The sequence below is a fragment of the Neolamprologus brichardi genome, chromosome 3 (genome assembly GCF_056152115.1).
Source record: "Neolamprologus brichardi isolate AB-2024 chromosome 3, ASM5615211v1, whole genome shotgun sequence".
NCBI lineage: Eukaryota > Metazoa > Chordata > Actinopteri > Cichliformes > Cichlidae > Neolamprologus > Neolamprologus brichardi.
Genome location: NC_142106.1, coordinates 10,213,152 through 10,357,330, shown reverse-complemented (window position 1 = coordinate 10,357,330; position 144,179 = coordinate 10,213,152). Strand labels below are relative to the sequence as shown.

Here is a 144,179-nt window from a genome sequence, read left to right as displayed (position 1 = left end):
GGAGATAGGCCTCCAAACCTTGGAGGGCCTGAGCTGTCCTCAGAGAGGTGGCGTCTGATACCCAACCTGACATATGGACACAGACATACAGGCACACACAGATACAAACATCCATTCCCACCCTCATGCTCTCATATGCACTTACTCCACACTTAACCAACGTGGAGACAGACATAAAGAGACGCTGTACACACAATCACACTCCCCAAGCGTACTCTACGAACCGGGTCTAGGTACCCTTGCCCCTGGAGGGGGGAACTGCACCCAGACCCAGGTTGTGTTACCCTTTTTCCCTGCGGTGGGGAGAAGCAGACCGCCCCGACTCCGCAGCAGCAGGGAGGCCCCACACTCCGGACCCCAGTCGGACGGCCAACTCCTCCTCCTAGCCCCCCTGCTCCAGCAGACCGCAGAGAACGAGGGTGAGAGAAGACTCCTAACCTCCCTCCACCCGCTCATTGTAGTGTTGATGTATGTGTGTTCTAAGGTGCATTTAAAACCCAGGAGGGCATGGAGCTACCTGCCAGAGAGCAGCAGGTAAGCGCATAGTCCCTCCTGCTAGCCCTCAATGTCTACGTGTATTTAAAATTGAGAGGTGGGCAACGACGCCAGGGGTGAGGTGTACACCCTGATGGTAATTGGGATTCCGTGTAGCGTGCCCACCCCCAAGATCCTATATGTATGTGTAATGAGAGTGTGAGTAATGTGAATGTCTAAGTTGCGGGATAAAATTGAGGCAGAGGCAGCCAGAAGGGGACAGAGGGGGGGGTTACCTCCTCTGCACCCTGGTGACACACCCCTACTCCAAGGCCCTGCATGTGTGGGTGGTTGTGGTGGAGCGGGAAGAGGGAGGCAGCTGGAGATGGGGAGGGAAGGAAGGGAGGGGCAAGTGACCCCTCCCTGGGGCCAGCTCCCCCGCTGGCCTCAAACCGTTTTAAGAGAATTTAGGGAGGAATTTTAACCAATCTACTCCCTCGGCCTCAAACCGATTTAGTAGAATTTAGGGAGGAATTTTAACCAATCTACTCCCTCGGCCTCAAACCGTTTTAGTAGAATTTAGGGAGGAATCTTTAGCCAATCTACTCCCTCGGCCTCAAACCGTTTTAGTAGAATTTAGGGAGGAATTTTTAGCCAATCTACTCCCTCGGCCTCAAACCGTTTTAGTAGAATTTAGGGAGGAATTTTAACCAATCTACTCCCTCGGCCTCAAACCGTTTTAGTAGAATTTAGGGAGGAATATTTAGCCAATCTACTCCCTCGGCCTCAAACCGTTTTAGTAGAATTCGGGGGTCCTGAACTTCCCAGGCCTCAAACCTAGCTCCAGAAACGCCATCTGGGCCTATGAATTCGTCAACTCATAGGAGGGGAAGCCACATCCAAGGACAATAGAATTTAGAAAGTCCTGCTTTCTGGGCCTCAAACCCTCACTTTTAGAGAAACCAGCTCTGTTCTACACACATCTCATTTCAAAATTTATGGACTTCTGCGTTCAGGACACTTTTGGGTGAAATTTAGCTTATTTCCAATATGCAGATTCGATTAAACAGGTTCTGCTTACCTTGTTTTTTGCCGGCAATACCCTCAGTGTCCATTCCGCTTCAGCCAAGGTCCAAATGGAGATCAACTACCAAGATCTGGGTCACGGCACCAAATTGTTGAGACAACGCAGGTCTCTGCGATTCTTTTGGTCCTGGTAGAGATCACTCTGAGATGTTTCCATGTTTTACACAATCCTTTTATTACCCATTATTCTTACAGATGAATCTGGAGATCAGCACACTGCAGTCCTATGCTAAAGGCTGATCTGAAGAACTCCACACAACAGTTACAGTTATAACCTCTGGTCTCCTCCCCCCTACAGTAAACACCCCCACAATGGAAATACACTAGTACAGTGACCAAGGGTGCTGACACCCTGACCCCCATCTCCTTTTATGGTAGTGCCCATTTGCCCTTTGTCTGCCCCTCACCCTCAGTAACTCTTGCTTCATGCCCTGGGGGTGGGGGTTGATTGTCCTTCTGCCCTGCACCTCAGTTCTTTGTTCCCATCCAAGGCCTATTTTCTATTTTGTATCCTTACACCCATTACCACAATATTATAATGTTGCAAGCAATCACAAACTACATTCTCTTTAACTCTGATCTACATTAAGGAATCAATTCTCAACACTACTCATGAAAACATTTAAGCTGCTACCAGAAACGGACAACTTTTAAATCTGTTGTTTGTTTGTTTTTCCAATGTCAGCTGCTTCCTGGTATATTTGTTGTTGAGTAAGGAAGTAAAACTCTTCAGCATCAAACACACAGTGATGGTTTTTCAGTAAAGCGCACTTTAAAAATGTAAGTAAACTATAGAATACATTGTTTGACTTGTGTGAGTCGAATTGAGAGAGAAATGAAAGTGAAACACATAAAAATCTCTGTAACATGTGGATGTCCTCTGCTCTGAGGTGCTGGGGGACCAGTTAGAGACCAGCAGCTGGACGTCAGTGGTTGGACTGGTGGACTACTTCAGTGAGGAGTAGACGACGTCTTGGTTTATATCTGACCCTGAAAGACTGCAGGTCATAACTTCTTACCTGAAGTTCAGTTCACCTGACGCTCGGACCGGCGGCCTCCTCGAGTCTCTCCTCCTGCCCCTTTCTCTCATCCACCTGCTGCCTCCACCACTTGCTAATGTTAATGAATCTGTGGAAGCTACGCGACAGCCACCACACAAAGTAACAAATAACGACCTTATCTAAATCCCAGTAACGGTTAACGCGTTCCTGATTTTGTCATAATAACTAGTTACCGTGCTCGTTACCACAATAATAACGTAGTTACTGTAACACGTTACTTAGTCCCCACACTGGACCGACACAGCTCTGCAGCTCTCAGCCTCAACACTGGATCCTCACAGAGCTGTGTGCTGAGCCCCTGCTCTATAATCTGATGAACCCTGATGACACCACAGTGTCCAGGACAAACCACCTGATCACTGACTTCAAGAAGAAAATTAACAGACAGCTGGAACCATAAAGAGAGTGTCAGGACTTCCTGTTTCTGTAAGTTTACCTCAGGCAGAAATGACCCAGGGTCTAAACACCACAGAGCTGGTTAAGATGACACAGCAGAGACTTTCCTGAGGGTCCTCAAGAAGATCCCCATACCATGGCTCCACATGTTAGCATGTTGCTTCTGTGTGTGGTTTTGCTGTTGCACAGAAAAAGGAGCTCCACAGGGTTACTGGATGGCTTCTCCCAACTCTGGAGGACCTACATAGTTCCTGCTGTGTTTACTCACTGCTGAGTAAAGTGCAGCTGGATCAGTGTCTGCACAGTAAAACACACACAGAGGACGTCACTGCAGACAGAACAGCTGAGAACAGACATGAAACTGCTGCCACTCACAAATCTTTATATGAAACACTCAGAGTGTTTTCAGTTACTGCTCAGGTTATTTTACCTTCATGTTAAAATAGTTTAACATGAAGTCAAATGTGAGATAAACAGACCTGATAAAGGAGGAACTGAATGGTTGACATTCAGTTTCCTCAGAGCAGCTGAATGAAGCTGTGAGGAACCGAATGTTAGTTAATTGCACAGAACATTAAAGAAGTGAGTTATTAAGTATATTTTCATATTTAGTAAATATGATAGCAGTCTTTGATCTGTCAGAGTTTAAAGAAATGCTCTTAATGATAATAACAGATTGCATGTATATAGCGCTTTCTAGGCACCCAAAGCGCTTCACAATTGGTTCACTCTAACATTCACACACTGGTGAAGGCAAGTTACAGTGGTAGTCACAGCTGGGGCAGACTGACAGAAGCGAGGCTGCCATATCGCGCCATCGGCCCCTCTGGCCAACACCAGTAGGGTGCTGCAGCCACTGAAGGAGCTGCTCAGGGATGACGTCTACCACCAGCTCCTTGGTTTTATTAGTGTTGATCTGGAGGTAGTTCCGCTGGCACCAGTCCACAAAGTCTCTGTACTCCTTGTCGTCCCCATCAGTGACGAGGCCGACTATTGCAGAGTCATCGGAGGACTACTGCAGGAAGCACTGGGTGGAGTTTGCAGTGTAGATGGGGAAGAGGAACGGAGCCAGAGCCGTTCCCTGTGGGGCCCCCGTACTGCTGACGACCCTGTCCGCCATACATCCCTAAGTTCTCACATACTGTGGTCGGTCGGTGAGGTGGTCCAGAATCCATGTAGTGCGTTGATGGTCCACTCCTGCTTGTCCTTCAGGACTGTGGGAAGATTGGTGTTAAAGGCACTGGAGAAATCAAAGACCATGATTCTCACAGTGCTCCCAGCGGTCTCCAGGTGAGAGAGGGAACGATGTAGGAGGTGAATGACAGCATCATCCAGTCCAGTGCCAAGTAAAGCCGTCTTCCTCTGAGCAACAGCTTTTCTATTGGTTCCAACACAGAGGTGGAGGGCTACGTTTTTTCTTTGTGAAAAGACAACTTAAAAAAAAACATTCAAACATGAAGCTTTTATCTAGAAAAGCTAAAAAAAAATGTATCGAGTAGTTTTTCAACATAATTTGAGTTTTTGTGGTAAATATTTATATGTACTTATATGCCACAATTTTACTCTCTTAAGTGCTTTCTGTCTAACATTCAAATTGATGGATGCATCAGAAAAAAACTTGGGTTTTGTATGTTGTCCAAGGATATTTGGCATGCAGACTGGAGCATCAAGGGATCAGATCACAAGCTTTATAATTAGTGGATGATCTGCTCTACCTCCTGAGATGAAGCCACTCCAGGAATGCCAACAATTATCCATCTGTTTAATGGAGACATCAATTGTCCCCTTGTGTCAACATTTTGTAGTTTGGTTAATGAATAAATGTATTTCCTCCCACATGGTTTATTTATGGCCACTAGAGGGAGATGTTGGACTTTAAAGACTAACATGTATATAAACAGGTCATCAACATTTCTTTAATATTTTGTCAATAATAAAATGACAGTAATGTGATTACAGTAACAGTAATGTGATTACGACTGTGGGTTTTAATGTTATGGACATGTGCATATGTTATTTGGAGAATGTATTAATATTGTTGTACTTGATTCTAATCTGCTGTCAAGTCTCATACACACAAAAATTGCAGTTACTAGAACACAGAACAAACACCAGGTAAAGCTGTTCGATCAATAAAACTAATTTCACCTGAGACAAACTGAAGTGATTTACACATCTCTGTTATCAGGCTGTGGGACATAAAGTTTACACCTTAGTTTAGGTGTGGTTTCTATTAAGGAAGGGTCTTAAGTAAGCATGTAAATTGTGACTATTTTTAACATTTGACACATTTATAATTCTGTGTATTGCTTTTGTCCTTCAGCTCCGGGACTGTTCATTGTTTTGGGATGTTTATCTTCCTGACCGGGTTGGAAGGATGGACACATTTTATTGCTCTGAGTCATTTTGTAGGCCACACTTAAGTTATAGTTTGTTAAATCCCAGATTGAATAGAATTTTTTATAATTTTGTCACAGATCGTAAAACAACCTGTAGCTGCCCTCCAAGGTGCTCAGGAACTTTTACTCCTGCACCATAGAGAGCATCCTGACGGGAAACATCTCAACCTGGTTCGGGAACAGCACCATGCAGGACAGACGAGCTCTACAGAGGGTTGTGCGATCATCTGAGCGCACCATCCGCTCAGAGCTCCCTGACCTGCACTCAATCTACAGCAGGCGGTGCTGGACCAAGGCCAGGAAGATGGTGAAGGACCTCAGCCATCCCAACAACAGACTGTTCTCTCTGTTGAGGTCAGGAAAGCGATTCTGCTCCCTGAAGACCAACACAGAGAGACTGAGGAGGAGCTTCTTCCCGCAGGCGATACGGTCTCTCAATCACACCACCACACAGTACTGACCCACACATATGGTTCTTACACACACACTGGACATTGTTTTCACTTAAATCACTTTAAGCATATTTGCACTGCACAAGACACTAAATAATGTGGATTGCACAACACTGGACATTATATTTCTTCATTTCCAGTTAATATTTGTACAGCTGCTGTTATTGTGTATATATATTTATATTTCTTCATACATTCTTATATATTTCTATACTGTGTATTGTGTATTTTGTTGTACAGTTATTTTATTTTCAACTTTAATTTATATATTTTATTTATTCCTTTCTGGTTAAATTGACCCTTTTTAATTTTCATATTTATTTCCTATCTTATTCAAAGACTTTTCTTTTTTTCTTTAGGTCACGAGCAGTTGTGTAAGCATTTCACTGCATATCGTACTGTGTATGACTGTATGTGACAAATAAAATTTGAATTTGAATTTGTGATCCATGCAGAGAAGGGCGAGGACCATGGTTGGTTGGTTCAAAGATCTGCTTCCTTTGGTCGGCTGTCAGTCTGAGAACTGCCTTGTTTTAAACGTAGGTCAGGTTTTATAGAGGTCCGACTGTCTGACTTATCTGAACGTGTAGAGAGCGTCGCTGCAGCTTCCTGTTTGGCCCCTGATGAAAACACCAGAACAAACGTGCTTATCGCAGGAAAAAAAAATCTTTTCCTCTTTGATAAAGTTTTTGTGAGAGCTGGACCGGAGGGGTTTGAGGTTTGCAATCAAGAATCAAAAGTATGTTAATTGAAATAAAAGGAGAATAAAAGGAGTGCGACCGTTGTCTGTTAACTCCCAGTGCTCATCAATGGGACCAATGACAGGAAGGTAAAAAGATAAGATTACAGCCAAACATCCAAGTGCTTGATGATAGTTTGGAAAACTTATGAATAATGTGAGTCCTGAGCCACTCCTCGTGTCCAAACATTAATGAAAATACAGCATAAAAGGCAAAACCAGAGTCAGGTTAAGAGTCCATATTTGGTGCGCCCACCTTTGTTCTACAACCTGAACTCTCTTAATCAGATCTCTTGTAATGTCTTTAAGTCGTCTTTAGGAACAGTTCTCCAGGTGTTTTAAGTGCTTTTTGTTCTCTGTGAAGATGATCCCACGCTGCTTCGATAAAGCTCCGGGTTCTGGGGAGGCCAGTCCATGACCGATAGTGTCCAGGTATTTTATTGCATTGTTAGTATGTTTAGGTTCATTGTCATGCTGAAAAATAAAGCTGTTTCTTTGCAGAAGGTATTACACGGTGGCTCAAACAACGACCGTATGTTTATTCATTTATAATTCTATCAATTTTATCACGGCCTCCAACCCCTCTGGCTAAAATGCAACCATGCAAACCATGACGGAGCCTCTACCATGTTTTACTTGTGTAGTTTGGCATGCCGCATTTCCTTGACAACTTCTTGGAAGACATTTTTCTACTGAGACCATTTCTGATGAGGCTTCAGTTTACAGTCAGGTCATGTGTCAGCTGTTTGCTGGATCTTTGCCTACTTCCTGATAACATGACTTTCAGACACTCCTCAGCAGTGTTAGGAGCTGGTTTTATGCTTTAATGATTCATGGGACTGGATTCTAGGATTTAAGGACTGGACAGGAAATGTAAAAAAAAATAAATAAAACAAAACAAATAACACTATTGCTCAGAATAAATTTACAAGAAAGCTTCCAAAGAGATTTCAGGCTTTGCTGAAGAATAAAATACTGACGTTGTAGCTTGTTATAACTGTACAAACTCTCTTTTTGCCGTACAAGCTGTATTCCCATATGTTTCAATGGATCAATGCATCTTTTTTCCATTTTCCTAATGAAATATAAAAACATGAGGGGAGGTTTGAGACTTTGGGGCATCTCTGTAACTACACAAAATGTTCTCCGCTCCATTTTCTTTTTCTCACTTCCTTTTCCGTTCTTTATTAAGCCCTCATCCCAACTTTTGTTTTAGATGTGTGGCTGCCATCGAACTTAAAATTAAGTAATACGTTTCCTAAAACGATAATGTTCTCAGTTTGTACATTTGATATTGTCAAGTCCGGCTGTGTGGCAGGATCCAGTAGCAGGACAAAAAGCTGAACTAAGTGCGGCAGCTTTATTGCTGTAGCTTGAAAACTCAACAAAATACAAAAAAACAAGAAGTCAGGCAAGAGGGGAAAAGCCTGAGTGAACGACACAACAAGGAATGGAGGGAAACTGAGGACATGAATACACACAGGCTCAGGAGAGGATGGCCAACAAGTGGGACTCATTACAGAGTAAAGTGACACAGGAAGCAAAACTGAAGATGATGCTGGATCAAAATGAAACAGGAATGAACAAACACAGAGAGCAGGACTAAGGCATGTGAACGTGACCCTGGGGCTAAGGATGGACAGACAGAAGACAAGTGGGATGACATATGGGACAAGAAGGGAGAAAACACAGGAATACAAACATAAACCTAACCTGAGACTGTCATGGTCCTGGGTCATTTTGACCGTGTTCTCAGTTTTCCTGTGGTTTTGTATTTTGTTCCTTATGTTCATTGGATTGTTTGGTTTGGTATTTGGATCCCCCCTGTGTCCATGCTGTTATTGTGTTCTGTGTTCTCCTCATCCCCTCGTGTATTCATCCTTGTTCTCTGCCTCTCTCTCTCTGCTCATCTCTGTGTACTGTGTTGTGTTTAAGGTCCACATCTCGGTGTCAGTATTTTCAGTTTCGTGTCCTCCCCGCTCGGTCATGAGTAATTGTCCTCAGCTGTGTTCCCACTTCCCTCATTACCTTCTGTGTATTTATGTCAGAGTGTCCCTTTGCTCCGTGTTGCGTCGTCCCTCTAGGTTGTGTGCATTTCCCGTGTCTTCCCAGCGCCTCAGCTTCAGTTTCTCCCAGTATAGTTTTGTATGACTTCTTATGTTCCTGTTAATAAAGACCTGCCTTTGAGTTCATCCCCGTGTGTCTAGAGCCGTGCATTTGGGTCCTCTCTTGCCTTCACACAGCCGCCGCATGACAGAGACAGGACAGGAAATGCAGAAAGACACTAACATTATGAGGAACCAAAGGACTAGAAGCAAAGATAAACTCAGAAAAAAATATTATACTTTATACTAAATAATACAAACTGAACATAAATCATCACTTTAATCCAGAAAAAGTCAAAACAAAAGTCGAATTACTGGGTCAGAGGACAACAATGTTTTTATATGTTTTTATTTATATGTTATTCAGCAACTAGTTATTCTTCATAACTACTTCCCTGAATCGGCAGTGGGTCATTTATGCACCTGCAGCTTTCCTCGCATGTGGTCATTTCTCACGGTCAAGAAGAAGAGAGAGAGCCCACGGCCCTCATAGGAGTCGTCTTTGAATAACATCACTACTGTTAGTCAAACACGTTTATATTTTTGCTGCTTAGCAAATTAGTTGGACTCAAAATACAGAAGAAAGAGGAAGAGACATTATTACAATCAAAGGGATGTTTCATTTTGTAAAGTGTAACTTTAAAAATTCTGTATTTTTTTAACCAATTTACATTATTTGGTATTCATTCAGGTGTTGGGTTTTTTCAGGAGAAATATCACACTGTGGATGTGGAGGTGAGGACGACTGAGTTGTGTGACGTTTTTCTCTAAGATGCCTTCAGTTACAGGTAATTCTCAGAGTGGATTTCTGGTTAATCCTTCACTCGGTCATGTAAGCAGTTTGGTGCTTTCCCCTAACTAAAATGCATTTCCACTTTTAGAATTGGATTTCAGTTTAAAACTGGTATGTGGACCCACACAGGTGTGGAGCTGCAAAGAGGAAGCAGCTTTAAATGTAAGTGAGTCTATTTTTGTCGGCAGATTCGTAAGAAGTCATAAAAATAAGAAGCACGTTGACTGTGTGTTGGCTCTCTGCCCAGACTGTAAATGTGTGTGTGTGTGTGTGTGTGTGTGTGTGTGTGTGTGTGTGTGTGTGTGTGTACACGCCTACTTCCAACTAAAACCGCACGACACACCCACAAACTCAGTGACTTGGAGAGCGGTGCAGTGCAGCCGTGAACACACACTACAGGACAGACGGGTAAACGATGAGCCTGTGACGAGATGAGCGGTGAGTGAAAATGTTCAGTTAATTAATGGAGAAATGAAAAAGCTGGAAGCAGCGAAGGGTTAAAAGAAACTCTTTACCCAACAGGCTCAGATTGTGCTTTCCTTCACAGCCTTACATGGACTTCAGTAGCGTTAGAAACTGACGCTCTGTGTTCTGTTTCCTGACACATCAGCTGCTATCTTTGAACTTCTGCCTTTAATTTGAACTGGATCAGGTGGAAACCTGTGTCATCTCTGTGTCTTAAGTTTGTACTTTATGTTTTTAAGACATTAAAGAAATGACAGAAAAATGTAAACAGGAGCTCAAAGATGTAAAAAAAATAATAAGAAGAAGGAAAATAACTGTGAAAAAAGCTTTTCTATAAGAAGAAACCTTTGAAATGTAGTAAGTCTCTGTGGTTTAAAAACCTCCTTTCTCCTTGTCATCACGGTGAAACAGAGCTTAAACTTTTGAACAATGAGTGATGCTGAAATCGGTGAACCTGATCTGAAATCCTCAGGTGCAGCTATGTGAAACCTGATGCGACAGAGAATAAACGGGAAATAAAGCAACATCAAACATAGAGTGCTTCCAGATGGGCTCTTTCATAACATTGAGAAAGTGGCATCCTGGATCCATTAGAGGGGCCGTAAAGGTGGGCAAGGTTTAAAAAAGCATTTTATAGTCTAACAAAAATAACTCAGCACCTACAGACAGAATGATGTAAATGATAACAAAGCAAACAGAAGAGCCAAAGGACTTCAGGAAGATGCTAAATAACCTGAAGGAGACACAAAACGACCACATGAAATACCACAACGAGCTTTTATGTGACTGCAAACTCAAAGTGACGACAGTGAGAAACACAACAGGTTGAAAGCAGCCAGGAGACAATAAAATCCTAACATAACATGATCACAGAGCCTGTTTTTAATCACAAATCACTGCTTTTTACTATTGAATAAGGTTTGCTAAAAAGGGTAAAAACACACTATAAAAATAAGACACAATAAAACATGTTTGCCTAAAAACGTCTTCATTATTAAACAGGTTGTGATGAAAATGTTTACTCCACTGCTCTCAACCTGGTTGTGAAAACAAGTCTGGGTGTATGGCAACCTGTGGGTGCGGTCGAATATTCAGTCTTGCTTGGGAAGTTTCCCAGCTAAGACAAGTGGCCTGTTATTAGTTGGGTGGCAGCCATAATGAGAGCTGTTTGAATTGTCCCAATGCCACAGAAAGGTGCTTCAGTGCTTATGTCATCCTTCAGCAGAGGAAACAAGGCTTCATCCTTTTTGACGCAACAGGAGGCAACTGCATCCTATGATTCATAGCTGTGCACCATTTTTTAAATGATTGTGTGTATATTAATAATAAGTTTTGTGCTGTAACCTGTAGATCAGTTTAGAACTTTTGACAACACCTGAAAATCATACGAAGAATGTAGATCTTATATAAGCTCTCTAAATTATTACAACTTTAATAAAGTGAAAAAAAGAATTAAAATTGATTCATGTTTACTTCAGGTAAGCTGGGATAAGTGATGGATGGTGAGAATTTTTCATCAGCCATAAAAACCTCAAACAAAAAGCAACAAAAAATCAATTATTTAAAGGTTATTTGTTTCTTTGTTTCTAAAACTCCAGCCTTTATAATGAACTGATCTTTTTCATTTATATAACCCAATTAAAACAGCTGGGGTGAAGTATGATGAACATTTTGTACTCCATGTGGAAGAGAGCTGGAGATTAATAATAAGTAATAATTAAATGTAGAGAGGTATAAATACACAGTGAGTGAAAAAGAAACACTGACTGTATCCAAGTCCCACAGAGCGAGAGCGAAGTGCTCTAATAGGGTGATATGGTACTACAAGGTCATTAAGATAAGATGGGGCCTGATTATTTAAGACCTTGTATGTGAAGAGCAGGATTTTGAATTCTGGATTTAACAGGAAGCCAAAACAGGAGAAATCTGCTCTCTCTTTCTAGTCCCTGTCAGGACTCTTGCTGCAGCATTTTGGATCAGCTGAAGGCTTTTCAGGGAGTTTTTAGGACATCCTGATAATAATGAATTACAGTCGTCCAGCCTGGAAGTAATAAATGCATGAACTAGTTTTTAGTGTCACTCTGAGATAGTCACAAAAAGTTAGTCAGTGGTGCTAGTGTCATTATATATAAATGATATAAAAATGTACTGTTTATAAGGTTGGAGAGACGGAGAAATAACTTGGATGAGTGGCAAAGCATTTCTCCCACTGAAAAACCTCCATCCAGATGAACAAAATCTCTTTAATAAACTGAAGCTCAGTTCACAACCAGCTCCTCTGCATTTTCAACAAGTCTGAGCTCATTAAAATGAATCCAAATGTTTGATGACTCTTTCTTAATGTGATTTTTCCAAACTCTCCACATGCTCTTACTGTTTAACTCATTGTTGGAAGCTCATCATTTGAAAATGTTTCAGGCATATAAGTTGAAAATATTGGCTCAATAGTTTTGAATGCATATTTAGTAAATATGATAACAGTCTCTGATCTGTCTGAGTTTACAGAAATGCTCTTACAAATAACTCACATGTGTTTCTTCCTCTATTTCAAATGAACACCTCTGTGTTCAAACACCAGGAGATGAAGCTTCTTTTTCTTTCTCAGAAACAGACTCGTTAGTGTTAACCACAGAGGACAAACACACAGAACTTAACATGGTGTGAACATCTACAGACAGACTAATATATATTTGACTGATACCATCATGCTGTTAAATGTAAAATCATTTACTCATAATCCAAACTGGGTTTATTTTACACATCATCACCAGTTTCTTAAATTCAGCTACTTTTGCTTCTATGACATAATTAATCTTATTCTAATTTAATGTCAACCTAATTTAACATTAAATCTTAATTCCGTCCAGCTCAGTGTCTCTGACTCCTCCCACTACAACACTGAACAAACCAAGAGCACCAAATGCTGCAGTTCCTCTAATGTCCACTGGAGATTTATAGAGTCAGTCACTCTCCATAGACACTCATGTGAACATGTTCAACTTTACAGCAGAAATAAAAATGTATACAACCTGCTATTAAAAATATATTTGGTCTCTATAGCTAACACGCCTTTATAACTCACCTGTTCAAATGTTAATGAGGCTGAAAGTTTGCATTATTAGGGGCGTGGCCTCTTTGAGAGGTGGCTGGACACAGGCTGCTGTAACTGCCAACTGTCTGTTAGGCTTCACCTCAGCCAATTGGACCTCTGGACCATCTTTGTGCTTCGGGGGTATTTTTAATGCAAATGTGTAACCAATACTATGTGGCTCATTGCATAAACAAACATTAGCAGTTCTGGTAAGTTTAAATCTAGGATCTTGTTTTTATGTTACAAAGCTCTATTTAGCAGCTATCAGTGCCTTTCTGTTGACTCCTTACAGTCTATGGAAGCAGCTTGATAACCAAGCTATCTGACACTAGCTAATAAATTAGCACTGCACCCTTTCATCAAAACTAAATCGCTCTTGGCAATAAAGACAAACATGATGTTGCTAAAAATGTTAAGGCTGGAAAAAGCAGTGGAGATTTAAAACAGAGAGATTCAAATCTCCATGTTTGAATGAAGAGAACATACAGTTCACACCTCACCCTGGGCCCCCAAAATGACTTCTGCTTTGTTTGACTGTCTGCTGTTGGTCTGTGATACTTTAATATCAGTGTATGTGAATCATCTTCAGCAGCTTTGTCTGAATATGCTGAAATTTGACGGTGATATAATCATAATTAAATCATAACGAAACCAGATATATCAGGAAGCATCAATGTTTAAAACAAGTGAGAACAAACCCTCAGAAGGAAGGCGTTTGCTGTGGGAATAAGTGCTAAGAAATTAAAAAAAGAAATACAAATCACATTTTTATTTTCCTACTGCAGATTTGCTGCAAAATGCTTTTTTTAATTCCATGTGTTGTATGTATTTTTTGAGTTTTTTCATTTCACTTCTACAAAAGAGGCACATAAAAAACACATAAAAAGCATATTTTTTAAGACATGAAACATTTTTATAAAACCATGAAGCTGTGATTCCTTATTAAAGGACACTTTAAAAAATCCATGATGCAATATATGAGTCCTATGGGTCTATGGGTTTTCTCAGTGAGAAAAAAAAAGGCTTAAGACATGTAAAAATCTGTGGATGTCCTCTGGTCTGAGGTGCTGGGGGGACCAGTTAGAGAGCAGCAGCTGGACGTCAGTGGTTGGACTGGTGGACTACTTCAGTGAAGAGTAGACGACGTCTGGCTCTGGTTGAAAGTCTGAACACAAACACACACAGTTCAAACAACAGGAAACATGATTACAAGCTTTGTAGTTCAATCAAGACCTCCAATCTCCACCTCTCTGCATCACACACACTCCCAGTTTAGACATTACTGGGAACCAGCTCAGATACAAATCACAGAGTGTCATGTCTGTGTGTAGGCAGGCAGGAAGAGAGGACCCAAAATGCAGGACTCACTGAGGCGGAAGTAACTCAAAACACACAGCTTTATTGCTGGTAAGAAGCAGAACAGAAAAACACTAAACTGGAAGAACAGAATAACGAGGCAGGTAGGCTGGCTGGCAAACAGAACACACAGAGGAAGCGAGGGTGAACAGACGTTAACGACGCGACACCGAGTAGGGAAGACACAGACACTAAATACAAGAGGTGAACGGAGCGAAGAGGAAACAGCTGGGAGACACGGCTGACGCTGATTACACTGACGAGACAGGGAGAGCACAAAGCTGAACGCACTGACACAGACCTACAAAATAAAACAGGAAGCACACGACAGACAGAGACACAGACTCGTAAACAGACATAATGACGTCATGGACAGACAGAGGGACATACGGGCAGAGAAGAATAAGCACAGGCAACCTAAACCAAACATGAGGGCAAGATAACAAAACCTAAACCAGAAATAATCATCATCGTCATCATCATCATCATCGGATAACTAAAGAATCAGAATATAATTATAATCAAAACAGTATCACCAGAGAATAAGAACTAATCCATAATGCAAAAAGAAACCAAAACATAAGAAACTCAAAATGCTGGGTGAACCGACCCAGGACCGTGACACAGAGCTTCCATATGAATAACATTGTTGTCTAATTCAGATGTTGGTTGATGTTCTGATATAAGATATTCACAGCAATTCACCTTATTTTTACCAACTCAGAGACCTTTTTGTACGACCTTCTCTACTCCGTTAGTACATTTCCCCCAGAAAAGGCCAAGAAAGTCATTTATATCATTTATGGAGGCTTTTGGCTCTTGTGCAGGTTGTCTTCAGACTGTTGATCATCACTGTAACACTGTAACAACAGTCTGTAACATCACTGTAAGTTTGAGTATCTTTAATCTGATATTACATAACAGATGCTGTATTTTACATTTGAAGTGGACATTTTCTGCCAATTTCCAGCTGCATGTTTTTTTTTTCTACTACAGTAGCTTTGCATGATTCACAGTTCAGTATAATCCTTCTTTACATGGGGCCTTTGTGCAGCCTCTGTCTGATGCCAACTGTGTTCCCTCCTGTCCCTTTAATCAAAACTCTCTTCTGATTGGTTGATTAAACAGCATGTGGGTGGGGCTTTAATGGTTGAGATGGACATATTGATACCCTGCCTCTGTGACATCATTCACACACAACAACAAATAAAAATAGACTGTGGTAGAGTGTTTGGAGCACTCTGCTTTCTGAGCTTTTGGTTCACAGATCATGTTATATATATATATTATTATTATTATTATTATTATTATTATTATTATTATTATTATTATTATTATTATTATTACTGTGATGATATTTGTTGTATATAAATGTATTAAAAGTTAATAAAAACGTAATATCATAGTTGTTGTTCAGCATTGTTTCAAGACCAACAGGGTGAATTTAATGAAGCTCACATCTTGCTGCTCATGGTTCTTTAAGTGAACTAGACAACTTAACAGGAAATCATTTGTCACGGAGAGCTCACAAGTCTGAGCTCGAAGACTGAGCATTGATGTGGTTAGCTTAGCTTAGCATGATGTGTGGAAACAGGTTGTGGGGTTGGGTTGTCTCTGTTAAAGAGCAGTTGTACCTTGGACTCCTCTTTCTGATGGTTTTGTCTCCAATACTGACGTCTTCAGCTCTCACTGCTGAGTAAACCACAGTTGTATAAATCTCTGCAAAATAAAACACATTTAAATTACAGCAGGTATGAAATCTTCACATTTTCTTTATTATTTGTAATGTCTATAAAAAAAATCACATGTTTTTTTACAGAGAGCAGCAGGTTTTTGCTTTTTTTCTCATTTTAACACCTCTGAATAAGAGGAACTGCCGGCTTTTGTGTGAAAAAGGAAGCTGGTGTCCACAAAGCTGCCATCTTCTTTCAATACAATCAGACACACTTCATCATGAAGCGAATATGTTGTCCCAACATGAAAACTGTTATTAGCCAAAGTAGCACACGCGGCAGTGACAAGTCTAACCAGAACAACAAAACTCTCTCTGAGACTGGAAACCACCTAAGATCCCAGATACAGTGTTTCCAGTGAATGTATGTTACATTTTGTTCTGTTGTCCTGTTAACCTGGAATATAATGAACACCATCCTCACACATGGTTTATATATGACCACTAGAGGGAGATGTTGGACATTGTTATTTTATTTTAATTTATTTAGGACAGTGCATGTTAATGAACATAAATGTAAAAAAAATTAAATGATTATAAACATACCAGATTATAGCCAAGGGCTAATTTCCATCTTTTGTCCATAAAACATAAAAAATAGACATAATAATTCATAATTCATTCATAATAAAAACTCCATCACCAAACTCACACATACACACTATTCTATTCCCAAATAAAACATTAAAACTATACAACTGATACATGATCACACACTTGATTTGTCCATAACCAGTTTTTAACCTGTGCCTTCAACAAATTACTTTAGTGGTGGTGGAGCAAGGGAGTGTAAGACTTTATATATTAAACACACTCTTTTAAGTTTCACTAAGTTATTGAAGTTCAGTAATTTATGTTTTTTAACACATGACAGTGGTGGTAGGAAGTCGGGTTTTTTTGTCAAGTAGTTTTAAACTTCTTTTATAAATGTTTTCAATAGTTTTAAGTGTTGTTGGACAAGCAAGTGACCCGGACGTCAAACAATAGTCGATATGAGAGATGATCATTGAGTAAAAAGAATTTTTTGCAACATTCATATTTTAATTATTACGTATGTTATGCCTTTTGGTCAGAAGTCAGTAGTTAGTGCATAGTCTGATTAAGTTACATAAGCAAAGTGATAAATAAGTTCAGAGTTAAGAAATATTATAAGTAATTCATGCTAAAAACAGTTAAAATGTGTGGGTTCGAAATTTACTCAGAGTGAGACATCGTTGTCACAAGCGATCTTTGTATTGTATGTGCGGGAATGGGAGCGAGGGAGCGCTCTGATCATTAACCTATCTTTGACGTATTTTCTCCGTTGATGCTGTAAAAGTGCTTCGGCAGTATTAAAAGAGTGAACGAGTTCATGTACACGCTAAAAGTGCCCTACACGCTTGTACCTTGGGAAACGTTCGTCTTTGTGAGTATTAATATGTTCAGAAACAACTTTTATATGTGTTTACCTGGAGTTAACTGTGATGCTAATGTAACGCACGTGTTAAGCTAGGCTAATCTTTAAGTTTGTCATTAAGATGTGTATTAGCTAGCAGTTTATTTTCACTTTCTGTATGTTTCAGTTACAAATAAGAAATAGCAAGGAGAAGCCTTGAGAGAGGATAAGGCTTTAAAGGATCTTCATTAAAAGCAAGAAAAGCAAGCCTTGTGTGGAAGATCTCGTCTATTTTGTTCGCTAGCTGTCTAGCTTCACATGGTCACGTGTCGTGAGGGCAGCATAACGTATATGATTAAAATTTCGATTATTAAATTTAAGTACCTGGCACACTTTATTTATGTGACTCTTGAAGGATAAGGTTGGGTCTAGAATGACCCCAAGATATTTACATTGGTACAATGACAACAAAATCTTTCATATTTTGTTGTCACGGTCATCAGATTTTGTGTATTAAACTCTTGGTTTAAATATATTTGACCTTTGAGTGCTGTTTGCTTTTTATTCTTTCTGTTTGAAATGTTTTATAAGTGTAGAAAATGTGTGTCTGAGTCTGCAGAGGAGCACTGGGCCATCAACGCTCAAATATTGTACTAACATATTTTGTTGGTGGACACAGCTGAAGCTGGTCAGGAACCAGTTACGTACCCTGGCCTCTATCAGACCATGAAGAGGTCAGCACACACAGAGAACTGACTACAATCGTTCCCACACAGTAACATACAGTGTGTCAGCACTGAGATCAGCTCATCTACACCTGCAGGTGACGCTCCTCACAGCTGCTGCTCGTAGTCTTTCTCCACAGTATCACAGGAGGTCTGTTTCATCGCGGTGCCAGCTACATATCAGTCATCTCCAGCTTCTCCTCCTGCACCATCTACAGATTTAACCCCTTCAGTGAATGTCGGGAATTCCCTTTCTCTACATTTCACAGCTCTGATGTTTCGGGTCTCGGTGTGTCACTCCTCAGACGGAGGTTGTTTCATAATCTTTCTGTGGTTTTATGAAACAATAAGGAAGAAAAACTGATTGTTTCACAGTTGTGGGTAGTTTCACATTGTGTTATCAGGCTGCTGAGGATGTCTGGAAAAGTCTGGAAGTTTAAATAAGAAGGAATAAACATCGTTATATTTTTAACATTTTATGTTCAGTGTTTTCAGAGAGCCTGACATCACATGAAGAGTTCAGATTCAGTGTTTATTAACTTTTATTTCTTTATTCTTTGCTTGTTTGTTTTTGTTTCCACAGTAAAAAGTGTCACACTAAGTGGACGTCCACCTCTTCTTATTAAGTCGTACAGGTTCCAGTTATCATCCAGGTAAGAATTACAGAGTCAAGTGCTGTGTCAGTTTACCGATAAAGAGAACACGAATTACAAAGTAGAAAAGAACTGCAAATTAATAACGCCAAAGGTGGCGGCTCTGAAATAGTCTGGGCAGCTAGAGGGCAGCACATACGCCCACATGGCCCTTCATACATGTTTTAGTGGTTCACAAAAGGCCTGTTTATTTACTTATTATGCTGCTTGCCCTTTTTAGACCACTTCCTGCCTGGATGTTGGAACCACAGCTCCCGACATGTTGGTACCATCAATTCAAAATAAGCTGAATTATTATATGAAACACAAAAGGAATCTCAGTTTAAAGATTTGATATGTTTTACATGTTTAACTGTAAGTAAATTTATGAGATGTGCAGATCATTGCATTCTTTACTTTTCCCACTGAGAGAAAACTGCACAACAGTGGGGTCGAAAACACATTTTAGTTTTTAATAAGTAACCTTTGACACCTAACCTGTACTTTGTTACCTCTTAAATGAAGCCCCTGTATCAGGTGTTTATCTGGCTGTACTGAGATGTTGTCATGGTAATTTCATTTTGCAGCTGTGACAAAGATGGACGAGGCAGGTAAACACTACTCAGATGTGATGCCATGTGTGAAATTGAAGAAAATTAAATTATAAAACCATCACAATTACAACAGAGTTCAGTGCAGGTTGGAACTGTCCACCCATGTCAACATACTAATAGAAAAACATCAAGCTAGCTAAACTACAGCCACATCTTAAAGATGTAAAAGCCTGGATGACTTTAGTTAGAGAGGAAAGGTTATGATGGTTTGGACGTGTGCAGAGGAGGGAGAGTGGATATCCTGGACAAAGGGTGGTGAAGATGGAGCTGCAGGCAGGAGGAAAAGAGAAATACAACAGAGGGTTGGTTAAAAGGAGGAGGATGCAGGGATGGAGGCTGACGAGTCACTATGGAGACCAGTAAAGTGAACATCCAAAAGAAAAGGAAGGAATTCACAGAAAACTGAGGTCACTGTAAAAATCTCAACAACCAAACATGATGCACAGCCAGATATTTCAACAACAACAACATGGGCGGTTGCCCGGGGCAGCAACCACCCATGTTGCTGCCCCGGGCAACATGGGCGGCAACAAAAAAAAAAATGCTCGTACTCTTGCTGCCCCGACATTAGCCAGCGCATATTGGGAATGGCAGAGGCACAATCAGAATCAGAATACTTTATTAATCCCTAAGGAAATTATGTGCGTTACAGTTGCTTCAAGTCAAGTCAAGTCAAGTTTATTTATAAAGCACATTTAAAAACAACCAAGGCTGACCAAAGTGCTGTACAATAAAATACAAATATAAAATACAATAAAACACAAGTACATAAAACACCTCACTGATAAAACAATAAGTTAAAACAGTAAGTTAAACCTTGCTAAAAGCCAATGAGAAGAGGTGAGTTTTAAGAGCAGTTTTAAAAGTTCCTAGGCTTGTGGAGAATCTGATGTGAGGAGGTAAACTGTTCCACAGTCTGGGTGCAGCCACAGCAAAAGCCCTCTCTCCCCTAGTCTTTAATCTGTACCTGGGAACATCTAAAAGCATCAGGTCTGCTGACCTCAAAGATCTCCTGGGGCGGTAAATGCTAAGAAGCTCTGCCAGGTAAGGAGGTGCAGTACCATTAAGCACCTTAAAAACCAGCAGTAAAATTTTAAAATTAATCCTAAAAGCAACTGGGAGCCAGTGGAGAGAGCAGAGGACCGGAGTGATGTGGTGTCTCTTTTTGGAACCGGTCAGCATGCGAGCAGCAGCGTTCTGCACCAGTTGGAGGCGATGCAGACAGGAACGATCTAAACCAGCATAAAGGGAGTTACAGTCCAGCCGTGATGTACCAGTTGCTTCAAGAAGAAATGGTAAAAATAGCAACAGTAACAGACTAAACTCCAAACATTATGTTACAGATTTTAATATTAATTAGTCATTGTCAATTGTTGATTTGTCCTGTTCTCATTGTATGACGTATTATGATGGCTGTTTGCATACTATGTATACTCTCTCTCTCTTCATATGTGTGTGTGTACAACAGCTTTATGTTAATGTACAATCCTTAATATGTTTTGCCTGCCAAACAGGCTAGGACCGCCACTGAACACAGTCATTAAGTTGTCGTCACGTTGTGAATGTTGAAACATGCAGAAACACAGACAGGTGAGTGTGTCACCTGTGACAGTGATCCAGCTGTTAGTGAGGGGAGGGGCTGTGTGTCTGTGAAGGTGTGTCTCAGCTGGAGGAGCCAAAGATGACGTGATGTAGTGATGGTAAATTTGATTCTTTTTACTGAATCGAGTTTTAATGAGTCACTCACCAAAGTGAATCAGGTTTTTGAGTCATTTGATTCACTGAGTCAGTTGACCAGAGAGTGCAAAAAATTTAGCACAGGAGGGAGGGGGTGAGTGAGTGAGTCGTTCGCTCGCTCTATGATTCAGCACAGGAAGGGAGGGGGTGAGTAGCTCAAATGTGCTGTTAGCATGTTAGCAGAGCGATGCCACTGTGAACCGAGGAGCTATTTTCTTGATGTGAGCTTCTACTCAGGGTTTTTTCTTCCAGTTCAGAGCAGAAATGCTTTTGTTAAGAAACTGGCTGTTGTTCTTTTCCCCCCCTCAATTTTAATCATAAGCTAGATATATTTCTACTAAGCGAATTAGTTTGTTAACAGAAACAGGGATGAGTCAGTGAGTCAGTTGGGCTTGTGAATCATGATTCACGAGTCAGTAAAGTGATTCTCGAGTATTGAACGATTCGTTCACGAATCGAACATCACTAACATGATGGTGTCCACATTGTTGCAAATGAAGATCTGATCTTATATTCATTTAATATTGATTTATTTTCAGAACCAGTGTGAGTCTGTTTATATTTTCAGTGACTAACAAAGAAGCCACATGCTGATTAAACATATGTTGAAGAACTAAAAAATATTATAGACATATTAACTTTCAAATGAAATCAACAGATTTTGCTCATGTGTGTCAGCTTCACACACACTTGAAAATAAGAAAACGATTATTTAAATTTTTTTTAAAAACGGTCTAAATTCTTTCATCTTTAATAAAATCATCACCATTGCTGCTTTACCAGGTGTAACAATTAAGTTTAACATCCAGGCATCTATAAAAACAGAAGTTATTAAATTTAACGGAGTTAGAAGTTAACAGGAAGTTAGCTCGCCAGTTTACACCTAAACATTTCATACCATGTTCTGACTGAGAGATTTTTGAAACTAATTCAAACGTACAGCTCTGCCATCACTTCCAACATAAATAAAGACAGAAAACTAAACAGCAGTGGCGTTTGCAGGGTTACTGAAGTTGGACTACCTGGTATATAATGTTGTGCTACGTGATTGCTAGCGACACAGCTATGTTAGCATAGCATTAGCACAGTGAAGCTGGAGGATGAACGCCAACTTTTTTTCCACTCGATAAAAGTTAACGAGGGATTCTGGTGGTCAGGGACAAATGCAATCGCATAGCAGGATGCTATACACGGGCCAATTTTTGGTTTTTGGCTAGATAAGTAAGATAAGTAAATGTAGTTTGTTTCCTGAGCGCAGAGCTGCTGGAGCTTGTGTTTCATTCAGAGTAGTGATGTGACGTTCTGTATCGAGGCTTCGAAGCGTGTGTCGAGTAATTGAGGGGACATTTCCGCGAAGCGCGTATCGAGGCTTGCTTCATTTATGGGAGGAGCTGAAAATGATGACGTCCGAAGCCTCGCTGCCCGGCTGTACCACGTGACTGGTTCATGAAGCGGTTCAAACTTTGCCGCGAGATATGACAGCGATATGAACCCCTCAGACTTCATTCAAAAATGTAGGTGTTTGATGGAGAGTTGCGGTTAGTGAGAGTTTGGAGACAGTTTGGAGGTTTATGAGAGTGAGGAGAGAAAGTCAGAAGAGAATGGAGCCAGCTAAGAAGAGGAGGATGTCCTCCCCTGTGTGGGAACATTGTGATTTTATTCCTCCCAACAAGGCATGTAAATTTCTACAGAAGATGTATTTTCATAATACTGATGGTGCAATAAAACATATGTTAAGCTGTCTTTACTTTTGTACAAGGTGAAGTGTTTGCTATGTGCCAGGGAGCTGGGATATAACAACAACACCTCATCCATGCTTAGGCACTACAGAGCTTTGCATGAGAATAAGGGGAACACCGATTGTGGAGCAAGACCAGGTGAGCCATCAAATGCCATGATAATATAGCATGCAGTAATGTTACTAAATGATATAACAATATTATACAACTGTAATAAGTTACGTGTGTGATATTTATATTTGTGCTTTGTTTTTGTTGTCTTTCCTCAGCAGAGCAATCTCAAATAGATGAAGACCTGGTTGGCATGGTGATTGAGGACTCCCAGCCATTTAGCATTGTGGAGGACAAAGGATTTAAAAGATTTGTTAAATCATTCAATCCTAGCTATGTTCTCCCCACTAAAAAGGTCATAGAAGCAGTGAAAATTTAGTTTTTACAGAATAAAATGTGGGCATGACTGAGGCTCAAAGCCTCAGTGTGTAGCTGTCCATACCTCAAGGTTACAAAAGCACAACCACTGTCCACACCTCACCTCACAGTAAATGATCATTTCCATTTTAAGCATTTCCAAATGATCATTTTCCATACTGCCAGCATAAATATACACAGTATACTGCATCACTACAATATACATGTTTTACACACTCCTTTTGTTGTTGACATTTACAGGCTGTGTGCAAAAGGCCACACTCTTCAAATTCATGCCAACTAATATTTTTACGTCCAGTAGGTGTCCTACTAGAGCAAATGAAGCTTCAAGAAGCTTTGCGCTGGGGTGAACCAATTGGATGAAAAGCTTCATCTGCCCATCACTACTAAACAACGGCCACCAGGCAAAAGCAATGGTTATGACTCAATCAGTGTGAACCCCGCCCCCTGACTTGGCCACCTGATGGGTGAGGCTGACAGATAAAATAAATTCTTGAAGACAGCCGCAGGGCCAGGACTGCCAAAATGAATTAAATAAATACATAAATAAACTTAAATAATTAAGTAAATGTGTCAATTTATTAAAATTGGAAATAATTGAATGAATAATTTATTGACATTTTAAATTAAATGAATGGGCATTTTATTAATTATTGTAATGTTTATTTAATTAATTAATTAATTCCAATTTTAATTAATTAATGTAACATTTAATTATTTAATGGTGGATTAAATTAATTGATTTTGGTACTCCTGGCCCGCCACACTACGGCCCCTAGAAGACTGTGGTTACTGGTGTCTCTAGCTTCACATGTCGCAGATCAGAATCACTGCTTTGATTCCCGGTGGGTGTGCTGCTGAGTGGTGAACAACTGTTAGACACATGAACGGGTTGGTTGTGTACCGGGGGATTCTGTTTAGGACTACGCTTCCTCCTCATGTTCCCGGCTGTCAGGGACAATCTGCCAGAGGTAACGCTACCTTCGGCTGCACAGCCACAGTTTTTTGTGAAGCCAAGTGTTCAGTACAGAGCTACAAATAGGCTAGATTTATTAAAAGTGTCTTTATTGCTAAAGAGGCCGAGGAGTAACTAAACATCCGAAACACTGAGCAGGAAAGTGCAGGAGGGACAGGTGCAGAGGCCATGCAAACCCATATGGAAAAGAAAACTTATAAAAGATTTGCATCAGATGTGGCCTACTTCATATAGTGAATCATATAAGGCTTACATGATTTACTCATGAAAGTGGCCACTTTCTCATTACTTTCATATATTGTTTTAGTAAGTATCCAAAACATACAAGTTTCATTATATAATTTTTCAAGAGATCTTATATCAGTTTTCACTCTTGTATGCTTTTCATACAAGTTTCACACAAGACAGATACAAACTTTATCAGATTTATATATATATTTTCCATATGGGTAGAACTTGACTGCATGCAGAGGTGGAACCCCTAACCCTACTCAAGTAAATTTGAATAAATGTAAGTCAATGGAAGTGTTTGGAAAAATGTGCGTCTAAAAATACTTTTATTTAGTTCATTCACTCATGAGCTGCTGTAACATGAATCAAAAGGGTGATTTGACACCTCAGCATGCAGTCACGTTCTATAGAGTTTTGCTAATGACCTAATCATTTTATTCAGGTGTGTTGCAGCAGGGACGCATTCAAAAGTTTCAGGACACCGGCCCTTGAGGACTGCAGTTGGAGACCCATGCTCTTAGTGCTTCTTACGGTGTGTTCACACCGAACGCGATAGTCGCGAACGAAAACGCCCCAAACGCCCCTAATTTGACGCGTGCACATTCGCACCTCAACGCGTGTCCAAGAAAAATCCATCGCGTCTCGAAATTGCATATTTTGACGCGCGTGAACCGGAAATGTGGGAGGGATGTGGGAGGAAGTTGTGCCAGACCGGTTTCTTTGCTAGATGGCAGCTGTGGAGCTAGCGTTTGAAGAGAGAGTCTCCCTTCTCCCGTTGTGGTCCTACAATAAAGCTGCCTTTTCAGTTAAATTCCCATATGAGAGTCCTGCATTTGGGTCCGTCCTCCTGCCAGCCACACAGCCAACTGCGACAATCACAGACCAAATTTATCTACCGGCTTGACTGGCGGCTGTAAAACATCGCAAGATAATCTTGGTCAGGTATTCTTCCAGTCCACAACTTTACCACGAGTGTTGTTCTATCAATTTGGAGGGATGACTCTATTATCTATATAGTCCACTTTGGATGGTCTGATTTAGAAGAGACGATTTCCATGAGTTGAAGTGGGGCTTCCTGACAGAAACACAATTCAAAATCTATTTTGTTTGACAGGGAGATGATGGATTAAATATCACAAGGATAGAATAATCCTTTAATTGTCCCACAAGGGGAAATTTGGGTGTAACAGCAGCAAGAAAACACATATACAAACAAACAGTACACAAGACACAGAACAGAAACATACACAATTCTTACATATTTACATGAAGGACAATGGTTACCAAAAACTGAGTACCATACTGTTGTTAAATTAAATTAAATTAAATACAGATAAGAGGCAACCCTGGTTGTAGTGTGAATCGGTTGATAAAATAGAGCAAGAAACAGCGCTGATGTAAACATCTGTGTTTGTTGGGAGCAGTTCTGATTGTACAGTCTGACAGCTGCAGGGAGGAAGGACCTGCAGAAACGCTCCTTCATGCATCGAGGATGCAGCAGTCTGTCACTGAAGGAGCTCTGCAGTTCAGCAACATCTACATGCATGGGGTGGGAGACTCTGTCCATCAGAGATGTTATTTTGGCCAGAGTCCTTCTGTCTCCCACCACCTGCACTGGGTCCAGGGTGCATCCCAGAACAGAGCTGGCCTTCCTGATGAGTTTATCCAACCTCTTCCTCTCAGCTGCTGATAAACTGCTGCTCCAACATACAACACTGTAAAAATGACAGATGCCACCACAGAGTCATAGAAGGTCTTTAAAAGCGCTCCCTGGACTCCAAATGACCTCAGCCGCCTCAGCAGGTAGAGTCTGCTCTGACCCTTCCTGTAAAGAGCTTCATCCCTGTACTTATACTTTTGTGTTGCTCTCTCATCACATTTTCATTATTCTCATCACTGCTTAAAACAACACACATCTCTCTCTCTGTTTTTTTAACTGTCCTTTCTCCAAAACAGAAAGTAGCATTACAGCTGTTTCAGGCTGAGAAACACCAAACACTCTTCGTATTATCATTCATATGTCATCCACACAACTATTTTATTTCTTTTTGTCCACTGGGCAGGTGACCTGCAGAATCATGTCTGCCCCAGCTGGATACCTTTTCACACACACCGTGACCTCAGACACGCTCACAATCACTTCTGCTTAGAGCACAATTTCACTTCATTGGTCAGACTTCTTTTAAGTTTGCAGCAGGCAACGTGACTGAGTATTGTGTCAAGATAAGTAGGAAGACCACGCTATAATGGACAGTTTAAGGAAAAGGTCAACTTTACAAGGAATCTTTTTGTTTTGTGTTTTGACAGAAAGATGAGACGTTTGATGTCTTTGAAGTCTGAGCTCTGGGCTTGAGTCACAATGCGGTTTGGTTAGCTTAGCTTAGCATGATGGCTGTAAACAGGGGGAGCAGCTAGCTTGTCTCTGTCCACAGTCAAAGATAAAGAGCAGCTGTACCTGGGCCTCCTTGTTCTGATGGTTGTTTGTCCATAACGGACGTCTTCAGTTCTCACTGCTGAGTAGACCACAGCTGAATCAGTCTCTGTGCAATAAACACATTAAAATTACTGCAACAGTGCTGTGATATTATTACACTACAGCGATGGAGACATTTCATTCTGTTCTTTTAAGCTTATTAAAAGCATTAAATGGTGTCTTTTTATAAATTTATAAATAGCAGCAACTTTTCACAGTTTTTATTTTTTAATCTTAACACCACTGCAAAACAGTGAGAACAAAGAAATCAGGAAGTTTCTGAGAAAAAGAAGAAGGATGACCACAGAGCTGCAGACTGATGCACTTTTACCACAGAGCATGAAGGAAACATGCAGGACCAGTGTTATCAGCCAAACCCAAACACACTGCAGCAAGAAGCTCCATCAAGTCACTGATGGATATAAAGGACGTTTTATCTGTTTAGTCTCTTCATATGTCTCATGTTCACATGTTCCATATCTTAACTGTGTGTACCGACAAACACGCATGTGTGGGCCTCGTCTGAGCCCTGACATTTATGGCTCAGTCACAGCACTGCTGAATGTGATGTCATCCAACAACAAATACCTGCTGTAGAGCTGCAACAAAGTCCTTCTAGAAGCAAATCCACCCACTCTGTCTACATGGCTGTGGACACAATTTAAACACTGAGGCTTCAAAATGCAGCATCTACAATACTCACTCTGCCTCCATCCAGCCTTTATTTAGATTTGATGCATCAGTCTCCATGGTGATGAGTACAATTGGCAGCTGAAACTGTTGTGAACTTCTCCATGAGTCATATTTCCTGTTTCAGAGCTGCTGATTGGCTCTTTGGGCCCTTTACCTTCAGGAGTCATGGACGAAGCACTGAAGTCGTTCACAGAGAGAAGTGTGAACTGATCAAGCAAAGAAACTGAAACATTTCAAACGGAAGAAACTGAACTGTTTCCTAATTCCTGTGACTCTGACCTTTGACCTGTGTGTTTATTATCTTTATTATTTTTAAATCTTTGATGTTTGATGTTTCCCTTTGAATCCCCCTGAAGATACTGACAGTGAAGCACGTACATAATACTCCAGCCTTTCAACTCTGAGCTTATTTAGTTCTATTAATACACTGAAATCGCATTTGTGTCATGAAGAAAGTCTTTAATCAAACAGAATTCAAAGATCAGAAACATTTCATATATGGAGTTAAACATGAATCATTGTTTCAACAATAGATTTATTGTTGTCATAAACAGACAAGAAGACAACAACAAACTGCTCCTCCCATTCAACACATGTCAGTCCATATCCCAGCAAACGAAATCATCTCCATTTACACATCAAATAGAAACATGAATCACTTGTAATGATTAGAAACTTGATAGAATTTCAAATCTAGTTTGGGGAGTCATTCAGTGAGAAACAGTGAAATGATTTTCCATGTGAAAAGGTGGACAGCAGAAACAGAAAGAAACAGTGAGAACTAAAAGAGAAACAAAGAGCTTTGGAACAACGAGGCAGCAGGAGGACAGCTGCAGTTTAACAGCTTCAATTCACTGACAGGAAACAACATTAGAAATATCATCATCCTCAACTCATCTGCTGCACCGACACTGACACCTTCAACGGACACACCTTCACTTTACCAACAGTGCCAATGATTGGAAACATCCTGTGAGTGAAAGTGTGTGTGAAGGTGTGTATGTGTGTGTTAGTATCAGGATCAGAGAACGACAGCTTTCCTCTGTTCCAGTCCAGATTCACTCTGATCCTCTGGAACTTCTTCTGGACTGAGAGAGCAGTGGCACCAGCTGATGTTGAGAGTGTGTAGTATTTACCTTCATAGAAAAATATTGTCCATAATCCAGACTCTATGATTCCCTTCCTCTGCACAGACTCTGCTAACACACCCAGTCCCCACCCTGTACTGTCTCCAACATCAACATCCCAGCTGTGAGTCCCTGAGTTAAAGCCCTCAGAGCCCAGGACAGAGCAGTAAAAATCAAACCTCTCTGGATTATCAGGAAGCTGCTGCCTCTCTCCTCCTCGTCTCACACTGGTCAGATCTTCAGACAGGATGAGTTCTGGATAAGCAGTGTTTGGGTCCAGAATGAGAGGAGTGTAGGAGACCATGTCCTTCATGTTGTTCCAGATGTTGAAGGTCAGGTTGCCCAGGTGTTTGACCTGGTCTATCAGAGCTCCTGAGGGCAGCTGTGGATCATCCAGCAGGGGGCAGCGCTGGACTCTTTCCACTGCAGCCTTGTAGTTGTGCAGGAATGAGACGTCTTCAGCTCTCAGCTCCTCCTCTGTGGCTCTGACTGTGTCTGAAAGAGCTGCTATCTCTCTGCTCAGAGCCTCCATCTTCTCCTTCATCGTCCCACTCTTCTGCTCCTCTTCCTCCCTCAGTGCAGCCAGCCTGGCCTCCTCTTCCTCTGCTAGAAACTGGTGAAGCTTCTTAAACTGCTCCTTAATCTGCCTCTCTATGTGTCGGGCCTGGACCTTAATGTGTTCTGCTGTTTGATCAAACTTCACTTGAACTTCTTCACAAACCTTTAACTTCTTCTTTAAGGGCTCCAGAGTTTCCTGAAGTTCCTTCTTGTGTTGTTGTGCAGCTTCATCGATGGGTCTGATTCTGTGATTGGTGTGTTTTTCTGAGTCTCTGCAGACGAGACACACTGGCTGCTGATGGTCCAGACAGAAGAGTTTGAGTTTCTCAGAGTGCAGACTGCAGAGAGCCTCTGAAGCTCTCTGATCTCTCTCCTGTAAGAACGACTCACACAGGTTCTTTAAAGCCAGATTTAAAGGTGGTTTTGACTTTGAAGATCTTCTCTTACAAACTGGACACTCGTGTGTTGGTCTCTCTCTCCACCATCTCTTCAGACAGTCTTTACAGAAGCTGTGGCTACATGACAGAAGAACAGGATCTCTGAAGACCTCCTGACAGACCGGACAGCAGAGATCCTCCTCTGATCTGGAAGCCATTGAGTCTGTGAGTGAAGCTGAAAACAGCAGACAGGAAGTACAGTCAGTCCTGGCTCCCCTCCCTCCTCTACCACCTTCACTGAAACTTCCTTTGAGTGGTGTTTTTGCTCAAACTCACCTTCAGTGTGTGGAGCGTCAGCAGCTTGAAGCAGCAGTGTTGGAGTTTTCCACTTTTCTCTCCTGTAGCTGGACTCACTCAGAGGAAGCTGCTAGTTTGGTCTGAGCTCAGTCTGATTGTCTGTGCGTCTCTCTTTACTGAGGACGAAGAACTTCCTGTTTCCTGGTTTGTCACATTTGAGTGACGTGAGGGGAGGAGACAAATGTTGCTGTTTGACTTTTAACTAAGGTGTGTTTCAATCCTGCCTGCAGCTCAAAAACTGTCAAACAGGTTTTGTGTCTTTTCACCTCCACAGGTCACAACATGAAACCTGTTGTGAAGTTTATAAAATAAAGTGTCACTCGGTGGTGCAGCTGTTTGTCAGCTTCTATTTCAGACTTTGTTCTGCTTCTTGTTCAGGTTCCCAGCAGTGGGAGTGTAATGCAGTCACACACACACAGGTGGTGTTAAGGTGGATTCACTTAGTTACAGACAGTGGTGTTATTTCTTGTAACTAAGGGTGTGTTTCACTCCAAAGTTCAGACATTAACCTGCCAGAAGTTGTAAAAGTTACTAATAAAGAGCTTTTCTCTCATTTCACATGCAGGTCAGAGCATGAAAGCTGTGATGCAGCAGTTTTAGAGAAATTGCTGCTGATATAAAATATTTTTTTGTGGTTTTCCAAAATATATAAAAGAGCAGAAAGAAAAGAAATAAGTGTAAAGAGTGCAGCAAAATGCATGTTTTAGTGTGAGTTGGTTCATCTGATCTGGTTGTGTAAAAGTCACTGCATGACACTGAGTGTTACTTTTGTGTTACTGACACTCATCTCTGACATCTCTTTCTCTTACTTTCTTTTTTCTGTTATTTAGTCAAAAACCTTTCAAAGAAATAATGAATTCTCCACACGTGTTTGAAGGTTGCTGATACGTTCATCTAGCACAGACCTATTGCTGGAACGCCAAGACAATTCTACTACAATGGCAAAAACAAGACGCAAGTCACCAGAGCTCTTTGTGTTGCTCGTGCATGAGGGAGAGAACTGTGACGAGCATCGTTCCCTCCAAGTAAGCAAATGAATGTTAATAGTCAAACATAGAAATTAACATTTGCAAAATCATTCCAGCTTTGTGGTGCATCTCCTCCAGGTGTGTAAATCACACATGCAGAGTGGTTTGAGTTCCTCAGAGCTTCATAAATGTGTCTTCCAGTTGTTTCTATCACTGTCCATATGACCAGAGTCCAAATGTATGCAGACATGGGTATAACAAACATACCAGTTAGTTTTGCTGTTTGTCAATGTGGCTTTCAGTTATCTTCAAGGCTGCAGGCCTTTGTCAGCACTCCTGTTTTATGGCCTCTATCAACCCTCATCACCTCATTTCATGCATTCTTCCTGTGGGGGGATACTTATGACTCCTCTATTGTCCTTTCGTCTCTGCAGAAAACCTTTTTTGGAAAGGGTATTGGATTCAATTATTTTACTGCTGTTATAACCCCACCTGTTGAGTCACTTCAGCAGTCTTGTTCATGATGCAAATGACAACAACAATGACACAAAGGAAGACCCTCTTCAGAGTGTCAAAGTATGCATAGCACAGTGACACAGCATTAGGTGATGTTCATAGGAAATTGCTGTCAGTCATTCCCCGTCACCACCATAGCTTCTGGTTTCTGTTCACAGAATCATGATGCCATCCTTGAACTTCCTCTCTGCACGGTCGATTGGAGCTTGGAACGCTCCCCTCATCCTTCAGATCTCCATCTGTTGTCCACAATCTCCTCGTGATTACCTCTGGAAAGCCCCGTGGCACAGCTCTCCATCCAATGCAGCTTTATGGTCATTGCTGTGGTTCCAGAATCTTCTCATGATGACCAGTAGGTCCCCAAACAGCATGACCTTTGACCTCAACCCCTGCCTGGGCTGTCAGCTATGGTCCCTACTTCTCGCTGGGTCTCTGAAGATTTCTCAGGAGATTCCACCCTTGGGATCATTTCTTCCAGCAATGCTCTGCTGCACCTGTATCTCCTTACTAGAGGAAAAACTTCCATTTGGAAAACATGTCAACCATCATCAAACCAAATTTTCCTTTCAGTTCAGTGAACTTCACTTATCAAAAAAATATAATTATTTATTATTTATTAATTATATTATTCGTTTATCACGTCTTTACTTTCACTTATAGGCCATCAAAGTGTTTCTTATCTTTACCCAAATGATTGGAGCAGAACTTAAAATCTATAAGCTGTAAAAACTTTATATTTGAAGACTGAAAGAGACCCAGGAAGTGGTCACAGGACGAGGGTGACAGACTGTCTGAAGTAGTTAGAACAAGACAAGGCTGTTGGACCAGGTGTGCTTGCTTTTGAAACTGTGTCTTAATTCCACCTCTTTCACATACAAGGGTCAGTTCTACAGGCAGGAACATGGGTGTGCCGTGGGCTCCCCAGTTTCACCCATTGTGGGTAACTTGTATATGGAAGACGTGGAAAAGAGGGCTTTGCTATCCTACCCTGAAACACCACCAAGTCATTGGTTCAGGTATGTGGATGACACCTGGGTGAACACACAAACCTCCATCTCTGGTTTCTTTGACTGGAGGGTGTTGATGATTTGATGATTTCACAACACTGTATGTGATGTCACTGGTGATGTCATCTTCTCCATCTGCTGAAATGAGTTAAAGTAAACACTTTTATGATTTAAGAATCTAAATGGACCAAATTATGATGACAGAATGGAAACAAAATACCACAATGAATAAGAATGAATATGTACAAACCTTCAAGTTTCCTGTGAACACATCGTCTCACCAGCAGAACCAGTAACACCAGTAGAACCACAACATAGACTACATATAAGTAAGTAAATCTTATAAGGCTTACATGATTCACTCATGAAAGTGGCCACTTTCTCATTACTTTCATATATTGTTTTAGTAAGTATCCAAAACATTCAAGTTTCATTATATAATTTTTCAAGAGATCTTATATCTGTTTTCACTCTTGTATGCTTTTCATACAAGTTTCACACAAGACAGATACAAACTTTATCAGATTTATATATATCTTTTCCATATGGGTAGAACTTGACTGCATGCAGAGGTGGAACCCCTAACCCTACTCAAGTAAATTTGAATAAATGTAAGTCAATGGAAGTTTTTGGAAAAATGTCCTTCTAAAAATACTTTTATTTAGTTCATTCACTCATGAGCTGCTGTAACATGAATCAAAAGGGTGATTTGACACCTCAGCATGCAGTCACGTTCTATAGAGTTTTGCTAATGACCGAATAATTTTATTCAGGTGTGTTGCAGCAGGGACGCATTCAAAAGTTTCAGGACACCGGCCCTTGAGGACTGCAGTTGGAGACCCATGCTCTTAGTGCTTCTTAGTCCTCCGGATGTTGATCCCGCTCAGTCTAAAGGTGTGCTTGCCAGGGTGGTCCTCTGGTCAAGCCCTCCCCTCAGTCACACCTGTCAATAGCAGTTCACCTCCAAATCTGTAAAATTTGTAACTAACTAGGTTAAATTTAGTGCCCTGGAAAAATCGGCCCCAAGGATAATAAAGGATGGAGTAAGAACACTTTAAGTGATGCAATAGCAATACTCAAGTTTTACTAATAATTATGATCACATAATCAAATCACTTGAGTTATACCTATCTAATTAACCTACTCTGAACTAATGCTTCTAATGTTGATCTTGAAAGGAGAGAGGTTGAGGAGAGAATGGACACGAATGGACCAGTAACACCCAAGAGGCATCAGATGCTAATATGTAGAGTGCAGAAACCTGATGAAGAAACTCTGGAGGAGCAATGAAATTCCTAGAAAAAACTTATAAAAGATTTGCATAAGATGTGGCTTACTTCATATAGTGAATCATATAAGGCTTAATGACCAGACCTAATTCTTTTGAAAACCTTACATCTTTCCACAGGTCTCCACTTCATCAGACATCACCTAGACACAGAGCTGGATGAGGTCAGCACAAACAGCAGCCTAACCGACGAAGATGATGGATCCATGGGGTCAGGAAAGCCAGAAGCAGGGCTGGAGAGGTACCTTTCATGTCCATTCACTGGAGGTGTGGATCTATTGCATGGCGTTCCTCACATCAAGAAGCTGTTGATCAAAGTCAATACAGCTCTTCCTGCATCTGGAGCTTGTGAAGGACTTCTCAGTCATGCAGGACTCCTGTTCACTGCTGAACAGTCACAGCTTCACAGAAAGAACCTTGAGAGCAAACTGCTGCTGAAGATTAACCATCACCTCACTGAGTGAAGAAATGGCACATTTTTGCTAAATATGCAGAAATAAATGCACACCCATACAATTTATGGTAACCTGAGCTGCCTTGTATGAACATATGATGAAGATGTCTCGTTCTGTTTTGTCTGAGGCTGCTGTGCCATTAGGAGCAAAATGAATATAAAGTTTACAGCATATCTTGTCACTGGAAATTGTTTGCACTGTTTATATATTTATATTATTTACTGCAGGTATTGGTGAAAAAAGCTTGTTTGAAATCTGGAAATTATTATAATTGTGCCTTATTTTGTTGATCTTTTTACATATATTCTATTTGAAAATACTAAAATTTGTATATTTATTTATTTTTGTTTGTCTGATAGCATTTATTTAAAAAATAAATCGGACATTTCAAACAGTTACTCGCTACTTGAGTAGTCTTTTCACGAAGTACTTTTTTTACTCTTACTCGAGTAACTTTTTTGAAGACTACTTTTCACTTTTACTTGATTAATAATATTTTAAAGTAATGCTACTCTTACTTGAGTACAATTTTTGGATACTCGACCCACCTCTGTTTAGGACCAAAATACATCAGTGACCTCCTGACCCAGTATGAACCTTCCAGATCCCTCAGGTCATCTGGATCCGGTCTTTTATCAGTCCCCAGAGTCAGAACCAGACATGGAGAAGCTGCATTCAGCTTTTATGCTCCTTATATCTGGAACAAACTCCCAGAAAGCCTCAGATCAGCTGAAACACTCAGTTTATTTAAATCCAGGTTGAAGACTCACCTGTTCTCAGCTGCATTTGAATAAAGCACCAAATCCACACTTTTAAGCTTAAATTTCAAAACTTATATTTTAACTACTGATTTTATCTACTTTTATCTGAATCGCCTTGTTGTTGAATTGTGCTATATAAATAAACTTGCCTTGCTGCTTTCAGCCACATTTACAAAAACGCTCCTGTTCTGATTTTTCTGATAATAATCAGAAAGTGCTGAACTCCTCTGAGCTGTTACAGGAACAGATGTTGGCAGATGTGTCAGTGACAGAGTTGCAGTTAGAGAGGTCAGTGAGCAGGATTTCTATCAGGATTCATGTCAGAGTTATTATAATGATGTCTGTTGGTTCACACTCACGGCTGCTTTGGACTGATTCCAGCTCAAAGAGCATCAACATGTTTTCATGTTTCCATCATGATGAGGAGCAGAAACTCTGAGGATTCTCCTGAGCTCCTGACTACAGTAAGTCATCCCACAGCTTCTGCTTTATATTCTCCATATTATTCAGTAAATAATAGATAATTACTGATAATCAGACACTTTCAGAGGGACAAAGGTAAAAAAAAAAATCTGTAGTTAAGAAGTACAGATACTCAAGCTGTACAAATACTCCGGTAATAGCTGAAGTACTCATTAAACTTCTTTCCTGAAGTAAAAGTGAAAACTACAGGCTGTGAAAAGTACTCAGGTCCTACCGTAGTACTCAGTAAAAGGTAGTCTGGGGTTAAAGTGGATGTGGCAGGTAGAGGAACTCTACGACTGAGTGCAGCAGGGATAAAGAAATAAGTCGCAATCATTTGTTTTGTGAGCTCCAGCTGTTTCCAGGCTGTGATCAGCTGATCTACAAGCAGACGTTACATGAGCCATCAGCGCTCATGTAACACAGTACAGTACAGAGCTGTCAGAATGAATGACCCAAGTTTAGTCTCACACTCGGCAATTATTAATTAATCGCCCTTCAGTGTCACACCAACACAGTGTCAACACAGCAAAGTGAATGTGCCACACACTCCATGTGTCATCTACTCATCACCATCTGAAACTATAACCTTCATGGGACACAGCTGTGAGGGAGAATAACAAAGAGTAAGAGAAGACAAAGACAACATGTACACACAGTATAACATGTGGGAGCACAGCTGGGCCAATCACAGAGGACGAGACAGACGAAGTAAAACTAGACACAGGAAGTAGAACTCACTGGTTCTCCATAAAGAACAAAGATTTGCTCTCTGTGGCTCCAACACAACTGACTTTTGACTTTTTATTCATTAGGACAAGTTCGTTTCAATTCACTGACAGACAGAGTGGAGCTTGTCTCTACACGTCTACCTGTTGCATTGGAAACATTTTCATTTCCTGTAACTGTGACACCTTGTTTTACCTGTTAAACAGGACAGCAAAGTGAAACAAGAGTCAGTTGGTTCAGCTGTTTGGCACAGAGGTCAGTTCAGCCACATTCATTCAGTGTTGCGATCGACACAAAGCTGGGTGGAGTCTGTGTGTTGGTGCAGTTTGCAGCACAGAGACAAAGAAGTGTAATGTGTGTGTCAGTGTGATGTGTTGTAGTTTCAGGAGTCAGTATGCAGCTACAAAGCTTTTAGTTCAGTGTATACAAACAGCTGTAGCTCCATAAAGGCAGCAGAGACTCACAGTGTCTTATAATGAGAGGCTGCTTTCTCTCACACATTATGTTCACTTATTATCAGCACATGTTGTTGTTTGTGGAACAGAGTTATTGTAGTTTTTTCTCAGTAGTTTGAGTTTTTATTCCATTTGGACTTTTTGTGTTTAGTTCAGTTTAGTTTCCAGATGATTTTCTTCTTTTTCAGGTTTGATTATTTATTGCTTGAAGAGTTTTTAATCGTTTTATTCTTTTTTCATTCTTACTGTTTGGAGGTTTGTGTCAGAGGCCAGATTTAGGAGCATCAGTACAGCTGTTACAATAAAAAGCAGTGACTCAGTCTGACTGACATCCAGAGTCTCAATGAACTCGTCCATCAACAACATTTTATCAAACTAACAGATTCTAAAACTAAAGATTTGTTTTTATTTGTTCACAAAATGGTTTCAGATGATGTTTTTCATCCATCTCAGTCTTTGCTCATGAACTTTGTCTCCAAACGTCTCAGCCTGAGCTTCCCTCTGATGAACTCGTTCATAATCTCGTCCATTCTGCTCTCAGTGAAAATCTGAACACGTTCAGCTCGGCCTCCTGTCTTTGTGTCAGAGTCTCCAAAGCAAACATGACGGCAGCTCACTGCCATCTTTAAACCTTCCCTTTCACTCTTGCTGCTGTCCTTCTGTCACAAATCAGCCCTGATGAAGATGCTCGGGATCAGGTGAGGAGGAGGCAGAAGACTCGCTGTGGTGACGCCTGAAGGGACACAAGAAGAAACACAATCAAAGATCATCATCTAATAACAGAAGACTGTCTTTTATTGTGTGTTTCTGATTGGCTGCTGAACAAGTGAACAGTTGTACTTTGACCTTTAACCTCTCTGCTCTGTGTTGTTTCCTCTTTCAGACCAGAAAACCATCACAGCTGAGTCTGGACAGGACGTCACTCTGACATGTCGAGCTGCAAACAACAACATCATAGTTGTAAAGAGGAGCAGAGCTGACCTGGGAGATGAATATGTGCTTTTGTACCGGGATGGGATGTTTGATCCAGACGACCAGCATCCATCTTTTAAGAACCGGGTGGATCTGCAGGACAGACAGATGAAGGATGGAGACGTGTCTTTGATTCTGAAGGATGTGATGATTAATGATGCTGGAACATACGAGTGTTGTGTTGTCCAACGAGTCGGAGGACCTATGACTCTAATCAACATCATCTACCTGAGTGTTGTTGATCCTCCAGGTGAGTGAGTAGAGTTGAGTGTGTGTGTGATCAGAGGTGAAGCTGCTTCCTGGTTGTTGATGTTTGTTTCTAAAGATGTTGTTGATGAGACTTTGTAGAAAGCAGCTGGTCTGAGTGATGTGATCAGAGTGCAGTAGATAATGTCTGACAGCAGTTTGAAGAGGAAATGGATTCTGTTCTGTTCTTCACTCATCACCTACCTGACAGCTGACACCTCACACCTGTTTCTCACCTGCAGGTCAGACAGGAGGACACACAGAGGATGGATCTGTTGCACTGATTGTTGGTCTTTCAGTTCTTCTTCTGCTTCTTGTTGTTGTTGCTGTTGTTGTTGTTTTGATCTACAAACGTAGACAACAGCAGAGTGAGGAAACAAACCAGCCTCCTGTTTAAGTGCAGCAGGTTTAAAATGTCTCAGAGGTTTTTGCAGCTTTGAGTCTGCCGCTGCTGCTCAGAGTTCTGGGTGTTGTCAGTGTTTAAAATCCTGCAGAAACAGATGAACTGAGCACAGACAGCAGGCCCACAGCACTGTAGCTTTATTTCAGTTTTATCTTTAATGGCTGCTTCTGTTTTTGCTCACAGCTCATCTCAGTGGACGAGTTTCATCTTTAAAAACAGTCTTTACATTTCTGCTCTGTAGTTCACTGGAACATCCAGAGGGCTGTGACTACAAATCAACTTCAACACAGTCAGGCTTTCTTTGTGTTAGCTGGCTCAACTAAACCTGAAACTGCAGTTAGAGGCAGCAGGTATCACCATGGTGATTATCACCTTTCTCTGTTACCCTGGCTCTCTGCTTCAGGCTCTGAGCACGCTCAGATGAAAAGGAGCGTTTCATGTATCATGTGACTTTTCTTCTACACAAAATGATCCCTGTGAGCGCCACCCAGTCCAATCAGAGACGTTACTCATTGATAACTTCACTAATGTCTCCACTACATGAATACAGGTACATTCCTGTAACAGTGTGATGTGCAGTTTAGCTTCATTCAGTGGCTTCTTTCATCATCAGTTACCATGGTGATTTAGCCTCTTTCTGACACAGAAAGCTCTGACTTTGAGTGTGACACAGCTCACTGAGACATTACTGTGGTTTTGTTGTGCACGCCTACTTTTAACTCTTCAAACAAATGAAGTCAACACTTGAACATTTTTCACGTTGATGGTTTTGTTTCCACTGACTGTAGTTACATCATTTTGAGCTCAGATTACATATTTATGAAGTTTTTCACACCTGAATGTTTCAATCATCAAGATCTGATTTCAGTTTTCTCTTTATCTTTGTGAGCTGTGTGGTTTGTTTACCCTCAGCATCCATGAACAGTGTTACAGACCTGGGATCAGTGTTTTTGTTTATAAGATCAAATATGACCTCATTATGTGAGTGTGAGCTTTGGACCACAAAACCTCAACAACACTAATCCTCGATCAGCTGTTTCACTAAAATTACATCCAAGTATGAACTGATCCCATCGTTCATGCATCAATTTGTAGCTGACAGATGGTTATGCACATCCCTGGTTGCCTAGGTAACCCTCTAACCTTAAATAACGGTATTGTTGTCATTTGATGTCATTGGTAGTTGTTTCAACAGATCTCAAAGATAAGAAAAGTTCACCTCGGTACTCGCTGACTTCACATCAGTGATCAGTTATTGTGTTTAAAAAGTGTAGCCACTCGTGTTTGACCTTGTATGTATGTGTGTTTATGCTCTGATTGTATTTTGCTGCTGCTCACACAGCATTAGAAAAGCCTGAAAACTCAGTGTTCACAGAGTCTGTGAGCTCCAAATGTTTGTATGAAGGACAGAGAACAAAGGTCAGTGTGAAGAGTGTGACTGTATTTGAACAATAAACTCAGTCTCAGTCGCTCGTTACTTTGGTTTCAATTATTTATTCTTTCATTTGTGTTGTTGGCAGAGAAGCTACATCATGTGAACGTCATCATCATTTCACATGTCATCACAGATTCAAAAGATGTAATATTTGTGTGTTTGTTATTAACAATCGTGCCCCCAGACGCCAAAACAGCAAATTGAAACTGAAAAAAAAACTGTAAGCAAAAAAAAAAAGATGTAAGTGTGAAAACTTCTTGTTTTAATGTCAATATTTACAGTGTCAGTTAATCTTTTTTCACGATCAATATATTTATTTATTCTTCAGTTTCCTTTTAAGCTGGCATCGTTTTAACCCCAACAAAACAAAACAAAAATGACAGAAAGTCCATTGAAATCTGAAAATATTCATTTTCTGTGCTGAACAAAAACGTTATTTTTTACAAGACAGGAAAACTAACAGTAGCTTTAAATTTTTATAGTGTATCCTCATCCTCAGTATTGGAAACATGTCAAACTGCATTTCCTATGAAATAAAATCATAATGATCATGGAAATTTCTTGATCTAAATTCTGTTCTAGATTGAGTGGCAAAAAAAAGAAGAGCTGCTGTTTGTGTTTGTGCAAGTGCAAGAAATACATATAGCACGCTCTCCATCCTTCTGCTAATGTTTAATGTACTGAAATTAATTCGCATTAATGAAATTAATTCTAATTAAAGTCAAAGAACTGAAGATAAACAGACCACAGAAAGCACTTTGTCACCTCTGCTGTGATGTTAACTGTCCCTCAGACCTCGTCATGTGATCTGACATTTACTGTTTGATTTTGTCTGTTGTCAGGCTCTAACTTTACAGGAAGAAACTGTAAAATAATCCAATTATTCATCATTGTGAAAACTTCATCATGAAGCATTTTTGATGAGCTACATTCCTCTAAACTTTTGGTTTGGTTATTTATTTATTTCCATCCTTGTTCTTAATGTTTTGACCATCACAGCACTATGAACTGTGGGTAATCCCTCAGGTCCACAGAGATGAGGACTTAAAGAAAATGTGAGTAAGGACTCAAAGTGTGCAGAGAGCCGTCATGTATTTGATACCATGACAACAGGACGGCCCTGAGCCCTGAGAGGCCGACACAAAGCTGTGACTGTTTATCTGCACGTCTCAAACACTCCTCCATTTGTCTGCAGGCTGAGTGATCTGACTGAGCTCAGCCTCCATTTTCTACAGGGAGACGCTCAGAGAGGCTTTCAGTTTCATTTCACAGGAACAGCTTTGCTTCTGTTTTACATGCAGGTGCTGCACAGAGCACATCCTGTTCAACCTGTTTGTGTGACTGACTCCAGCTCCCAGTCCAACTGGTTTGACAGGTCAGCAGTTTGCATCATTTTCATCTAGGCTTCGAGGCTGGACTAATGTAATTCATTATTATCAGGATGTCCTAAAAACTAACTCCAAAGGCTGAGTGAGTTCTGAACAACCAAAAAGCTCAATCAGCAACATCCTCCAGCAGAACTCTATCAGGTCGGTCCTGATGTGCACAAACATGTTTTAGATGGAGTCAGTGGTTTAACATTAAACGTGTTATTATGAAAGAAAAAAGCTTTGCTCTGACAGCTTTTCTGAGAGATCTGATAAGATCCCAAACACACTGACCTCTTTGTAGAACATTATTAAATAAGCATATTAAATATTACCGCTGCATAGGTTTAAGGAGTCGATCCTTTTATAGAGATTTTATATTTATATTTTAGACATACTTATCAAATGCTGCTGCTGACACTAACAACTAATGAAGGATAGAAACAAACTGGACTCCAGTCTAGCTCTGCTTATCATTGCTGAGTCATTTGTTGTTCTTTGTTACTTTTGGAAGGAACAATTGGACTGTTTATAATTTGCAAGAGTAAATGTATTTGTTTGGTTACTTAATGGAGTAATGAGGACGGTTTATGAAGATCTGGACTTACATCCATCTAACAGTACAGGAGAGGCTCAACAGGTTCTGAGGTGGCTGTTTACAAAATGTTGTATCCTGTAAAGATTCTTTACAGTTTTACATTGAGAAACATTATTCTGGAAATATTTAGCCTGTATAAAGTATTAAGGCCACTTTTGAATCACAAACTTTAGAAAAAATCTGGGCGATTCATAACAAGCTGGAGGGTTGGTCCTAAGATTATTAACATTTTAAACACTGGGTTGTGAAGATGGAAAAACAAAACAACTAAAACAAAGAAAAAAAACTACGTAGCACAAACTCTTGAAAGGGGACCTTTATGTCACTGAGCACATTATTATGTATGCATTAATAAATAACAACTTAATAAAGACATTACACTCTTAATTTGTTAAGAAGCATGAAGATAGAGTGATCTTTATCCAGAAGTGGAAATTATGCTTGTGGCTAAACCATTGTACAAAAACGTCAACAATCCAGCATTAAACGTATTTACAATGTGTCAGTAAAGAGTGACCTGCACTTCTAGCCTGTGTGTAATGACCCCACAACACTGGACATTATATTTCTTCATTTCCACTTAATACTGTACAGCTGCTGTTATTGTACATATATGTTTATATTTCTTCATACATTCTTATATATTTCTACACTGTGTATTTGTGTATCCTTCTTATATATTTCTACACTGTGTATTTGTGTATTGTGTATTGTGTATTGTGTATTTTGTTGTACAGTTTTTTTTTCCAACTTTAATTCATACATTTTATCTTATTCTTTCCAAGTTAAATTTACCCTTTTTAATTTTCATATTTATTTCCTATCTTATTCATAGTATTTTTTTGTCACGGTATTTTGAGTTTATTATGTTTTGGTTTAATTTTGCATCATGGATTGTGTTCTTGTTCTCTTGTTGTGATTGTGATGATGATGATTATTATTAGTTTCTTGTTTCTGTTTATCCGTGCTTTTGTGGTTTCCTGTATTGTTTGAGCTCCATGTATGTATTCCATGTTATTTTGTCTCTCAGTGTCGAGTCTGCGTTCTTGTTTAGTAATTCATGTTTCCTGTTTTATTGTGAAAGTCTTTGTCTCATGTTAGTGTGTGCAGCTTGGTTCCCCCCGTCTCGTTAGCCCTGATCTCTCCCAGCTGTGTCTCCCTTCTGTTGCCCATTCCCTCATTACTACCCTGTGTATTTAAGCCCTGTGTTTTGCCGTGCTCGTGTTGCGTCATACCCTCAGATTATGCCTGTGTGTTTTTGGTTTCTGTATTCACTTCACGTTTGGTTTTCATGTCAGCAATAAAGCTTTTTTTTTGGTTTTGATTTACAATTCTGTGTTCGAGTCCTGCGCTTGGATCCTCCTCTCCACCTGCCCGCACACAGAGCCCTGACATTTTTTTCTATAGGTCATGAGCAGTTGTGTAAGCACTGCATATCATAGTGTGTATGACTGTGTATGTGACAAATAAAATCTGAATTTGATTTGAATTTGGTGAACCTCTCAGCTTGTGATTGGGAGCGCATGCTTCCGTCCAGGATGACATTTGTAAATGCTGCTGAACCCTTTAAGGTTTAAGATTTGACAAATAAAATCTGAATTTGAATTTGAATTCGTTTTACATATTCCTCATGTTTCTTTTCCCAGTTTATGTTTTGTTAGTTCCTTCCTGTTCCTTACCTTCTATTTATGTTTTGTTAAGCCTCCAAAATAAAGGCTCTCCATTTGTTATTTATCTGCCCTTGCCGCTGTGCCTGCATTTGGGTCCAGAATCTCCTCACGCCGTCTGCCTCATCAGACGTGACTATATGTTTTGGCTGTATCAGTAGATCTAATAAATAAACACATTTATTAGGAGCACGAGCCAAATAACTTCATAATGGGTAAATGTGACTACACTTTTTATCTGTACATGACAATAAAACTTGAAACTTAAACCTGATATGAAATTTTAAATTAGAAAAAAAACTGAAGTTAACTGAAGTGCAGCCAGCCTGACCAGGAACTACAGTCAGCTTTATACTGACATGCTAATATTCTCTGAGTGTATTTGCTGTCTCTAACAACCAGTTAGCAGTTTGCAGATCAGTAGTAATTACTCTTGCATAGGTTTTTCCTTGTTTTAATTTTTGCACTACTTATTTATTTGTGTATTTTTCTAATATATCTCTGTTTCACTTTTTCTTGCTGACCCTTGTGCTGCTGTAACATGTGAATATTCCCAGTGTGGGATTACTAAAGTCTGTGTCTATGCCAAACCAGAATTTTAAACTGCTTTTCAAATTCTATCAAAATTTCTGATTTACAGTTAAGAGTGTGGCATGTGCATATGACATGTTTTCACCATTTGTAAGCCAGAAGAGTGACTGCTCTTGAAGCCTGGTTGTTGCACAATACTGGTACTCTTACTGCCACTACTTCTTGTACTACTAGTACAGCTACTGCTACTGCACAAGGACCTCAGAGGGACATATGCAACAAGGCTTGGAGGTCAGACACCTATAGGGCCTGCAGGGGGTCCAGGTGCTACATGGTGTTGCAGCTGATAAAGCCATAAACTATGCCCATTTTGTTGAAGTGATCACCAGTTTGCTGGGTTTTTTAGAGACACAGAGTGAGAGCGATCATGTTCTACATGACTGTTTTTTAATGGATTTTCAGAGCTGTTGATATATGAAGCAGTCTTCATGGAAACATGTCAAGTCTGTTTTTGGGATTGAGTGTTAAATTGTCACAGTTTTAATAAAGCCTGCATTTTCCTGCAATTATACTGGAGAGCAAAGAAAAGTTAGACGATGTTTATCCAGCTCTTCCAAAATGTACCTCACAAACATCTGCTGGATCCTGAATTCAACATTCTCGGGCCTGTGGAAATGTTAACACTGAATTTTCTACGAATACTGGCCCAAAGGTAAAAGGTGAGAATTCCTCCGGTAAAATCGTTTTTTTTTAAATTGTAAGAGCCTTCAGGCACTATGGCAACAGGAATGCAAATATTAAAATGTGACGAAGAAAAGCTTGAAAATAACATTTTCACCCACAAGCACAGAACCAAGAGCCCTAAAATGTGATTATTTTGACTTGCTTCTATAACTAAAACATGGTGTAGCTGTTGTGTTGTTTAAGAATGGAGAACACATTTTTTCAGCGTGGGAGCGTCAGGCCTCACATTTCAGAACAGCTTCTAATGGAGCCTCACTGCGTCTAGAGACTGGAGATCAGGTGTTTTCATGTCTCTGGGTTCATTTTAAAATATATGACAATCATTTTCACCATTCCACCTTCAGTGGTCGTCTTCTTTTTACCATGTAAAAAGGGAAACGCTTCCTTAAGTTGTCTTCTATTATCCACCAGCTTCTGATGTTTTAAAATGTGCATTAATTCAATAGGTGGCAATCTAGTTATCTTAAATATCTAAAACCTCATAAATCATTTCTACTTCTAAAAGCAGTTGTTAATAATATTTTTTATGTAACGATTTGCAAATCTATTAGTAAAATAATGATTGATAAATTTGATTTTAAAAAATCAAAGTGACTGTCTGATTATTTATTTGCTGTGTATGTGTGTGTTGCTGTATTAAAGACTAACACATAACATGTGTAGTTATTATTTTATTGTATTTGCTTCAATTGTCAACATCAGGATATTAAAACCTATGAAAGTTGGTTATATTTGTGATTACTTACTAAATAAATTACTTTTTAAATGAATTACTGATCACCAGTGTTGGGAAAGTTACTTTGAAAAAGTAATTAATTATAGTTACTAATTAATTCTTCAAAAAATTAACTGAGTAACTGAGTTACAAGATTCTAAAAGTAATTAATTACTAGGAAAAGTAACTATTGCGTTACTTAATAAAAAATGTTTAACCCTCTGGTGTCCAGGGTATAATTGACCATTTTAACTACTTTTAATTTCCCCTCCACATTTCACCTTTAAACTATTTATTTGCCTTGTTTGGTGTCATCCTTTTCAGCACAACCTCACATGTCTGAATTTACAGTCATGTTTTCATTTTGACATACTGCATTAACACAATTGATCTAAAAGCAGACAAAATACATAAACTCAGAGTAGAAAAAGTTATATTTTTACTGTAAGATCCACAAACTACACACTCCAAACACGCTAAACGTCACAAATCTCTCACATCTCAAAACTCGCGCCCTCTCTCTCTTTTTTCTGCTCTCTCTTTCACACTCTCTCTCTCTCTCTTGCTGTCACTCCTAAAACTTCGCCCTCTTCCTAAAGAACCAAATGTCATGTTGCCATATCATGTTTTGATTAGTCGACACGTGGCCTATGAACACAATCTAAAAACCTGGTATATATCACCTTGTTGCTTTGTCATCTTGAAGTGGTCACGACTACTTTATTCTTCCTCAGTCAAACAGCAGCACTCATGCGATTGTTTCGCCCCCTTAACTCCAGGTGTTGTGACAAAAAGTGTTCATCTGCCAGAAAGTGATTACCAGCTTCTTCTGTGCAACTGATATAAGGTGCAGTAATCTGAACACAGCTTCAAGTGTCTGTTTGTTGAAAAATAGTAACGTGACCGCACTGCATTTTCTTGTTCTTTGTTCTTTTTCTTGTTTGTAATGTTAATGGTAACGCCATTGCAACAATAGAAATACCGTATTTCCCGGACTACAAAGCGCACCTGAATATTAGCCGCACAAGCTAAAATCAGGCGAAAATCCTGTTTTGTACATACATTAACCGCACCTGACTAAAAGCCGCAGGTGTTTCAATGTTGACTTATCATATGTAAGAGAATATGCACAAAGCGAATTGTCAGGAAAGAGATGGCTGTTTGGAGACACACCCCTTTTATTAATATATTGAAAAACAAGTTATGGGTACATATTTGCATAACTTTATAGGTATGTGTACAAGTAGCGGTAATTACAAGTACGAAACATGTACTGTGAGTAACAAATGTAGTACATAACAATAACCTACAGCACACCAGAAAAATAGATTGGGACTACCTTTTAGGCTCAGGTGCAGTGACACGGCAATAACAAGAAAAGTCAGTCATTCACCACCATCTTTCTCTTCTTCCTGCGCACTAAAACCACCAAAGTCCTCTTCTCCAGTGTCGGATACAAACAGGCTCAGGATGGCTTCGTCATCCACTTTCCGCTTCTCTCCTTCGTTGTCACTTTCAAAACCAAAAACATCCTCGTTGTCAGTGTCAGAGTCGAACACCCTCTGAAGGGCCGTGGCGGTGTCCTGCTCTCCATCATGCAGCAGTCCAGCCCTTCGAAATCCGTTGGTGATCGTGGATGTTTTCACACTTTTCCACGCTGTCAGAATCCACTGGTGGAGTTGGGCATAACTTGCTTTTCGCAAGTTTATCGCCGCTCATCATCCACGCCTCCCGCTGAACGCGTAGCGCTACTTTGAAGTTTGTTTTTCCCGCTACTTCGTACGGCACTACCTTTCCTGGCGGATGGACATGTGACCAACATACCACTCTTGAACTCCGATACTGTGTGTCTGATCACATGCCCCTCTGCCAGGCAACGTAGTGCCGTACAACAGCGGAACAAACAAAACAAATCCTCTTACGATGTCACAAAAATCATGGACAATCCATAGAAAAGCTGCACCTGACTAAAAGCCGCAGGGTTCAAAGCTTGTGCAAAAAGTAGCGGCTTATAGCCCGACAATTACGGTAGTAATTAGATTACTCATTATTGAAAAATTAACGCCGTTATTAACACCGATACTCATAACGCCGTTATTCCCATCACTGCTGATCACTCATTTCCTCATTAAAAATGTAATGAATGATATAGTCTAACAATTTATCTATTAGTTATCTATTAGTAGCATAATCTGAGGAGTTTGGAAAGAAAAGCGACTGGACTTCTTTAAGTTTCTTAAAGACTTTTGGTCCAAGAAGCTTCTTGAGTTCTAAGACCAATTAGTAGAGTATCCCAGGTATTTAAACCCTAGTGGAAGTTGTTCTTTGGGTCGTTGAACCACTATTGATCATGTGCCTCATCAAATGAGGCAAGTCCCTACCCTACAACAAGCTGCCAATATTGGCTGTAGGATGTGGTGGAAACACACCTCTTTCTGCTCCTTTTGGGAAGATCATTAACAAGCTCCTCCATAGCAGGATGATTCTTTTCATAAAAACTGTGTGCTGGGAATCTACTTCAGCTGATGTACCAGCGTAACAGGTTGTAGATTTTCCAGAAAGGGATGATATGTCAGTGGACTGTCCCTGACACTTTCATAGCAATCCGATGTGCCCTCATTGTCAGTCCCATGTTTATTTATATCTTCATTACTGTTGTTCTCACCATCGTTCTCAAACATCAACGGGACTGGACTTTGTGCAGTATAACTATCAACTTGTTCTTCCTGAAATCTCTCATAATGTTCATTATGCTGAGAGTCCGATACATCATGTTCTTCCTTATTTTCCTCAGAGATCTTCGGCAAACTCTTCTGTTGTGGCTGGAGTGTTCTGGATTCCCAGGTTTACTGACACTTGAGATTCAGCTACTGTAGGAGTTTCAGATTGAGCTGAAGGCTGTTGTTCCACAGCTGGTTGTGGCAGGTTGTTGTCATAAACCAGTCGTCACAGAAGCAGAGGAGGGCTGCTAAATATTCTTGGTCATGTTGGAATAAGATTTGGGACATTTAAAGAAAGTATCCCCCTTTTGGCCACACAGGGAGCCTTCACTCTCATATTGGCATACTTTAGCTTTATGTCCCAAATTACCAGATTTCCAGCACTTAATTGGTGCCTTGGCAAGGGAAGATACCATACCATGCCATGCCATACCACCTTTATTTATAAATCACTTTAACATAAAACCAGGGTTCATAAAGTGCTGTACATAAACAAATAGAATAAACAACAATATAAATAAATTAAATCAAACATGTTAAACAAATGGAGTCTGGATAAGATGTCCAGCACCATCTTTCTGTAAACAAACTTTAAATTTTTGTACACAATATCACTGTCATGGTCTGTGTTGCATCATACCCTCATTATGCTGTGTGTTCTCTCGTTGTGGTCCTACAATAAAGCTGCCTTTTCAGTTAAATTCCCATATGAGAGTCCTGCATTTGGGTCCGTCCTCCTGCCAGCCACACAGCCAACTGCGACAATCACAGACCAAATTTATCTACCGGCTTGACTGGCGGCTGCAAAACATTGCAAGATAATCTTGGTCAGGTATTCTTCCAGTCCACTACTTTACCACGAGTGTTGTTATATCAATTTGGAGGGATGACTCTATTATCTATATAGTCCACTTTGGATGGTCTGATTTAGAAGAGACGATTTCCAAGAGTTGAAGTGGGGCTTCCTGACAGAAACACAATTCAAAATCTATTTTGTTTGACAGGGAGATGATGGATTAAATATCACAAGGATAGAATAATCCTTTAATTGTCCCACAAGGGGAAATTTGGGTGTAACAGCAGCAAGAAAACACACATATACAAACAAACAGTACACAAGACACAGAACAGAAACATACACAATTCTTACATATTTACATGAAGGACAATGGTTACCAAAAACTGAGTACCATACTGTTGTTAAATTAAATTAAATTAAATACAGATAAGAGGCAACCCTGGTTATAGTGTGAATCGGTTGATAAAATAGAGCAAGAAACAGCGCTGATGTAAACATCTGTGTTTGTTGGGAGCAGTTCTGATTGTACAGTCTGACAGCTGCAGGGAGGAAGGACCTGCAGAAACGCTCCTTCATGCATCGAGGATGCAGCAGTCTGTCACTGAAGGAGCTCTGCAGTTCAGCAACATCTACATGCATGGGGTGGGAGACTCTGTCCATCAGAGATGTTATTTTGGCCAGAGTCCTTCTGTCTCCCACCACCTGCACTGGGTCCAGGGTGCATCCCAGAACAGAGCTGGCCTTCCTGATGAGTTTATCCAACCTCTTCCTCTCAGCTGCTGATAAACTGCTGCTCCAACATACAACACTGTAAAAATGACAGATGCCACCACAGAGTCATAGAAGGTCTTTAACCTCTTAAGCCCCAACGCCCCCTGATACGGGGGCAAAAGGCAGGAGATCAGTTAGGCTTGGGGCTTAAGAGGTTAAAAGCGCTCCCTGGACTCCAAATGACCTCAGCCGCCTCAGCAGGTAGAGTCTGCTCTGACCCTTCCTGTAAAGAGCTTCATCCCTGTACTTATACTTTTGTGTTGCTCTCTCATCACATTTTCATTATTCTCATCACTGCTTAAAACAACACACGTCTCTGTCTGTGAAGGTTCTCAGTCATCCAGGTCATCGTAGTCTAAGGAGCTTGCAAAGAAAAGCGTCTGGACTTCTTTAAGTTGCTTGAAGACGTTTCACCTCTCATCCGAGAAGCTTCTTCAGTTCTAAGGTCAAATGGTGGAGAGTCCCAGATTTAAACCTAGTGGAAGTTTCACCCCACAGAGGGACAAAAGCACCCCCCTGATGATCCTCTAATCGCCTGAGCCAAGGTTTCACACCTTGACATATGTAGCTCAGTGACAGCACTGTCTCTCTCTGCCTCTCTGTCTACATGGCTGTGAACAAAAATATAAACACTGAGGCTTCAAAATGCAGCATCTACAACACTGTCACTCTGCCTCCACCATGGAGACAGTCTCCATGGTGATGAGTACAATTGGCAGCTGAAACGGTTGTGAACTTCTCCATGAGTCATATTTCTCGTTTCAGAGCTGCTGATTGGCTCTTTGGGCCCTTTACCTTCAGGAGGTCATGGACGAAGCACTGAAGTCGTTTATCACGTAAAAAATATTTTTAGTATTTTGATAAATAATAAAATATTAATAAAAACTGGAGGTTTTTTTAGAACTTAGATTTTAAGCTATTTATGCCTTTTTTGCTGCTCTTTTTCAAACTTATTCCCTTTAAACTGTATTTATTCTTTTTAAAATATGTTGGTTATTGAACTGTAGAGGCTGGTGAGAAACAGTATTTCGTTTCAGGCTGTGTAACACCATACGAAATGACAATAACCAATAAAGTCTTGAGAGCTGCTGGCACAGTTTGGAGGTGTTCTGCCCCCTGCTGGACACTCAGAGCTACAACATGAGGATCAGAGGAGGCTGGTGCTGCTTCATGTTTACACACAAGAAGGAGGTCAAAATATTTAAACACAGAGATTGTTTTTAAACCTGTAAAGGGGGAAATCCTGAAGAACCAATCCACAACCAGAAAAGAAGACTAACTCTGTGCTGCTTCAATCAGGAATCAGCTCTGTTACTGTGTGAGTGTGTAAAGTCACAGAGTAACTGGTTTCAAATGTATCTATAAAGTTTCTCTACATTTTATTTAAGCTTCAAAAAACAGTCCAAGTTTATTTCTTTGGACTTTGTTCACTTAGTGCCACCTGGAGGACAGTCAGCTCCCTGCAGCAGCTCTGGAGGACTGTTAACTGATGAAGAGCTCGGACTGCACAGCCTGCTTCATCACCGACTTCTTTAAATAAACATGACCACGATCAGTCGCAGCACCTCAGACAAACATTTGTTACACAGCAGCCGCCTTCACACCGACTGAGCTCCATCACAGCTTCAGAGCTCAGCTTACTAAAGTCCAAAGTTTATTTCCTCTCAGGTTTCTTACTTTCAGTAAAGCTTCACTGTTAGAGCCCTGACCAGCATCCTGCAGCATCTTGAGCAGCTGTGTGGTGCTGTCATGGCAATAAGGATCCAAATCTGTGGGGATGTTTCCAGCAGGGGTTATAACCTGCAGTCAGCAAGGTGTGCCTAATAAAGTGGCAGTGTTTATGTCACAGTGCAGCACCATCAGAAAACGGTGGTTTACATCTCTGTTACAGGAAACCTGAAGAGTTAAAACACAAGAGAAGAAAATCTAAACGTTACACAAAGAACATAAAAGAACTAAACTTCATAAAAACTTCACAAATGATGCTTTAAATGAAAAATAAATCCCTGTAAATAATTCAACAGGTCACATATTAGAACCACCTTAACTAAACTCTGTAGCCGGTCACTGTGGTTTGTCCCAGCAGCTCTTAGGAAACAAACTGCTAACTTCAGTGTCAGCACACACTGTTAGTAAACTATGCAACACTGAATTCAGGTTTCAGTTGTGTTAAGTTGTGGAGTTGTGATTAAAGTTTTCTTACTGACACAGGGAGGATGGTCAGGCGTCCTCTGTTCCTTCACCGTTCATGAACTGTCACTTATAAAATGCTGCCAAACATCAACTACACTCAATAACTAAACGTGTGCAGGTTAAAGTGATGGACGCCCAGATCTGCACTCCAAATACAAACAGACTAAAGGTGTTTCCTTCAGAAACAAAGACGATATTTACAAAGATCTCACAGGTAAATTGTGAGCGATCACAGCAGCATCTCATCCTGACTAACAGCTTTTAGATGCAGGGAGAGCGTCGTGGTTCAGAGGTGGTTCAGCAGATGATGAAGGCCTTTCTGTTGCATTGTGTAGTGCTGTGGATGCCATGATGGTTGACTGGGTCTGCTTCTACTGAACTCACAAACACTTCTGAGGTATTTACACCTGAAGCCTCATTTAATGTGAGTCAGAAACAAACGGCTCACCTGTGATTAATGGATGTTTCCCTGCATTTATATTTTCACACAGTTTATTTCTTACAGCAGGAAAACTGAACAGAATGTATGTAAGAGGTTAGAGTGAGGATGACATCACTTCATACAGAAAATACATGTTTGTCTGTTTTGATGATGAAGGACTTCTTTAGCTCTGTAAACAGCTACACTTGAGAGGACAGAGGTGATTTCATGGATAAATAACAATGTGTTTATCAGCTTTCATCATCGCAGTGCAGACGTGACGTCAGATCTATCAAAGTGAAGGCCGTCTCTCTGATGACGTCACAGAGCAGAGTCGTTCTGTCCTATAAAGGATCTCAGATCAGCTGCTGCCATCTTGTGGCCACAGTTGGTTACTGTCTCTGAAAGTTGTCTCATGTTTCCTGTTTTCCTGTTAACAAAGGCTGGAGCTCATCATGCTGAGAGGGCAGCAGCATTTTTTGGCTCTTCACACATGTTCATTATATTCTGATGATCCTGGATGGAGACAAACTACAGATAAGTGTGTTCAGCCCAACTAGTTGATCTCATTACAGCAGTTTGATGTTTCCCTTTGAATCCCCCTGAAGATCCTGACAGTGAAGCACGTACATAATACTCCAGCCTTTCAACTCTGAGCTTATTTAGTTCTATTAATACACTGAAATCTCATTTGTGTCATGAAGAAAGTCTTTAATCAAACAGAATTCAAAGATCAGAAACATTTCATATATGGAGTTAAACATGAATCATTGTTTCAACAATAGATTTATTGTTGTCATAAACAGACAAGAAGACAACAACAAACTGCTCCTCCCATTCAACACATGTCAGTCCATATCCCAGCAAACGAAATCATCTCCATTTACACATCAAATAGAAACATGAATCACTTGTAATGATTAGAAACTTGATAGAATTTCAAATCTAGTTTGGGGAGTCATTCAGTGAGAAACAGTGAAATGATTTTCCATGTGAAAAGGTGGACAGCAGAAACAGAAAGAAACAGTGAGAACTAAAAGAGAAACAAAGAGCTTTGGAACAACGAGGCAGCAGGAGGACAGCTGCAGTTTAACAGCTTCAATTCACTGACAGGAAACAACATTAGAAATATCATCATCCTCAACTCATCTGCTGCACTGACACTGACACCTTCAACGGACACACCTTCACTTTACCACCATCATCAGTGTAAATGTATGGAAACATCCTGTGAGTGAAAGTGTGTGTGAAGGTGTGTATGTGTGTGTTAGTATCAGGATCAGAGAACGACAGCTTTCCTCTGTTCCAGTCCAGATTCACTCTGATCCTCTGGAGCTTCTTCTGGACTGAGAGAGCAGTGAGAGGAGCTGATGGTGAGCGTGCTGAGTATTCACCTCCACAGAACCATATTCTCCATAATCCAGACTGTATGCTTCCCTTCCTCTGCACAGACTCTGCAAACACACCCAGTGTCCACCGTGTACTGTCTCCAACATCAACATCCCAGCTGTGAGTCCCTGAGTTAAAGCCCTCAGAGCCCAGGACAGAGCAGTAACGATCAATCCTCTCTGGATTATCAGGAAGCTGCTGTTCATCTTCTCCTCCTCTCACACTGGTCAGATCTTCAGACAGGATGAGTTTTGGATTTGCAGTGTTTGGGTCCAGAATGAGAGGAGTGTAGGAGACCATGTCCTTCATGTTGTTCCAGATGTTGAAGGTCAGGTTGCCCAGGTGTTTGGCCTGGTCTATCAGAGCTCCTGAGGGCAGCTGTGGATCATCCAGCAGGGGGCAGCGCTGGACTCTTTCCACTGCAGCCTTGTAGTTGTGCAGGAATGAGACGTCTTCAGCTCTCAGCTCCTCCTCTGTGGCTCTGACTGTGTCTGAAAGAGCTGCTATCTCTCTGCTCAGAGCCTCCATCTTCTCCTTCATCATCCCACTCTTCTGCTCCTCTTCCTCCCTCAGTGCAGCCAGCCTGGCCTCCTCTTCCTCTGCTAGAAACTGGTGAAGCTTCTTAAACTGCTCCTTAATCTGCCTCTCTGTGTGTCGGGCCTGGACCTTAATGTGTTCTGCTGTTTGATCAAACTTCACTTGAACTTCTTCACAAACCTTTAACTTCTTCTTTAAGGGCTCCAGAGTTTCCTGAAGTTCCTTCTTGTGTTGTTGTGCAGCTTCATCGATGGGTCTGAATCTGTGATTGGTGTGTTTTTCTGAGGCACAGCAGATGTGACACACTGGCTGCTGATGGTCCAGACAGAAGAGTTTGAGTTTCTCAGAGTGCAGACTGCAGAGAGCCTCTGAGGCTCTCTGATCTCTCTCCTGTAAGAACGACTCACACAGGTTCTTTAAAGCCAGATTAAAAGGTGGTTCATACTTTGAAGATCTTCTCTTACAAACTGGACACTCGTGTGTTGGTCTCTCTCTCCACCATCTCTTCAGACAGTCTTTACAGAAGCTGTGGCTACATGACAGAATAACAGGATCTCTGAAGACCTCCTGACAGACCGGACAGCAGAGATCCTCCTCTGATCTGGAAGCCATTGAGTCTGTGAGTGAAGCTGAAAACAGCAGACAGGAAGTACAGTCAGTCCTGGCTCCCCTCCCTCCTCTACCACCTTCACTGAAACTTCCTTTGAGTCGTGTTTTTGCTCAAACTCACCTTCAGTGTGTGGAGCGTCAGCAGCTTGAAGCAGCAGTGTTGGAGTTTTCCACGTTTCTCTCCTGTAGCTGGACTCACTCAGAGGAAGCTGCTAGTTTGGTCTGAGCTCAGTCTGATCGTCTGTGCGTCTCTCTTTACTGAGGACGAAGAACTTCCTGTTTCCTGGTTTGTCACATTTGAGTGACGTGAGGGGAGGAGACAAATGTTGCTGTTTGACTTTTAACTAAGGTGTGTTTCAATCCTGCCTGCAGCTCAAAAACTGTCAAACAGGTTTTGTGTCTTTTCACCTCCACAGGTCACAACATGAAACCTGTTGTGAAGTTTATAAAATAAAGTGTCACTCGGTGGTGCAGCTGTTTGTCAGCTTCTATTTCAGACTTTGTTCTGCTTCTTGTTCAGGTTCCCAGCAGTGGGAGTGTAATGCAGTCACACACACACAGGTGGTGTTAAGGTGGATTCACTTAGTTACAGACTGTGGTGTTATTTCCTGTAACTAAGGGTGTGTTTCACTCCAAAGTTCAGACATTAACCTGCCAGAAGTTGTAAAAGTTACTAATAAAGAGCTTTTCTCTCATTTCACATGCAGGTCAGAGCATGAAAGCTGTGATGCAGCAGTTTGAGAGAAATTGCTGCTGATTTAAAATATTTTTTGTGGTTTTATAAAATATATAAAAGAGCAGAAAGAAAAGAAATAAGTGTAAAGAGTGCAGCAAAATGCATGTTTTAGTGTGAGTTGGTTCATCTGATCTGGTTGTGTAAAAGTCACTGCATGACACTGAGTGTTACTTTTGTGTTACTGACACTCATCTCTGACATCTCTTTCTCTTACTTTCTTTTTTCTGTTATTTAGTCAAAAATGTTTCAAAGAAATAATGAATACTGGAGTGCAAAATTAAAACCAAGATGGACAAGAAAAGTTCAAAGCCATCAGGTCCTCAGTTTAGAAAAAAGAGAAAAGAAGAGGAGGAGAAACGAGCAAAAGATGCAGGTAAGCAGATGTGTGATTGGATAATGGCAGGTCATCCTGAAACAATCAGAATCAGAATACTTTATTAATCCCTAAGGAAATTATGTGCGTTACAGTTGCTCCAAGAAGAAATGGTAAAAATAGTAACAGTAACAGTGTTCGCCCGGGGCGCCAAACAGGCTAGGACCGCCACTGTCTGGATGGCAGAGTAACGCTGGTTTCTTGTCCTTTTTTCATTCATAAAGCAGCTGCTCTGCTGTAACACTCAGTGTAACCAGTAGATGGCAGCAGATTTATACTGAGCTTCTCCTCCAGGAGGAGGAATGAAGTAAAAGAACAAAACTTGGCGACCACGTGGTGACAGAAGCCGGTTTTTCTCCTCTTTTACTGGTAATTGTAACATTGTAATTAGGCTTTTTTTTTGCTGTTTTTGTTTTGAACAAACAAATACAAAAAGGAGAAAAAAATTGTTTCTACTCATGAAAACATTTAAGCTGCTACCAGAAACGGACAACTTTTAAATCTGTTGTTTGTTTGTTTTTCCAATGTCAGCTGCTTCCTGGTATATTTGTTGTTGAGTAAGGAAGTAAAACTCTTCAGCATCAAACACACAGTGATGGTTTTTCAGTAAAGCGCACTTTAAAAATGTAAGTAAACTATAGAATACATTGTTTGACTTGTGTGAGTCGAATTGAGAGAGAAATGAAAGTGAAACACATAAAAATCTCTGTAACATGTGGATGTCCTCTGCTCTGAGGTGCTGGGGGACCAGTTAGAGACCAGCAGCTGGACGTCAGTGGTTTGACTGGTGGACTACTTCAGTGAAGAGTAGACGACGTTTTGGTTTATATCTGACCCTGATAGACTGCAGGTCATAACTTCTTACCTGAAGTTCAGTTCACCTGACGCTCGGACCGGCGGCCGCCTCGGGTCTCTCCTCCTCCCCTTTCCCTCCTCCACCTGCTGCCTCCACCACTTGCTAATGTTAATGAATCTGTGGAAGCTCCGTGATAGCCACCACACAAAGTAACAAATAACGACCTTATCTAAATCCCAGTAACGGTTAACACGTTCCTGATTTTGTCATAATAACTAGTTACCGTGCTCGTTACCACAATAATAACGTAGTTACTGTAAGGCGTTACTTAGTCCCCACACTGGACCGACACAGCTCTGCAGCTCTCAGCCTCAACACTGGCTCCTCACAGAGCTGTGTGCTGAGCCCCTGCTCTATAATCTGATGAACCCTGATGACACCACAGTGTCCAGGACAAACCACCTGATCACTGACTTCAAGAAGAAAAGTAACAGACAGCTGGAACCACAAAGAGAGGGTCAGGACTTCCTGTTTCTGTAAGTTTACCTCAGGCAGAAATGACCCAGGGTCTAAACACCACAGAGCTGGTTAAGATGACACAGCAGAGACTTTCCTGAGGGTCCTCAAGAAGATCCCCATACCATGGCTCCACATGTTAGCATGTTGCTTCTGTGTGTGGTTTTGCTGTTGCACAGAAAAAGGAGCTCCACAGGGTTACTGGATGGCTTCTCCCAACTCTGGAGGACCTACATAGTTCCTGCTGTGTTTACTCACTGCTGAGTAAACTGCAGCTGGATCAGTGTCTGCACAGTAAAACACACACAGAGGACGTCACTGCAGACAGAACAGCTGAGAACAGACATGAAACTGCTGCCACTCACAAATCTTTATATGAAACACTCAGAGTGTTTTCAGTTACTGCTCAGGTTATTTTAACTTCATGTTAAAATAGTTTAACATGAAGTCAAATGTGAGATAAACAGACCTGATAAAGGAGGAACTGAATGGTTAACATTCAGTTTCCTCAGAGCAGCTGAATGAAGCTGTGAGGAACCGAATGTTAGTTAATTGCACAGAACATTAAAGAAGTGAGTTATTAAGTATATTTTCACATTTAGTAAATATGATAGCAGTCTTTGATCTGTCAGAGTTTAAAGAAATGCTCTTAATGATAATAACAGATTGCATGTATATAGCGCTTTCTAGGCACCCAAAGCGCTTTACAATTGGTTCACTCTAACATTCACACACTGGTGAAGGCAAGTTACAGTGGTAGTCACAGCTGGGGCAGACTGACAGAAGCGAGGCTGCCATATCGCGCCATCGGCCCCTCTGGCCAACACCAGTAGGGTGCTGCAGCCACTGAAGGAGCTGCTCAGGGATGACGTCTACCACCAGCTCCTTGGTTTTATTAGTGTTGATCTGGAGGTAGTTCCGCTGGCACCAGTCCACAAAGTCTCTGTACTCCTTGTCGTCCCCATCAGTGACGAGGCCGACTATTGCAGAGTCATCAGAGGACTACTGCAGGAAGCACTGGGTGGAGTTTGCAGTGTAGATGGTGAAGAGGAACAGAGCCAGAACCGTTCCCTGTGGGGCCCCCGTACTGCAGACGACCCTGTCCGCCATACATCCCTAAGTTCTCACATACTGTGGTCGGTCGGTGAGGTGGTCCAGAATCCATGTCGTGCGTTGATGGTCCACTCCTGCTTGTCCTTCAGGACTGTGGGAAGATTGGTGTTGAAGGCACTGGAGAAATCAAAGACCATGATTCTCACAGTGCTCCCAGCGGTCTCCAGGTGAGAGAGGGAACGATGTAGGAGGTGAATGACGGTATCATCCAGTCCAGTGCCAAGTAAACCCATCTTCCTGTGAGCACCAGCTTTTCTATTGGTTCAAACACAGAGGTGGAGGGCTACGTTTTTTCTTTGTGAAAAGACAACTTAAAAAAAAACATTCAAACATGAAGCTTTTATCTAGAAAAGCTAAAAAAAAATGTATCATTGAGTAGTTTTTCAACATAATTTGAGTTTTTGTGGTAAATATTTATATGTACTTATATGCCACAATTTTACTCTCTTAAGTGCTTTCTGTCTAACATTCAAACTGATGGATGCATCAGACAAAAACTTAGGTTTTGTATGTTGTCCAAGGATATTTGGCATGCAGACTGGAGCATCAAGGGATCAGTTCACAAGCTAATTAGTGGATGATCTGCTCTACCTCCTGAGATGAAGCCACTCCAGGAATGCCAACAATTATCCATCTGTTTAATGGAGACATCAATTGTCCCCTTGTGTCAACATCTTGTAGTTTGGTTAATGAATAAATGTATTTCCTCACACATGGTTTATTTATTTATGGCCACTAGAGGGAGATGTTGGACTTTAAAGACTAACATGGATACAAGCAGGTCATCAACATTTCTTTAATATTTGGTCAATAATAAAACGACAGTAATGTGATTACAGTAACAGTAATGTAAAAAAAAAAATCACCACCATCTGAACATTTATTTATTCGATGGACTTTATTGTTACCAAACAGAACTGTTCTGGACTCACACGTCCAAGTTAACCAACCACCAACATGTACAGATAAAGAGCAACAATCATAAGTTCATCTACTGCACTGATTCTTTGATGTGCAGCAGGTTTTAAGCATGACAGAGATTCTCTGCTACGAGCGAGTTGTTAAGCCGTACACTAGACAACACTAAACACTAAAAAAAGCTCCGACTGTGGGTTTTAATCAGTGCCGGTCAAGTTACTTGAAAAAAGTAATCAGTAACTAATTACTGATTACTTCCCCCCAAAAGTAATCCCGTTACTTTACTGATTACTTATTTTCAAAAGTTATTAATTACTTAGTTACTTAGTTACTTTTGAAAAACACGATTTACAACCTGAATAGGTGATAAAGTGATAAATCTTTCAGCCCAATTCTACTTTTTCTGCATAATCATCATACAAAATGTAATCAAATGGAAAATTCTCTTTTTAAAACTTGTTTTATTAGTTTTAATCTTTTAACTTAATGCATCAAGCAAAAATTTAATTATATGCAACATTCTCTGACTGGAAGAAATTTGTTTAACATTTAAACCTATTTTCTGCACATTCCAGCACATAAAATATTTTTGTGTGTTTACACTCAGTCTTTCAAATAGATGCAAGTAAAACACAGCAGAAAATAAATAAAGTCAAAGACTAGCGGTCCTGTTGCTCTATTTTCACCTGTAAAGCAGGAGTGGGGTAGGCGGAGGTTTACCCTGGTGCAGGTGTGCAGCGGTCAGTGGAAGAATCCGCGAGTTTCTCTGAGAGTTTCCCATTACGTCGTAGCTACTCGGTGCTTGCTCGGAAGTTTAGGGGTTTTTTTCGCTGTAAAAAGAAGTTTTCTTCCCACGCACAACGGACACTAATGTTTTTGTCACTTTTTCTGGAATCAAACTCAAAGTAAGGTCAGTACTTCCACGCTTTAAACGCTGCACGCTCATACTCTCTCTGCACTCGATATATGATCCATTGTTGATCTGCACACAGCTGTTGTCACGAACGTCGCACTCGCTTACGTCACTGTTTTTCTCGCAAAAAAACGTGATTTTTTTGTGAGAAAAACAGTGACGTAAGCGAGATTACTATTGAAAAAAAATCACTTTTTTTGCAATAGTAATCCCTTACTTTACTCGTTACTTGAAAAAAGTAATCGATTACAGTAATGCGTTACAAGTAATCAAACGTAACGCGTTACAAGTAATCAAACGTAACGCGTTACAAGTAACGTGTTAACTGCCCATCTCTGGTTTTAATGTTATGGACATGTGCATATGTTATTTGGAGAATGTATAAATGCTGCTGTACTTGATTCTAATCTGCTGTCAAGTCTCATATACACAAAAATTGCAGTTACTAGACCACAGAACAAACACCAGGTAAAGCTGTTCGATCAATAAAACTAATTTCACCTGAGACAAACTGAAGTGATTTACACATCTCTGTTATCAGGCTGTGGGACATAAAGTTTAATGTTTAAAGGGGTCCAGTGTAAAGATCCACAGCTCTAATGTGGGGTCAGGGTCATGTCTTGGCAAGTTGGATGGCCGCCCAGTATACGGCTGACCAGAGGTCTGATTCATGTCTGAGCCAGAAACAGGAACAGTCTGCGGAACAACAGCGTCCCCATGACAGGCACCTGGTGCAGAAACTGTGCCAGACTGTGTCAAATCAAAGGAAGCGGAACAGTCAACCGGAGTAGGAAGAGCAAAGTGCTGGGCCTGACCAGAAGGGCTTGCTGAAGTGTGCGTTGTGCAAGTCTGAGAGTCAGGTAAGGCATTGTCCACATCCGCACCATCACATGAACCGTGCTGACGATCCGTGGACTGTGAGGCATGCTCTCCTGCCACAGAATCCACATCCACCCCATGGCTCAAATCCGAAAGGACCCACAAGGAAGTCCTTGCTGCGGTAGACTCTGTCTCTAGACTGCCAGAGTCCTCCAGATCCCCACAAGCACTGAGATCCCCCTCACTGGAGAAAACGTCCAGGGACTGACTTCCCAATGAATCCTGAACAGGAAGGAAGCTCACGTCCAACAGAAGGTTTCTGTGTACAACCTTACTCTGGCCTGAAGAGTCACTGATCCTGTAAATGTGGGTCCTGGGATGCCTCTCCACAACAGTATAAACCTGAGGCTCCCACTTGTCTGCAAATTTCTTCTTGCCCCGCTCGCCTTTATTGGCAAGCAGGACGCGATCCCCAACATTCAGAGACACACCTTTGATTTTCTTATTGTATTGACGAGCCTGATGCTCCTGCTCATTGCTGGTGTGCCCCTGGGCGATCTTGGCAGCCTCAGACAAGTATGACAGAAGAAGCTTGGAGTAGCTGTTAAAGTCCACCACAATAGGATCATGCAAAACAGACTTGAACATAACGTCGACCGGTAGTCGTGGGACACGGCCGAACATCAAGTAGAATGGGGCATATCCAGTAGTCTCGTGAACAGTTGCATTGTAAGCAAAGGTCAATGTCTGAATCTGCTGCGGCCATTCCTGTTTGGCTCTGAGAGGGAGAGCTCGCAGCATGTTGCCAAGTGTGCGGTTGAACCGCTCCGTGCCACCATTGCCCATAGGGTGATAAGCAGTAGTGTGAGACTTGGCAATGCCCGAAATCTGCAGAAGCTCAGAAAATAATTCACTTTCAAAGCTGGGACCTTGGTCTGAGTGAATACGCTCAGGGAAACCATATACACAAAAAACACAGTCCCATAACTTTCTGGCAACCTGCTTGGCAGTCTGATTCTTGCATGGGAAAGCAAAGGCCATTTTTGTGAAGTGGTCAGTCGCCACAAGCACATCAACAGAGCGCTTCTTTTTGTCCTCTGCTGACCAAAAGTCAATGCAGATGAGCTCCATGGGAGCAGAGGTCTTAATGCTCTCTAATGGGGCTCGTGCTGCAGGTTCTGGAGTCTTGGCAAGTATGCACCTTCCACAGCACCGAACATGCTCCTTCACATCCCTCTCCATATTGGGCCAGAAAAAACGCTGCCTTGCTAGGTGGAGGGTCCGAACTTGACCCTGGTGCCCTGCCAAATCGTGGACACCTTTCAAGGCCTGCGCCCGTAAATTCACTGGCAACACCAACTGGAGTCTCTTTGTTTTGCTCACAGGGTCTCTCGCCTCCCTGTAGAGAATCCCATCCCGAACCTTGAGCCTCTCCCAGTGCTTCAATAAGGCCAGTGCCCTGAAATCCATATCATGTCTCTCACGCCTGGAAGGGCGCCTTCTGCGGGCTACGAGTGGCAGGACAGCGGAGATGATAGGATCTTGAAGTTGGTGGTCCTCCAGCTCATGTAAGGTAAGTGATGGCAGTACATCATTGCCAACTGGTTGTAACTGCTGAACAAGGTGGAGAAGGGAGGCAGCTCTATTCTCCGCAGCGGTTTCCCAGTAATCATGGTGAACCAAGGTAGCCGTGACTTCCGACGAACTGTAGGAATCTTCTGAGGTCAGAGCTGGAAAAGGTTGTTGGGCAATCTGAAGATTTTGGACACCAAACCTGAAAACGTCTTGCACCTCATGAGCCGCCGCACCTTCTGCATTCCGCACCAAGTGCGCGTAGGACTCCTGAAGCAAGCGCCCACCAATAGAATGGGTGAAGGGGTCACGACTGAGTGCATCTGCTACAACATTCTTTCGACCTGGGATGTACCTCAAATCAAAGTTGTAGGATGACAGTTTGGCCACCCACCTTTGTTCATAAGCGTCCAGCTTGGGCTTGGTCAATATATGAACGAGCGGGTTGTTGTCAGTCCACACTGTGAACTTGTGCCCCTTCAACCAATGGCTGAACTTTTCAGAGATGCTCCACTTCAGGGCCATGAAGTCAAGGCGATGGGCTGGGTATCTCTGCTGTGACCTGCTTAGCGCTTTGCTCGCGAAAGCAATAGGGCGTGCCTTATCCCCGTTGACAGGCAATTGTGATAAAACCGCTCCCAGTCCATCCAGAGAAGCATCCACAGACAAAATGAATGATCTTGAAAAGTCAGGATGAGCCAACACGACACAGTTAAGGAGGTCGTCCTTCAGTTTATGAAAGGCCTTGTCACATGCAGGGCTCCAATCTGCAGCAGTCAACCTCCTGAACATGCCAGCACCCCTTCCAGCCTGACTAGTCCGTCCCTTCCGCTTCTGGCCAGCCGTCAGAGCAAACAGAGGCTTGGCAATGGCTGAGCAACCAGGAATGAAGCACTGATAGAAAAAGACCATTCCTAAAAAGGACTTAATCCTTTTCACAGAAGGAGTGCAACCATCCTTCTCCATTAGAGCCTCCTTTGGCATCTTGGAAATTACTTCCACCTTAGCTGGGTCCACAGCGACTCCGGTCTGGTCGATGACATGACCAAGAAACCTGAATGACTTCTGCAGCAGATGACACTTCTTTGGACTCAGCTTGAGATTGTTGTCTCTCAACCTTTGAAAAACAGCTCGGAGCCGGCACAGGGTTTCCTCTTCAGTGGGAGCAAAGACCAGGAGGTCATCCAAGTAGCAGAGCAGACTGGTGAAGTTGAGGTCACCAAAGATGTTCAGCATCATGCGCATAAATGAAGCTGGGCTATTGCAGAGCCCTTGTGGCATCCGGTTGTATTCGTACAGGCCAACAGGCGTTGTGAAAGCGGTGTACTTCTTATCCTCCTCACACATTGGAATGTTGTAAAACCCAGAGGTTAAGTCCATCGTGCTGAAGAAGGCATTGCCCCCAAGCGCGGCAAGGCAATCTGCTTGGTGAGGGAGTGGGTGCGCATCCTTAAGAGTTCGCGCATTCAACCACCTGAAGTCCGTACAAATCCGCTATCCACCATCCTTCTTCCAGACCATGACGAGGGGGGATGCATACTCGCTGATGGATTTGCGAATAATCCCTTTCTCCTCCATGTCAGTGAGTACCTGCCTTAGTTGTTGGTAATAAGCAGGGGGTACTCTTCTGTAAGGCATGCGGAATGGGCGTTCATCAGTCAGGTGGATCCGATGTACAAAGCGTTTAGCTTCGCCACAGTCAAGCGAGTGTCTAGAGAAGATGTCCTCATACTGCTCAATTAGCTCAACAAGCTCTCTCTTTGAATGTAAGCTGGCATGGCATGAGTCAATGTCAAGATCACCCAAACCTAGGGAGCACAACCTGTCATTCAAGTCTGCGTCAGTAGCGGCTGGCCCACTGACTGGTACCTGGGCCATACTCGCCATCTTGCAGGAGTCCTGCTGGAAATCAAGGTCCTCCACCGCAAGGCAAGATGAAACAACAGCAACCCTCGAGTTGCGTTTCAAGGTTAGTGGTTTTGAGGAGAGATTGGTCATCTTCAATGGCACCCACCGATCACCCCACATGGATGTGATCACCCGGCCAACAAGAATGTCTCTCGGCCCAGACCCAGAGGTGCAAGGTTCCACGATAATCGTGCTGCCTGGAGAGACTGGCACATTGCTGGGCAGCCTGCCCCATACCAGATGCTCACACTGTGGAAGTAGCGTCACAGCACGAGGCAGTTTCACAGTGCCAATTTTGTCAGGAACCTCCTCACCCCTCCATCTGGTGGAGCACGACATCATGTCCAAGAAGTGCTCATAGTCAAGAAGCGAGTGCTTGCTCCCCACAGACACAAGCTTCCAATAGTCATCAGAATGTTTCATAACTCGCATCAGGTACTTGAGGACATTGGAGCCAATGATGAGCTCATCACGCTGGCCCGACACTACCAAAACTGGCACAATGCATTTCACACCATGGACAGTAAGTGTCAAGTCATAAACGCACTTTGGGTGGGTCTGCTTCCCACCACAGCCAACCAGCACAATACGTTCGGCCGACTGCGGTCCACTCACAAGAGCTCCAGCCTCTCTTAGTGACTTCTCGGCCTCTTCACTCATAGTGCAAGCCATGGACCCGGAATCCATCATGCCCCTCAAGTTAACCTTGTCATTCACTGCAACTTGGGTGTAGAACAATTCACTAAATGTAGGCACTACTGCTGGTCCCTGAACCACGACACAGTATCCCTCTGGCATTGTTGAACAGGTGTTGACATAAAGAAATTCAAGATCCAATTCATCATGATTGAGGGTATTAGGTTCATCCCCCACACTGCCCCTCTCCAAGTGTGGGTGATTCAGTTTTCCGAAGGCCAACTCTGCCTCGCGACAGCTCCAGCCTCCCGTCCCTCATGGCGACTGTGACAGTCCTTTTTCCAATGACCAGGAGCAAAGCATGCAAGACAGAGATTCTCTCTCCTGCAGTGCATGTGAGTGGAATGACCAGTGTTGCCAGGTGAAACGCTGCGAAGGTGCAGATGCAGGGGCTGCAGTCTGCACATTCTGACATGCAATCACGCGATCCAAGAGGCTGATCAGAGCGCGCATGCCAGTCACATCAAAAGCTTGAGTGTTAGTCGAACCAAGCTCGCAACCAACTGACTGCTGACTAGACTGAGTGGTCACAGGGTATGTTGGTGACTGTTGGAACTGAGGAGTAGGCATAGGCACCAGACAAGAAGACACTGCTGTCCCAGAAGGACAGGTTGTCGAAACATCAGCTAGAACAGGAGTGAAGCAAGCTGCTGTGGGCAAAAGCTGACAAGCGAGGTTTGAGGCTGGTGCTGTAGGCTGAGACTGCAAGGCAACACTGGCCTGCACAGGCTGTGATGCCATCGCTTCTTGAGGCACAATAGAGCAGTTGTGGCTAACCTCTTTCCTCTGCGAGGTGTGGAAACTGCCCTGACTGCGTGCCCTGAGTTCACGCTGGAAGCTATCAATGCGTTCTTGAACCTCAGTGGTTGTCCACTGCTCAGCTGCTTTGATGCTGAGCCTGTTCAAGAGGATGGGGTCAGGGCAATATTTGATGAACATCATCGAGACCTCACGCCCCGGATCCCCAACATTACGCCCCTGCCTACGCAAGCACTCGTCAGCAACGTCAATAGCATTGTTTAGCCTAATCCAATATTCCATCACTCCCTCATGTTGTAATGGTTTGGTGTTATAGAAGTCAGCCATAGGCATAGAAGAGTAAGTCAATACACTAAAGTGCTGTTTCAGAATGTCGAATATCAATTCAGGAACCTGGACATGGTCAATTGAGGGGTTGTGACGTAGGGTGACCCTCACTACATCCTTAGCCTTCCCCATCAACCTAGCCAATATGTCACGTGATCGCTGATCTGTTGGTGTGTTGCGTTTTACAAAGTACATATCCATCATTTCAACCCATTCATGAATGGAGAATTTATCACTGCCGTCACCCCTGAAAACTGGTGGCTCCTTGACATCTGATTGCAATACAAGTTTCACCCCAGACAAATTTAGCTCAGGGGGTCCCTGCTCAGCCTTAGAGGTTTCAGTAGGCATACTGGTCCCCTTATCACCTTGCAGCTGGGCTACAATGGACTGACCAATCTGATTGGCCAAATCTGAGATGAGTGTACTCAACTCAGCATTGGCAGCTGTCTGCAGGGTCTGAATGTCACAGGGGGGAACCTGGAGACGAGTGGAACAAAACTTGGGAGCAAATGACACACCAACTTTAGGTGTCTGAACCCCATCCCCAAGAAACCACCCTCGCCCCAAACCAACATTAGAGGAAACCTCCCCATCAGGAACACCAGTTGCCTCTGAACCAGATGCTGACTCCATAATGATGAATAAAGCACAATAACAAGAAACAAGATTCAAAATAGTGCAACTGTACAAAAGCAAACACAGTATTCGTAACTAACACTTAATGTTATTCAGGATAAGAATTGAGCAGATTAAATGTCCAAGCTCATTCAAAAAGTCCCACACAAGTTAGGAAAAGCAACCAACTTGGAACAAAGGCAATTGCGAAGAGCTCCCCACGGTGATCGAGATGACGTCGATGCTTGATGAATCCAAAGGGTCACGGCACCAATGTAACCCGTTCATGTGTTACGCCCGTCTTTGCGTTGTGTTCTGGCGTGAAAGTAAGAGGCAGGAGACAGTACTGGGTCTTTGGCTCTTTACTGCACATCTGCAACACAGAAATAAGCGTCTGTTCTGTGTGTGTTACGCGACTGCCAGTACACCTCTCCTCCGGCCATGCTGAAAGGAGCTGTGCCCGCAGCTTCATTAACACTACAATATAATAAATCAAATACAACAAATTGTTTTAAAACATTAACTTAAGCTCTCAAAAATAAAAAGCACAAAATAAATAATATGTCACTGAAAAATCATTAAAAACAACTTATAAGAACAATAAACAAAATAATTCAAAAACAAATAAACAGTCAGATAAATACAATTCAATAACCAGGACCCAATATTCTGGTACTTATAATTCAAACATTATACTTCAGTACAATTATATTAATAACCGCCATCTAACAGGCAATACAACACTGTACTTATAAAAACAATGAATGAAAGACTGCATCTCCAAAACATAAGAACATCTCCATACCTGCAACACAGAAATAAGCGTCTGTTCTGTGTGTGTCACGCGACTGCCAGTACACCTCTCCTGACGAAGGAAAAAAGAGTGCACGCTGTTAAAAAAAACTGCAGCGAATACGCTCACAAGCCGCTAGCGATCAGGCTAACTTAGCATGCTAGCATTTCAGCCGCGTTCTCGGCTAAAACTCATATAAAGTGAATATTAGCGAACTCCGCCCTCCACAAAACTTATCCCGAATGAGTCTCTTAATGACAAACAAAAACACGGCAGTTCGGCTGTATTCACATTGCAGCTTGGGCTCTGAACAAACTTTAATTAGCAGAGAGCAACGTGGCAGTGACTTACCTCCGGCCATGCTCAAAGGAGCTGTGACCGGGCACACATGCACGCGCCTACGTCACCACGCAGCGCACACACACACGAACGCACACAGACTCAGATCACACAGGTAGGAGATTGAGATGCAAAATGACATATTTAATTAAAAAAAAAAAGTGTTTTGGGTGAAATTCAAAAGTATTTAACACATATTTTACATTAGACAAAGTGAATCTGTGAACTAAGGTGTAGGTCTGTTAGGTTATGTTGTGGTGATCCTTGGGTTGAGGGATGGGTGTTCATACTGGAGTGCAAAATTAAAACCAAGATGGACAAGAAAAGTTCAAAGCCATCAGGTCCTCAGTTTAGAAAAAAGAGAAAAGAAGAGGAAGAGAAACGAGCAACAGATGCAGGTAAGCAGATGTGTGATTGGATAATGGCAGGTCATCCTGAAACAATCAGAATCAGAATACTTTATTAATCCCTAAGGAAATTATGTGCGTTACAGTTGCTCCAAGAAGAAATGGTAAAAATAGCAACAGTAACAGACTAAACTCCAAACAATATGTTACAGATTTTAATATTAATTAGTCGTTGTCAGTTGTTGATTTGTCCTGTTCTCATTGTATGACGTATTATGATGGCTGTTTGGTAGCCGTTTGCATACTATGTATACTCTCTCTCTCTTCATATGTGTGTGTGTGTACAACAGCTTTATGTTAATGTACAATCCTTAATATGTTTTGCCTGCCAAACAGGCTAGGACCGCCACTGAACACAGTCATTTGGTTGTCGTCACATTGTGAATGTTGAAACATGCAGAAACACAGACAGGTGAGTGTGTCACCTGTGACAGTGATCCAGCTGTTAGTGAGGGGAGGGGCTGTGTGTCTGTGAAGGTGTGTCTCAGCTGGAGGAGCCAAAGATGACATGAGGGTGTCAGCTTCACACACACTTGAAAATAAGAAAATGATTATTTAAATTTTTTTTAAAAAACGGTGTAAATTCTTTCATCTTTAATAAAATCATCAATCATCAACAATCATTGCTGCTTTACCAGGTGTAAACAAAGTTTAACATCCAGGCACCCATGAAAACAGAAGTTATTAAATTTAATGGAGTTAGAAGTTAGCAGGAAGTTAGCTCGCTAGTTTCCACCTAAACATTTCATACCATTGTTACAGGCACCTTTAAGGGTGAAGCCTGATGGGAAATGTATTTTGGGATGTGTGTAGCGGGACTGCTGGTGTGGGTGTGTGGAGAGAGAGCGGAGAAGAAAAAAAGTAACGGTTAGCTACAGAAGAGACGGAAAGAAAATAAATAAAAGGAATATAATAACTCCCTCGACAGCCAGAGTTGTGTCGGCGATGCTCGCTGTGAGTAGACTGTTTCAGCCCACTGTACGCGGTGTTCGTGCCTTGGAGAAGAAATAAAGTTAGGTGAAGCAGTTTCCTACGCCTCCTTCGATCTTTTTGCTAGCAGAGTTGACCTGTATAGTAAGCTGTTACTGGCTACGAGCCAGTTACGGAACTTTCAAGTAACTGCCAGAGTTTCTTTACTACAGTTCGGGACCGCGGATCTGGCACGGTAACACCATGTTCTGACTGAGAGATTTTTGAAACTAATTCAAACGTACAGCTCTGCTATCACTTCCAACATAAATGAAGACAGAAAACTAAACAGCAGTGGCGTTTGCAGGGTTACTGAAGTTGGACTATCTGGTATATAATGTTGTGCTACGTGATTGCTAGCGACACAGCTATGTTAGGATAACATTAGCACAGTGAAGCTGGAGGATGAACGCCAACTTTTTTTCCACTCGATAAAAGTTAACGAGGGATTCTGGTGGTCAGGGACAAATGCAATCGCATAGCAGGATGCTATACACGGGCCAATTTTTGTTTTTTGGCTAGATAAATAAGATAAGTAAATATAGTTTGTTTCCTGAGTGCAGAGCTACTGGAGCTTGTGTTTCATTCAGAGTGACTGACCTGTGTTAAAGATGACAAACGAGATTTAAAAGGAGGTGATGGACACTGAGAAAACTAGAGTACTCGAACCACAGACCAACTTTATCAGCGGCTGATATCCGGTCACTGGCACACAGCTTTAAAACCTCCGCTGAGTTTTAGCTCTCAGTGATTAAACACAGGACATAATTCACTCAGGTTTTGTCTGTTGGGTCATGTTTACTTCGCTGTTTTATTTACAATTGAGCAAATCGGTTTGGCTGAGGTTAAAGTTACGTTTCATAACTGCATAGTTTTAGTAAAGTTTAATGTCTCACTTGAGCATGTTAGGCTTAACCATTCGTTTTCTTTGTTATCTGGTGTTCATTTGTGTTAAACTTTGTTAAGCATTAATTTTGAATTAAAACTAACATTTAACATCTTTTTATACAAGGAGGAAAGGGGGGGGGGGGGGGGGGGGGCATTTCCACTGGGAGTACCCACTAAACAACGGCCACCAGGCAAAAGCAATGGTTATGACTCGACCAGTGTGAACCCCGCCCCCTGACTTGGCCACCTGATGGGTGAGGCTGACAGATAAAATAAATTCTTGAAGACAGCCGCAGGGCCAGGACTGCCATAATGAATTAAATAAATACATAAATAAACTTAAATAATTAAGTAAATGTGTCAATTTATTAAAATTGGAAATAATTGAATGAATAATTTATTGACATTTTAAATTAAATGAATGGGCATTTCATTAATTATTGTAATGTTTATTTATTTAATTAATTAATTCCAATTTTAATTAATTAATGTAACATTTAATTAATTATTTAATGGTGGATTAAATTAATTGATTTTGGCACTCCTGGCCCACCACACTACGGCCCCTAGAAGACTGTGGTTACTGGTGTCTCTAGCTTCACATGTCGCAGATCAGAATCACTGCTTTGATTCCCGGTGGGTGTGCTGCTGAGTGGTGAACAACTGTTAGACACATGAACGGGTTGGTTGTGTACCGGGGGATTCTGTTTAGGACTACACTTCCTCCTCATGTTCCCGGCTGTCAGGGACAATCTGCCAGAGGTAACGCTACCTTCGGCTGCACAGCCACAGTTTTTTGTGAAGCCAAGTGTTCAGTACAGAGCTACAAATAGGCTAGATTTATTAAAAGTGTCTTTATTGCTAAAGAGGCCGAGGAGAAACTAAACATCCGAAACACTGAGCAGGAAAGTGCAGGAGGGACAGGTGCAGAGGCCATGCAAACCCATATGGAAAAGAAAACTTATAAAAGATTTGCATCAGATGTGGCCTACTTCATATAGTGAATCATATAAGGCTTACATGATTTACTCATGAAAGTGGCCACTTTCTCATTACTTTCATATATTGTTTTAGTAAGTATCCAAAACATTCAAGTTTCATTATATAATTTTTCAAGAGATCTTATATCTGTTTTCACTCTTGTATGCTTTTCATACAAGTTTCACACAAGACAGATACAAACTTTATCAGATTTATATATATCTTTTCCATATGGGTAGAACTTGACTGCATGCAGAGGTGGAACCCCTAACCCTACTCAAGTAAATTTGAATAAATGTAAGTCAATGGAAGTGTTTGGAAAAATGTACTTCTCAAAATACTTTTATTTAGTTCATTCACTCATGAGCTGCTGTAACATGAATCAAAAGGGTGATTTGACACCTCAGCATGCAGTCACGTTCTATAGAGTTTTGCTAATGACCGAATCATTTTATTCAGGTGTGTTGCAGCAGGGACGCATTCAAAAGTTTCAGGACACCGGCCCTTGAGGACTGCAGTTGGGGACCCATGCTCTTAGTGCTTCTTATGTTGTGTTCACACCGAACGCGATAGACGCGAACGAAAACGCCCCAAACGCCCCTAATTTGACGCGTGCACATTCGCACCTCAACGCGTGTCCAAGAAAAATCCATCGCGTCTCAAAATTGCATATTTTGACGCGCGTGAACCGGAAATGTGGGAGGAAGTTGTGCCAGACCGGTATCTTTGCTAGATGGCAGCTGTGGAGCTAGCGTTTGAAGAGAGAGTCTCCCGTTGTGGTCCTACAATAAAGCTGCCTTTTCAGTTAAATTTCCATAAGAGAGTCCTGCATTTGGGTCCGTCCTCCTGCCAGCCACACAGCCAACTGCGACAATCACAGACCAAATTTATCTACCGGCTTGACTGGCGGCTGCAAAACATTGCAAGATAATCTTGGTCAGGTATTCTTCCAGTCCATAACTTTACCACGAGTGTTGTTATATCAATTTGGAGGGATGACTCTATTATCTATATAGTCCACTTTGGATGGTCTGATTTAGAAGAGACGATTTCCAAGAGTTGAAGTGGGGCTTCCTGACAGAAACACAATTCAAAATCTATTTTGTTTGACAGGGAGATGATGGATTAAATATCACAAGGATAGAATAATCCTTTAATTGTCACACAAGGGGAAATTTGGGTGTAACAGCAGCAAGAAAACACATATACAAACAAACAGTACACAAGACACAGAACAGAAACATACACAATTCTTACATATTTACATGAAGGACAATGGTTACCAAAAACTGAGTACCATACTGTTGTTAAATTAAATTAAATTAAATACAGATAAGAGGCAACCCTGGTTGTAGTGTGAATCGGTTGATTAAATAGTGCAAGAAACAGCGCTGATGTAAACATCTGTGTTTGTTGGGAGCAGTTCTGATTGTACAGTCTGACAGCTGCAGGGAGGAAGGACCTGCAGAAACGCTCCTTCATGCATCGAGGATGCAGCAGTCTGTCACTGAAGGAGCTCTGCAGTTCAGCAACATCTACATGCATGGGGTGGGAGACTCTGTCCATCAGAGATGTTATTTTGGCCAGAGTCCTTCTGTCTCCCACCACCTGCACTGGGTCCAGGGTGCATCCCAGAACAGAGCTGGCCTTCCTGATGAGTTTATCCAACCTCTTCCTCTCAGCTGCTGATAAACTGCTGCTCCAACATACAACACTGTAAAAAATGACAGATGCCACCACAGAGTCATAGAAGGTCTTTAAAAGCGCTCCCTGGACTCCAAATGACCTCAGCCGCCTCAGCAGGTAGAGTCTGCTCTGACCCTTCCTGTAAAGAGCTTCATCCCTGTACTTATACTTTTGTGTTGCTCTCTCATCACATTTTCATTATTCTCATCACTGCTTAAAACAACACACATCTCTCTCTCTGTTTTTTTTAACTGTCCTTTCTCCAAAACAGAAAGTAGCATTACAGCTGTTTCAGGCTGAGAAACACCAAACACTCTTCGTATTATCATTCATATGTCATCCACACAACTATTTTATTTCTTTTTGTCCACTGGGCAGGTGACCTGCAGAATCATGTCTGCCCCAGCTGGATACCTTTTCACACACACCGTGACCTCAGACACGCTCACAATCACTTCTGCTTAGAGCACAATTTCACTTCATTCGTCAGACTTCTTTTAAGTTTGCAGCAGGCAACGTGACTGAGTATTGTGTCAAGATAAGTAGGAAGACCACGCTATAATGGACAGTTTAAGGAAAAGGTCAACTTTACAAGGAATCTTTTTGTTTTGTGTTTTGACAGAAACATGAGACGTTTGATGTCTTTGAAGTCTGAGCTCTGGGCTTGAGTCACAATGTGGTTTGGTTAGCTTAGCTTAGCATGATGGCTGTAAACAGGGGGAGCAGCTAGCTTGTCTCTGTCCACAGTCAAAGATAAAGAGCAGCTGTACCTGGGCCTCCTTGTTCTGATGGTTGTTTGTCCATAACGGACGTCTTCAGTTCTCACTGCTGAGTAGACCACAGCTGAATCAGTCTCTGTGCAATAAACACATTAAAATTACTGCAACAGTGCTGTGATATTATTACACTACAGCGATGGAGACATTTCATTCTGTTCTTTTAAGCTTATTAAAAGCATTAAATGGTGTCTTTTTATAAATTTATAAATAGCAGCAACTTTTCACAGGTTTTATTTTTAATCTTAACACCTCTGCAAAACAGTGAGAACAAAGAAATCAGGAAGTTTCTGAGAAAAAGAAGAAGGACGACCACAGAGCTGCAGACTGATGCACTTTTACCACAGAGCATGAAGGAAACATGCAGGACCAGTGTTATCAGCCAAACCCAAACACACTGCAGCAAGAAGCTCCATAAAGTCACTGATGGATATAAAGGACATTTTATCTGTTCAGTCTCTTCATATGTCTCATGTTCACATGTTCCATATCTTAACTGTGTGTACCGACAAACACGCATGTGTGGGCCTCGTCTGAGCCCTGACATTTATGGCTCAGTCACAGCACTGCTGAATGTGATGTCATCCAACAACAAATACCTGCTGTAGAGCTGCAACAAAGTCCTTCTAGAAGCAAATCCACCCACTCTGTCTACATGGCTGTGGACACAATTTAAACACTGAGGCTTCAAAATGCAGCATCTACAACACTCACTCTGCCTCCATCCAGCCTTTATTTAGATTTGATGCATCAGTCTCCATGGTGATGAGTACAATTGGCAGCTGAAACTGTTGTGAACTTCTCCATGAGTCATATTTCCTGTTTCAGAGCTGCTGATTGGCTCTTTGGGCCCTTTACCTTCAGGAGTCATGGACGAAGCACTGAAGTCGTTCACAGAGAGAAGTGTGAACTGATCAAGCAAAGAAACTGAAACATTTCAAACGGAAGAAACTGAACTGTTTCCTAATTCCTGTGACTCTGACCTTTGACCTGTGTGTTTATTATCTTTATTATTTTTTAAATCTTTGATGTTTGATGTTTCCCTTTGAATCCCCCTGAAGATACTGAAAGTGAAGCACGTACATAATACTCCAGCCTTTCAACTCTGAGCTTATTTAGTTGTATTAATACACTGAAATCTCATTTGTGTGTTACGGCCTGATCTTAATCACATGCAAATCTAAGTGTCCAGGTGCTCCTCCGGGATTGGTGCGTCCGGGTGGATGGCTGGCACCGATTGGCTGCGGACCGGGAGGCAGCAGATAAGAGGAGACCGCCGGCGACTTCTATGTGATTCATCCTCGGCCCAACCCGACTGGCAGACCATTCACTGCGTCACTGTGTTATGTTACTTGATGTAAGAGCACGTAGGGGTGGACCGCCTTTTCTTTTGATCAGTTTTCTCCTGTTTTTGTTAGGCAGGGAGGGAAGTGAGTGTCATTTGGTTTAGTTCTTTTGGGTAGGTAAGTTGTTTATTTTTGAGATAGGTTACCCTTTTGTTTGTTGTTTTGGCTTTGGGTTCACCCTGATGTTAAGATGTGCTCCCTTCCTTGGTTTAACACACTTTGTAAATAAATCACTGTCACAAAAATATCAAGTGTGTGGACGTGCTGCTTGGGGTTGGACGGGGATGGATCACCCTTTATGTTTTGGCCTGGCCGCGCCTAGCCGGGTCATAACATAATTGGGGGCTCGTCCGGGATCCGGGATTAATCAGAGCTTGAATATGACCAGAGAAATGTTGATCAAAGCACAGCAGGGTGATCCTTCACTGGTGCCTTGTTTTACCTCTGTTGTGGACAGAGAGAGATCTAAAGCTCCAGTAAAATATTTCCTTGAGAACGGTGTGCTGTTGCGATCTTGGTCTCCTGACTCAACTGATTTACATAGAGTAAATCAGGTTCTGGTGCCAAAGGAATATAGACGCCAGATTCTCAGTCTGGCGCATGATGCCAGCTTAGCTGGACATCTTGGGGTCAAAAAGACGTATCACCGTGTACTCCGTAACTTCTTTTGGCCTGGACTAAAATCAGATGTGGTGAAATATTGTCGCTCATGTCATACATGCCAGGTAGTGGGAAAGCCAAATAAACCGATTCCGCCAGCGCCTCTTCACCCGATTCCAGCGCTGGGTGAGCCGTTTGAGAGAGTTCTGTTGGACTGTGTGGGCCCGTTGCCAAAAACAAAATCAGGCCACCAGTACATGTTAACAGTAATGTGCGCCGCCACTCGTTTTCCAGAGGCAATTCCATTACGTACATTAAAGGCAAAGACCGTTGTGAAAGCCCTCACAAAATTCTTTTCAACTTTTGGGTTACCCAGAGTTGTTCAAACTGATCAGGGAACAAACTTTATGTCAAAGGTGTTTGCCCAGGTTTTGAAGGAGTTAAAAATTAAACATCAAACGTCCAGCCCTTATCACCCAGAGAGTCAAGGTGCACTGGAACGATTTCATCAAACCCTAAAAACCATGTTGCGCAAATACTGCCTTGAATCAGGTAAAGACTGGGATGAGGGACTTCCGCTTTTGCTTTTTGCTGTTAGAGAAGCCACTCAGGAATCCCTTGGATTTAGTCCGGCTGACTTAGTTTTTGGACACACTGTGCGCGGCCCCCTGCGACTACTTAAAGAAAAGGCGGTCCACCCCTACGTGCTCTTACATCAAGTAACATAACACAGTGACGCAGTGAATGGTCTGCCAGTCGGGTTGGGCCGAGGATGAATCACATAGAAGTCGCCGGCGGTCTCCTCTTATCTGCTGCCTCCCGGTCCGCAGCCAATCGGTGCCAGCCATCCACCCGGACGCACCAATCCCGGAGGAGCACCTGGACACTTAGATTTGCATGTGATTAAGATCAGGCCGTAACACCCCCTTTCCCAAGAATTAACATTACCCCCAGAATGTTTAATTCAAGGAGAAAGTGCTCTAGACAGAGTATCAGCCAACACATTCTCTTTCCCTTTCTTGTAATGAATCTCCAAGTTAAAGTCTTGCAATAACAAGGACCAGCGCATAAGTCTTTGATTGGAGTTGCGCATTTGGGAAAGAAACACTAGTGGGTTGTGATCAGTAAACACCTGCACAGGCAGCACAGTTGACCCGACATAGACCTCAAAATGCTGTAACGCAAGGAGTAGGGCAAATTCGGCTCAGCTACATTTGTCACGAAATTAGACCTGTTGAAAGGGTATTGGCGAGTCCCGTTAACCCCGAGAGCTTCTGAAGTCTCTGCTTTTGTAACTCCAGATCATTTCCTCCAATACACTGTAATGCCCTTCGGGTTGCGAAACGCACCTGCAACGTTTCAACGTCTGGTGCAGAAGGTATTGTTTGGAGTGAAAAACTGTGAGGCATACTTGGATGACATTGTCATTTATTCTCCAACGTGGTCAGAACATCTGGAAACGCTTTCCGAGGTGTTCAGACGTTTTTGTGAATCTTCTCTCACATTAAACCTCTCTAAGTGTGAGTTTGGTAAAGCCACCATTACTTATTTGGGGAAACAGGTCGGACAGGGGCAAGTGCGCCCTGTGGCTGCGAAGGTACAGGCCATTGTAGATTTTCCTGTCCCGCAGACAAAAAGAGCTCTGTGTCGTTTTTTAGGAATGGCCGGTTTTTATCGAGGGTTTTGCAGAAATTTTTCTGATGTGGTTAGTCCCCTGACTGATCTTGTTAGCCCTTTAAAGCCTTTTATTTGGTCTCCAGCGTGTCAGGTGGCATTCGAGTCCGCCAAAGCATTGTTGTGCAGTGCACCAGTGCTAGCAGCGCCGAATTTTGAGCGCCCTTTTAAATTAGAAGTTGATGCCAGCTCGTGTGGCGCGGGCGCTGTTCTGTTACAGGAAGATGGTCACGGTGTAGATCATCCCGTCTGCTACTTTTCAAAAAAGTTTAACAGACACCAGACCCATTATAGTACCATCGAAAAAGAGGCTCTTGCCCTACTCCTTGCGTTACAGCATTTTGAGGTCTATGTCGGGTCAACTGTGCTGCCTGTGCAGGTGTTTACTGATCACAACCCACTAGTGTTTCTTTCCCAAATGCGCAACTCCAATCAAAGACTTATGCGCTGGTCCTTGTTATTGCAAGACTTTAGCTTGGAGATTCATTACAAGAAAGGGAAAGAGAATGTGTTGGCTGATACTCTGTCTAGAGCACTTTCTCCTTGAATTAAACATTCTGGGGGTAATGTTAATTCTTGGGAAAGGGGGTGTTACGCCTGATCTTAATCACATGCAAATCTAAGTGTCCAGGTGCTCCTCCGGGATTGGTGCGTCCGGGTGGATGGCTGGCACCGATTGGCTGCGGACCGGGAGGCAGCAGATAAGAGGAGACCGCCGGCGACTTCTATGTGATTCATCCTCGGCCCAACCCGACTGGCAGACCATTCACTGCGTCACTGTGTTATGTTACTTGATGTAAGAGCACGTAGGGGTGGACCGCCTTTTCTTTTGATCAGTTTTCTCCTGTTTTTGTTAGGCAGGGAGGGAAGTGAGTGTCATTTGGTTTAGTTCTTTTGGGTAGGTAAGTTGTTTATTTTTGAGATAGGTTACCCTTTTGTTTGTTGTTTTGGCTTTGGGTTCACCCTGATGTTAAGATGTGCTCCCTTCCTTGGTTTAACACACTTTGTAAATAAGTCACTGTCACAAAAATATCAAGTGTGTGGACGTGCTGCTTGGGGTTGGACGGGGATGGATCACCCTTTATGTTTTGGCCTGGCTGCGCCTAGCCGGGTCATGACATGTGTCATGAAGAAAGTCTTTAATCAAACAGAATTCAAAGATCAGAAACATTTCATATATGGAGTTAAACATGAATCATTGTTTCAACAATAGATTTATTGTTGTCATAAACAGACAAGAAGACAACAACAAACTGCTCCTCCCATTCAACACATGTCAGTCCATATCCCAGCAAACTAAATCATCTCCATTTACACATCAAATAGAAACATGAATCACTTGTAATGATTAGAAACTTGATAGAATTTCAAATCTAGTTTGGGGAGTCATTCAGTGAGAAACAGTGAAATGATTTTCCATGTGAAAAGGTGGACAGCAGAAACAGAAAGAAACAGTGAGAACTAAAAGAGAAACAAAGAGCTTTGGAACAACGAGGCAGCAGGAGGACAGCTGCAGTTTAACAGCTTCAATTCACTGACAGGAAACAACATTAGAAACATCATCATCCTCAACTCATCTGCTGCACTGACACTGACACCTTCAACGGACACACCTTCACTTTACCATCAGTAAAAATGTATGGAAACATCCTGTGAGTGAAAGTGTGTGTGAAGGTGTGTATGTGTGTGTTAGTATCAGGATCAGAGAACGACAGCTTTCCTCTGTTCCAGTCCAGATTCACTCTGATCCTCTGGAGCTTCTTCTGGACTGAGAGATCAGTGAGTCCTGCTGATGGTGAGCATGTGTAGTATTCACCTTCACAGAAAAATATTCTCCATAATCCAGACAGTATGCTTCCCTTCCTCTGCACAGACTCTGCTAACACACCCAGTGCCCACCATGTACTGTCTCCAACATCAACATCCCAGCTGTGAGTCCCTGAGTTAAAGCCCTCAGAGCCCAGGACAGAGCAGTAACGATCAATCCTCTCTGGATTATCAGGAAGCTGCTGTTCATCTCCTTCTCTCACACTGGTCAGATCTTCAGACAGGATGAGATTTGGATGAGCAGTGTTTGGGTCCAGAATGAGAGGAGTGTAGGAGACCATGTCCTTCATGTTGTTCCAGATGTTGAAGGTCAGGTTGCCCAGGTGTTTGGCCTGGTCTATCAGAGCTCCTGAGGGCAGCTGTGGATCATCCAGCAGGGGGCAGCGCTGGACTCTTTCCACTGCAGCCTTGTAGTTGTGCAGGAATGAGACGTCTTCAGCTCTCAGCTCCTCCTCTGTGGCTCTGACTGTGTCTGAAAGAGCTGCTATCTCTCTGCTCAGAGCCTCCATCTTCTCCTTCATCATCCCACTCTTCTGCTCCTCTTCCTCCCTCAGTGCAGCCAGCCTGGCCTCCTCTTCCTCTGCTAGAAACTGGTGAAGCTTCTTAAACTGCTCCTTAATCTGCCTCTCTGTGTGTCGGGCCTGGACCTTAATGTGTTCTGCTGTTTGATCAAACTTCACTTGAACTTCTTCACAAACCTTTAACTTCTTCTTTAAGGGCTCCAGAGTTTCCTGAAGTCCCTTCTTGTGTTGTTGTGCAGCTTCATCGATGGGTCTGAATCTGTGATTGGTGTGTTTTTCTGAGTCTCTGCAGATGTGACACACTGGCTGCTGATGGTCCAGACAGAAGAGTTTGAGTTTCTCAGAGTGCAGACTGCAGAGAGCCTCTGAAGCTCTCTGATCTCTCTCCTGTAAGAACGACTCACACAGGTTCTTCAAAGCCAGATTTAAAGGTGGATCATAAAGTGATAGTTTCTTACAAACTGGACACTCGTGTGTTGGTCTCTCTCTCCACCATCTCTTCAGACAGTCTTTACAGAAGCTGTGGCTACATGACAGAAGAACAGGATCTCTGAAGACCTCCTGACAGACCGGACAGCAGAGATCCTCCTCTGATCTGGAAGCCATTGAGTCTGTGAGTGAAGCTGAAAACAGCAGACAGGAAGTACAGTCAGTCCTGGCTCCCCTCCCTCCTCTACCACCTTCACTGAAACTTCCTTTGAGTCGTGTTTTTGCTCAAACTCACATTCAGTGTGTGGAGCGTCAGCAGCTTGAAGCAGCAGTGTTGGAGTTTTCCACTTTTCTCTCCTGTAGCTGGACTCACTCAGAGGAAGCTGCTAGTTTGGTCTGAGCTCAGTCTGATCGTCTGTGCGTCTCTCTTTACTGAGGACGAAGAACTTCCTGTTTCCTGGTTTGTCACATTTGAGTGACGTGAGGGGAGGAGACAAATGTTGCTGTTTGACTTTTAACTAAGGTGTGTTTCAATCCTGCCTGCAGCTCAAAAGCTGTCAAACAGGTTTTGTGTCTTTTCACCTCCACAGGTCACAACATGAAACCTGTTGTGAAGTTTATAAAATAAAGTGTCACTCGGTGGTGCAGCTGTTTGTCAGCTTCTATTTCAGACTTTGTTCTTCTTCTTGTTCAGGTTCCCAGCAGTGGGAGTGTAATGCAGTCACACACACACAGGTGGTGTTAAGGTGGATTCACTTAGTTACAGACTGTGGTGTTATTTCTTGTAACTAAGGCTGTGTTTCACTCCAAAGTTCAGACATTAACCTGCCAGAAGTTGTAAAAGTTACTAATAAAGAGCTTTTCTCTCATTTCACATGCAGGTCAGAGCATGAAAGCTGTGATGCAGCAGTTTGAGAGAAATTGCTGCTGATATAAAATATTTTTTGTGGTTTTACAAAATATATAAAAGAGCAGAAAGAAAAGAAATAAGTGTAAAGAGTGCAGCAAAATGCATGTTTTAGTGTCAGTTGGTTCATCTGATCTGGTTGTGTAAAAGTCACTGCATGACACTGAGTGTTACTTTTGTGTTACTGACACTCATCTCTGACATCTCTTTCTCTTACTTTCTTTTTTCTGTTATTTAGTCAAAAATCTTTCAAAGAAATAATGAATTCTCCACACGTGTTTGAAGGTTGCTGATACGTTCATCTAGCACAGACCTATTGCTGGAACGCCAAGACAATTCTACTACAATGGCAAAAACAAGACGCAAGTCACCAGAGCTCTTTGTGTTGCTCGTGCATGAGGGAGAGAACTGTGACGAGCATCGTTCCCTCCAAGTAAGCAAATGAATGTTAATAGTCAAACATAGAAATTAACATTTGCAAAATCATTCCAGCTTTGTGGTGCATCTCCTCCAGGTGTGTAAATCACACATGCAGAGTGGTTTGAGTTCCTCAGAGCTTCATAAATGTCTCTTCCAGTTGTTTCTATCACTGTCCATATGACCAGAGTCCAAATGTATGCAGACATGGGTATAACAAACATACCAGTTAGTTTTGCTGTTTGTCAATGTGGCTTTCAGTTATCTTCAAGGCTGCAGGCCTTTGTCAGCACTCCTGTTTTATGGCCTCTATCAACCCTCATCACCTCATTTCATGCATTCTTCCTGTGGGGGGATACTTATGACTCCTCTATTGTCCTTTCGTCTCTGCAGAAAACCTTTTTTGGAAAGGGTATTGGATTCAATTATTTTACTGCTGTTATAACCCCACCTGTTGAGTCACTTCAGCAGTCTTGTTCATGATGCAAATGACAACAACAATGACACAAACAAGACCCTCTTCAGAGTGTCAAAGTATGCATAGCACAGTGATACAGCATTAGGTGATGTTCATAGGAAATTGCTGTCAGTCATTCCCCGTCACCACCATAGCTTCTGGTTTCTGTTCACAGAATAATGATGCCATCCTTGAACTTCCTCTCTGCACGGTTGATTGGAGCTTGGAACGCTCCCCTCATCCTTCAGATCTCCATCTGTTGTCCACAATCTCCTCGTGATTACCTCTGGAAAGCCCCGTGGCACAGCTCTCCATCCAATGCAGCTTTATGGTCATTGCTGTGGTTCCAGAATCTTCTCATGATGACCAGTAGGTCCCCAAACAGCATGACCTTTGACCTCAACCCCTGCCTGGGCTGTCAGCTATGGTCCCTACTTCTCGCTGGGTCTCTGAAGATTTCTCAGGAGATTCCACCCTTGGGATCATTTCTTCCAGCAATGCTCTGCTGCACCTGTATCTCCTTACTAGAGGAAAAACTTCTATTTGGAAAACATGTCAACCATCATCAAACCAAATTTCCTTTCAGTTCAGTGGACTTCACTTATCAAAAAAATATAATTATTTATTAATTATTAATTATATTATTTGTTTATCACGTTTTCACTTTCACTTATAGGCCATCAAAGTTTTTATTATCTTTACCCAAATGATTGGAGCAGAACTTAAAATCTATAAGCTGTAAAAACTTTATATTTGAAGACTGAAAGAGACCCAGGAAGTGGTCACAGGACGAGGGGGACAGACTGTCTGAAGTAGTTAGAACAAGACAAGGCTGTTGGACCAGGTGTGCTTGCTTTTGAAACTGTGTCTTAATTCCACCTGTTTCACATACAAGGGTCAGTTCTACAGGCAGGAACATGGGTGTGCCGTGGGCTCCCCAGTTTCACCCATTGTGGGCAACTTGTATATGGAAGACGTGGAAAAGAGGGCTTTGCTATCCTACCCTGAAACACCACCAAGTCATTGGTTCAGGTATGTGGATGACACCTGGGTGAACACACAAACCTCCATCTCTGGTTTCTTTGACTGGAGGGTGTTGATGATTTGATGCTTTCACAACACTGTATGTGATGTCACTGGTGATGTCATCTTCTCCATCTGCTGAAATGAGTTAAAGTAAACACTTTTATGATTTAAGAATCTAAATGGACCAAATTATGATGACAGAATGGAAACAAAATACCACAATGAATAAGAATGAATATGTACAAACCTTCAAGTTTCCTGTGAACACATCGTCTCACCAGCAGAACCAGTAACACCAGTAGAACCACAACATAGAATGATCCAACAGGCAACAGCACAGAGAGAAGAGGAGGAGAGATGGAGGTAGAACCAGGAGGAGGTGTGTTTGTCTAAAATAAAGCAAACACTGCCAGTAGCGGTTTTAGATACTGGCGACACGGGCGGTTGCCCGGGGCGGCATCGTGGTGGGGGGCGGCATCACGGGCATCGGCAAAAAAAAAAAAAAAATGCTCGTACTCATGCTGCCCCGACGTCAGCCAGCGATTATTGGGAATGGTACAGGCACCGATCGGTTTTCTATCGCCCATTTGCTGGGAGTAAGAGCGCCCTCCATTTGCGAGGTGCGCCTGCTGCTTGCACCACAGGGAGGAGAGGTCGGGGCGGCGGGGGATTCTCTGTCTGGCTGGAGCAGCATCAAATAACCAAGTCTCAAAATAAAACAAAATAAAAACAAACCAACAAACACGAAAACACCAGACATTATGATACAGACTTATAATTTGCACCGATGTTTTTTCAAAATTCTATACATGAAAAGTGAGCGCGAGAGCCCTCGGTGCGCCTGCTCGCTGCTGAAGTCAAAGTAAACTTTATTGTCATCTCCGCTACATACAGTCCAGTATATAGAGAGACGAGACGACGAGGCTCCAGTTACAGCAGTGCAAGTAAACAAACAATAAATATAAGAAGAGTAAGAAAATAAATATACACTTTAGGACTTGGGGTAAAGGGATCAAAAACAATTTATAATTTACAGTCTGATGATTTAAAGTCTCACACACAACCTGTCGAAAGGGGAGGGGGGCCGGCTGCTTCCAAATAGAGCACATGTCATTCATAATGTTGTAAATCCAAGCCCATTATGTATTCATGATTTGAGTCCTGGGTTGTGTGAAATCTCAGAAATAAACCTTAGACAAAGTGAATCTGTGAACTAAGGTGTAGGTGTGTTAGATCATGTTGTGGTGATCCTGGGGTTAAGGGATGGGTGTTCATACTGGAGTGCAAAATTAAAACCAAGATGGACAAGTAAAGTTCAAAGCCATCAGGTCCTCAGTGTTTCTACTCTGGTCGAAAGAATCCACGCTTCGTACTGATGTCCACAATTCTTTTATTCCTCTCACAATCATGGAGCACCGTGAAAACTAGAAACAAGTAAAATAATATCAATAGCACATATAATATTCATCTCAGCCACTTATTTCGTTTCACAAAGTGCACAAGTATTAAACAAATAACAGCATAATGATTTTTACCGTGTACGCCTTGAAAATCCAGCAGTAGAAAAGTTGTACATTCCAAAAAAAGTCCGCCGTGTTACCGTTCTGTCTTGTCTCTCCCGCGCACAACTTCCGGTTCCCGCGACTCACAGGAAGTGACTACTTCACAATAATTTTTTAACAGAAACATTTCTTATAAGAAAGATGTATCACTGGATTCATAGATTATCTTTTGCAAATGCAAATGTACATAAGCATGAGAAGCAAATAAAGAAAACAAATAGAAAACAATAACGATCTCAGACGCGCTTTGGTGTTGTCATGGCAACCCACACAAACATTTCAGCGTCAGCTACACTCCCACCAATTACCTTTGATTATTACAACTGTGAACGTAAATACACTGGCATTGCTCATTAAATCAATGGTAATTCCCAAGAACCATGTTGTTGTTTTAAAACACTCTTGCATTGACATAAACAATATTCTTTTCTCAACAAATGAATTCAACAATATGAACAGTAGAATTTACATCTCCATAACATGTGCATGAAGTACAGCATAATGACAACTTCTATTTTAGAAGGGAAATCTAATCAATGAATGGCATTTTCCCAATTTTAGCTGTTTTTCAACAGGACCACTAATTTCTGAATGGGTCTCTGAATGATGGAGGGTTGGACGAGGCGTTCGCCTCCCTTTCCTAACTTCCGATCACCAGTCTGGATTGTCACCTTCCGTACAAGTCCATCATCATCCTCATGTGCTTCCACAACCCTAGCGAGTTTCCATTCATTGCGAGGAATATCTTCCTCTTTCAGAATCACAATGTCACCCACCTCCACATTACGTCTTGGTGTATGCCATCACTGTCTCAGAGCAATATTGGCGAGGTATTCCTTTCTCCATCTGTGCCAAAATTGCTCAGTCAGATACTGGACCCTTCTCCACCGTTTCTTAGCATACAGGTCCTCCTTGACAAATTTACCTGGAGGTGGAAGTGGGATTGAGGATTTCATGGTGATCAAGTGGTTCGGTGTGAGTGGCTCCAAGCTTTTGGGGTCATTGATGTTATCAACAGTGAGAGGGCGGTTATTCACGATGCACATGGCTTCATAAAGGAATGTCCTTAATGAAGCATCATCCAACCTTCCCACACTGCAGGCAAGGACTGTGCCCAGTACGCTTCTCACTGTCCGGATTTGACGCTCCCATGCGCCTCCAGCATGACTAGAGTGGGGCGTATTCATCTGGAAGTCGCACTGATTTTCTGCTAGGTATGCAGTCACTCTTTCCTTATCAAGTTCTTTCAGAGCCTTTGCCATCTCGTTTCTTGCCCCCATAAAGTTAGTTCCCTGATCAGACCTAATGTGCCTAAGAGCTCCACGAAGGGCAATGAAGCAGCGCAAAGCGTTGATGAACGCGTCAGTCGTCAAATCCTCCAACATCTCTATATGCACTGCCCTTGAGCAAAAACATGTAAAGAGGAGGCCGTACCGTTTTTGGTCTTTGCGACCTTGTTTGGTGTGAAAAGGACCAAAGCAGTCCATACCACAATAAGTGAATGGTGGTGTGGGATCAACACGGTCACGGTCTGCCATCCGTTGCTCCTCTGGTGGCGCGCGGGCTCTCCTGCACTGTACGCACTGCCTGATGTATTGGGCTACAGCCTTACTTCCACCAGCGATCCAGTAACCATTGGCTCTCAGTGCATTGAGGGTTTGTCCTCTGCCTTGGTGTTGTATCTTGGTATGATGGTGTGCAATGATGAGGTTTGTAACAGCACCATCTTTAGGAAGGATCACTGGGTGTCTTAACTCGAGAGGCACAGATGCCTTCCTCAGTCTTCCTCCTACTCTCATTATGCCATCTTGGAGAAATGGGTCTAGCTGAAAGAGTTGGTGGTTGCAAGGCAGTCTTCCTAGTTTCTGGCTGAGCGTGTTTAACTCCTCTTGAAAAGCATCTTGTTGTGCAAGCTTGACGAGAGTCTGTGGAGCTTGCTTTCTCTCTTCCACGTTTAAAGGCTCAGCAGTCCTGATCCTCTTTGCCAGCCGCTGGATACGAGCAATGACGTTGACAGCTGTAGTCCATCTTGAGAACCGCAGCAGATGCTTCTGGATGTCAAACTGCCTTGCTACATCAACCTTCAACACCTGAGTAGTCCTCACCTCTGGGTCCCCCACCAGCAAATCTGAAGTAGCCTGTTTTGTGGCTATCTCTCTTTCCCATAGAAAGCTGGGACCAGAGAACCAATTTGACTTGATGAGGTCAGCTACTTTGAGGCCTCTCGAGGCATGATCAGCAGGGTTTTCTCCTGTGTCAACATAATACCATTTCCGTGCATCGGTGGTTTCTCGAATTCTCTGCACGCGGTTTGCCACGAACACATGGAACCTTCTTGCTTCATTATTGATGTAACCAAGCACGACCTTTGAGTCTGTCCAAAAATATTCGTCATCAATCTTTAGCGAAGGTTACAAATGATCTTCTTATGGCCTCTGACAGTGGACTCATCTCTGTGCTTGTCCTTCTTGACCTTAGTGCAGCATTCGATACTGTTGACCATAATATCCTATTAGAGCGATTAGAACATGCTGTAGGTATTACAGGTATTGCACTGCAGTGGTTTGTATCATATCTATCTAATAGACTCCAATTTGTGCATGTAAATGGAGAGTCCTCTTCACACACTGAGGTTAATTATGGAGTTCCACAGGGTTCAGTGCTAGGACCAATTCTGTTTACATTATACATGCTTCCCCTAGGCAGCATCATTAGAAGACATAGCATACATTTTCACTGCTATGCAGATGACACCCAGCTCTATCTGTCCATGAAGCCAGATAACACACACCAATTAGTTAAACTGCAGGAATGTCTTAAAGACATAAAGACCTGGATGGCCACTAACTTTCTGCTTCTTAACTCAGATAAAACTGAGGTCATTGTACTCGGCGCTGAAAAGCTTAGAAATATGGTATCTAACCAGATTCTTACTCTGGATGGCATTACCTTGGCCTCCAGTAACACTGTGAGGAACCTTGGAGTCATTTTTGACCAGGATATGTCCTTCAACGCACATATTAAACAAATATGTAAGACTGCGTTCTTCCATTTGCGCAACATCTCTAAAATTAGAAATATCCTGTCTCAGAGTGACGCTGAAAAACTAGTTCATGCATTTATTACTTCCAGGCTGGACTACTGCAATTCATTATTATCAGGATGTCCAAAAAACTCACTGAAAAGCCTTCAGTTAATCCAAAATGCTGCAGCAAGAGTACTGACAGGGACTAGAAAGAGAGAGCAGATTTCTCCTGTTTTGGCCTCCCTTCATTGGCTTCCTGTTAAATCCAGAATTGAATTCAAAATCCTGCTCCTCACATACAAGGTCTTAAATAATCAGGCCCCATCTTATCTTAATGACCTTGTAGTACCATATCACCCTATTAGAGCACTTCGCTCCCGCTCTGCAGGCCTACTTGTTGTTCCTAGAGTATTTAAAAGTAGAATGGGAGGGAGAGCCTTCAGTTTTCAGGCCCCTCTTCTGTGGAACCAGCTTCCAGTTTGGATTCGGGAGACAGACACTATCTCTACTTTTAAGATTAGGCTTAAAACTTTCCTTTTTGCTAAGGCATATAGTTAGGGCTGGACCAGGTGACCCTGAATCCTCCCTTAGTTATGCTGCAATAGATGTAGGCTGCCGGGGGATTCCCATGATGCATTGAGTTTTTCCCTTACAGTCACCTTTCTCACTCACTATGTGTTAACAGACCTCTCTGTATTGAATCATATCTGTTATTAATCTCTGTCTCTCTTCCACAGCATGTCTTTTATCCTGTCTTCCTTCTCTCACCCCAACCGGTCGCAGCAGATGGCCGCCCCTCCCTGAGCCTGGTTCTGCCGGAGGTTTCTTCCTGTTAAAAGGGAGTTTTTCCTTCCCACTGTCGCCAAAGTGCTTGCTCATAGGGGGTCATATGATTGTTGGGTTTTTCTCTGTATCTATGAAGCGCCTTGAGGCGACTTTTGTTGTGATTTGGCGCTATATAAATAAAATTGAATTGAATTGAATTGAATTGAATCTTGAGCTCTAGCTCCTCCCTTAACATGCTGCTCACAGTTGCTGAGGTTACTGCTGCAGTTAACTCAAGTCTCGGTATGGTAACTATTTTGGTTGGTGCAACCCTCGCCTTGCCCATGACCAAGGAGCAGAATACCCTTTCTCTGCTTACCACTCTGATGTAAGAGCACTGGCCGTACCCTTGACTGCTTGCATCGGAGAAATGATGAAGCTCTGCTCTCTGAATCTCACCAAGGCTGTCAGGTATGAAGCATCTTTGAATTTCAATTCTTTCCAGGTTCTCCAAATCCTTCATCCAAGTCTCCCACCTTAACTTCAAGCCTTTGGGTAGTGGCTCATCCCACCCTGTGCCTCTCTGACACATCTCTTGCAGCACTCTTTTCCCTTCAAGAATGACTGGGGCAAGAAACCCCAAAGGGTCATACAAGGAGGCCACAATTGAGAGAATCCCTCGACGCGTTGCTGTTTTCTCCCCAAGTGACACCTTGAAGGAGAAGCTATCATTTTCAATGTTCCACCTTATACCTAGCACTCTTTGAACTGGTAAATCATCGTGATTAAGATCAACATTCTTTACCTCCGTAGCACGCTCTGCAACATCAACAGAGTCAAGGACCTCTCGGCTATTGGAGAGAAATTTGTGAAGGTGCAGCTTTCCTTTGGCACACACGGCTTGGGCTTCTTTGACCAGTTCAATTGCCTTACCCACCAACTCTACACTTATGAGACCATCGTCGACATAGAAATGCTTCTGGATGAAGCTAGCTGCGGAGGGGTACTCTTTCTCACATTGGCTGGCAAGGTGTTTCATGCCATAATTGGCGCAGCCAGGGGAGGATGATGCTCCAAACAGGTGAACCTTCATGCGGTACTCTCTGGGTTCAGAGTTTGTGTCTCCATTTTCCCACCAGAGAAACCGCAGGTAGTCTCTATCATCCTCGTTGACATGAAACCTGTGGAACATTTTCTCCACATCACACATGACTGCAATGGGATGTTTACGGAAGCGGCACAGCACGGCTGTTAGGCTATTTGTGAGGTCAGGTCCTGTTATCAGATGGTCGTTTAAGGAGGTGCCTTCATACCTTGCAGAGCAGTCGAAAACCACTCTGATTTTGCCTGGTTTTCTGGGGTGGTAAACTCCTTGATGTGGGATATACCAGACTTTCCCCAGCTCTGCTTGGTTTTCCACTTTCTCTGCATCTCCATCCTTGAAGACACCTTCCATAAATCTCACGTAGTCTATTTTGAATTTGGGATCTCTGTCCAGCTTCCTCTTTAGATGCTTCAGCCGTACTAACGCCAGCCTTTTGTTGTCTGGGAGATGCGGACATGCTTTGAAAGGGAGAGGCATCTCCAGGTGACCATCCTTATTTTGTTGGATTCTGTCTTTCAAGATCTGCAGGAAGGAAATATCTTCTTGAGATATGCTTCTGTCACCAGGTTTTGTGTCTGCAAAATCGGACTCCAGGGCCTTGATGACAGCAAATGGTGTTATGGGTGGCACCTCTCTGACAGACACTCGATGGCAAAAACCAGTCACATCTTTAGCCTGCACACACTGTGGTGCGCTTCCCACAATACTCCAACCAAGGTCCGTCTCAATAGCATAAGGCTCATAGTCGCCCCCAGTGATGACCCTTCTTGGAATTAATGCTCTGGAGCAGTCGTATCCAATCAACAATCCAACACCACAGTCCATCAACGGGGGTATCTCCTGGGCCATGCTTACAAGATGTTTCCATTTGTTGGCTGTCTGGCAAGTGGGAATATGTGTGCGGTCAAGAGGAATGAAGTCCCTTGTGTAGGCAGGAGGCAAACTGATGGAAACATTAGAGGAAAATCCTCTAACTTTGAGCTCGCATACTCTTTGATTCTTCACGACTGAGTCTCTCCCCATCATGGTGGAAAGTTTAAGTTTCACTGGTTCCATTGTTGCTTGTAGCTTTTCGCACACCTCCTGATCAACAAATGTGTGACTGCTTTGAGTGTCCAATAGTGCATACACTAGGGTTTCAGTGTCCGGAGCACTAAGCGTTGAGATCCACACTGGGACTATCATCGACGTACTCCCACCTTCACCTCCACTCACACAACATGATAATGACGACGTACTTTCTTCAACTGCGCCTTGTGTTGATGCTGCTGTAGAACGATCTTCATGCAATGGCGTTGGGTGACTCTTTCTGCATATGCCACACATGGCCCTGTTCCTACAGTCTTTAGAATTGTGACCCTTTCTTAGACATGCAAAACACAACTTATTTTCAAGTATGCATTTTTTCTTATCTACAGACATGTCCATAAGCCTCTTGCATTTATGTATGGAATGGTTCTCACTACAGCAAATACACTGGCCATTATTGGAATTTTGTGTTGGTGTGGTCCATTTCTTTGGTTTCCCTGCATCTCCCAACTTGATTTCACCAGGGTCAGATTTGGCGGTGGAGCTTGATGGAATTGGGGGTTTCACATTTGTGGCAAACGTGTTTGCTTTTGAACGCTTCATCTCTCTTGGTGGTGCCTCTGCAGAGTGCCTTAAGGCATGTAAGGATGACACTGGATTGCATGCTATGCGTGACTCCTTAGAGATAAAGGAAGCAAACTCATGAAAGCTTGGATAGTCGTTGCCCCGATCTAGCTGCTCTGTGACATAACGGTTCCATCTAGATGTCACCCAATCAGGAAGCTTGACTAGTATTTTCTGATTCTCCTCACAGTCGTTAAGAACCTGTAAGCCCTTTATGTGAGGCATGACATTACTACATGTTTGGAGGAAATCACTGAACTCTCTTAACTTCAGATATTCCTTTCCACCAATCTTCGGCCACCCATTTAGCTTCTCTCTGAAAGCCCGCTGCACTACAAAGGAATGGCCATATCTAGCATTTAACCTATCCCATGCTTGTTGATAGGCTTCTTCACCTTTTCTGTAGAAGCTGCCTTCAAGAGAGGATTTTGCCTCACCTGCTATGTACCTTTGCAGGTAGAATAGCCTGTCTGCAGGGTCAGAGCATCGTCTCTCTATGAGGGCTTTGAAGCTTATGCTCCATTCTGTAAACTTCAGAGGATCGCCCAAGAATACAGAAGGTTCTGGAGTTGGCAAGCGAGTGAGAGCTAATGACTCTTGTAGCGATTGGACCAATGATGTCTCGTTTTGCACAACCTGCCGTTCTTGATCTGGGATGTGGTGAGCGAAGGGGTGAGCATCACTCACTTTGCTGAATGGAGGACTGCGTGTCCCATCCCTTCCCTCTTCTTCAGTGTAGACATTTAGCTTTGCCTGAATTACATCAATGTCCCTCTGATTTTCAAGTTTTCTCAACTGCTGACGTTGAGCTTCGATGGCAGCTTCCATATCAATTTCGGCTCTCTTTGCAGCCAGCTGAGCAGCCACTTCTGCCCTCATAGCTGAAATGCTAGGTGACTCTGAGAGATGGTTAGAATTGTGACAGCTGGGTGCAGTAACTCTGGAGGCTGTGGATCCATATATGGACCTAGCGTATTCATTATCAAGTAGCATGCGTAGCCTTGATCTTTCTGCCACTGTGTCAAACTCACCTTCGTCTTCAGTCAGACGCACTCTCATCAGCTGCAGCAAGTCGGCCGTCACGGCTGAGCATGCATCGATCTTTCTTCGAATTTCTTGACTTGGTGAGGTTTGGAGTCGAATTCTGTCATACTGTTCCTTTAATTCAGACTCTAGCTTCTCAGCCTCATCCATCATGTCATACATGTCACTCTCAGAGCATACTTGCTTTAACCTTGTGCGAATGTCTCTTACGTTGCTTTTCCATTTCTCATATGTTGCTTTGAACCTCTTCTCCTTTTGAGTTAACGCTTGATCTTTCAGTTCCTGCATTTTTGGCGTTAATCGCCTTTCACGAGAGGATTTTCTTGTTTTTGTCTCAGATTTCTCGGACACTACACTTTTTTCCTCTTCCAAATCAACTGCATCTTGTACTTCTGACATAACATCAGGGTGACTATGACCATCTTTAGACATTTTCAGACTTTAAAGGGGGTATCTTATGAAGAAGACAAGATATCTAAGGTAATTACAAGAATGGAATGGATGTAATAGGCGGAGAATTATTAAAATTAACACAAAGGCACTTAGATTCTTACGTATGACAGCAAATAAATCTTCAATTTCAGCCTTCATGAAGCTTGCAAACAATAGGTAAGAAAACAACAATTTCCAGAACTTTCACAGATTGTCCCTTTTTTTTTTTTTTTTTTTTTTTTTTTTTACACAGTCTGAAATTTGAACACTATTAATTTCTTGTCCATTATAGCAAATTTGTAGCTCATGTTCTATCCATCAACTCATAAGGTATAATAACTGCGCAATATAGCCTGAGGACTCACGCTTTAGCCTGAAACCGCTTCTTGGAGTGTCCGCTGAATCTGCAGCTCCCGATTGGTTGTTACAAAATGCAAAGCAACGTGTCCACTGAAGCCTGTAGCTCGCTGCAGGATGAGAAGCAACCGATAATTGTAGCTTGCTGCAGGATTAGAAGAGCTTTGCACACCAAAGCCTGTAGCTTGCTGCAGGAGGAGAAGAACTTGCACACCGAAGCCTGTAGCTTGCTGCAGGAGGAGAAGCGCGTTGCAAACCGAGACCTGTAGCTTGCTGCAGAATGAGAAGAGCTTTGTACACCGAAGCCTCCAGATGGATTGGGCCACGTTTTCACTGATTCTACTCTGGTCGAAAGAATCCACGCTTCGTACTGATGTCCACAATTCTTTTATTCCTCTCACAATCATGGAGCACCGTGAAAACTAGAAACAAGTAAAATAATATCAATAGCACATATAATATTCATCTCAGCCACTTATTTCGTTTCACAAAGTGCACAAGTATTAAACAAATAACAGCATAATGATTTTTACCGTGTACGCCTTGAAAATCCAGCAGTAGAAAAGTTGTACATTCCAAAAAAAGTCCGCCGTGTTACCGTTCTGTCTTGTCTCTCCCGCGCACAACTTCCGGTTCCCGCGACTCACAGGAAGTGACTACTTCACAATAATTTTTTAACAGAAACATTTCTTATAAGAAAGATGTATCACTGGATTCATAGATTATCTTTTGCAAATGCAAATGTACATAAGCATGAGAAGCAAATAAAGAAAACAAATAGAAAACAATAACGATCTCAGACGCGCTTTGGTGTTGTCATGGCAACCCACACAAACATTTCAGCGTCAGCTACACTCAGTTTAGAAAAAAGAGAAAAGAAGAGGAAGAGAAACGAGCAACAGATGCAGGTAAGCAGATGTGTGATTGGATAATGGCAGGTCATCCTGAAACAATCAGAATCAGAATACTTTATTAATCCCTAAGGAAATTATGTGGGTTACAGTTGCTCCAAGAAGAAATGGTAAAAATAGTAACAGCAAAAGACTAAACTCCAAACATTATGTTACAGATTTTAATATTAATTAGTCATTGTCAGTTGTTGATTTGTCCTGTTCTCATTGTATGACGTATTATGATGGCTGTTTGGTAGCCGTTTGCATACTATGTATACTCTCTCTCTTCATATGTGTGTGTGTACAACAGCTTTATGTTAATGTACAATCCTTAATATGTTTTGCCTGCCAAACAGGCTAGGACCGCCACTGAACAGTCATTAAGTTGTCGTCACATTGTGAATGTTGAAACATGCAGAAACACAGACAGGTGAGTGTGTCACCTGTGACAGTGATCCAGCTGTTAGTGAGGGGAGGGGCTGTGTGTCTGTGAAGGTGTGTCTCAGCTGGAGGAGCCAAAGATGACATGAGGGTGTCAGCTTCACACACACTTGAAAATAAGAAAACGATTATTTAAATTTTTTTTAAAAAACGGTGTAAATTCTTTCATCTTTAATATAATCATCAGCGTTGCTGCTTTACCAGGTGTAAACAAAGTTTAACATCCAGGCACCCATGAAAAAAGAAGTTATTAAATTTAATGGAGTTAGAAGTTAACAGGAAGTTAGCTCGCTAGTTTCCACCTAAACATTTCATACCATTGTTACATGCATGGCCTAAAATTGCATATTTTGACGCGCGTAAACAGGAAATGTGGGAGGGATGTGGGAGGAAGTTGTGCATCTTTGCTAGATGGCAGCTGTGGAGCTAGCGTTTGAAGAGAGAGTCTCCCTTCTCCCGTTGTGGTCCTACAATAAAGCTGCCTTTTCAGTTAAATTCCCATATGAGAGTCCTGCATTTGGGTCCGTCCTCCTGCCAGCCACACAGCCAACTGCGACAATCACAGACCAAATTTATCTACCGGCTTGACTGGTGGCTGCAAAACATTGCAAGATAATCTTGGTCAGGTATTCTTCCAGTCCACAACTTTACCACGAGTGTTGTTATATCAATTTGGAGGGATGACTCTATTATCTATATAGTCCACTTTGGATGGTCTGATTTAGAAGAGACGATTTCCAAGAGTCGAAGTGGGGCTTCCTGACAGAAACACAATTCAAAATCTATTTTGTTTGACAGGGAGATGATGGATTACATATCACAAGGATAGAATAATCCTTTAATTGTCCCACAAGGGGAAATTTGGGTGTAACAGCAGCAAGTAAACACATATACAAACAAACAGTACACAAGACACAGAACAGAAACATACACAATTTTTACATATTTACATGAAGGACAATGGTTACCAAAAACTGAGTACCATACTGTTGTTAAATTAAATTAAATTAAATACAGATAAGAGGCAACCCTGGTTATAGTGAGAATCGGTTGATAAAATAGAGCAAGAAACAGCGCTGATGTAAACATCTGTGTTTGTTGGGAGCAGTTCTGATTGTACAGTCTGACAGCTGCAGGGAGGAAGGACCTGCAGAAACGCTCCTTCATGCATCGAGGATGCAGCAGTCTGTCACTGAAGGAGCTCTGCAGTTCAGCAACATCTACATGCATGGGGTGGGAGACTCTGTCCATCAGAGATGTTATTTTGGCCAGAGTCCTTCTGTCTCCCACCACCTGCACTGGGTCCAGGGTGCATCCCAGAACAGAGCTGGCCTTCCTGATGAGTTTATCCAACCTCTTCCTCTCAGCTGCTGATAAACTGCTGCTCCAACATACAACACTGTAAAAATGACAGATGCCACCACAGAGTCATAGAAGGTCTTTAAAAGCGCTCCCTGGACTCCAAATGACCTCAGCCGCCTCAGCAGGTAGAGTCTGCTCTGACCCTTCCTGTAAAGAGCTTCATCCCTGTACTTATACTTTTGTGTTGCTCTCTCATCACATTTTCATTATTCTCATCACTGCTTAAAACAACACACATCTCTCTCTCTGTTTTTTTTAACTGTCCTTTCTCCAAAACAGAAAGTAGCATTACAGCTGTTTCAGGCTGAGAAACACCAAACACTCTTCGTATTATCATTCATATGTCATCCACACAACTATTTTATTTCTTTTTGTCCACTGGGCAGGTGACCTGCAGAATCATGTCTGCCCCAGCTGGATACCTTTTCACACACACCGTGACCTCAGACACGCTCACAATCACTTCTGCTTAGAGCACAATTTCACTTCATTCGTCAGACTTCTTTTAAGTTTGCAGCAGGCAACGTGACTGAGTATTGTGTCAAGATAAGTAGGAAGACCACGCTATAATGGACAGTTTAAGGAAAAGGTCAACTTTACAAGGAATCTTTTTGTTTTGTGTTTTGACAGAAAGATGAGACGTTTGATGTCTTTGAAGTCTGAGCTCTGGGCTTGAGTCACAATGTGGTTTGGTTAGCTTAGCTTAGCATGATGGCTGTAAACAGGGTGAGCAGCTAGCTTGTCTCTGTCCACAGTCAAAGATAAAGAGCAGCTGTACCTGGGCCTCCTTGTTCTGATGGTTGTTTGTCCATAACGGACGTCTTCAGTTCTCACTGCTGAGTAGACCACAGCTGAATCAGTCTCTGTGCAATAAACACATTAAAATTACTGCAACAGTGCTGTGATATTATTACACTACAGCGATGGAGACATTTCATTCTTTTAAGCTTATTAAAAGCATTAAATGGTGTCTTTTTATAAATTTATAAATAGCAGCAACTTTTCACAGTTTTTATTTTTAATCTTAACACCTCTGCAAAACAGTGAGAACAAAGAAATCAGGAAGTTTCTGAGAAAAAGAAGAAGGACGACCACAGAGCTGCAGACTGATGCACTTTTACCACAGAGCATGAAGGAAACATGCAGGACCAGTGTTATCAGCCAAACCCAAACACACTTCAGCAAGAAGCTCCATCAAGTCACTGATGGATATAAAGGACATTTTATCTGTTCAGTCTCTTCATATGTCTCATGTTCACATGTTCCATATTTTAACTGTGTGTACCGACAAACACGCATGTGTGGGCCTCGTCTGAGCCCTGACATTTATGGCTCAGTCACAGCACTGCTGAATGTGATGTCATCCAACAACAAATACCTGCTGTAGAGCTGCAACAAAGTCCTTCTAGAAGCAAATCCACCCACTCTGTCTACATGGCTGTGGACACAATTTAAACACTGAGGCTTCAAAATGCAGCATCTACAACACTCACTCTGCCTCCATCCAGCCTTTATTTAGATTTGATGCATCAGTCTCCATGGTGATGAGTACAATTGGCAGCTGAAACTGTTGTGAACTTCTCCATGAGTCATATTTCCTGTTTCAGAGCTGCTGATTGGCTCTTTGGGCCCTTTACCTTCAGGAGTCATGGACGAAGCACTGAAGTCGTTCACAGAGAGAAGTGTGAACTGATCAAGCAAAGAAACTGAAACATTTTAAATGGAAGAAACTGAACTGTTTCCTAATTCCTGTGACTCTGACCTTTGACCTGTGTGTTTATTATCTTTATTATTTTTTAAATCTTTGATGTTTGATGTTTCCCTTTGAATCCCCCTGAAGATACTGACAGTGAAGCACGTACATAATACTCCAGCCTTTCAACTCTGAGCTTATTTAGTTCTATTAATACACTGAAATCTCATTTGTGTCATGAAGAAAGTCTTTAATCAAACAGAATTCAAAGATCAGAAACATTTCATATATGGAGTTAAACATGAATCATTGTTTCAACAATAGATTTATTGTTGTCATAAACAGACAAGAAGACAACAACAAACTGCTCCTCCCATTCAACACATGTCAGTCCATATCCCAGCAAACTAAATCATCTCCATTTACACATCAAATAGAAACATGAATCACTTGTAATGATTAGAAACTTGATAGAATTTCAAATCTAGTTTGGGGAGTCATTCAGTGAGAAACAGTGAAATGATTTTCCATGTGAAAAGGTGGACAGCAGAAACAGAAAGAAACAGTGAGAACTAAAAGAGAAACAAAGAGCTTTGGAACAACGAGGCAGCAGGAGGACAGCTGCAGTTTAACAGCTTCAATTCACTGACAGGAAACAACATTAGAAACATCATCATCCTCAACTCATCTGCTGCACTGACACTGACACCTTCAACGGACACACCTTCACTTTACCAACAACAGTGTTAATGTATGGAAACATCCTGTGAGTGAAAGTGTGTGTGAAGGTGTGTATGTGTGTGTTAGTATCAGGATCAGAGAACGACAGCTTTCCTCTGTTCCAGTCCAGATTCACTCTGATCCTCTGGAGCTTCTTCTGGACTGAGAGATCAGTGACACCAGCTGATGGTGAGTGTGTGTAGTATTTATCTTCATAGAAACATATTATCCATAATCCAGACAGTATGCTTCCCTTCCTCTGCACAGACTCTGCTAACACACCCAGTCTCCACTGTGTACTGTCTCCTACATCAACATCCCAGCTGTGAGTCCCTGAGTTAAAGCCCTCAGAGCCCAGGACAGAGTAGTAACGATCAAACCTCTCTGGATTATCAGGAAGCTGCTGCCTCTCTCCTCCTCGTCTCACACTGGTCAGATCTTCAGACAGGATGAGATTTGGATGAGCAGTGTTTGGGTCCAGAATGAGAGGAGTGTAGGAGACCATGTCCTTCATGTTGTTCCAGATGTTGAAGGTCAGGTTGCCCAGGTGTTTGGCCTGGTCTATCAGAGCTCCTGAGGGCAGCTGTGGATCATCCAGCAGGGGGCAGCGCTGGACTCTTTCCACTGCAGCCTTGTAGTTGTGCAGGAATGAGACGTCTTCAGCTCTCAGCTCCTCCTCTGTGGCTCTGACTGTGTCTGAAAGAGCTGCTATCTCTCTGCTCAGAGCCTCCATCTTCTCCTTCAGCATCCCACTCTTCTGCTCCTCTTCCTCCCTCAGTGCAGCCAGCCTGGCCTCCTCTTCCTCTGCTAGAAACTGGTGAAGCTTCTTAAACTGCTCCTTAATCTGCCTCTCTGTGTGTCGGGCCTGGACCTTAATGTGTTCTGCTGTTTGATCAAACTTCACTTGAACTTCTTCACAAACCTTTAACTTCTTCTTTAAGGGCTCCAGAGTTTCCTGAAGTTCCTTCTTGTGTTGTTGTGCAGCTTCATCGATGGGTCTGAATCTGTGATTGGTGTGTTTTTCTGAGGCACAGCAGACGAGACACACTGGCTGCTGATGGTCCAGACAGAAGAGTTTGAGTTTCTCAGAGTGCAGACTGCAGAGAGCCTCTGAAGCTCTCTGATCTCTCTCCTGTAAGAACGACTCACACAGGTTCTTTAAAGCTCGGTTTAAAGGTGGATCATAAAGTGATAGTTTCTTACAAACTGGACACTCGTGTGTTGGTCTCTCTCTCCACCATCTCTTCAGACAGTCTTTACAGAAGCTGTGGCTACATGACAGAAGAACAGGATCTCTGAAGACCTCCTGACAGACCGGACAGCAGAGATCCTCCTCTGATCTGGAAGCCATTGAGTCTGTGAGTGAAGCTGAAAACAGCAGACAGGAAGTACAGTCAGTCCTGGCTCCCCTCCCTCCTCTACCACCTTCACTGAAACTTCCTTTGAGTCGTGTTTTTGCTCAAACTCACATTCAGTGTGTGGAGCGTCAGCAGCTTGAAGCAGCAGTGTTGGAGTTTTCCACTTTTCTCTCCTGTAGCTGGACTCACTCAGAGGAAGCTGCTAGTTTGGTCTGAGCTCAGTCTGATCGTCTGTGCGTCTCTCTTTACTGAGGACGAAGAACTTCCTGTTTCCTGGTTTGTCACATTTGAGTGACGTGAGGGGAGGAGACAAATGTTGCTGTTTGACTTTTAACTAAGGTGTGTTTCAATCCTGCCTGCAGCTCAAAAGCTGTAAAACAGGTTTTGTGTCTTTTCACCTCCACAGGTCACAACATGAAACCTGTTGTGAAGTTTATAAAATAAAGTGTCACTCGGTGGTGCAGCTGTTTGTCAGCTTCTATTTCAGACTTTGTTCTGGTTCTTGTTCAGGTTCCCAGCAGTGGGAGTGTAATGCAGTCACACACACACAGGTGGTGTTAAGGTGGATTCACTTAGTTACAGACTGTGGTGTTATTTCTTGTAACTAAGGGTGTGTTTGACTCCAAAGTTCAGACATTAACCTGCCAGAAGTTGTAAAAGTTACTGATAAAGAGCTTTTATCTCATTTCACATGCAGGTCAGAGCATGAAAGCTGTGATGCAGCAGTTTGAGAGAAATTGCTGCTGATATAAAATATTTTTTGTGGTTTTACAAAATATATAAAAGAGCAGAAAGAAAAGAAATAAGTGTAAAGAGTGCAGCAAAATGCATGTTTTAGTGTGAGTTGGTTCATCTGATCTGGTTGTGTAAAAGTCACTGCATGACACTGAGTGTTACTTTTGTGTTACTGACACTCATCTCTGACATCTCTTTCTCTTACTTTCTTTTTTCTGTTATTTAGTCAAAAATCTTTCAAAGAAATAATGAATTCTCCACACGTGTTTGAAGGTTGCTGATACGTTCATCTAGCACAGACCTATTGCTGGAACGCCAAGACAATTCTACTACAATGACAAAAACAAGACGCAAGTCACCAGAGCTCTTTGTGTTGCTCGTGCATGAGGGAGAGAACTGTGACGAGCATCGTTCCCTCCAAGTAAGCAAATGAATGTTAATAGTCAAACATAGAAATTAACATTTGCAAAATCATTCCAGCTTTGTGGTGCATCTCCTCCAGGTGTGTAAATCACACATGCAGAGTGGTTTGAGTTCCTCAGAGCTTCATAAATGTCTCTTCCAGTTGTTTCTATCACTGTCCATATGACCAGAGTCCAAATGTATGCAGACATGGGTATAACAAACATACCAGTTAGTTTTGCTGTTTGTCAATGTGGCTTTCAGTTATCTTCAAGGCTGCAGGCCTTTGTCAGCACTCCTGTTTTATGGCCTCTATCAACCCTCATCACCTCATTTCATGCATTCTTCCTGTGGGGGGATACTTATGACTCCTCTATTGTCCTTTCGTCTCTGCAGAAAACCTTTTTTGGAAAGGGTATTGGATTCAATTATTTTACTGCTGTTATAACCCCACCTGTTGAGTCACTTCAGCAGTCTTGTTCATGATGCAAATGACAACAACAATGACACAAAGGAAGACCGTCTTCAGAGTGTCAAAGTATGCATAGCACAGTGACACAGCATTAGGTGATGTTCATAGGAAATTGCTGTCAGTCATTCCCCGTCACCACCATAGCTTCTGGTTTCTGTTCACAGAATAATGATGCCATCCTTGAACTTCCTCTCTGCACGGTCGATTGGAGCTTGGAACGCTCCCCTCATCCTTCAGATCTCCATCTGTTGTCCACAATCTCCTCGTGATTACCTCTGGAAAGGCCTGTGGCACAGCTCTTCTTCCAATGCAGCTTTATGGTCATTGCTGTGGTTCCAGAATCTTCTCATGATGACCAGTAGGTCCCCAAACAGCATGACCTTTGACCTCAACCCCTGCCTGGGCTGTCAGCTATGGTCCCTACTTCTCGCTGGGTCTCTGAAGATTTCTCAGGAGATTCCACCCTTGGGATCATTTCTTCCAGCAATGCTCTGCTGCACCTGTATCTCCTTACTAGAGGAAAAACTTCTATTTGGAAAACATGTCAACCATCATCAAACCAAATTTTCCTTTCAGTTCAGTGAACTTCACTTATCAAAAAAAATATAATTATTAATTATTTATTAATTATATTATTCGTTTATCACGTTTTCACTTTCACTTATAAGCCATCAAAGTGTTTATTATCTTTACCCAAATGATTGGAGCAGAACAAAATCTATAAGCTGTAAAAACTTTATATTTGAAGACTAAAGAGACCCAGGAAGTGGTCACAGGACGAGGGTGACAGACTGTCTGAAGTAGTTAGAGCAAGACAAGGCTGTTGGACCAGGTGTGCTTGCTTTTGAAACTGTGTCTTAATTCCACCTGTTTCACATACAAGGGTCAGTTCTACAGGCAGGAACATGGGTGTGCCGTGGGCTCCCCAGTTTCACCCATTGTGGGTAACTTGTATATGGAAGACGTGGAAAAGAGGGCTTTGCTATCCTACCCTGAAACACCACCAAGTCATTGGTTCAGGTATGTGGATGACACCTGGGTGAACACACAAACCTCCATCTCTGGTTTCTTTGACTGGAGGTTGTTGATGATTTGATGATTTCACAACACTGTATGTGATGTCACTGGTGATGTCATCTTCTCCATCTGCTGAAATGAGTTAAAGTAAACACTTTTATGATTTAAGAATCTAAATGGACCAAATTATGATGACAGAATGAAAACAAAATACCACAATGAATAAGAATGAATATGTACAAACCTTCAAGTTTCCTGTGAACACATCGTCTCACCAGCAGAACCAGTAACACCAGTAGAACTACAACAGAGACTACATATAAGTAAGTAAATCTTATAAGGCTTATATGATTTACTCATGAAAGTGGCCACTTTCTCATTACTTTCATATATTGTTTTAGTAAGTATCCAAAACATACAAGTTTCATTTATATAATTTTTCAAGAGATCTTATATCTGTTTTCACTCTTGTATGCTTGTCATACAAGTTTCACACAAGACAGATACAAACTTTATCAGATTTATATATATCTTTTCCATATGGGTAGAACTTGACTGCATGCAGAGGTGGAACCCCTAACCCTACTCAAGTAAATTTGAATAAATGTAAGTCAATGGAAGTGTTTGGAAAAATGTACTTCTAAAAATACTTTTATTTAGTTCATTCACTCATGAGCTGCTGTAACATGAATCAAAAGGGTGATTTGACACCTCAGCATGCAGTCACGTTCTATAGAGTTTTGCTAATGACCGAATAATTTTATTCAGGTGTGTTGCAGCAGGGACGCATTCAAAAGTTTCAGGACACCGGCCCTTGAGGACTGCAGTTGGAGACCCATGCTCTTAGTGCTTCTTAGTCCTCCGGATGTTGATCCCGCTCAGTCTAAAGGTGTGCTTGCCAGGGAGGTCCTCTGGTCAAGCCCTCCCCTCAGTCACACCTGTTATTAGCAGTTCACCTCCAAATCTGTAAAATTTGTAACTAACTAGGTTAAATTTAGTGCCCTGGAAAAATCGGCCCCAAGGATCTATAATTTAAAGGATGGAGTAAGAACACTTTGAGTGATGCAATAGGAATACACAAGTTTTTACTATTACTGTATAAGCCGCGACACCAGTTTTCCCGTGCTTCACTCGCGTACGTCAGTTTGAAGAGGAAAGAACTCCACGGGACTCCGATGTGAAAAGATGTAACAAAAAATTTATTCCACAGTTTGCATCTTACAGGAGTGGTCAGGTTTAACTTTTCCTCAACAAAATAACCTACTACGGTAGGAAAACCGTGTGGCTCTGATCTACCTCGCTGCCGCGTATAGCTTATGCCGTGTTAACCCCTTTTCTCTCTCCCCCCTCCCGCACTGCATACGCTAATTTGCATACATCCGTGATGCCCGGATTTTACTATAAACACGAGTCTTTAAGTCACATGTATTCATGGTACTACGTAACCAAACCAACACAGCAATAAAATAATTTTAGTTCCACTATAAACATGCATTTACTTCTTAAATTATTAATTACACAAACAAGCTTAACAACAGCGAAATATAAATACTAAAACATATGAACTATCTTAACTTGGCTCCCACATACCGGCCCCTAATTGTGACTCTATTACACAATTACCAAATTAAACTTGTGGAGCCAAAGTACACAAACTTCAGTCTCTGCAGCTGATCACTTCAGTCCGATTCCTGCAGAAGGCAAATCTTCGTAATGGGCCTGTCCAGTACACTCGTTTTGGTTTTGATCCTAACTTGCCGCACCATTCCTGCCTTGTCCGAGATGGTATGGATTACTTTCCCTGTGATCCAAGAGTTGCGTGGGGCTGTATCGTCAACAATAAGCACAATGTCTCCAACCAAAAAGTTGCGAGATGGACGGGTCCACCTTTGCCTCTCTTGAAGTTGCGGCAAATATTCCCTTGCCCATCGCTTCCAGAATATTTCCGACATGTATTGTACTTGCTTCCATCTTCTTCTTGCGTAGAGATCTTGCCTGTCGAACAGTCCGGGAGGAAGAGATGGTTTATTCCTGAGCAGCAACAGGTGATTGGGAGTGAGTACTTCCAGATCATTTGGATCGCTGGACGCTTTGGTTATTGGCCGACTGTTAATAATGGCCTCCGCCTCACACAGAAGTGTATGCAGGCTCTCTTCATCCAGTGTCTGCAGCCTCAAGGTAACGTTCAGGATTTTCTTCACTGACTTGATCAATCTCTCCCAGACCCCGCCGTGATGGGGTCCTGAGGGAGGGTTGAACGTCCACTGAATGCCTTGTTGTTTTAGGTGGTCTTCAATTTTGGACACATTCCATTCAGCAATGGCTCTTTTAAGTTCACGCTCTGCACCAATGAAGTTAGTTCCATTGTCAGAACGAAGGATCTTTATCTGGCCTCGTCTGGCTATGAAGCGACGGAGAGCATGGATGAAGGAATCTGTGTCCAGCGAGGCTGCCACCTCCAAGTGTATTGCACGAGTAGTTAGGCAGGTGAAAATGACTCCATACCTCTTCACCATACTTCGACCACGTTTGATCTCGAACGGACCAAAGTAGTCCACTCCGCAGTTAGTAAATGGAGGGTCATCTGGCAGAACTCTGTCTCGGGGTAGGTCAGCCATTTGCTGCTTTCCTGCAACTCCATGCTCACGCCGACAGGCAATACACCTAGCGAGTATTTTTCGAACTGCAGAGTTGGCACCGGGTACCCAAAATTTTGTTCTCAACTTGGAGATAACATGATTGCGACCACCATGAGCCAAGTTCTCATGTATTTCTCTGAGGATAAGCTTCGTGACGTGAAGATCCTTGTTCAGGATTGATGGCCGCTTAGACTCCTCGGGTAGAGCCGCTCTGCTGAGTCGCCCTCCGACCCTGAGGATGCCTTGTTCAAGTACTGGACTCAGTTTGAAAAGACTACTAGTCCTCTTTACCCCTTGACCTTTAGAAAGTGCGGTGATCTCTTTGGGAAATGTCTTCCTTTGACAGTAGCGAATGATTGCTTCTTCAGCCTTGGCAAGGTTCTCTACAGTTAACTTGTTGGTGTCCCCTTGAAACAGGCTGTCCTTGAAACCTTTCATATCCCTCTCGACTTCAGGGTGAGTTTTAACAGCACTCAACTCCTTCCTTTTGCGACACAATTGCAGCAGAATGCTCTTGACTTTAAGCATCCATGCCACCGCCCTTTTGAGTCTAAACCAGGATGAGAAGTACTGCAGGAACTCCAGCACTACATCTTCACCTTCCTTGATTGTACTAGCACACACCAGGTTACCCTTTACCTCTGGGTCATCTGTAGTCAGGCCTTCAACTGGGTGCACCTCTTCTGGCCACTCTTCCATAGGTTTGGTGAGAAAGTCCGGCCCCTGTAACCATGTGTGGGACTGCATGAAGCTCTCTGCTTGGAGCCCCCTTGATGCAAAGTCGGCAGGATTCAATGAGGTGTTGATATACCTCCATTGCTCTGGACTGGAGCATTTCAAGATGGCATCCACACGGTTAGCAACAAAGGTACGGAATCTACTTGTTTGATTGCTGATATACTTGAGTACCGTGGTACTATCTGACCAAAATACAGATGGTTGGAGTGGAAGCTGCAATTCAGATGCCAGAACCCTGTCCATGCGTGCTGCCATTGTTGCTGCGGTAAGTTCCATGCGGGGAACTGTAATGGGCTTAAGTGGGGCCACTCTTGCCTTTCCCAATATGAATGCGCAGTAGACTTCGTTACGGCTGTTCCTCTGTAGCAAGTAGCTTACTGTACCGTAGCCCTCTTCACTGGCATCAGCAAAGTGTTGCAGCTGATTGTATACTGACTCTCCAAAGCCCACAGGTTTAAAACATCTTGGAATGCTTATGTTCTCTAGCTGATGAAGCTGGGTCTTCCACTTGAGCCACTGGTGAGCTAGGTCTGCAGGTATGATGACATCCCAGCCAATCTTTCTCCTGCAAAGCTCTTGCAGAATCTTCTTTGCTTGAAGCGTGACTGGTGACAAGATACCCAGTGGGTCATAGACAGAACTCACAGTGGACAGGAGGTTCCTTCGAGTGGGTGCCTTGTCCGGCATTACAATCTTGAACCTGAAGCTGTCAGATTGAATACACCACTGGACTCCCAGCACTCTCTCAATGGGAAGTGTGTCCTGATCCAGATCGAGATCTTTAACCTCTGATGTCCTTTCTTCTTCCGGAATAGCAGACAGAACTGCTCTGCTATTGCTTATCCATTTTGTGAGCCTGAATCCACCCCTCTGACATACAGCTCTAAGAGTATGGTATAACTGTATGGCTTCCTCTTCTGAGCTCACAGCCTTCAAACAGTCGTCCACATAGAAGTTGTGCAGGACTGTGTCAACCGCTTGACTGTTGGCTGGATCTCGGTTGTCCTCAGCACATTTGCGCAGAGCAAAGCTGGCGCAGCTTGGTGACGAAGTTGCACCGAAAATGTGAACCACCATCTTGTACTCCACCATTTTCTGAGTAATGTCACCAGATGTCCACCACAGGAACCGAAGAAGGTCAGAATCCTCATCAGGCACCTTTACTTGGTGGAACATTGCTTCCACATCTGCCATGATGACCACTTCTTCTTGTCTGAATCGGATAATTACCCCAAGAAGGGTACTGGTAAGATTTGGTCCTTGTAACAGCTGATCATTTAAGGTGGTGCCTTTGTACGATGCTCCACAGTCAAAGACCACTCGAAGCTTGTGTTTCTTGGGATGGTAAACTCCGTGGTGCGGTAGGTACCAAACCTTTCCATCGTCACGACCAAGGTCCTTTTCTGGCACTTTCACTGCGTAACCTTTGGTTATGATGTCACTCATGAAAGCCGAGTATTCTGCGTGGAATGAAGTATTCCTCTCCAACTTCCGCTTTAGGTGTAAGGCACGTTGCTCAGCCACTTTGCGGTTGTTGGGCATCTTAATGCGCTTGTTCCGCAATGGCAAAGCGATGCTATAATGTCCATCCACAATAGTAGCTGACTCTGTCGCTTGAGAAGGAGCATTGTCGGCAGAAGCAGGAATGTCACTGTGACTGTACATTTCTGGCAACTCAAAGAAGTCATCACTGTCTAAACTGCTTATTTCCAACCCAGACACAATGTGGCTACTGATGACTTTTTCTTCTCCCATTGTTTTCAGCAAAATGTTTGTCTTCCTGCCAGACAAGTTAAGCTCATGCATTAACTCTTCAGTACAAAAGCAGGCAGTACTGCCAGGGTCCAGAAAAGCATAAGTGTATGCCACCTTTTGTCCTCTTTTAGGTTTCACTTGGACTGGAACTATTGCCAAGATGTGCTCTTTTTTCTCTGCAGCGTGAGCAGGTGCCGCCATTTCAACAAATCCATTCACGATTGACTCCGTTTGGTCTTCCCTTTCTAATGATTCCACCTCAGAAGCTGCCCTTTTGCTTGTAGCACTGGGCTTAGTCTTCATGTGTAACACTGTGGGGTGCAGTTGTGCACAAACCTGACAACTTGCCTTTTCTTTACACGAACTACTCATGTGTCCCTGCTTAAGACAGCTGAAGCATAGTCCTTTAGTTCGCATGAAGTCAATCTTTTCCTTATGAAGTGACTTCTTCATCCTCTTGCACTGTTCCATGGTGTGCTCTTCACCACGACAGAAGAGACAGGGTTTAGAAAATGCACACACCTGATTTCCGCTGACCTTGTTCCTTTCTTTAGAGGGTACGTCCTGTGTAGTGGTGATAGTTGCAGCTGTGGTGAATCCTTTTCTGCTTCCACTTCTCCTTTGCAACCTCTCATCCACTTGCCCTCTAACTTGGACCTTTAAGGTGCTGTCCTTTATATCACCGAACAATGGATGCAAAACTTCTTTGGCCTGCTTATTGACAAACTCCGCCAGATCTGCAAACTTGACTCTGCGTTTTGCCTTGTCTAAGACCCCACAAGCAAATGTTCTCCACCTTTCTCTCAGCTTGTACGGAAGCTTGGAAACGATAGCACGCATGTTGGCCGTGTTGTCCAACTCCTCCATGTACTCCACATCCATCATTGCATTATGACATCCAGTAAGATAGAGGCCGAAAGCCTGCAGAGCCTCCCCATCATCTGACTTGATGGTTGGCCAGTTAAGAGCCTTGTGAATGTATGCCACTGATATCTTGTAGGCATTTCCAAAGTGCTCTTCCAACAGTCTCTTAGCCGTTTGATATCCATGTGTAGGTTCCATATGAAGACAACTCCGTATCAATTCTCGTGGTTGCCCACTTGTGTACTGTTCCATGTAGTACAATCGATCCTTGTCGCTCTCTGTTCTGTCCTCCACACCATGTTCAAAAGCTCGCATGAACAGCCGATACTCCAATGGGTCCCCTTTAAACACAGCAATGTTCTGCGGGGGCAATGTAGCTAACTTCTGCTGCTTTGTTAGCACTTCAACCACATCCTGTAGAGCACTTGGTGTCTGCGATGGCTGGGAGGTAACAGTGTGTGTTTGCTGTGCATTTTGGAGAATGTTCTTCTTCTGTGCTCGTCTTTCTCGCGTGGGGGACGGACTATTTGACTGCTGTGAAGTAAATAAATCTCCAACCTTATGCGATGCCACGTAGGAGTTCATTCCATCCCGAGTAGATACGCGACTGGATGCCTTGGATGCACGACTTTCATATTCCGCTAAGATCTTGATCTTTGCCTCATTTGCTGCAAGAGCTGTTTGCATTTCTAGCTCCTCCTTTTCAGCTTGGAGCTTAGCCTCCCTTTCCTCCAGCAAGCGTTTCTGTCTTAAAGACGATGCCTTAATCAATAAGGTAGCTCGCTCCACCTCTGCCTTCATGCGTGTGGATGACACCGATGACGAAGCGCAGGAGCCACGTTCTGAAAATGCCTTATCACTGCGTTTTGAGACAGATGCGTTAGATACGCTGTCAGATGGATCCACGTCTTCATTGCATTTTTCAGCCTCCACAGCGCGCATGGCCATCTTGTCAATCCAAGCCGAAGCTGTCTCAGCAAAAGCCTTAAAGGAATTAGCCTGAGGTTCGAACCATTTTTCCTGGTCTTTAGTTAAATCCTCCTCCGGCATCTGCTGGAGCACCTCTTTAACATTTGTGTTCAAACCACAAAACTCTCCAAACTGCTCATTAAAGTCCTTCATCAACTGTGTTGCTTCTGTTAGGCTGGCATCACATTCATTTTCCATCAGCTGGCGCACTTGTTTCATTGTGCCTGTTAATTTGGCTAGTTTGGCCTTCCGTAAATTGATAACACGTTGCAGCCTTTCCTCCATAGCTTTTGGTGTGATTTTCACTGCCCTAGCTTCCATTTCTGCTACTGTGTCTTCTTCTTTTTCGTTCATGCTATTAATTTCCCGAATAGCAACAACAAAATCCTTATTTTATCATCCAAAAATCATGCAGGTTTGCTACCACACAGCTCAGCATCCGCCATGACTCAGCACTTTTTTCCTCGTGACTTAACTCCACTTACTCACGTTTGTTGTCGCTGCAGCAGCTTGGGGTTTTTCCTTCTTTAGTCGCGTCAATTAATCCACAGCGAGCGGGTTTTCCTACAAAATGTATAAGCCGCGACACCAGTTTTCCCGTGCTTCACTCGCGTACGTCAGTTTGAAGAGGAAAGAACTCCACGGGACTCCGATGTGAAAAGATGTAACAAAAAATTTATTCCACAGTTTGCATCTTACAGGAGTGGTCAGGTTTAACTTTTCCTCAACAAAATAACCTACTACGGTAGGAAAACCGTGTGGCTCTGATCTACCTCGCTGCCGCGTATAGCTTATGCCGTGTTAACCCCTTTTCTCTCTCCCCCCTCCCGCACTGCATACGCTAATTTGCATACATCCGTGATGCCCGGATTTTACTATAAACACGAGTCTTTAAGTCACATGTATTCATGGTACTACGTAACCAAACCAACACAGCAATAAAATAATTTTAGTTCCACTATAAACATGCATTTACTTCTTAAATTATTAATTACACAAACAAGCTTAACAACAGCGAAATATAAATACTAAAACATATGAACTATCTTAACTTGGCTCCCACAATTACTGTTTTTACTAATAATTATGATCACATAATCAAATCACTTGAGTTATACCTATCTAATTAAGCTACTCTGAACTAATGCTTCTAATGTTGATCTTGAGAGGAGAGAGGTTGAGGAGGGAATGGACACAAATGGACCAGTAACACCCAAGAGGCATCAGATGCTAATATGTAGAGTGCAGAGACCTGATGAAGAAACTCTGGAGGAGCAATGAAATTCCTAGAAAAAACTTATAAAAGATTTGCATAAGATGTGGCCTACTTCATATAGTGAATCATATAAGGCTTAATGACCAGACCTAATTCTTTTGAAAACCTCACATCTTTCCATTGGTCTCCACTTCATCAGACATCACCTAGACACAGAGCTGGATGAGGTCAGCACAAACAGCAGCCTATTCGACGATGATGGATCCATGGGGTCAGGAAAGCCAGAAGCAGGGCTGGAGAGGTACCTTTCATGTCCATTCACTGGAGGTGTGGATCTATTGCATGGCTTTCTTCACATCAAGAAGCTGTTGATCAAAGTCAATACAGCTCTTCCTGCATCTGGAGCTTGTGAAGGACTCATGCAGGACTCCTGTTCACTGCTAAACAGTCACAGCTTCACAGCAAGAACCTTGAGAGCAAACTGCTGCTGAAGCTTAACCATCACCTCACTGAGTGAAGAAATGGCACAATTTTGCTAAATATGCAAAAATAGATGCACAACCATACAACTTATGGTAAACTGAGCTGCCTTGTATGAAACTATGTTGAAGATGCCTCGTTCTGTTTTGTCTGAGGCTGCTGTGCCATTTGGAGCCAAAATGAATCTAAAGTTTACAGCATATCTTGTCACTGGAAATTGTTTGCACTGTTTATATATTCATATTATTTATTGTAGGTATTGGTGAAAAAAGCTTGTTTGAAAAATGTTGTGAAAAACTGAAATCTGGAAATTATAATAGTTGTGCCTTATTTTTTTGATGTTTTTACATATATTCTATTTGAAAATACTAAAATTTGTATATTTATTTATTTTTGTTTGTCTGATAGCATTTATTTAAAAAATAAATCGGACATTTCAAACAGTTACTCGCTACTTGAGTAGTCTTTTCACCAAGTACTTTTTTACTCTTACTCGAGTAACTTTTTTGAAGACTACTTTTCACTTTTACTTGATTAATAATATTTTAAAGTAATGCTACTCTTACTTGAGTACAATTTTTGGATACTCGACCCACCTCTGTTTAGGACCAAAATACATCAGTGACCTCCTGACCCAGTATGAACCTTCCAGTTCCCTCAGGTCATCTGGATCCGGTCTTTTATCAGTCCCCAGAGTCAGAACCAGACATGGAGAAGCTGCATTCAGCTTTTATGCTCCTTATATCTGGAACAAACTCCCAGAAAGCCTCAGATCAGCTGAAACACTCAGTTTATTTAAATCCAGGTTGAAGACTCACCTGTTCTCAGCTGCATTTGAATAAAGCACCAAATCCACACTTTTAAGCTTAAATTTTAAAACTTATATTTTAACTACTGATTTTATCTACTTTTATCTGAATCACCTTGTTGTTGAATTGTGCTATATAAATAAACTTGCCTTGCTGCTTTCAGCCACATTTACAAAAACGCTCCTGTTCTGATTTTTATGATAATAATCAGAAAGTGCTGAACTCCTCTGAGCTGTTACAGGAACAGATGTTGGCAGATGTGTCAGTGACAGAGTTGCAGTTAGAGAGGTCAGTGAGCAGGATTTCTATCAGGATTCATGTCAGAGTTATTATAATGATGTCTGTTGGTTCACACTCACGGCTGCTTTGGACTGATTCCAGCTCAAAGAGCATCAACATGTTTTCATGTTTCCATCATGATGAGGAGCAGAAACTCTGAGGATTCTCCTGAACTCCTGACTACAGTAAGTCATCCCACAGCTTCTGCTTTATATTCTCCATATTATTCAGGAAATAATAGATAATTACTGATAATCAGACACTTTCAGAGGGACAAAAGTAAAAAAAAATCTGTAGTTAAGAAGTACAGATACTCAAGCTGTACAAATACTCCGGTAATAGCTGAAGTACTCATTAAACTTCTTTACTGAAGTAAAAGTGAAAACTACAGGCTGTGAAAAGTACTCAGGTCCTACCGTAGTACTCAGTAAAAGGTAGTCTGGGGTTAAAGTGGACGTGGCAGGTAGAGGAACTCTACGACTGAGTGCAGCAGGGATAAAGAAATAAGTCGGAATCATTTGTTTTGTGAGCTCCAGCTGTTTCCAGGCTGTGATCAGCTGATCTACAAGCAGACGTTACATGAGCCATCAGCGCTCATGTAAAACAGTACAGTACAGAGCTGTCAGAATGAATGACCCAAGTTTAGTCTCACACTCGGCAATTATTAATTAATCGCCCTTCAGTGTCACACCAACACAGTGTCAACACAGCAAAGTGAATGTGCCACACACTCCATGTGTCATCTACTCATCACCATCTGAAACTATAACCTTCATGGGACACAGCTGTGAGGGAGAATAACAAAGAGTAAGAGAAGACAAAGACAACATGTACACACAGTATAACATGTGGGAGCACAGCTGGGCCAATCACAGAGGACGAGACAGACGAAGTAAAACTAGACACAGGAAGTAGAACTCACTGGTTCTCCATAAAGAACAAAGATTTGCTCTCTGTGGCTCCAACACAACTGACTTTTGACTTTTTATTCATTAGGACAAGTTCATTTCAATTCACTGACAGACAGAGTGGAGCTTGTCTCTACACGTCTACCTGTTGCATTGGAAACATTTTCATTTCCTGTAACTGTGACACCTTGTTTTACCTGTTAAACAGGACAGCAAAGTGAAACAAGAGTCAGTTGGTTCAGCTGTTTGGCACAGAGGTCAGTTCAGCCACATTCATTCAGTGTTGCGATCGACACAAAGCTGGGTGGAGTCTGTGTGTCGGTGCAGTTTGCAGCACAGACACAAAGAAGTGTAATGTGTGTGTCAGTGTGATGTGTTGTAGTGTCAGGAGTCAGTATGCAGCTACAAAGCTTTTTGTTCAGTGTATACAAACAGCTGTAGCTCCATAAAGGCAGCAGAGACTCACAGTGTCTTATAATGAGAGGCTGCTTTCTCTCACACATTATGTTCACTTATTATCAGCACATGTTGTTGTTTGTGGAACAGAGTTATTGTAGTTTTTTCTCAGTAGTTTGAGTTTTTATTCCATTTGGACTTTTTGTGTTTAGTTCAGTTTAGTTTCCAGATGATTTTCTTCTTTTTCAGGTTTGATTATTTATTGCTTGAAGAGTTTTTAATCGTTTTATTCTTTTTTCATTCTTACTGTTTGGAGGTTTGTGTCAGAGGCCAGATTTAGGAGCATCAGTACAGCTGTTACAATAAAAAGCAGTGACTCAGTCTGACAGACATCCAGAGTCTCAATGAACTCGTCCATCAGCAACATTTTATCAAACTAACAGATTCTAAAACTAAAGATTTGTTTTTATTTGTTCACAAAATGGTTTCAGATGATGTTTTTCATCCATCTCAGTCTTTGCTCATGAACTTTGTCTCCAAACGTCTCAGCCTGAGCTTCCCTCTGATGAACTCGTTCATAATCTCGTCCATTCTGCTCTCAATGAAAATCTGAACACGTTCAGCTCGGCCTCCTGTCTTTGTGTCAGAGTCTCCAAAGCAAACATGACAGCAGCTCACTGCCATCTTTAAACCTTCCCTTTCACTCTTGCTGCTGTCCTTCTGTCACAAATCAGCCCTGATGAAGATGCTCGGGATCAGGTGAGGAGGAGGCAGAAGACTCGCTGTGGTGACGCCTGAAGGGAGCAGCTGACACAAGAAGAAACACAATCAAAGATCATCATCTAATAACAGAAGACTGTCTTTTATTGTGTGTTTCTGATTGGCTGCTGAACAAGTGAACAGTTGTACTTTGACCTTTAACCTCTCTGCTCTGTGTTGTTTCCTCTTTCAGACCAGAAAACCATCACAGCTAAGTCTGGACAGGACGTCACTCTGACATGTCGAGCTGCAAACAACAACATCATAGTTGTAAAGTGGAGCAGAGCTGACCTGGGAGATGAATATGTGCTTTTGTACCGGGATGATCACTTTCTTCCAGACGACCAGCATCCATCTTTTAAGAACCGGGTGGATCTGCAGGACAGACAGATGAAGGATGGAGACGTGTCTTTGATTCTGAAGGATGTGACGATTAATGACGCTGAAACATACGAGTGTCGAGTTGTCCAACGAGTTGGAGGACCTATGACTCTAATCAACATCATCTACCTGAGTGTTGTTGATCCTCCAGGTGAGTGACTAGAGTTAAGTGTGTGTGTGATCAGAGGTGAAGCTGCTTCCTGGTTGTTGATGTTTGTTTCTAAAGATGTTGTTGATGAGACTTTGTAGAAAGCAGCTGGTCTGAGTGATGTGATCAGAGTGCAGTAGATAATGTCTGACAGCAGTTTGAAGAGGAAATGGATTCTGTTCTGTTCTTCACTCATCACCTACCTGACAGCTGACACCTCACACCTGTTTCTCACCTGCAGGTCACACAGGAGGAGACAAACAGGATGGACCTGTTGGACTGATTGTTGTTCTTCTTCTGCTTCTTGTTGTTGCTGTTGCTGTTGTTTTGATCTACAAACGTAGACAACAGCAGAGTGTGGAAACAAACCAGCCTCCTGTTTAAGTGCAGCAGGTTTAAAATGTCTCAGAGGTTTTTCCAGCTTTGAGTCTGCCGCTGCTGCTCAGAGTTCTGGGTGTTGTCAGTGTTTAAAATCCTGCAGAAACAGATGAACTGACTGACTGAGACAGATGGTTATGCACATCCCTGGTTGCCTAGGTAACCCTCTAACCTTAAATAACGGTATTGTTGTCATTTGATGTCATTGGTAGTTGTTTCAATAGTTCTCAAAGATAAGAAAAGTTCACCTCGGTACTCGCTGACTTCACATCAGTGATCAGTTATTGTGTTTAAAAAGTGTAGCCACTCGTGTTTGACCTTGTATGTATGTGTGTTTATGCTCTGATTGTATTTTCCTGCTGCTCACACAGCATTAGAAAAGCCTGAAAACTCAGTGTTCACAGAGTCTGTGAGCTCCAAATGTTTGTATGAAGGACAGAGAACAAAGGTCAGTGTGAAGAGTGTCTCTGTATTTGAACAATAAACTCAGTCTCAGTCGCTCGTTACTTTGGTTTCAATTATTTATTCTTTCATTTGTGTTGTTGGCAGAGAAGCTACATCATGTGAACGTCATCATCATTTCACATGTCATCACAGATTCAAAAGATGTAATATTTGTGTGTTTGTTATTAACAATCGTGCCCCCAGACGCCAAAACAGCAAATTGAAACTGAAAAAAAAAACTGTAAGAAAAAAAAAAAGATGTAAGTGTGAAAACTTTTTTTTTAATGTCAATATTTACAGTGTCAGTTAATCTTTTTTCACGATCAATATATTTATTTATTCTTCAGTTTCCTTTTAAGGTGGCATCGTTTTAACCCCAACAACACAAAACAAAAATGACAGGAAGTCCATTGAAATCTGAAAAATATTCATTTTCTGTGCTGAACAAAAACGTTATTTTTTACAAGAAGGAAAACTAACAGTAGCTTTAAATGTTTATAGTGTATCCTCATCCTCAGTATTGGAAACATGTCAAACTGCATGTCCTATGAAATAAAATCATAATGATCATGGAAATTTCTTGATCTAAATTCTGTTCTAGATTGAGTGGCAAAAAAAAGAAGAGCTGCTGTTTGTGTTTGTGCAAGTGCAAGAAATACATATAGCATGCTGTCCATCCTTCTGCTAATGTTTAATGTACTGAAATTAATTCTAATTAATGAAATTAATGTCTAATAAAATTCAAAGAACTGAAGATAAACAGACCACAGAAAGCACTTTGTGCACTTGACGGCCCTGAGCCCTCAGAGGCCGACACAAAGCTGTGACTGTTTATCTGCACGTCTCAAACACTCCTCCATTTGTCTGCAGGCTGAGTGATCTGACTGAGCTCAGCCTCCATTTTCTACAGGGAGACGCTCAGAGAGGCTTTCAGTTTCATTTCACAGGAACAGCTTTGCTTCTGTTTTACATGCAGGTGCTGCACAGAGCACATCCTGTTCAACCTGTTTGTGTGACTGACTCCAGCTCCCAGTCCAACTGGTTTGACAGGTCAGCAGTTTGCATCATTTTCATCTAGGCTTCGAGGCTGGACTAATGTAATTCATTATTATCAGGATGTCCTAAAAACTAACTCCAAAGGCTGAGTGAGTTCTGAACAACCAAAAAGCTCAATCAGCAACATCCTCCAGCAGAACTCTATCAGGTCGGTCCTGATGTGCACAAACATGTTTTAGATGGACTCAGTGGTTTAACATTAAACGTGTTATTATGAAAGAAAAAAGCTTTGCTCTGACAGCTTTTCTGAGAGATCTGATAAGATCCCAAACACACTGACCTCTTTGTAGAACATTATTAAATAAGCATATTAAATATTACCGCTGCATAGGTTTAAGGAGTCAATCCTTTTATAGAGATTTCATATTTATATTTTAGACATACTTATCAAATGCTGCTGCTGACACTAACAACTAATGAAGGATAGAAACAAACTGGACTCCAGTCTAGCTCTGCTTATCATTGCTGAGTCATTTGTTGTTCTTTGTTACTTTTGGAAGGAACAATTGGACTGTTTATAATTTGCAAGAGTAAATGTATTTGTTTGGTTACTTAATGGAGTAATGAGGACGGTTTATGAAGATCTGGACTTACATCCATCTAACAGTACAGGAGAGGCTCAACAGGTTCTGAGGTGGCTGTTTACAAAATGTTGTATCCTGTAAAGATTCTTTACAGTTTTACATTGAGAAACATTATTCTGGAAATATTTAGCCTGTATAAAGTATTAAGGCCACTTTTGAATCACAAACTTTAGAAAAAATCTGGGCGATTCATAACAAGCTGGAGGGTTGGTCCTAAGATTATTAACATTTTAAACACTGGGTTGTGAAGATGGAAAAACAAAACAACTAAAACAAAGAAAAAAAACTACGTAGCACAAACTCTTGAAAGGGGACCTTTATGTCACTGAGCACATTATTATGTATGCATTAATAAATAACAACTTAATAAAGACATTACACTCTTAATTTGTTAAGAAGCATGAAGATAGAGTGATCTTTATCCAGAAGTGGAAATTATGCTTGTGGCTAAACCATTGTACAAAAACGTCAACAATCCAGCATTAAACGTATTTACAATGTGTCAGTAAAGAGTGAGCTGCACTTCTAGCCTGTGTGTAATGACCCCACAACACTGGACATTATATTTCTTCATTTCCACTTAATACTGTACAGCTGCTGTTATTGTACATATATATTTATATTTCTTCATACATTCTTATATATTTCTACAGTGTGTATTTGTGTATCCTTCTTATATATTTCTACACTGTGTATTTGTGTATTGTGTATTGTGTATTGTGTATTTTGTTGTACAGTTTTTTTTTCCAACTTTAATTCATACATTTTATCTTATTCTTTCCAAGTTAAATTTACCCTTTTTAATTTTCATATTTATTTCCTATCTTATTCATAGTATTTTTTTGTCACGGTATTTTGAGTTTATTATGTTTTGGTTTAATTTTGCATCATGGATTGTGTTCTTGTTCTCTTGTTGTGATTGTGATGATGATGATTATTATTAGTTTCTTGTTTCTGTTTATCCGTGCTTTTGTGGTTTCCTGTATTGTTTGAGCTCCATGTATGTATTCCATGTTATTTTGTCTCTCAGTGTCGAGTCTGCGTTCTTGTTTAGTAATTCATGTTTCCTGTTTTATTGTGAAAGTCTTTGTCTCATGTTAGTGTGTGCAGCTTGGTTCCCCCCGTCTCGTTAGCCCTGATCTCTCCCAGCTGTGTCTCCCTTCTGTTGCCCATTCCCTCATTACTACCCTGTGTATTTAAGCCCTGTGTTTTGCCGTGCTCGTGTTGCGTCATACCCTCAGATTATGCCTGTGTGTTTTTGGTTTCTGTATTCACTTCACGTTTGGTTTTCATGTCAGCAATAAAGCTTTTTTTTTGGTTTTGATTTACAATTCTGTGTTCGAGTCCTGCGCTTGGATCCTCCTCTCCACCTGCCCGCACACAGAGCCCTGACATTTTTTTCTATAGGTCATGAGCAGTTGTGTAAGCACTGCATATCATACTGTGTATGACTGTGTATGTGACAAATAAAATCTGAATTTGATTTGAATTTGGTGAACCTCTCAGCTTGTGATTGGGAGCGCATGCTTCCGTCCAGGATGACATTTGTAAATGCTGCTGAACCCTTTAAGGTTTAAGATTTGACAAATAAAATCTGAATTTGAATTTGAATTCGTTTTACATATTCCTCATGTTTCTTTTCCCAGTTTATGTTTTGTTAGTTCCTTCCTGTTCCTTACCTTCTATTTATGTTTTGTTAAGCCTCCAAAATAAAGGCTCTCCATTTGTTATTTATCTGCCCTTGCCGCTGTGCCTGCATTTGGGTCCAGAATCTCCTCACGCCGTCTGCCTCATCAGACGTGACTATATGTTTTGGCTGTATCAGTAGATCTAATAAATAAACACATTTATTAGGAGCACCAGCCAAATAACTTCATAATGGGTAAATGTGACTACACTTTTTATCTGTACATGACAATAAAACTTGAAACTTAAACCTGATATGAAATTTTAAATTAGAAAAAAAACTGAAGTTAACTGAAGTGCAGCCAGCCTGACCAGGAACTACAGTCAGCTTTATACTGACATGCTAATATTCTCTGAGTGTATTTGCTGTCTCTAACAACCAGTTAGCAGTTTGCAGATCAGTAGTAATTACTCTTGCATAGGTTTTTCCTTGTTTTAATTTTTGCACTACTTATTTATTTGTGTATTTTTCTAATATATCTCTGTTTCACTTTTTCTTGCTGACCCTTGTGCTGCTGTAACATGTGAATATTCCCAGTGTGGGATTACTAAAGTCTGTGTCTATGCCAAACCAGAATTTTAAACTGCTTTTCAAATTCTATCAAAATTTCTGATTTACAGTTAAGAGTGTGGCATGTGCATATGACATGTTTTCACCATTTGTAAGCCAGAAGAGTGACTGCTCTTGAAGCCTGGTTGTTGCACAATACTGGTACTCTTACTGCCACTACTTCTTGTACTACTAGTACAGCTACTGCTACTGCACAAGGACCTCAGAGGGACATATGCAACAAGGCTTGGAGGTCAGACACCTATAGGGCCTGCAGGGGGTCCAGGTGCTACATGGTGTTGCAGCTGATAAAGCCATAAACTATGCCCATTTTGTTGAAGTGATCACCAGTTTGCTGGGTTTTTTAGAGACACAGAGTGAGAGCGATCATGTTCTACATGACTGTTTTTTAATGGATTTTCAGAGCTGTTGATATATGAAGCAGTCTTCATGGAAACATGTCAAGTCTGTTTTTGGGATTGAGTGTTAAATTGTCACAGTTTTAATAAAGCCTGCATTTTCCTGCAATTATACTGGAGAGCAAAGAAAAGTTAGACGATGTTTATCCAGCTCTTCCAAAATGTACCTCACAAACATCTGCTGGATCCTGAATTCAACATTCTCGGGCCTGTGGAAATGTTAACACTGAATTTTCTACGAATACTGGCCCAAAGGTAAAAGGTGAGAATTCCTCCGGTAAAATCGTTTTTTTTTAAATTGTAAGAGCCTTCAGGCACTATGGCAACAGGAATGCAAATATTAAAATGTGACGAAGAAAAGCTTGAAAATAACATTTTCACCCACAAGCACAGAACCAAGAGCCCTAAAATGTGATTATTTTGACTTGCTTCTATAACTAAAACATGGTGTAGCTGTTGTGTTGTTTAAGAATGGAGAACACATTTTTTCAGCGTGGGAGCGTCAGGCCTCACATTTCAGAACAGCTTCTAATGGAGCCTCACTGCGTCTAGAGACTGGAGATCAGGTGTTTTCATGTCTCTGGGTTCATTTTAAAATATATGACAATCATTTTCACCATTCCACCTTCAGTGGTCGTCTTCTTTTTACCATGTAAAAAGGGAAACGCTTCCTTAAGTTGTCTTCTATTATCCACCAGCTTCTGATGTTTTAAAATGTGCATTAATTCAATAGGTGGCAATCTAGTTATCTTAAATATCTAAAACCTCATAAATCATTTCTACTTCTAAAAGCAGTTGTTAATAATATTTTTTATGTAACGATTTGCAAATCTATTAGTAAAATAATGATTGATAAATTTGATTTTAAAAAATCAAAGTGACTGTCTGATTATTTATTTGCTGTGTATGTGTGTGTTGCTGTATTAAAGACTAACACATAACATGTGTAGTTATTATTTTATTGTATTTGCTTCAATTGTCAACATCAGGATATTAAAACCTATGAAAGTTGGTTATATTTGTGATTACTTACTAAATAAATTACTTTTTAAATGAATTACTGATCACCAGTGTTGGGAAAGTTACTTTGAAAAAGTAATTAATTATAGTTACTAATTAATTCTTCAAAAAATTAACTGAGTAACTGAGTTACAAGATTCTAAAAGTAATTAATTACTAGGAAAAGTAACTATTGCGTTACTTAATAAAAAATGTTTAACCCTCTGGTGTCCAGGGTATAATTGACCATTTTAACTACTTTTAATTTCCCCTCCACATTTCACCTTTAAACTATTTATTTGCCTTGTTTGGTGTCATCCTTTTCAGCACAACCTCACATGTCTGAATTTACAGTCATGTTTTCATTTTGACATACTGCATTAACACAATTGATCTAAAAGCAGACAAAATACATAAACTCAGAGTAGAAAAAGTTATATTTTTACTGTAAGATCCACAAACTACACACTCCAAACACGCTAAACGTCACAAATCTCTCACATCTCAAAACTCGCGCCCTCTCTCTCTTTTTTCTGCTCTCTCTTTCACACTCTCTCTCTCTCTCTTGCTGTCACTCCTAAAACTTCGCCCTCTTCCTAAAGAACCAAATGTCATGTTGCCATATCATGTTTTGATTAGTCGACACGTGGCCTATGAACACAATCTAAAAACCTGGTATATATCACCTTGTTGCTTTGTCATCTTGAAGTGGTCACGACTACTTTATTCTTCCTCAGTCAAACAGCAGCACTCATGCGATTGTTTCGCCCCCTTAACTCCAGGTGTTGTGACAAAAAGTGTTCATCTGCCAGAAAGTGATTACCAGCTTCTTCTGTGCAACTGATATAAGGTGCAGTAATCTGAACACAGCTTCAAGTGTCTGTTTGTTGAAAAATAGTAACGTGACCGCACTGCATTTTCTTGTTCTTTGTTCTTTTTCTTGTTTGTAATGTTAATGGTAACGCCATTGCAACAATAGAAATACCGTATTTCCCGGACTACAAAGCGCACCTGAATATTAGCCGCACAAGCTAAAATCAGGCGAAAATCCTGTTTTGTACATACATTAACCGCACCTGACTAAAAGCCGCAGGTGTTTCAATGTTGACTTATCATATGTAAGAGAATATGCACAAAGCGAATTGTCAGGAAAGAGATGGCTGTTTGGAGACACACCCCTTTTATTAATATATTGAAAAACAAGTTATGGGTACATATTTGCATAACTTTATAGGTACAAGTAGCGGTAATTACAAGTACGAAACATGTACTGTGAGTAACAAATGTAGTACATAACAATAACCTACAGCACACCAGAAAAATAGATTGGGACTACCTTTTAGGCTCAGGTGCAGTGACACGGCAATAACAAGAAAAGTCAGTCATTCACCACCATCTTTCTCTTCTTCCTGCGCACTAAAACCACCAAAGTCCTCTTCTCCAGTGTCGGATACAAACAGGCTCAGGATGGCTTCGTCATCCACTTTCCGCTTCTCTCCTTCGTTGTCACTTTCAAAACCAAAAACATCCTCGTTGTCAGTGTCAGAGTCGAACACCCTCTGAAGGGCCGTGGCGGTGTCCTGCTCTCCATCATGCAGCAGTCCAGCCCTTCGAAATCCGTTGGTGATCGTGGATGTTTTCACACTTTTCCACGCTGTCAGAATCCACTGGTGGAGTTGGGCATAACTTGCTTTTCGCAAGTTTATCGCCGCTCATCATCCACGCCTCCCGCTGAACGCGTAGCGCTACTTTGAAGTTTGTTTTTCCCGCTACTTCGTACGGCACTACCTTTCCTGGCGGATGGACATGTGACCAACATACCACTCTTGAACTCCGATACTGTGTGTCTGATCACATGCCCCTCTGCCAGGCAACGTAGTGCCGTACAACAGCGGAACAAACAAAACAAATCCTCTTACGATGTCACAAAAATCATGGACAATCCATAGAAAAGCTGCACCTGACTAAAAGCCGCAGGGTTCAAAGCTTGTGCAAAAAGTAGCGGCTTATAGCCCGACAATTACGGTAGTAATTAGATTACTCATTATTGAAAAATTAACGCCGTTATTAACACCGATACTCATAACGCCGTTATTCCCATCACTGCTGATCACTCATTTCCTCATTAAAAATGTAATGAATGATATAGTCTAACAATTTATCTATTAGTTATCTATTAGTAGCATAATCTGAGGAGTTTGGAAAGAAAAGCGACTGGACTTCTTTAAGTTTCTTAAAGACTTTTGGTCCAAGAAGCTTCTTGAGTTCTAAGACCAATTAGTAGAGTATCCCAGGTATTTAAACCCTAGTGGAAGTTGTTCTTTGGGTCGTTGAACCACTATTGATCATGTGCCTCATCAAATGAGGCAAGTCCCTACCCTACAACAAGCTGCCAATATTGGCTGTAGGATGTGGTGGAAACACACCTCTTTCTGCTCCTTTTGGGAAGATCATTAACAAGCTCCTCCATAGCAGGATGATTCTTTTCATAAAAACTGTGTGCTGGGAATCTACTTCAGCTGATGTACCAGCGTAACAGGTTGTAGATTTTCCAGAAAGGGATGATATGTCAGTGGACTGTCCCTGACACTTTCATAGCAATCCGATGTGCCCTCATTGTCAGTCCCATGTTTATTTATATCTTCATTACTGTTGTTCTCACCATCGTTCTCAAACATCAACGGGACTGGACTTTGTGCAGTATAACTATCAACTTGTTCTTCCTGAAATCTCTCATAATGTTCATTATGCTGAGAGTCCGATACATCATGTTCTTCCTTATTTTCCTCAGAGATCTTCGGCAAACTCTTCTGTTGTGGCTGGAGTGTTCTGGATTCCCAGGTTTACTGACACTTGAGATTCAGCTACTGTAGGAGTTTCAGATTGAGCTGAAGGCTGTTGTTCCACAGCTGGTTGTGGCAGGTTGTTGTCATAAACCAGTCGTCACAGAAGCAGAGGAGGGCTGCTAAATATTCTTGGTCATGTTGGAATAAGATTTGGGACATTTAAAGAAAGTATCCCCCTTTTGGCCACACAGGGAGCCTTCACTCTCATATTGGCATACTTTAGCTTTATGTCCCAATTACCAGATTTCCAGCACTTAATTGGTGCCTTGGCAAGGGAAGATACCATACCATGCCATGCCATACCACCTTTATTTATAAATCACTTTAACATAAAACCAGGGTTCATAAAGTGCTGTACATAAACAAATAGAATAAACAACAATATAAATAAATTAAATCAAACATGTTAAACAAATGGAGTCTGGATAAGATGTCCAGCACCATCTTTCTGTAAACAAACTTTAAATTTTTGTACACAATATCACTGTCATGGTCTGTGTTGCATCATACCCTCATTATGCTGTGTGTTCTCTCGTTGTGGTCCTACAATAAAGCTGCCTTTTCAGTTAAATTCCCATATGAGAGTCCTGCATTTGGGTCCGTCCTCCTGCCAGCCACACAGCCAACTGCGACAATCACAGACCAAATTTATCTACCGGCTTGACTGGCGGCTGGAAAACATTGCAAGATAATCTTGGTCAGGTATTCTTCCAGTCCACTACTTTACCACGAGTGTTGTTATATCAATTTGGAGGGATGACTCTATTATCTATATAGTCCACTTTGGATGGTCTGATTTAGAAGAGACGATTTCCAAGAGTTGAAGTGGGGCTTCCTGACAGAAACACAATTCAAAATCTATTTTGTTTGACAGGGAGATGATGGATTAAATATCACAAGGATAGAATAATCCTTTAATTGTCCCACAAGGGGAAATTTGGGTGTAACAGCAGCAAGAAAACACACATATACAAACAAACAGTACACAAGACACAGAACAGAAACATACACAATTCTTACATATTTACATGAAGGACAATGGTTACCAAAAACTGAGTACCATACTGTTGTTAAATTAAATTAAATTAAATACAGATAAGAGGCAACCCTGGTTATAGTGTGAATCGGTTGATAAAATAGAGCAAGAAACAGCGCTGATGTAAACATCTGTGTTTGTTGGGAGCAGTTCTGATTGTACAGTCTGACAGCTGCAGGGAGGAAGGACCTGCAGAAACGCTCCTTCATGCATCGAGGATGCAGCAGTCTGTCACTGAAGGAGCTCTGCAGTTCAGCAACATCTACATGCATGGGGTGGGAGACTCTGTCCATCAGAGATGTTATTTTGGCCAGAGTCCTTCTGTCTCCCACCACCTGCACTGGGTCCAGGGTGCATCCCAGAACAGAGCTGGCCTTCCTGATGAGTTTATCCAACCTCTTCCTCTCAGCTGCTGATAAACTGCTGCTCCAACATACAACACTGTAAAAATGACAGATGCCACCACAGAGTCATAGAAGGTCTTTAACCTCTTAAGCCCCAACGCCCCCTGATACGGGGGCAAAAGGCAGGAGATCAGTTAGGCTTGGGGCTTAAGAGGTTAAAAGCGCTCCCTGGACTCCAAATGACCTCAGCCGCCTCAGCAGGTAGAGTCTGCTCTGACCCTTCCTGTAAAGAGCTTCATCCCTGTACTTATACTTTTGTGTTGCTCTCTCATCACATTTTCATTATTCTCATCACTGCTTAAAACAACACACGTCTCTGTCTGTGAAGGTTCTCAGTCATCCAGGTCATCGTAGTCTAAGGAGCTTGCAAAGAAAAGCGTCTGGACTTCTTTAAGTTGCTTGAAGACGTTTCACCTCTCATCCGAGAAGCTTCTTCAGTTCTAAGGTCAAATGGTGGAGAGTCCCAGATTTAAACCTAGTGGAAGTTTCACCCCACAGAGGGACAAAAGCACCCCCCTGATGATCCTCTAATCGCCTGAGCCAAGGTTTCACACCTTGACATATGTAGCTCAGTGACAGCACTGTCTCTCTCTGCCTCTCTGTCTACATGGCTGTGAACAAAAATATAAACACTGAGGCTTCAAAATGCAGCATCTACAACACTGTCACTCTGCCTCCACCATGGAGACAGTCTCCATGGTGATGAGTACAATTGGCAGCTGAAACGGTTGTGAACTTCTCCATGAGTCATATTTCTCGTTTCAGAGCTGCTGATTGGCTCTTTGGGCCCTTTACCTTCAGGAGGTCATGGACGAAGCACTGAAGTCGTTTATCACGTAAAAAATATTTTTAGTATTTTGATAAATAATAAAATATTAATAAAAACTGGAAGTTTTTTTAGAACTTAGATTTTAAGCTATTTATGCCTTTTTTGCTGCTCTTTTTCAAACTTATTCCCTTTAAACTGTATTTATTCTTTTTAAAATATGTTGGTTATTGAACTGTAGAGGCTGGTGAGAAACAGTATTTCGTTTCAGGCTGTGTAACACCATACGAAATGACAATAACCAATAAAGTCTTGAGAGCTGCTGGCACAGTTTGGAGGTGTTCTGCCCCCTGCTGGACACTCAGAGCTACAACATGAGGATCAGAGGAGGCTGGTGCTGCTTCATGTTTACACACAAGAAGGAGGTCAAAATATTTAAACACAGAGATTGTTTTTAAACCTGTAAAGGGGGAAATCCTGAAGAACCAATCCACAACCAGAAAAGAAGACTAACTCTGTGCTGCTTCAATCAGGAATCAGCTCTGTTACTGTGTGAGTGTGTAAAGTCACAGAGTAACTGGTTTCAAATGTATCTATAAAGTTTATTTACATTTTATTTAGGCTTCAAAAAACAGTCCAAGTTTATTTCTTTGGACTTTGTTCACTTAGTGCCACCTGGAGGACAGTCAGCTCCCTGCAGCAGCTCTGGAGGACTGTTAACTGATGAAGAGCTCGGACTGCACAGCCTGCTTCATCACCGACTTCTTTAAATAAACATGACCACGATCAGTCGCAGCACCTCAGACAAACATTTGTTACACAGCAGCCGCCTTCACACCGACTGAGCTCCATCACAGCTTCAGAGCTCAGCTTACTAAAGTCCAAAGTTTATTTCCTCTCAGGTTTCTTACTTTCAGTAAAGTTTCACTGTTAGAGCCCTGACCAGCATCCTGCAGCATCTGGAGCAGCTGTGTGGTGCTGTCATGGCAATAAGGATCCAAATCTGTGGGGATGTTTCCAGCAGGGGTTATAACCTGCAGTCAGCAAGGTGTGCCTAATAAAGTGGCAGTGTTTATGTCACAGTGCAGCACCATCAGAAAACGGTGGTTTACATCTCTGTTACAGGAAACCTGAAGAGTTAAAACACAAGAGAAGAAAATCTAAACGTTACACAAAGAACATAAAAGAACTAAACTTCATAAAAACTTCACAAATGATGCTTTAAATGAAAAATAAATCCCTGTAAATAATTCAACAGGTCACATATTAGAACCACCTTAACTAAACTCTGTAGCCGGTCACTGTGGTTTGTCCCAGCAGCTCTTAGGAAACAAACTGCTAACTTCAGTGTCAGCACACACTGTTAGTAAACTATGCAACACTGAATTCAGGTTTCAGTTGTGTTAAGTTGTGAAGTTGTGATTAAAGTGTTCTTACTGACACAGGTAGGATGGTCAGGCGTCCTCTGTTCCTTCACCGTTCATGAACTGTCACTTATAAAATGCTGCCAAACATCAACTACACTCAATAACTAAACGTGTGCAGGTTAAAGTGATGGACGCCCAGATCTGCACTCCAAATACAAACAGACTAAAGGTGTTTCCTTCAGAAACAAAGACAATATTTACAAAGATCTCACAGGTAAATTGTGAGCGATCACAGCAGCATCTCATCCTGACTAACAGCTTTTAGATGCAGGGAGAGCGTCGTGGTTCAGAGGTGGTTCAGCAGATGATGAAGGCCTTTCTGTTGCATTGTGTAGTGCTGTGGATGCCATGATGGTTGACTGGGTCTGCTTCTACTGAACTCACAAACACTTCTGAGGTATTTACACCTGAAGCCTCATTTAATGTGAGTCAGAAACAAACGGCTCACCTGTGATTAATGGATGTTTCCCTGCATTTATATTTTCACACAGTTTATTTCTTACAGCAGGAAAACTGAACAGAATGTATGTAAGAGGTTAGAGTGAGGATGACGTCACTTCATACAGAAAATACATGTTTGTCTGTTTTGATGATGAAGGACTTCTTTAGCTCTGTAAACAGCTACACTTGAGAGGACAGAGGTGATTTCATGGATAAATAACAATGTGTTTATCAGCTTTCATCATCGCAGTGCAGACGTGACGTCAGATCTATCAAAGTGAAGGCCGTCTCTCTGATGACGTCACAGAGCAGAGTCGTTCTGTCCAATAAAGGATCTCAGATCAGCTGCTGCCATCTTGTGGCCACAGTTGGTTACTGTCTCTGAAAGTTGTCTCATGTTTCCTGTTTTCCTGTTAACAAAGGCTGGAGCTCATCATGCTGAGAGGGCAGCAGCATTTTTTGGCTCTTCACACATGTTCATTATATTCTGATGATCCTGGATGGAGACAAACTACAGATAAGTGTGTTCAGCCCAACTAGTTGATCTCATTACAGCAGTTTGATGTTTCCCTTTGAATCCCCCTGAAGATCCTGACAGTGAAGCACGTACATAATACTCCAGCCTTTCAACTCTGAGCTTATTTAGTTCTATTAATACACTGAAATCTCATTTGTGTCATGAAGAAAGTCTTTAATCAAACAGAATTCAAAGATCAGAAACATTTCATATATGGAGTTAAACATGAATCATTGTTTCAACAATAGATTTATTGTTGTCATAAACAGACAAGAAGACAACAACAAACTGCTCCTCCCATTCAACACATGTCAGTCCATATCCCAGCAAACGAAATCATCTCCATTTACACATCAAATAGAAACATGAATCACTTGTAATGATTAGAAACCTGATAGAATTTCAAATCTAGTTTGGGGAGTCATTCAGTGAGAAACAGTGAAATGATTTTCCATGTGAAAAGGTGGACAGCAGAAACAGAAAGAAACAGTGAGAACTAAAAGAGAAACAAAGAGCTTTGGAACAACGAGGCAGCAGGAGGACAGCTGCAGTTTAACAGCTTCAATTCACTGACAGGAAACAACATTAGAAATATCATCATCCTCAACTCATCTGCTGCACCGACACTGACACCTTCAACGGACACACCTTCACTTTATCATCAGTGTTAATATATGGAAACATCCTGTGAGTGAAAGTGTGTGTGAAGGTGTGTATGTGTGTGTTAGTATCAGGATCAGAGAACGACAGCTTTCCTCTGTTCCAGTCCAGATTCACTCTGATCCTCTGGAGCTTCTTCTTTACTGAGAGAACAGTGGGAGGAGCTGATGGTGAGAATGCTGAGTATTCAACTTCATCAAAAAAAAAAAATTTACCTTCATCAAACCATATTGTCCATAATCCAGGGTCTATGATTCCCTTCCTCTGCACAGACTCTTCTAACACACCCAGATCCCACCCTGTACTGTCTCCAACATCAACATCCCAGCTGTGAGTCCCTGAGTTAAAGCCCTCAGAGCCCAGGACAGAGCAGGAATAATCAAACCTCTCTGGATTATCAGGAAGCTGCTGCCTCTCTCCTCCTCGTCTCACACTGGTCAGATCTTCAGACAGGATGAGGTCTGGATGAGCAGTGTTTGGGTCCAGAATGAGAGGAGTGTAGGAGACCATGTCCTTCATGTTGTTCCAGATGTTGAAGGTCAGGTTGCCCAGGTGTTTGGCCTGGTCTATCAGAGCTCCTGAGGGCAGCTGTGGATCATCCAGCAGGGGGCAGCGCTGGACTATTTCCACTGCAGCCTTGTAGTTGTGCAGGAATGAGACGTCTTCAGCTCTCAGCTCCTCCTCTGTGGCTCTGACTGTGTCTGAAAGAGCTGCCATCTCTCTGCTCAGAGCCTCCATCTTCTCCTTCATCATCCCACTCTTCTGCTCCTCTTCCTCCCTCAGTGCAGCCAGCCTGGCCTCCTCTTCCTCTGCTAGAAACTGGTGAAGCTTCTTAAACTGCTCCTTAATCTGCCTCTCTGTGTGTCGGGCCTGGACCTTAATGTGTTCTGCTGTTTGATCAAACTTCACTTGAACTTCTTCACAAACCTTTAACTTCTTCTTTAAGGGCTCCAGAGTTTCCTGAAGTTCCTTCTTGTGTTGTTGTGCAGCTTCATCGATGGGTCTGATTCTGTGATTGGTGTGTTTTTCTGAGGCACAGCAGACGACACACACTGGCTGCTGATGGTCCAGACAGAAGAGTTTGAGTTTCTCAGAGTGCAGACTGCAGAGAGCCTCTGAAGCTCTCTGATCTCTCTCCTGTAAGAACGACTCACACAGGTTCCTTAAAGCCAGATTTAAAGGTGGATCATTCTTTGAAGATCTTCTGTTACAAATTGGACACTCGTGTGTTGGTCTCTCTCTCCACCATCTCTTCAGACAGTCTTTACAGAAGCTGTGGCTACATGACAGAAGAACAGGATCTCTGAAGACCTCCTGACAGACCGGACAGCAGAGATCCTCCTCTGATCTGGAAGCCATTGAGTCTGTGAGTGAAGCTGAAAACAGCAGACAGGAAGTACAGTCAGTCCTGGCTCCCCTCCCTCCTCTACCACCTTCACTGAAACTTCCTTTGAGTCGTGTTTTTGCTCAAACTCACCTTCAGTGTGTGGAGCGTCAGCAGCTTGAAGCAGCAGTGTTGGAGTTTTCCACTTTTCTCTCCTGTAGCTGGACTCACTCAGAGGAAGCTGCTAGTTTGGTCTGAGCTCAGTCTGATCGTCTGTGCGTCTCTCTTTACTGAGGACGAAGAACTTCCTGTTTCCTGGTTTGTCACATTTGAGTGACGTGAGGGGAGGAGACAAATGTTGCTGTTTGACTTTTAACTAAGGTGTGTTTCAATCCTGCCTGCAGCTCAAAAACTGTCAAACAGGTTTTGTGTCTTTTCACCTCCACAGGTCACAACATGAAACCTGTTGTGAAGTTTATAAAATAAAGTGTCACTCGGTGGTGCAGCTGTTTGTCAGCTTCTATTTCAGACTTTGTTCTGCTTCTTGTTCAGGTTCCCAGCAGTGGGAGTGTAATGCAGTCATACACACACAGGTGGTGTTAAGGTGGATTCACTTAGTTACAGACTGTGGTGTTATTTCTTGTAACTAAGGGTGTGTTTCACTCCAAAGTTCAGACATTAACCTGCCAGAAGTTGTAAAAGTTACTAATAAAGAGCTTTTCTCTCATTTCACATGCAGGTCAGAGCATGAAAGCTGTGATGCAGCAGTTTGAGAGAAATTGCTGCTGATATAAAATATTTTTTGTGGTTTTACAAAATATATAAAAGAGCAGAAAGAAAAGAAATAAGTGTAAAGAGTGCAGCAAAATGCATGTTTTAGTGTCAGTTGGTTCATCTGATCTGGTTGTGTAAAAGTCACTGCATGACACTGAGTGTTACTTTTGTGTTACTGACACTCATCTCTGACATCTCTTTCTCTTACTTTCTTTTTTCTGTTATTTAGTCAAAAACCTTTCAAAGAAATAATGAATTCTCCACACGTGTTTGAAGGTTGCTGATACGTTCATCTAGCACAGACCTATTGCTGGAACGCCAAGACAATTCTACTACAATGGCAAAAACAAGACGCAAGTCACCAGAGCTCTTTGTGTTGCTCGTGCATGAAGGAGAGAACTGTGACGAGCATCGTTCCCTCCAAGTAAGCAAATGAATGTTAATAGTCAAACATAGAAATGAACATTTGCAAAATCATTCCAGCTTTGTGGTGCATCTCCTCCAGGTGTGTAAATCACACATGCAGAGTGGTTTGAGTTCCTCAGAGCTTCATAAATGTCTCTTCCAGTTGTTTCTATCACTGTCCATATGACCAGAGTCCAAATGTATGCAGACATGGGTATAACAAACATACCAGTTAGTTTTGCTGTTTGTCAGTGTGGCTTTCAGTTATCTTCAAGGCTGCAGGCCTTTGTCAGCACTCCTGTTTTATGGCCTCTATCAACCCTCATCACCTCATTTCATGCATTCTTCCTGTGGGGGGATACTTATGACTCCTCTATTGTCCTTTCGTCTCTGCAGAAAACCTTTTGTGGAAAGGGTATTGGATTCAATTCTTTTACTGCTGTTATAACCCCACCTGTTGAGTCACTTCAGCAGTCTTGTTCATGATGCAAATGACAACAACAATGACACAAAGGAAGACCCTCTTCAGAGTGTCAAAGTATGCATAGCACAGTGACACAGCATTAGGTGATGTTCATAGGAAATTGCTGTCAGTCATTCCCCGTCACCACCATAGCTTCTGGTTTCTGTTCACAGAATAATGATGCCATCCTTGAACTTCCTCTCTGCACGGTCGATTGGAGCTTGGAACGCTCCCCTCATCCTTCAGATCTCCATCTGTTGTCCACAATCTCCTCGTGATTACCTCTGGAAAGCCCCGTGGCACAGCTCTCCATCCAATGCAGCTTTATGGTCATTGCTGTGGTTCCAGAATCTTCTCATGATGACCAGTAGGTCCCCAAACAGCATGACCTTTGACCTCAACCCCTGCCTGGGCTGTCAGCTATGGTCCCTACTTCTCGCTGGGTCTCTGAAGATTTCTCAGGAGATTCCACCCTTGGGATCATTTCTTCCAGCAATGCTCTGCTGCACCTGTATCTCCTTACTAGAGGAAAAACTTCTATTTGGAAAACATGTCAACCATCATCAAACCAAATTTTCCTTTCAGTTCAGTGAACTTCACTTATCAAAAAAATATAATTATTTATTAATTCTATTATTTGTTTATCACGTTTTCACTTTCACTTATAGGCCATCAAAGTGTTTCTTATCTTTACCCAAATGATTGGAGCAGAACTTAAAATCTATAAGCTGTAAAAACTTTATATTTGAAGACTGAAAGAGACCCAGGAAGTGGTCACAGGACGAGGGTGACAGACTGTCTGAAGTAGTTAGAACAAGACAAGGCTGTTGGACCAGGTGTGCTTGCTTTTGAAACTGTGTCTTAATTCCACCTGTTTCACATACAAGGGTCAGTTCTACAGGCAGGAACATGGGTGTGCCGTGGGCTCCCCAGTTTCACCCATTGTGGGTAACTTGTATATGGAAGACGTGGAAAAGAGGGCTTTGCTATCCTACCCTGAAACACCACCAAGTCATTGGTTCAGGTATGTGGATGACACCTGGGTGAACACACAAACCTCCATCTCTGGTTTCTTTGACTGGAGGTTGTTGATGATTTGGTGATTTCACAACACTGTATGTGATGTCACTGGTGATGTCATCTTCTCCATCTGCTGAAATGAGTTGAAGTAAACACTTTTATGATTTAAGAATCTAAATGGACCAAATTATGATGACAGAATGGAAACAAAATACCACAATGAATAAGAATGAATATGTACAAACCTTCAAGTTTCCTGTGAACACATCGTCTCACCAGCAGAACCAGTAACACCAGTAAAACCACAACATAGACTACATATAAGTAAGTAAATCTTATAAGGCTTACATGATTTACTCATGAAAGTGGCCACTTTCTCGTTACTTTCATATATTGTTTTAGTAAGTATCCAAAACATTCAAGTTTCATTTATATAATTTTTCAAGAGATCTTATATCTGTTTTCACTCTTGTATGCTTTTCATACAAGTTTCACACAAGACAGATACAAACTTTATCAGATTTATATATATCTTTTCCATATGGGTAGAACTTGACTGCATGCAGAGGTGGAACTCCTAACCCTACTCAAGTAATTTTGAATAAATGTAAGTCAATGGAAGTGTTTGGAAAAATGTACTTCTAAAAATACTTTTATTTAGTTCATTCACTCATGAGCTGCTGTAACATGAATCAAAAGGGTGATTTGACACCTCAGCATGCAGTCACGTTCTATAGAGTCTTGCTAATGACCTAATCATTTTATTCAGGTGTGTTGCAGCAGGGACGCATTCAAAAGTTTCAGGACACCGGCCCTTGAGGACTGCAGTTTGAGACCCATGCTCTTAGTGCTTCTTAGTCCTCTGGATGTTGATCCCGCTCAGTCTAAAGGTGTGCTTGCCAGGGTGGTCCTCTGGTCAAGCCCTCCCCTCAGTCACACCTGTTATTAGCAGTTCACCTCCAGATCTGTACAATTTGTAACTAACTAGGTTAAATTTAGTGCCCTGGAAAAATCGGCCCCAAGGATCTATAATTTAAAGGATGGAGTAAGAACACTTTGAGTGATGCAATAGCAATACACAAGTTTTTACTATTACTGTTTTTACTAATAATTATGATCACATAATCCAATCACTTGAGTTATACCTATCTAATTAACCTACTCTGAACTAATGCTTCTAATGTTGATCTTGAGAGGAGAGAGGTTGAGGAGGGAATGGACACGAATGGACCAGTAACACCCAAGAGGCATCAGATGCTAATATGTAGAGTGCAGAGACCTGATGAAGAAACTCTGGAGGAGCAATGAAATTCCTAGAAAAAACTTGTAAAAGATTTGCATAAGATGTGGCCTACTTCATATAGTGAATCATATTAGGCTTAATGACCAGACCTAATTCTTTTGAAAACCTTACATCTTTCCACAGGTCTCCACTTCATCAGACATCACCTAGACACAGAGCTGGATGAGGTCAGCACAAACAGCAGCCTAACCGACGAAGATGATGGATCCATGGGGTCAGGAAAGCCAGAAGCAGGGATGGAGAGGTACCTTTCATGTCCATTCACTGGAGGTGTGGATCTATTGCATGGCTTTCCTCACATCAAGAAGCTGTCGATCAAAGTTAATACACCTCTTTCTGCATCTGGAGCTTGTGAAGGACTTCTCAGTCATGCAGGACTCCTGTTCACTGCTAAACAGTCACAGCTTCACAGAAAGATCCTTGAGAGCAAACTGCTGCTGAAGCTTAACCATCACCTCACTGAGTGAAGAAATGGCTCATTTTTGCTAAATATGCAACAATAAATGCACATCCATACAACTTATGGTAAACTGAGCAGCCTTGTATGAACATATGTTGAAGATGCCTCGTTCTGTTTTGTCTGAGGCTGCTGTGCCATTTGGAGCAAAAATGAATATAAAGTTTACAGCATATCTTGTCACTGGAAATTGTTTGCACTGTTTATATATTTATATTATTTACTGCAGGTATTGGTGAAAAAAGCTTGTTTGAAATCTGGAAATTATAATAGTTGTGCCTTATTTTGTTGATCTTTTTACATATATTCTATTTGAAAATACAAAAATTTGTATATTTATTTATTTTTGTTTGTCTGACAGCATTTATTTAAAAAATAAATCGGACATTTCAAACAGTTACTCGCTACTTGAGTAGTCTTTTCACCAAGTACTTATTTACTCTTACTCGAGTAACTTTTTTGAAGACTACTTTTACTTGACTAATAATATTTTAAAGTAATGCTACTCTTACTTGAGTACAATTTTTGGATACTCGACCCACCTCTGTTTAGGACCAAAATACATCAGTGACCTCCTGACCCAGTATCAACCTTCCAGATCCTTCAGGTCATCTGGATCCGGTCTTTTATCAGTTCCCAAAATCAGAACCAGACATGGAGAAGCTGCATTCAGCTTTTATGCTCCTTATATCTGGAACAAACTCCCAGAAAGCCTCAGATCAGCTGAAACACTCAGTTTATTTAAATCCAGGTTGAAGACTCACCTGTTCTCAGCTGCATTTGAATAAAGCACCAAATCCACACTTTTAAGCTTAAATTTTAAAACTTATATTTTAACTACTGATTTTATCTACTTTTATCTGAATCACCTTGTTGTTGAGTTGTGCTATATAAATAAACTTGCCTTGCTGCTTTCAGCCACATTTACAAAAACGCTCCTGTTCTGATTTTTCTGATAATAATCAGAAAGTGCTGAACTCCTCTGAGCTGTTACAGGAACAGATGTTGGCAGATGTGTCAGTGACAGAGTTGCAGTTAGAGAGGTCAGTGAGCAGGATTTCTATCAGGATTCATGTCAGAGTTATTATAATGATGTCTGTTGGTTCACACTCACGGCTGCTTTGGACTGATTCCAGCTCAAAGAGCATCAACATGTTTTCATGTTTCCATCATGATGAGGAGCAGAAACTCTGAGGATTCTCCTGAGCTCCTGACTACAGTAAGTCATCCCACAGCTTCTGCTTTATATTCTCCATATTATTCAGTAAATAATAGATAATTACTGATAATCAGGCACTTTCAGAGGGACAAAAGTAGAAAAAAATCTGTAGTTAAGAAGTACAGATACTCAAGCTGTACAAATACTCCGGTAATAGCTGAAATACTCATTAAACTTCTTTACTGAAGTAAAAGTGAAAACTACAGGCTCTGGAAAGTACTCAGGTCCTACCGTAGTACTCAGTAAAAGGTAGTCTGGGGTTAAAGTGGATGTGGCAGGTAGAGGAACTCTACGACTGAGTGCAGCAGGGATAAAGAAATAAGTCGCAATCATTTGTTTTGTGAGCTCCAGCTGTTTCCAGGCTGTGATCAGCTGATCTACAAGCAGACGTTACATGAGCCATCAGCGCTCATGTAACACAGTACAGTACAGAGCTGTCAGAATGAATGACCCAAGTTTAGTCTCACACTCGGCAATTATTAATTAATCGCCCTTCAGTGTCACACCAACACAGTGTCAACACAGCAAAGTGAATGTGCCACACACTCCATGTGTCATCTACTCATCACCATCTGAAACTATAACCTTCATGGGACACAGCTGTGAGGGAGAATAACAACGAGTAAGAGAAGACAAAGACAACATGTACACACAGTATAACATGTGGGAGCACAGCTGGGCCAATCACAGAGGACGAGACAGACGAAGTAAAACTAGACACAGGAAGTAGAACTCACTGGTTCTCCATAAAGAACAAAGATTTGCTCTCTGTGGCTCCAACACAACTGACTTTTGACTTTTTATTCATTAGGACAAGTTCGTTTCAATTCACTGACAGACAGAGTGGAGCTTGTCTCTACACGTCTACCTGTTGCATTGGAAACATTTTCATTTCCTGTAACTGTGACACCTTGTTTTACCTGTTAAACAGGACAGCAAAGTGAAACAAGAGTCAGTTGGTTCAGCTGTTTGGCACAGAGGTCAGTTCAGCCACATTCATTCAGTGTTGCGATCGACACAAAGCTGGGTGGAGTCTGTGTGTTGGTGCAGTTTGCAGCACAGAGACAAAGAAGTGTAATGTGTGTGTCAGTGTGATGTGTTGTAGTTTCAGGAGTCAGTATGCAGCTACAAAGCTTTTTGTTCAGTGTATACAAACAGCTGTAGCTCCATAAAGGCAGCAGAGACTCACAGTGTCTTATAATGAGAGGCTGCTTTCTCTCACACATTATGTTCACTTATTATCAGCACATGTTGTTGTTTGTGGAACAGAGTTATTGTAGTTTTTTCTCAGTAGTTTGAGTTTTTATTCCATTTGGACTTTTTGTGTTTAGTTCAGTTTAGTTTCCAGATGATTTTCTTCTTTTTCAGGTTTGATTATTTATTGCTTGAAGAGTTTTTAATCGTTTTATTCTTTTTTTCATTCTTACAGTTTGGAGGTTTGTGTCAGAGGCCAGATTTAGGAGCATCAGTACAGCTGTTACAATAAAAAGCAGTGACTCAGTCTGACAGACATCCAGAGTCTCAATGAACTCGTCCATCAGCAACATTTTATCAAACTAACAGATTCTAAAACTAAAGATTTGTTTTTATTTGTTCAGAAAATGGTTTCAGATGATGTTTTTCATCCATCTCAGTCTTTGCTCATGAACTTTGTCTCCAAACGTCTCAGCCTGAGCTTCCCTCTGATGAACTCGTTCATAATCTCGTCCATTCTGCTCTCAATGAAAATCTGAACACGTTCAGCTCGGCCTCCTGTCTTTGTGTCAGAGTCTCCAAAGCAAACATGACAGCAGCTCACTGCCATCTTTAAACCTTCCCTTTCACTCTTGCTGCTGTCCTTCTGTCACAAATCAGCCCTGATGAAGATGCTCGGGATCAGGTGAGGAGGAGGCAGAAGACTCGCTGTGGTGACGCCTGAAGGGAGCAGCTGACACAAGAAGAAACACAATCAAAGATCATCATCTAATAACAGAAGACTGTCTTTTATTGTGTGTTTCTGATTGGCTGCTGAACAAGTGAACAGTTGTACTTTGACCTTTAACCTCTCTGCTCTGTGTTGTTTCCTCTTTCAGACCAGAAAACCATCACAGCTGAGTCTGGACAGGACGTCACTCTGACATGTCGAGCTGCAAACAACAACATCATAGTTGTAAAGTGGAGCAGAGCTGACCTGAGAGATGAATATGTGCTTTTGTACCGGGATGGGATGTTTGAACCAGACGACCAGCATCCATCTTTTAAGAACCGGGTGGATCTGCAGGACAGACAGATGAAGGATGGAGACGTGTCTTTGATTCTGAAGGATGTGACGATTAATGATGCTGGAACATACGAGTGTCATGTTGTCCAACGAGTGAGAGGACCTATGACTCTAATCAACATCATCTACCTGAGTGTTGTTGATCCTCCAGGTGAGTGAGTAGAGTTGAGTGTGTGTGTGATCAGAGGTGAAGCTGCTTCCTGGTTGTTGATGTTTGTTTGTAAAGATGTTGTTGATGAGACTTTGTAGAAAGCAGCTGGTCTGAGTGATGTGATCAGAGTGCAGTAGATAATGTCTGACAGCAGTTTGAAGAGGAAATGGATTCTGTTCTGTTCTTCACTCATCACCTACCTGACAGCTGACACCTCACACCTGTTTCTCACCTGCAGGTCACACAGGAGGACACACAGAGGATGGATCTGTTGGACTGATTGTTGGTCTGTCAGTTCTTCTTCTGCTTCTTGTTGCTGTTGCTGTTGTTTTGATCTACAAACGTAGACAACAGCAGAGTGAGGAAACAAACCAGCCTCCTGTTTAAGTGCAGCGGGTTTAAAATGTCTCAGAGGTTTTTCCAGCTTTGAGTCTGCCGCTGCTGTTCAGAGTTCTGGGTGTTGTCAGTGTTTAAAATCCTGCAGAAACAGATGAACTGAGCACAGACAGCAGGCCCACAGCACTGTAGGTTTATTTCAGTTTTATCTTTAATGGCTGCTTCTGTTTTTGCTCACAGCTCATCTCAGTGGACGAGTTTCATCTTTAAAAACAGTCTTTACATTTCTGCTCTGTAGTTCACTGGAACATCCAGAGGGCTGTGACTACAAATCACCTTCAACACAGTCAGGCTTTCTTTGTGTTAGCTGGCTCAACTAAACCTGAAACTGCAGTTAGAGGCAGCAGGTATCACCATGGTGATTATCACCTTTCTCTGTTACCCTGGCTCTCTGCTTCAGGCTCTGAGCACGCTCAGATGAAAAGGAGCGTTTCATGTATCATGTGACTTTTCTTCTACACAAAATGATCCCTGTGAGCGCCACCCAGTCCAATCAGAGACGTTACTCATTGATAACTTCACTAATGTCTCCACTACATGAATACAGGTACATTCCTGTAACAGTGTGATGTGCAGTTTAGCTTCATTCAGTGGCTTCTTTCATCATCAGTTACCATGGTGATTTAGCCTCTTTCTGACACAGAAAGCTCTGACTTTGAGTGTGACACAGCTCACTGAGGCATTACTGTGGTTTTGTTGTGCACGCCTACTTTTAACTCTTCAAACAAATGAAGTCAACACTTGAACATTGTTCACGTTGATGGTTTTGTTTCCACTGACTGTAGTTACATCATTTTGAGCTCAGATTACATATTTATGAAGTTTTTCACACCTGAATGTTTCAATCATCAAGATCTGATTTCAGTTTCTCTTTATCTTTGTGAGCTGTGTGGTTTGTTTACCCTCAGTATCCATGAACAGTGTTACAGACCTGGGATCAGTGTTTTTGTTTATAAGATCAAATATGACCTCATTATGTGAGTGTGAGCTTTGGACCACAAAACCTCAACAACACTAATCCTCGATCAGCTGTTTCACTAAAATTACATCCAAGTATGAACTGATCCCATCGTTCATGCATCAATTTGTAGCTGACAGATGGTTATGCACATCCCTGGTTGCCTAGGTAACCCTCTAACCTTAAATAACGGTATTGTTGTCACATATTCCTCATGTTCTTTAGTTTAGCTTTCCCAGTTTATGTTTTGTTAGTTCCTTCCTGTTCCTTTCCTTCTATTGATGTTTTGTTAAGCCTCCAAAATAAAGGCTCTCCATTTGTTCTTAATCTGCTCTTGCTGCTGTGCCTGCATTTGGGTCCAGAATCTCCTCACGCCGTCTGCCTCATCAGACGTGACTATATGTTTCGGCTGTATCAGTAGATCTAATAAATAAACACATTTATTAGGAGCACCAGCCAAATAACTTCATAATGGGTAAATGTGACTACACTTTTTATCTGTACATGACAATAAAACTTGAAACTTAAACCTGATATGAAATTTTAAATTAGAAAAAAAACTGAAGTTAACTGAAGTGCAGCCAGCCTGACCAGGAACTACAGTCAGCTTTATACTGACATGCTAATATTCTCTGAGTGTATTTGCTGTCTCTAACAACCAGTTAGCAGTTTGCAGATCAGTAGTAATTACTCTTGCATAGGTTTTTTCCTTGTTTTAAATTTTGCACTACTTATTTATTTGTGTATTTTTCTAATATATCTCTGTTTCACTTTTTCTTGCTGACCCTTGTGCTGCTGTAACATGTGAATTTCCCCAGTGTGGGATTACTAAAGTCTGTGTCTATGCCAAACCAGAATTTTAAACTGCTTTTCAAATTCTATCAAAATTTCTGATTTACAGTTAAGAGTGTGGCATGTGCATATGACATGTTTTCACCATTTGTAAGCCAGAAGAGTGACTGCTCTTGAAGCCTGGTTGTTGCACAATACTGGCACTCTTACTGCCACTACTTCTTGTACTACTAGTACAGCTACTGCTACTGCACAAGGACCTCAGAGGGACATATGCAACAAGGCTTGGAGGTCAGACACCTATAGGGCCTGCAGGGGGTCCAGGTGCTACATGGTGTTGCAGCTGATAAAGCCATAAACTATGCCCATTTTGTTGAAGTGATCACCAGTTTGCTGGGTTTTTTAGAGACACAGAGTGAGAGCGATCATGTTCTACATTACTGTTTTTTAATGGATTTTCAGAGCTGTTGATATATGAAGCAGTCTTCATGGAAACATGTCAAGTCTGTTTTTGGGATTGAGTGTTAAACTGTCACAGTTTTAATAAAGCCTGCATTTTCCTGCAATTATACTGGAGAGCAAAGAAAAGTTAGACGATGTTTATCCAGCTCTTCCAAAATGTACCTCACAAACATCTGCTGGATCCTGGATTCAACATTCTCGGGCCTGTGGAAATGTTAACACTGAATTTTCTACGAATACTGGCCCAAAGATAAAAGGTGAGAATTCCTCCGGTAAAATCGTTTTTCTTTTTCTTTTTCTTTTTAAATTGTAAGAGCCTTCAGGCACTATGGCAACAGGAATGCAAATATTAAAATGTGACGAAGAAAAGCTTTTAATTAGGATATTAAAACCTATGAAAGTTGGTTACATTTGTGATTACTTACTAAATAAATTACTTTTTAAATGAATTACTGATCACCAGTGTTGGGCAAGTTACTTTGAAAAAGTAATTAATTATAGTTACTAATTAATTCTTCAGAAAATTAACTGAGTAACTGAGTTACAAGATTCTAAAAGTAATTACTTACTAGGAAAAGTAACTATTGAGTTACTTAATAAAAAATGTTTAACCCTCTGGTGTCCAGGGTATAATTGACCATTTTTGACTACTTTTAATTCTACCTCCACATTTCACCTTTAAACTATTTATTTGCCTTGTTTGGTCTTTTCAGCACAACCTCACATGTCTGAATTTACAGTTATGTTTTCATTTTGACAGACTGTATTAACACAATTGATCTAAAAGCAGACAAAATACATAAACTCAGAGTAGAAAAAGTTATATTTTTACTGTAAGATCCACAAACTACACACTCCAAACACGCTAAACGTCACAAATCTCTCACATCTCAAAACTCGCGCCCTCTCTCTCTTTTTTCCGCTCTCTCTCTCTCTCTCTCTTTCTCTCTTGCTGTCACTCCTAAAACTTCGCCCTCTTCCTAAAGAACCAAATGTCATGTTGCCATATCATTTTTTGATTAGTCGACACGTGGCCTATGAACACAATCTAAAAACCTGGTATATATCACCTTGTTGCTTTGTCATCTTGAAGTGGTCACGACTACTTTATTCTTCCTCAGTCAAACAGCAGCACTCATGCGATTGTTTTGCCCCCTTAACTCCAGGTGTTGTGACAAAAAGTGTTCATCTGCCAGAAAGTGATTACCAGCTACTTCTGTGCAACTGATATAAGGTGCAGTAATCTGAACACAGCTTCAAGTGTCTGTTTGTTGAAAAATAGTAATGTGACTGTCAAGTGTTCCAAGTAAAGCCGTCTTCCTCTGAGCACCAGCTTTTCTATTGGTTCAAACACAGAGGTGGAGGGCTACGTTTTTTCTTTGTGAAAAGACAACTTAAAAAAAACATTCAAACATGAAGCTTTTATCTAGAAAAGCTAAAAAAATGTATCATTGAGTAGTTTTTCAACATAATCTGAGTTTTTGTGGTAAATATTTATATGTACTTACATGCCACAATTTTACTCTCTTAAGTGCTTTCTGTCTAACATTCAAACTGATGGATGCATCAGACAAAAACTTAGGTTTTGTATGTTGTCCAAGGATATTTGGCATGCAGACTGGAGCATCAAGGGATCAGTTCACAAGCTTTATAATTAGTGGATGATCTGCTCTACCTCCTGAGATGAAGCCACTCCAGGAATGCCAACAATTATCCATCTGTTTAATGGAGACATCGATTGTCCCCTTGTGTCAACATCTTGTAGTTTGGTTAATGAATAAATGTATTTCCTCACACATGGTTTATTTATGGCCACTAGAGGGAGATGTTGGACTTTAAAGACTAACATGGATATAAACAGATCATCAACATTTCTTTAATATTTTGTCAATAATAAAATGACAGTAATGTGATTACAGTAACAGTAATGTGATTACACTCACCGGTGTTAGTAATGAACAAAATCACATAAAAAAAAAAATCACCACCATCTGAACATTTATTTATTCGATGGACTTTATTGTTACCAAACAGAACTGTTCTGGACTCACACGTCCAAGTTAACCAACCACCAACATGTACAGATAAAGAGCAACAATCATAAGTTCATCTACGTCACTGATTCTTTGATGTGCAGCAGGTTTTAAGCATGACAGAGATTCTCTGCTACGAGCGAGTTGTTAAGCCGTACACTAGACAACACTAAACACTAAACAAAGCTCCGACTGTGGGCTTTAATCAGTGTCGGTCAAGTTACTTGAAAGAAGTAATCAGTAACTAATTACTGATTACTTCCCCCAAAAAGTAATCCCGTTACTTTACTGATTACTTATTTTCAAAAGTAATTAATTACTTAGTTACTTAGTTACTTTTTAAAAACACGATTTACAGCCTGAATAGGTGATAAAGTGATAGATCTTTCAGCCCAATTCTACTTTTTCTGCATAATCATCATACAAAATGTAATCAAATGGAAAAGTCTCTTTTTAAAACTTGTTTTATTAGTTTTAATCTTTTAACTTTGTGCATCAAGCAAAAATTTAATTATCTGCAACATTCTCTGACTGGAAGAAATTAGTTTAATATTTAAACCTATTTTCTGCACATTCCAGCACATAAAATAAAATAATTTTTTTTGTGTGTTTACACTCAGTTTTTCAAATAGATGCAAGTAAAACACAGCAGAAAATAAATAAAGTCAAAGACTAGCGGTCCTGTTGCTCTATTTTCACCTGTAAAGCAGGAGTGGCGTCGGCGGAGGTTTACCCTGGTGCAGGTGTGCAGCGGTCAGTGGAAGAATCCGCGAGTTTCTCTGTGAGTTTCCCATTACGTCGTAGCTACTCGGTGCTTGGTCGGAAGTTTAGGGGTTTTTCGCTGTAAAAGGAAGTTTTCTTCCCACGCACAACGGACACTAATGTTTTTGTCACTTTTTATGGAATCAAACTCAAAGTAAGGTCAGTACTTCCACGCTTTAAACGCTGCACGCTCATACTCTCTCTGCACTCGATATATGATCCATTGTTGATCTGCACACAGCTGTTGTCACGAACGTCGCACTCGCTTACGTCACTGTCATGAGACATTCTCGCAAAAAAAAAAAATCACGTTTTTTTTTTTGCAATAGTAATCCCTTACTTTACTTGTTACTTGAAAAAAGTAATCGGATTACAGTAACGCGTTACTGCCCATCTCTGGTTTTAATGTTATGGACATGTGCATATGTTATTTGGAGAATGTATAAATGTTGCTGTACTTGATTCTAATCTGCTGTCAAGTCTCATACACAAAAAAATTGCAGTTACTAGAACACAGAACAAACACCAGGTAAAGCTGTTCGATCAATAAAACTAATTTCACCTGAGACAAACTGAAGTGATTTACACATCTCTGTTATCAGGCTGTGGGACATAAAGTTTAATGTTTAAAGGGGTCCAGTGTAAAGATCCACAGCTCTAATGTGCAGCCGTCACCTTAGAAATAAACAGCAGCACAGAGAGTGTGCTAAGTGGTTAAAATATTTCTCATCACCATCTGATAATGTCACGGCG

The 144,179-nt window shown here is 41.7% G+C and overlaps 6 protein-coding genes across 7 annotated transcripts; 1 reads left to right on the top strand and 5 right to left on the bottom strand.

The window, feature by feature from the left end:
* Positions 1-28,661: 28,661 nt before the first annotated feature.
* On the bottom strand, positions 28,662-30,065 carry LOC148103450 (nuclear factor 7, ovary-like). Its single transcript, XM_087838793.1, has one exon. It carries the CDS (start codon positions 30,051-30,053, stop codon positions 28,662-28,664), a length of 1,392 nt encoding a protein of 463 aa, XP_087694919.1. The 5' UTR covers positions 30,054-30,065.
* A 7,848-nt stretch (positions 30,066-37,913) lies between these two features.
* On the top strand, positions 37,914-114,818 carry LOC148103446 (coxsackievirus and adenovirus receptor-like). Its single transcript, XM_087838841.1, has 3 exons — positions 37,914-38,055; positions 114,099-114,437; positions 114,676-114,818. The coding sequence occupies exons 1-3, from the start codon at positions 37,914-37,916 to the stop codon at positions 114,816-114,818; spliced, it is 624 nt and encodes a 207-aa protein (XP_087694967.1).
* LOC148103449 (nuclear factor 7, brain-like) lies at positions 53,556-54,953 on the bottom strand. The gene has a single exon (XM_087838714.1). The coding sequence runs from the start codon at positions 54,951-54,953 to the stop codon at positions 53,556-53,558; it is 1,398 nt and encodes a 465-aa protein (XP_087694840.1).
* On the bottom strand, positions 78,642-80,427 carry LOC148103448 (nuclear factor 7, brain-like). Its single transcript, XM_087838728.1, has one exon. The coding sequence runs from the start codon at positions 80,425-80,427 to the stop codon at positions 79,042-79,044; it is 1,386 nt and encodes a 461-aa protein (XP_087694854.1). The 3' UTR covers positions 78,642-79,041.
* On the bottom strand, positions 97,669-99,460 carry LOC148103447 (nuclear factor 7, brain-like). Its single transcript, XM_087838721.1, has one exon. The coding sequence runs from the start codon at positions 99,458-99,460 to the stop codon at positions 98,069-98,071; it is 1,392 nt and encodes a 463-aa protein (XP_087694847.1). The 3' UTR covers positions 97,669-98,068.
* A 13,772-nt stretch (positions 114,819-128,590) lies between the features above and the next one.
* On the bottom strand, positions 128,591-130,006 carry LOC148103445 (nuclear factor 7, brain-like). Of its 2 annotated transcripts, XM_087838709.1 has the most exons (3): positions 129,770-130,006; positions 129,317-129,583; positions 128,591-129,283 (listed from the first exon to the last, which is right to left on the bottom strand). In XM_087838709.1, exons 1-3 carry the CDS (start codon positions 130,004-130,006, stop codon positions 128,591-128,593), a joined length of 1,197 nt encoding a protein of 398 aa, XP_087694835.1. The 2 variants fall into 2 exon arrangements, with proteins under 2 accessions (XP_087694835.1, XP_087694834.1); XM_087838708.1 differs by having other exon boundaries at positions 128,591-130,006.
* Between the last annotated feature and the right edge of the window lie 14,173 nt (positions 130,007-144,179).

Coding starts and splice junctions, on each gene's coding strand:
- LOC148103450 (XM_087838793.1), bottom strand. CDS start 30,053: ATGGCTTCCAGATCAGAGGAGGATCTCTGCTGTCCGGTCTGTCAGGAG.
- LOC148103446 (XM_087838841.1), top strand. CDS start 37,914: ATGAAGGATGGAGACGTGTCTTTGATTCTGAAGGATGTGATGATTAAT. Junction 38,056..114,098: donor GAGTGTTGTTGATCCTCCAG/GTGAGTGAGTAG, acceptor TTCCTCTTTCAG/ACCAGAAAACCATCACAGCT. Junction 114,438..114,675: donor GAGTGTTGTTGATCCTCCAG/GTGAGTGACTAG, acceptor TCTCACCTGCAG/GTCACACAGGAGGAGACAAA.
- LOC148103449 (XM_087838714.1), bottom strand. CDS start 54,953: ATGGCTTCCAGATCAGAGGAGGATCTCTGCTGTCCGGTCTGTCAGGAG.
- LOC148103448 (XM_087838728.1), bottom strand. CDS start 80,427: ATGGCTTCCAGATCAGAGGAGGATCTCTGCTGTCCGGTCTGTCAGGAG.
- LOC148103447 (XM_087838721.1), bottom strand. CDS start 99,460: ATGGCTTCCAGATCAGAGGAGGATCTCTGCTGTCCGGTCTGTCAGGAG.
- LOC148103445 (XM_087838708.1), bottom strand. CDS start 130,006: ATGGCTTCCAGATCAGAGGAGGATCTCTGCTGTCCGGTCTGTCAGGAG.